At 37.6% G+C, this 144,179-nt stretch overlaps 1 protein-coding gene and 1 long non-coding RNA gene across 2 annotated transcripts; one reads left to right on the plus strand and one right to left on the minus strand.

Moving 5' to 3' along the window:
• Window positions 1-3,131: 3,131 nt before the first annotated feature.
• Window positions 3,132-101,967, minus strand: LOC144027243 (uncharacterized). The gene is made up of 3 exons (XR_013285406.1): window positions 101,492-101,967; window positions 13,957-14,037; window positions 3,132-3,510 (listed from the first exon to the last, which is right to left on the minus strand). It is a non-coding gene; the product is annotated as an uncharacterized LOC144027243 (long non-coding RNA).
• On the plus strand, window positions 67,022-110,623 carry LOC144027238 (BMP/retinoic acid-inducible neural-specific protein 3-like). Its single transcript, XM_077534625.1, has 9 exons — window positions 67,022-67,648; window positions 77,596-78,014; window positions 85,415-85,605; window positions 89,309-89,499; window positions 97,715-97,820; window positions 99,079-99,315; window positions 101,526-101,748; window positions 104,788-105,130; window positions 106,971-110,623. Exons 2-9 carry the CDS (start codon window positions 77,779-77,781, stop codon window positions 107,739-107,741), a joined length of 2,298 nt encoding a protein of 765 aa, XP_077390751.1. The 5' UTR covers window positions 67,022-67,648; window positions 77,596-77,778; the 3' UTR covers window positions 107,742-110,623.
• The last annotated feature ends 33,556 nt before the right edge of the window (window positions 110,624-144,179 follow it).

A 144,179-nucleotide genomic window follows, 5' to 3' on the forward strand; every position in this document is an offset into this window, starting at 1 on the left:
CTTGCACGTCTAATGTTTATATTACTCAACTCAACTGTATTGGAGGAAAGTTATTTAACTCATTCACTCCCAGGCATTTTCACTGAATCAACCCCCTTCGCTCCTTGCTGTTTCACTGGATTTTCACGAATTTTGCAAGGCCCACAGAATATTATGTTCTATTGCTATAAAAACATGGAACCTACCAAACGGAAGATTAGAGTCAGAAAAAAAAAAAAAGTATACTTCTGTTTCCGTTTTTCAGCAATTAGCATTAGAATATAGCTAAGTTTCATCATTATTAACAAATCTGTTTAAAACAGAGGGGAAAAGAGATTTTTGCAACATGGTTGATCTCTTATACTCTGCTGCCACCTGCCCACCCATTGCTTCAAGCATTCTCTTCAGTTCAGAGGCTGCATCAAAGCCTTCTGTATGCTCTAGCATAACCCCCCCCCCCCCCAAAACAAACAAACAAACAAACGTATTAATACGTCTTTGGGAGCAAATGAGTTAAAAATGTTTTTGGATCAATGCTGAGATGTCCATACTGTTGGCGCACCTGCAGGTTGTATTGCAGCATTCCCAGTCATTTGTCGCCGGTCCGCAGATGTTGTTTTGTCGTCTCTATTTGAACCATTGTGGAAAAATTGAAGGCGCCCTCAGGACAAAGAAGCGGAACGGTGGACCAGTTAATCACAAGGGCTGGCACACGAAGAACAGAAAAAGCATTCACATTTACAATGTACTCACATTCACACCTATAGGCAATTCAGAGCGTTCAATTAACCTCACTGTGGGAGAACCCAGAGTCGACCCGCTGCAAATCCCGACTGGAACATTCTTGCTGTGAGGCGGCGGTGATAATTAATGCGCCACTGCGCTTGTCTGTCCCTCAGTCGGCCGTTTTCATTCATATTAAACAGGTGCGAGAATGGCATTAACTCCAAATGATCATCTGATTCGATTGATTTGTTTTGCTTTTTTATGCATTTCGAAACGTTTCGTGCGTCGACCCCGCAGAACTCGACAAATTCGAACTGCGTGAGGAAAATGTAGCACGATTTGCAGAAGGCTTTGATGCAACTGCAAAGAAAAGTTGAAGAAATGGTAGTTATTATACAACCGGCCAGCAGGTGGCAGCAGAGTACAAGAGATCAACCAGGGCCGTGTTGAAAAAAAAAAAGCTCAATTACTCACAATTCCAAATAGATTTGTGAATAATGATGAAACTTTGCTATATCCTAATGCTAATTGTTGCAAAACAGAAACAGATAGAAATATTTTTTTCCCAGTGGAAAGAAGAGACTTTAATCTTTGTTTTGGTAGGTTTCATGTTTTTATAGCAATAGAACACAATATTTTGTGGGCCTTGCAAAATTCTTCTGTGAAAATGGCTGTTGAGTCAATGAGTTAAGTGATTAATCGTGATTAATCAAAATTCTAAGATGCGATTAATCTGATTAAAAAAATAATAATAATCATTTGACAGTTCTAGTTTTTACATACATTTAAATTAAATTAAAAATAAAGTAGAAATTTTCTGTTTTTGGAGCTTGGTCACTTGAATCCAAAATGACCGTATACGGTCGTTTTCGATTGGAGGACTATCGAATAGAAAAACCTTTACGAAGTTATTTTGCAGATTGTTTGTCGTCCTTGTGTGCCTGTGACCAAAGCCAGATTTCTAATCATCCGTGACATTATTTATATTTTTGAGATGTGGAGGATTCATTTCAATTTCTTAAAGTGACTACAAGATGTAAAAAAATAAAATACAGTAATAACTAGAGCTGCGAGCAGCTATAAAGGGCCCTCGTTGGGGTACTTGCACGTTGTGGTTTTTATTTTAGTACGCTAAGGGGCGCTACAGAGTCAGGTTGTTATGACAACTTTAAAATATCACATTTTTCGCCGGGCCCGAAGAGTGTCCAAAGTTTGGTGAGTTTTCGTAAATGTTTAGATCCTAAAAAATGTGATCGTTTGCGGAGAATAAAGAATGCATTCAGACTTTTTTTTTATTTTTTTTTTTTACTCGAGAACTACAAGTGACAGGGTGTAGAAAAAGATTGACCAGTGAATAAAATAGCGCGAAATTTTCCACAGGAAGTCGAGGAAGGTGTGCAGACGAGCCCAGCGGCTGTGATGAAGTCTGCCGGTGGAGCGATAACTCAGACTGCCCTGGAGTCTACTGATCCACTGCCTGCTCCGGCCATTTGTCAGCGCCGACTTGAAAGTCCCCGTAGCCGTTTGCATGCACGCCTGCTGCTACGCAACAGTTTTCGCATGACGCTTGGAATCATTCATTACTCGCAGCCCATTGTTTAATGTTTTTTTTTTTTGCCAAAAAAAACATGTTAATGTTGCTTCCTGGTAAATTGGAGAGGGTGTTTCTAGAAAAGCATTTGGATGCAAAATCAAAGAGGCGAAAAGCATTAGCTCGTGTTCTGTTGTTGTCTTTGGTTGAAAACGCAGCACAGAAAACCGTTGCTAATTTGGATCAAATTTCATAAAGTGACTCCAAGATGTAAAAACAATAAAATACGGTAATAACTAGAGCTGCGAGCAGCTATAAATGGCCCTCGCAGCCCGGGCCACGTTGGGGTACTTGCACATTGTGGTTTTTATTTTAGTACGCTAGGGGGCGCTATAGAGTCAGCTTATTAGTTTTTACCATATTTAGTCAACATCATCCCATTTTTATTTAGTCAATTTTTAATCGCGATAAATCTAGCATTTTAGTCTTTATTTTAGTCCATAAAACATCATTTTTCTCATCTTTATCATGAAAACAGTGTGACAGATTAGCACAGACAAGTCTGTACAAAATCATATAGGCTAATTTTTGTCTCATATTTGTTCAAGGACTAAAAAGTCCATAGATTTTAGCCCAGTTTTTATAAATGAAGAACATTTTCTTTATCCGTCGACAAAAATTCATACTGATTTAGTCCCACTTATTGTTTATTAATGAGGGTTTTAGTCTAGTCTAGTCTAGATTTAGTCGGGTGGAAAAAATGGGTGTGGACAAAATTATTTTGGTTCAGTTTTTATTGACAAAATTAACACGATTACCTTGCAATGAACACAAATCGACCCCTTAATAATCGCCCAAGTCATTTTTCCCCAGATTTTTCAGGAAACGTAAACAATTGAACTATTTGCATTATGGAGGAGATGATGTATTATTTTTTTATTAATTTTTGCAAAACAAAAAAAATGACTGAGGAATCCAAGTTCAAATTCTTCACTCACAATTTTAAGAGTAATTTATATTCTATTAAAAACGACATAAATAAATATTTGCATATAGTTACATACATGACAGCATCAGATATTGTCACTTAGGATTGTTCGCTCGACTTTCTGTTCGATTTCATTTTTGATACATATCACACAAATGATCTTCAGGCTGTAAAAAAATAAAAATAAAAAAGTTGCAATCTTATTTTTATTCTGAATGTGGAAATGTAATTCAGTTGTAGCTGCTCAGTGCAGGGTGCATCCAGGGCCACTGGCCAAGTGAAAAAGCTGAAAAAATAATAATACGACATTCAATTTACCTCCTGTAACAAAATTGTTGAAGAAATAACTTTTGGACACAAGATCCAAGGTCTTGTATTTTTAAACAGGTTCTTGTGTGTAAAATTCCTTTGACTGTCCATGGAAATGTTTCTTTTTTATTTTATTTTTTTTTATTCTGGGTCAGCTGTGTCAACCGCTCAGTCTCAGGATCATCTCTCTCTCTTTTGAAAATATTTTTTATTGACTGTATTGATAGACTGAGTAAAGAATAAAAAAAAAAAAAAAAAAATTCAATATATTGAAAACAAATGTAGACCTTTTGATATTTGCATATTTGAAACAAAGACATATGTACATGAGTGAAAAAAAATGTAATGTGCACACATGGTTTTAAACAACGTTGTTCGCCGCCATGTAGCAATCATCTCCATAATTAGCTTGGATTGCAAATGATCTTGGATCATGTGGCAAAATAGTCGTCTACCTGACTTCAGAGCTGACCCGGTAATTGCTATGACAACAGCTGTGAGCGGCAGACAGCGCAGACCAAAAAGCTAATTGCTTTTTTTGCTTCACCATTATCTTTTAAATAGCAATCCAGATTGCATGTTTTTTTTTCCCCCCCCCCTCAAATCTGGGACCCAACAGTATTGTTAACCTCTGGAGACGACATTGCCGGCTTCCGCTCAATTTTAACTCTCCATCTCGAGGACAGGATGTGAACGGTTCCACATGTGTTTAGTTTAGCAGAAATTTCCTGATTTTGTCACTGGCCCTCCAGGATATTAAACTGAAACCCAAAAGAATATTAGCTAATACTGATAATGATCATTTCATTTCAACTCCTTAATTTGTTCAGAAAACGAAAGGATTTGACAAATTTGCAGCGAATAATTCCGTCTCAGAAATAAAAATAGTTTCATCCACTTGTTGCTGAGTGTCAAGGTCCAATTTGTGAAAACGTCACATTAGATTAATGGTTCTTAAGTGTGGTCAGTTGACGACCGATTGTTCTTGTTGTGGTTCAGAATGTCAAGTTGGGATTCACTTGCTGCTCAGTGGAGAGGCGTATCTATTATAGTGGCCCTGTGACTGTTAGCAGTTTTCAATAAGTAACTGCACATTATATCAACAATTTATAATTGCTTCATTGATTTTTTACCATGTTTAACTCATTCACTGCCATTGACGGAAAAAGACGTCAAATGATGCATTTTTTTTGCTAGTATGGCAATGAATGTGTTAATAAATAAACAAACAAAATAACAAATAAATAAATAAATAAAATCAAAGTGGCCCTTGCAGGTTTCTATTTTTCTGGATGTGGCCCTCAGAGGAAAAAAAAAGTTTGGACACCTCTGTACTAGAGGTTCTCAAACCTTTGGGGGCAAAAGGACCCACGTAGGGAGGAAACCGTTCTTGTTACCATGCAGACTGTACATTCTTGATGAGCAATGTACACATTCTGACATCTTTAAGCCACCTCCTCATGGCATGATATGTCCACCATTTTATTTCAGCCCTTCCTTCATACGAGTACACACTTTCCTTTTGGCACCATCGACCATATCTGTCTCTATTTTATGTTGATCTTTCTTTTGTATCATTTCTTTGGTAACATTTTCCTATCAGGAGATGAACATTATTTAGAGGTTGTTTTTTTTCCAATTAAATTCACCAATGAATATTTATCATTTTAAGATACGCAGTTCCCTTCAAAGTAAAAGCGATGATGTGAATCAGAAACGCTGCATTCGATGCCAGCTAGCAGATTACGATCTCTAAAGCAAACGTCTCGCTCGATGACCAATTTTCGGCACGACTCAAAACAGGTTTGTCTCGCTCATTAAAAAAAAAAAAAAAAAAAAAAACGTTTAAAGAGCATAAAAATTAAACAGTGGTAATATAAGCGAGAGTGTATAATTACACCGCAGCCTCTCTCAGAGGTGCCTTCCCCTTCGCTTAAGGCCATTCATGAGCCGACTCGTGCAAAAAAAAAACACAAAAAAAACACAACACAATTTGAGTTCTCTCCAAATAGCTTATTGAACCTGCAGGGCAGACATGCATAATCAGGATGTAATTCCGCCAACATGAAGCCTGACAATATTCCGAGTAATAATGCCATTTATTATTTGCACTTCCACAGCATATTAATTGACGAGCGCGCGTGGAGAAGAAACGGGTCAAACGAAAGGTGTGTTGATTGAAATCACGCCTGAATATTGTGATTTATTGGCGCACTCATCTGAATTGTGGGCACTTCCAGGTTTAGTTAACTCATTGACTCCCAGCCATTTGCATTGAAGAAACTCCCTTTTGACAGATTTTTGCAAGACCCACAGAACATTGTGTTCTATTGCTATAAAAACATGGAACCTACAAAAAGAAAGATTAGAGTCGCTTCTTTCATCAGAAAAAAAAAAAAAGTATATTTATATCAGTTTCCATTTTGCAGCCATTAGCATTAGAATATAGCTAAGTTTCATCAATATTCACATTCCTGGTGAAAACACTGATGCAACATGGCCCTGGCTGATCTCCTATACTCTGCTGCCATGTGATGGCTGCATTTACTACAATTGCTTTAAGCCACCTCTCCATGACAGATGCTGACATGAACCTTCTGCATAAAAAAACAACAACAAAAACCCAAAAAACGTGTAAACACGTTTTTGGTAGTGAATGACAAAGTGTTAAAAACGTTTTTACACGTTTTTGGGAGTGAATGAGTTAATCATGAAGACGAGACAGTCAGGTAAACGCAGGTGCCAGATCTGGCCCTCAATGTCATTTTGTGTGGCCTGGGGAAATTTGGCACATTTTTTTCCCTTCAGTTAATTTAAAAAAAAACAAAAAAAACAAAAAAACAAACAAAACAAAAAGCATTTTGCTCCCTTACTGTAACAGTTGAGAACCGAATCATTACCTTAAAAAAATCAAATACATGCCGACTAAGACTGGACTAAGATCTACGGAAATTTTAGTCCATGAAAAAAAAAAACTGGCGAAAAATTGTATGATTTTGTAAAATCTTGTCTCCTGATCTGTCACTGTCATGTGACACAGTCATGTGACATAAGTGACACACCCCCTTCAAATCTGCTGCTAGCTAGTGCAACACAAGGGAAAAGACCAGAGGTGGACTCATGGTGAAAGGTTAAAAAAAAAAAAAAAAAAGTAAACTATAGTATAATGTAACATCAATCCAATGGCTATAACATTCCAACAATGTTAATCCGACTGCTAACTAATGCTGGCTAACTCACTAGCTTGTAGCATGGCTACAAGCTAGTAGAAGCTGAGACTAAATTAAAAATGGTGGATAAAATTAACACTACAACCACGTGACTAGCAATGAAAACTAACTTTGACATCCCTGCTCGAAACTTAGCCGCACAACTAATCTGCAATGTAAATGATTACATCCAATATCATATGTTACATTAAAAGGCCGTCGCCCCTGAGAACATCGTCCGTATTCCATTAAATCGTGTGCGAATATTACATGTTGAGACCTCCATTTTGTAAGCTGCAATGCTAACTTCCAGTTCCAAAAGAAGGAGCAGTGTCAATTGATAAAAAAAAAAAAATTGTGTTCAGAGACGGAACCGAAAAGGTTGTTTCTAAATTAAAGTTTGAGTACAAGACGTCCTCGGCTCACGAAGGAGCTCCGTTCCGAAATTTGTACAGCAGTAACTTCTTGTACCATATGACACATTTTCATACATTGCTAATATTAACCAAAAAAAAATAAAAAATTGTACAGCAGTAACTTCTTGTACCATATGACACATTTTCATACATTGCTAATGTTAACCAAAAAAAAAAAAAAAATTGTACAGCAGTAACTTCTTGTACCATATGACACATTTTCATACATTGCTGTTAACCAAAAAAAAAAATAAAAAATTGTACAGCAGTAACTTCTTGTACCATTTGACAAATTTTCATACATTGCTAATGTTAACCAAAAAAATTAAAAAAAATTGTACAGCAGTAACTTCTTGTACCATATGACACATTTTCATACATTGCTAATGTTAACCAAAAAAATAAAAAAAATTGTACCATATGACACATTTTCATACATTGCTGTTAACCAAAAAAATAAAAAAAATTGTACCATATGACACATTTTCATACTTTGCTAATGTTAACCAAAAAAAAATAATAATTTGTACAGCAGTAACTTCTTGTACCATATGACACATTTTCATACATTGCTGTTAACCAAAAAAAATTAAAAAAATTGTACAGCAGTAACTTCTTGTACCATATGACACATTTTCATACATTGCTAATGTTAACCAAAAAAAAACAAAAAAAAAACATGGATATCTCATTTTATAGTGGTTAACCGTCGACACGTCAGTAAATCTAATAAGGATGTTATTGGGATGCATGAGGCGCTTCTGAGATGTAAAATATGTTTGTTTATTACTAACAGCATTTAACATATTTAAAGACATCTAACAATTTTGGTGAAATGCGAGTGATGTTACTCAAGTACAAGTGGAAAAGATTTGCCAAAGCAAGTGAAGCCGTTCAAGGGCATCGCTCACCCGCCTCTGTCGAGAAGCTTGAGAGGTTTAAGTGACAACACTGATTTTATCCTTGCCTAAACTTTAAATAAGGTGTCCTGGTAAATGTGTTTTGCTTTTCTTAAGGTCGTTTTCCTCTTCTTGCCCAGCAGCCATTTACAAATGACCGAGCTAAACTAATCGGAGAGGGAATCTGTGCCTGGGAAGAAGCACTGAACGTTTCCTCCAAAGAGAAAAAAATACGTTGGAAACAGTCTGGAATGAAACACAAATGCATGTTCGTCAATATTTTTTAGTCTAAGGAATGGTGGCAGAATTGTTATGAAATAACTGATGACGTTACCTACAAGTTAACAGCTTGTATTTTATTTATTTAAAAAAACAAAATAAATGTGTATAAAAACAAACACTTTGATCTCAATCTACAGTTCGGATAATACAGACCGCACGCCAACCAAAGATGTCCGTCTTAAGCTGTGAGTGTGTTATATCAACTTTTCCCCCATTCATTTTCAATGGGACATACATTGAACTTTTTCAAAGTATCACTTTCCACGCCCACTTCCATACGTATAACTTATCGTTACCAGGTGTCCGATACTGCTCGGTGGCAACAGGAGGTTATAATTTCATAATTTATCTCCCACTTTACTTCGTAAGCATCCCACATGAATTCAAATCTTAGCATTCAGCATTCCCACGCAATTTCTCCATAGATTGCACTTAAGTCTAGTTTCAGAAGCATTCCATATAATTGAGTAGTATAATTTCATGCAGGGAGATAGCGGCATACTGTCACGTACGTTGCGTTACGTGGAGTTATGTCGAATACGTATGAATGACAAAAGCTATCTAGTTTTATACTCAAGTAAATTGTGTTTTAACATTCACCGTGTTTTGAAAGCGTCACTTGTAGTTCGTCGGTGAAGTCGGGGTCCTTTCTTTTTTTTTTTTTCCCCCAGACTTCGCAAGTGGAATTTCCGAGTTCAAGGGCGCGTTCCTGGTTTGAACTCGGGGAAAAGTCCGACTTCCGACCACCCTCGAATGCATCATTAGTATGACTGATGCAGCTCTTGCAGTGACACCGCCGTCAAGTACAATAATAAGAGTCGAGAATGTTCAAATGTGGACAGAGTCAAATTGAAGAAGGTCACTGTCAATCATTAGAGCCTGGGAGATTTGCGTGATCGAATCCTTTCGGATCTAAACTTCAACGCCGCATACTGCAGATGAGGAAAATAAGATTATAAAGAAAGGAGGGCATAAAATGTGTTTTGCTTGGCTTTTGCGGGAAAAAAAAAGGCTGTGACTCGAAAAATGCAAATGTGAATTTCAAATACAGAACGGAAAGGCAACAAGATAATTACGCGGACTGACGAGGAGGCGAAGTGTGATTGGCCGTCGTCAAGCAGCCCGAGCTACTTTGCATTCCGTGACAAACAGATGAGTGAAGTCTCCTTGAACCTGGACTGACTCCCCCATACGCTGATAAATGCGCAGATTGATCTTGAGTTCATTTCCTTTGCAGTCATCACCCTTCTATAGATCGCTGTAATTGCTCCAGGGGTGCGGATTCATATTTGGAACGCCTCCAGCCACAGTACTCAACCTTTCAGTGATTTTATTTGTATTTTTTTCCTTGATTTATTCTCGAGCTGCTGTGTGTCTGTTAGTGGGCGGTCTGTATTTGTTGAACTTTCTCATTAGGCATGTTTATTTTTATTGATGTACAGATTTGCAATCATTGATTCAGGTCAGCATAAATGGCAGAGACCTTTTCTAAAGCACTTTTGTGCTAATTATGTGTTTGTCCTCATAAACAGCGGATGATTGAAGTCGATGCATTCTACATTGAAATGTTTCCAATCATGTTAATTAAAAGATGTGGAGCAGGTGGATTAAATACCACTCTTATTTCTGTTTGCTATGACGCATGAAGTCTTTGCACGGGATAAGCAGTTCACAGGGAAATGGAAAGACAATTTTGGGGTCAGGATAAGGATCATTCACAAAGTTTGTGTAGCTTTTTTTTTTTTTAGGCGGCCACATGATGATTGAAAGCCAGCTATCTATATTTTGGTGGACAAAAATACAAATAGAACTAGACTAAGTGCAACTTCTTGGAGAAATTGCGTGGGAATGCTGAATGCTAATAGCTGAACGCTAAGATTTGAATGCATGTGGAATGCTTATGACGCAAATTGAGAGACAAATGATGAAATTATAACCTCCTGGTTACTGGACGATGAGCTTTACCAACTGTGCCACCAGGCAGGACCTGCAAATGATGATAAGTTATACGTATGGAAGTGGGCGTGAAAAGTGATACTTTTAAAAAGTTCAATGTGTCCCATTGAAAATGAATTTTTTAAGTTAGTTGAAATTTGAACAGTGCAAATTGGAAGTATTATGTGGGAGTTATTACATGGCAAAAAAGTGTGGAGAATAAAAATCACAATAACTTATGTGGGAATGCTTCAGCATTCCCACAATGAACCAAAACAGTGGTGATGTAATGGTTCACTTTTTTTTTTTTTTCCCTTAAATTGGTAGCCTATTTTAGCAATTACACTTGGGGCTGACTTCACTTTGATTGAAAGTGTATTCCATTTGCACGCAGCCCAACAGCTGAATGCTGCATCACCATCTTTACTTTTTGACTTTGGGCTCTACTAATTGATGCGAGTATGCACCATTCAACGATTTATGGACCAGTAGCAGAATTTTAAAATATAGTCGAACAGTACTAGTCTTAACAAAAACAACAACAATAATAACTAGAGCTGCAAGCAGCTATAAAGGGCCCTCGCAGCCCGGGCCACGTTGGGGTACTTGCACGTTGTGGTTTTTATTTTAGTACGCTAGGGGGCGCTATAGAGTCACATTGCTATGACAACTTTAAAATATCACATTTTTCGCCGGGCTCGAGTGTGCAAAGTTTGGCGAGTTTTCGGAAATATGTCACTGCTCGGGCCCTAATAATAATAATGCCATCAAACAGCTCCTAAATGACTTTAGATGGTGTCAACAGCCTCCTCAGAGCAGCACACAGTTATTACTGCCATTGTGTTACTTTACAGGAAGCGTAAATCTTTATTGCCAACAGGGACCCATAACGATTGTGCCACTAAATATCATAAAGCATGAATGAGAGCGTCTTAATGCATTTGACATTACCTGTTCAAATCCGGACTAAATTATAATCTATCCCACGGGTAGGAACTTTTATAGCCTCTAAAATCAAATGTGCTCAAATTAAAACGCACGTCGTTTCCTAGTGGAACCAAAAGTAGAACGCAGAGAGACTACAATGACTCGTAACTTTATTCTAACAGCAACAGTGTATTGTCATCATTTCAATTAAAAAAAATATCACATTGCTTGGCAAAATTGTTCCGTTGTTAAAATGCGGTGCTGGTTGGTATTAACACATTCACTGCCAGCTCAGCAAAAATGCATTGCATCATTTGACGTCTTTTTCCGTCAAAGGCAGTGAATGAGTTAACGCTTGTTAGATTGAAGGACGCACTTCAATTCTAAACATCTTTCCAAATTTTGGTATATAATAATAATAATAATGATAATAATGTTCATTCTGCAGGTACAACACCGACAGCATGCACAGGTGGCCTGGCTAATAATTAAAAAGCTTCAAATAAATTAACCTGCAACAGTTGTACACAAGAATACAATACATTGATTTGTTCTCGGCAAGATTCATCGTCTCTTTGGCTTGTTGCCCTCGTGCACAAACGGACGCCAAACATCTCATCCGCTCTGCTACAGATTGCGGCTGTCGGCTCAGACGTGCACAAAAAAAAATAAACAAAAAAAAACAAACACGTTTTTGGTTCAAATCAAATTCAAATCAAAATGTAATACCAGACAGCTAGGATAAGAGTCTGTCATAAATACGACATATAAACAAATTGGAGACAGAACAAATAGAATGAAAATGTATGATCTCGTTTTTTTTTTTTTTTTTTCGGGCTTGCAATCTTTAGAAGACTGTACAGTATGTGGTATTAAACAAATAAATCAAATGGTATGAAAAAACAAGACATGCATCAATAAATTGTTTTTATCTGTTATGGTGGGTGGCCGCCAAAACGCAACACTTGTCTCTTACTCTGTTTTTTGCTTTGTTTTTTTTTCTTTCCAAAACGTGCAGTTGTAATTAAGCTTTCGCGACATTTAACAAGACCAAAGGGTAAACCGCTAATCACCGCTCCATCCGAGATAAATGTTTTACAATCTTCCACACAATAATATAGTAACTAGGCCAGTGTAATTGGTTTGGGGTATTATAAATCTTAAAAAGTCACTACGCGTTGGAGTGGAACGGAATACGTGGATTTGAAAGAAATAAATTCATTCGTTAATTAAATCATGTTCACTTAGTTGTGGTGCTACCGATGAAATTATTATTAAAGCACAGACCCTTTTTTTTTTTTTTTTTTTTAAGAATACAAAATTAGGACAATACATTACATTACAACATTCAGGCCAACAACTATGGCTTTGAATCAATGGGATATACTTTAATTAATTCATTTGCTTCCCAATAACGTGTAAATACGTTTTTTTAATGTTCTAAGTGTCCAAAAGACGTATTTATACGTTTATTTTATTAATTTTTTTATTTTTTTTATGCTAGAGCATACAGAAGGCTTTGATGCAGCCTGTCATTTAATGGAATAAAATGCAAAATTTTAAAACTTTAAAAGGTTTAAAAAAAAAAATGCAAACATTTTTACTGAGAAGTTAACAGTAAAAGTGTGTAATTTTACCATCATTTCTTTGTGAATTGACATTTTTTTTAAGTGAAAATAACTGCAATTTCTGAGGACATTCATTGTAATAATAATAATTCATTCCAGTATTGTATAAACGAATAAAAAAAAAAAAAAAAACTAAACAGAATAAAAACTCTCATAATAAATCCAAACTATTACAACCCTGCCAAGAGAAAAATCGTTCTTGCCACGTTTCACGTTTGAGCACGTGACTTCATAATACCGTCATGCATTTGCGTCGATTTTCTTTCATCCCTATTGAACTACAGTGATAATCATTATTCACCGCTTCCAAACAGAAGGGACTTCCATCCGGCGAATGATGAAAGAACAAAAGAGGAACACGGATAAAAGAATGACCTTTACAAAAAAATAAAAAATAAATCAAGGTAACCTTAGAAGTCCCGATCAAAGCATCTCTTGTTTCCCTTACTCACTCACGAGTCAGGCAAATGAGCGACTTTGGCGTAATTACACAGCGGCAAACCCCCCAAGTGAGATTCACACGTAATCTCCGAGCGAAAAAAAAAAACCGTCTACCACGATGTCAACCGAACACGCCCCCTCCTACGCTGAAATAATCCAACAATTGATGGTCATTTGGGAATGTTTAGTCACTCCTGAACACCTCTTCGGGGGGGGGGGGGGGAGCGGGGAATATAGAGCTGTCTGGCAGGGGGGGGAGTTACGGAAGCGTGTCAGAGTGCACCAGCAGTCGAGGGGAGCTCGGGCGAGACGAGCTGTAAGTGGATCCTCCACCTGATGTCCACATCAGTTTCGTTTGACTGATTTCTGTCCCCCTCACTAGTGTTGGCTGACGGCGGGGGGGGAAAAAAAAAAAAAAAAAAAAAAAGGTGCAAAGGGTGCGTGAATTCCGCATGGCAGCCAAATGGCAATCACGCACTTATTGCCTGAGTAAACATTTGTGCCTTTTACTCACGTTATTATTGACTATGTGACTGCAGCTTGACTTGATTTGAGTCCAGCAGACCGTAGAGACACGACGTTTTTTTAAAAAATTTTTTTAGAGTGCCTTCTGGGTTGAAAAAAACAACAACTATTAAACAATACGAGTGACTGCAAGGTTCGCTGATTATTGTGCACCCACTTACCTGACGTTCAATTTCTCAACTGGTGGCAGCTCCGGTTGACACCTTCCTATTGCCAAATTTCACATGGCTCGTCTCACCACCCTCAAAAAAAAAAAAAAAAAAAAAAATAGAAAAACACGTCAAGAGTATAAGTTTTGGGTTTCACCGGCGAGAAAATGAATCTAAATTCAAAATTGTCACAAATGCATTCAAACAACTCCCTCAAGTCATTCAGCCACGTTAACAAACAAACTTAAAAAAATAAAAAAACAGACACGTGACATCCGAGTGCCGCAAGGTCTGCGAAGTGAAGCGGAGTGTTGGCAGCGTTGATGTTTTTTTGCCAAGGTAAGGCGCATTCCTCCTGATTCAAGTCTATTTGGGCTGTCAGGGGGCTTCAGCGCGGGGAGGGATGAGGTGAGTCTGTCTGATCTTTAAAGCTCTCAAAAACACCAAGGCTACGTCGTCAACGGTGAGCCGAGTCAACAAAAAAGAACTCGTGAAAAGCGTTATGTTATGTTGCGGCGGAATGCCGACAATAATTGCGTCACAAAGTTACTTAACAGCTTGTTTGAGTCGCATTTGTTTGGTCTTTTCTTACAGTTCATATGCTATGACAGATCATTGCAAAACAACTATTAATATTTAACTATAACATAACTAACATATCACATAGATAATTATAATATAACTTTTATGGCTTTTTTGTACTGTACAAAAGTGTATTACATTCACTTGAAAAAAAAAAAAAGACATGTTTTTCTTTCATAAAAAATATTCCAAAAACAGGCGAAAAATCTTCAGAAAAAAACAGAGGAAAAAAAGTGTTCCTAAAAACAGATTTTTTTTTTCAGAAAAAAACAGGAAAAAAAATATTCTGAGAAACAGATCATGGCTTCTGTTTTTCAGAGTAAGTTTTATTATTTTAATTTTGTATCTGTTTTTTATTATTATTATTATTTATAATTTCCCTCCCTTTTTCCGCCCTGAATAATTTTTTCCTGTTTTTCTGAGTAATTTTTCCTCCTGTTTTTCAGAATATTTTTCCACTGTATATTTTTTATCAAAAAAAAAAAAAAAAAAAATCAGTAAAACAGAAAAAAAATCTGTTTTTGTTTGTTCGTTTTTTTTTTTTTTTTTTTTAAACCATTCTTTGTAAATGCATCCCTGACCTCAACCTCTGAATGAGCTAGAATAGAAATGGAGTCAGGTCTGCCAGTGAACTCTGACCTCACAGATGCCGTCGTGGATGAACGGATAAGAAAAAGCGCGCGTTCCAAATGTTTGTAGAAAACCTTTTGAGAAATATGAAAGCAGGTATAACTGCAAAGGGGAGACCTACGTCAATACGCCTGTGCGACATTTACCAGTAATGCTTGCGCCTGCTGCTCATCCTTTGTCTGGGCTTTTTTGTTTTTTTGTGTAAAAAAATGTGTGGGGTGAAAGTCGTAGTCAGAGTTTCTTTTTTTTGTTAGCATTGTTAGCATTTTCTGTTTATAAACACATTATTGACCCTTGTGAGAGAAAAGAGTAGTACACTTGAGATCCATCGACACTCGTACATACTTCTTCATGAATGCTTAAGTACTCATATTTGTAATATGATCAATGTGATTTTGTGCATGACATCCGAGCAATTCTGGAGGAAATACTGAAGCTTACCGTTGTCCTATTTTCAGTAAAAAAAGAAGAAAAAAAAAAAAGAAAACTCGAATCTATGCAAATTGGGAGTCAAGTTTGAACTTCGTTTTCTTTGACTGACGGTGAAATGACGTAAAAATTGAATTCGTCAAATGTGGGCAGAATTCTGTCAAGCTCGCCAGCAAAGTGTTTTATAATAACTGGCTTTTAATCAGACACCTTCTCATATTAGCAGTGACGTCTATTATCATATTAGCATGAAAGAAAGTAATAATGCAATTCATTTGAATGAATAATAGTGTTCAATTATGCCCGTTTTATAGTGTCAATCAAAACTCAGTACAGTTTTTTTTTTTTTTTTTTTTTTTGTGACCCACTATAGCAAAATTGTGACCCAAAAGGATAGCAATAGACCAATCAGAGGCCAGTATTTTGGGGTCATGAATTCATGGAATAGCGACAACGGGTTATTAACTCATTTGCTCCCAATAACGTGTAAATACGTTTTTTTTTTTTTTTTTTTTTATGTTTTAAGAGTCCCAAAGACGTATTTATATGTTTTTTTGTTTTTGTTTTTGTTTTTTTTAAGCTAGAGCATACAGAAGGCTTTGATACATCCTCTCACTGCAAAGAACGGTTGCCGAAATGGTAGTTATGACACAAACGGCCAGCAGGTGGCAGCAGAGCAAGGGAGATCATTTATTTAATTCAATCTCCGGTGTAATAACCTTATTTATTGATTGATTGAATTTTTATTTTATTATTATTATTATTATTATTATTATTAATTCAATCTCTGGTGTAATAACCTTATTTATTGATTGATTTTTTTTCATGTTATTTTATTATTATTATTTATTATGATTATTATTAACTCAATATCCGGTGTAATAACCTTATTTATTGATTGATTGAATTATTTTTTATTTTATTATCTGTTCTTATTGCTGCTGTAAATTTCCCAGAGGGAGCCATCCCAAAGGGATCAATAAAGTCAAGTCTAAGTCTAAGTCTAGACCCGAAAATCGTAATCAAATCGAATCGTGACACAGTCAAAGATTCCCAGCCCATGCTATTGGCCATGTTTCGAAAGATTAATCCCAATTTTTTTTTCCCCATATACTGCTATATTACATAAAATCTCGGTTTTACAGTGTATTTAAGACCTTCATTTTAGCTAAATCAATGTAATGACTTTTTGGCAAAGAAAATGTTGGCCTCGAGTTCCCATTTAAACAACCTCAGAAAATAAAAAAGGCTTTTTATTGACAGTGATTTCAAATGCGTCAAGGCGGAGAAGAGTTGGCATCTCGCGACTGAAAAGACACTAAATGAGTTCCATTGTGAGTTCCACACGACCTTGTTCGGCTTCAGTAGGCGGCTTGAACATGTTTTGTTTGAGCTGACCAGCAGCAGCAGCAGCAGGCAAGCCGGCCAGTATAGTGTCAATATCTATTTAATGCTCCGCCTTGGTAATATGATGCTTCAGTGGACACAGTGGCTTCGCACAAACAGCTTTTGTGCTTGTCCTTGGCCAGGTATTGTTTCTTTATGAGCTCCACTTTGAGCGGCGAAAAGTCAGTTCGCAAAAAAGAACCGCCGTCCATTTTCAGCGGTTTCGAACATTCTTCCGCAATCATTTGTTGCTTCCGTGAAGAGCATCTAGCAGGGGGAAAAAAAAATAAAATGTATGTTTCGATCTGTTTCCGTTTTGCAGCAATTAGCATTAGAATATAGCTAAGTTTCATCAGTTTTTACAAATCTATTTAAAATTGTAATTAATTTAGCTTTTCTTCTACATGGCCCCGGTTGATCTCTTATACTCTGCTGCCACCTGCTGGCTGTTTGTGTAATAACTACCATTTCGGCAACCGTTCTTTGCAGTTGAGAGGCTGCATCAAAGCCTTCTGTATGCTCTAGCATAAACCCCACCCCGAAAAAACGTATAAATACGTCTTTGGGAGTCATAAAACATGAAAAAAAACGTATTTACACGTTATTGGGAACAAATGAGTTAATAACCCGTTGTCGCTATTCCATGAATTCATGACCCCAAAATACTGGCCTCTGATTGGTCTATTGCTATCCTATTGGGTCACAATTTTGCTATAGTGGGTCACAAAAAACAAAAACAAAAAAAAACTGTACTGAGTTTTGATTGACACTATAAAACGGGCATAATTGAACACTATGGTTCATTCAAATGAATTACTTTCTTTCATGCTCATATGATAATAGATGTCACTGCTAATATGAGAACGTGTTTGATTAAAAGCCAGTTATTATAAAACACTTTGCTGGTGAGCTTGCAGCAATTAGCATTAGATAAGAGCTAAGTTTCATCAGTTTTCACAAATCCATTTAAAATTGTAAGTAATTGAGCTTTTTTTTCTACATGGCCCTGGTTGATCTCTTATACTCTGCTGCCACTAAAACTAAGCATTTATTGAATAACTAAAACTAATATAAAAAAAAAACTAACAGAACCACCATGAAAAATAATTAAAACTAACTAAATTTAAAAAACAAAAAAAACAAAACTTAAACTAAACTAAATAACTAAAATATATATAACTAAATATGCAAAAGCACAAATAAATTATTTGTGCAATTTTTAGGACTAAACAATTTCTCTTCATAACATTATGTGGTCCTTCTGATTTTCTGTAGGTGGCCCTCAAAAAAAAAAAAAAAAATAGATGTATAAATGCGTCTTTGAAATACTTAAAACATTTAAAAAAAACGTATTTACACGTCATTGGGAGCAAATGAGTTAATTGCGACAAATTCTGCCCTAAAAATGTTACGCTATCTCAAATTGAAGGCACAGCTTCTTTTTACGTTTTTTTTTCTTCTTCTTCTTCTTACAAAATAAACCAATTGAAAGAAAAATATGCTGCCAAACAAAGTGTGAAATGTAATTAGTTGCCCGGTATTGCTGTTAATAACATCATGCAGTTCCTGTAAGTGCTGATGGGACATCACAACCTTTTTTTTTTTTTTTTTTTTGGTGTTGTTCCTCTTCATCTTATTTGTTTTGCACGTTATTGTTTCCTCATTTATATCCGCCTTGTGACAGCTTGTCAAGTGTTGTTGCAATAAGTTATCTGACATAAATAGCAGCCAACCTGTCAGCTTGTTGCCGGAATACGTTTTTTATAGGAGGAACGATTCTCATTTCAGGGGCTATCGGCTCGTGGTTGGCGATATCAACTGTCAAAATGAATTGGGGGTGGTGGTGGTGGGGGCGGGGAATAAAAAAATAAAATAAAATTATTCAATCACTCGTTCTCAGTGACATTAATCTTGCAATAAGGAACACAAAAAGAGATTCGAGATCGTAAGATGTCAATTCATCTGCTTTCTGTCTTACTTATTTGAATGGGGGGGGGGGGGGGGGGGGGGGGGGGGGGGGGGGGGGGTCCGGAGGTGGGTGCCTCCAAATCACCTGCCAGTCACAGAGCTGACAGACGAACACAAACGAGGATTCCAAGCGGAGAGTTGCCGGACAGGAAGTGCTTTATGATGATAAGAGTCCTTATCTGATCGTGACGAGATGCGGTTTGATGCGGATTTGATCTCAGTGTCAGATTTATCTTTATTGGCCAAGTCTGTAAAAAAAAGTCGTACTACTGCAAGTAACGGGCAACGATGATAAACTTATGACGCATAAGTGCAGAGAGTCTTTGCGTCATAATATAATATATACAATATGATTTAAAAAGAAATGATTATAGATAATAAATATATTTACCTGTTTCTGATCATCATTCACGCTAGGGGTGTTAAAAAAAAAAAAAAAAAAAAAAATCGATTCGGCAATATATCGCGATACTACAGCACGCAATTTTCAAATCGATTCAATAGGCAGCCGAGTCGATTTTTTAACATTCATTTTTGAAAGTCAAAATCAGTAAAATAAATAAATACATAATAACAACATCAACATCAACAATAATAATAGTAATACAATTAATGAAATATAATAATTAATTAATTTAATTCAATCTCCAGTGTAATAACCTTATTTATTGATTGATTGAATTATTATTATTATTATTATTATTATTATTATTAATTCAACCTCTGGTGTAATAACCTTATTTATTGATTAATTGAATTATTATTATTATTATTATTATTATTATTATTATTATTATTATTAATTCAACCTCTGGTGTAATAACCTTATTTATTGATTAATTGAATTATGTTTTATTTTATTATCTGTTCTTATTGCTGCTGCTGGAAATGTAAATCTCCCAGAGGGAATCATTAAATCAAATAAAATCCCAAAGGGATCAATAAAGTCAAGTCTAAGTCTAAGTCTAGTGAAGTCAAAATCAGTAAAAAAAAATAAAAATAAAATTATTAATAATAATAATAATAATAATAATAATAATATAAAATAATAACATTAAAATCAAAATCAATAAATACATTAATAATAATAATAATAATAATAATAATCCATCCATCCATCCATCCATCCATTTTCTTGACCGCTTATTCCTCACAAGGGTCGCGGGGGGTGCTGGCGCCCATCTCAGCTGGCTCAGGGCAGTAGGCGGGGGACACCCTGAACTGGTTGCCAGCCAATCGCAGGGCACACAGAGACGAACAACCATCCACACTCACAAACACACCTTGTGACAATTTGGAGCGCCCAATTAACCTGCCATGCATGTCTTTGGAATGTGGGAGGAGACCGGAGTACCCGGAGAAGACCCACGCGGGCACGGGGAGAACATGCAAACTCCACCCAGGAAGGTCCGAGCCTGGACTCGAACCGGAGACCTCAGAACTGGGAGGCGGACGTGCTAACATAATAATAATAATAATAATAATAATAATAATAATAATAATAATAATAATAAAATTAATAAAATAAAGTCAAAATCAGTCAAAAAATAAATAAATGATAAAATTAATAAAATAATATTAAAATCAAAATCAGTAATAAATAAATAAATAAATAATCAAAATTGCCCAGCAGAGAAAATGTGGGTCTGAAGGGGTTAAATTGATCAAATGAATGACCTTCAAAAAAGGCAGATGCCGATATTTGGCAAAACAGAGAATAATCGGCACTGAAAATCGGGCTCTGCCTAATTTGACCAATTCTATCGATGTAAACGGATTCAATTTCACTTGGATCCAAAACAAGTGTTGCACTCACCAAAACGCGAGCGTCTTCCAAGTCAGACGAACGTGCAATACTGAAGACGAGACAAGTCGAAAACATCCGACGATGACATTTCATCTTCTCAAGTATTGAACCGCAAACAACATCAGTTGTGCAAAACTGACCACAACACGAGCAGACGACATCCATAACCCGGGCCCCGTAATATGTCGTTTCTGCCCATAGAATTCCATCATGAGGGCTCGGGAAGGGAGATTGTGATTTGATATCTAACGTACACGACAGTGGCCCCTCCTGGGGTTGGACAGTATTGATTGAATTTGGTTGTTGTGGTTTTTTTTGGTCAACATCAGGTGCCCGTGTTTGCGAGATTGCTTTCCTCCCTCGCATTTGTTGCAACTTTCTCTCCATTTCGGAGACGCTGGGGCCGACGTGATCTTTTCACAATTGATCCGTTTTGATCTGGCGGAAGCGGACAATTTGTCAGCGGCGGGCCGCATGCGAGTCGTCCGGACGTGTCGTCGGGCTGACGCGGCAAATCTTATAAAGCGACGTTATGGAATTAACTCTTTTACTGCCGCACGCAACGTGAGTGGTCGGAGGAATCTGTGCAATATGAAGTCACATGGACAACGGAACATATGGTGTTCCGCAGGGTTCAATTCTGGGGCCCTTTCAGTTTTCATCATTAACATCTTAAATTTGAAATAAAAGGAAAAAAAAATATCAGAAAGACTAAAAATGCTAGATTTATAGTTGACTAAAAAAAGGACTAAATAAAAATGAATTGAGGTTGAACAACCGTGATAAAACAGAACAAGCGTTTCGGAAATTGGACTAAAACAGGCTAAATTTAAAAAATGGCGGATTAAATTAGCACGTCTTCATACTATGTCGAGCAAAAAAAATAAAAAATAAAGAAAGTGGTAGAGGAATCTGTGCAATATGAAGTCACATGGATAACGGAACATATGGTGTTCCGCAGGGTTCAATTCTGGGGCCCTTTCAGTTTTCATCATTAACATCTTAAATTTGAAATAGAAGGAAAGAAATATATTTAAGAACCCCTGAACGACACGATCGAAAGTCACTAAGACAGAGCACATCAATGGCAACAATTATTTACGATTTAAATGGCGATTTATCGTTTATAACACACAATAATACACCCAACGCGTTACGAGCGTCAGGCCAAATTGAATTTACGGTGAAAAACAAGGCACGATTTAAAAACCTGACAGTGTCTTACTACTTGGGCTTTGTTATGACAATTTTTCATGCCTTTCCTCCCCCCCCCTTGGGCTAGCGAAAAACAACCATAATTCGATAATATTCGAAATGGGTGGAGAGCGACAATGAAACTTTTTATTGTCCTCAGTCTCATTATCAGATACAGCCCACTAAAAACAAGTATGAGCGAGTACAATCGGAGAAAAGTGAGCAAGGGGGGACGGAGAGAGGCGCAACGAGCGGGGGAAATAGACACGGGAGGGGGGCGGGGGTTATGGATTTGGAAGCGAAATAAAAAGTGTGCTTATTCATTTGAGAAAGATTTATGAGCTCATGCAGATGTGGCTGTGAACCCTTTAGTGCTTTTGTCTCTCTCCCAATGTCCCCGTTGCGACATTCACTAACTCTGCAGTCGCGCAATCAACATCCTGTCTCCGTGTAAATGTGCGTAATAGCTCCCAAAACTATGAAATTGATGGTCCGGCGCGCACACCCCTCGGTCAGTCAGATTGAGGAGCACGTTTGCGCTCAATGTATCGATCGATGCATTCCCATGCATTAAATCATCATGTGGATTACTTCGAACCAGATGAGATAAGACAAGATTTTTTTTTTTTTAATTGTACGTACGAATAATAGCTAAGGGAATTGTCAAATTTTGCACTTTGCACTCAACCAGCACTACCCCCCACCGCCCCCCCTTTTTTTTCAGAGCTGATCAATGACGTCATTGATCGATTGGGCAAATTACAGCCGATCACCGATTTTGCACAAAATATTAAATATCATCCCAACCCGATCTCGCCGATAACACCGGTGTAAAAGTATAAATATTACGGGTGTTTAAAAATTTTGTTTTTTTTTTAAAAATCGATTCGGCAATATAATGCAGCGCGCAATCGATGTTTAAACATTAATTTTTTTTAATGGAAATATTCAACAAAATGTCTTACTTAGGGTTTGGCTTCACACTTTAAGCATGGAAGAATATTATATTAACTCATTTGCTCCCAATAACATGTAAATACGTTTAAAAAAAAAATGTTTTAAGTGTCCCAAAGACGTATTTATACTTTTTTTTTTTTTTTTTTTTTTTTTAAATGCTAGAGCATACAGAAGGCTTTGATGCAGCCTCTCAACTGCAAAGAACGGTTGCAGAAATGGTAGTTATTACACAAATGGCCAGCAGGTGGCAGCAGAGCAAAGGAGATCAACCAGGGCCATGTAAAAAAAAAAAAAAGCTAAATTATTTAGCTCTCTTCTAATGCTAATTGCTGCAAAACGGAAACAGATAGAAATATACTTTTTTTCCTGATGAAAGAAGAGACTTTTAATCTTTCTTTTGATAGGTTCCATGTTTTTATAGCAATAGAACGCAATATTCTGTGGGCCTTGCAAAATCAGTCAAAATCCAGTAAAACAGCCGGGAGCGAACGGGATTGCTTCTGTGAAAATGGCTGGGAGTGAAAATTCCCATTTTCCCCCTTCACTCCCGGCCCTGGTTGATCTCTTATACTCTGCTTCCAACTGCTGGCCATTTTTTTAAATTACTACCCTTGCTTCACCCGTTCTCTGCAGAAGAGAGGCTGCATGAAAGCCTTCTGTATGTTCTAGCATTTAAAAAAAAAAAAAAAAAAAAAAAAAAAAAAAAAAATTATAAATCTGTCTTTGGGAACATTTAAAATAGAACATATTTATACATTTTTGGGAGCAAATGAGTTAATAGAACTTTTTAATTTTAAGCCTTAATATTGTATTTCAATGCTGTTCAAACATGAAACAAATTTCAACCTGTTTAATACAGTGACTCACAAATACTCGAGTTAAATCAATGTATTAGAAATATTTATTTACCATTTCTGTAGATTAAGTATTGTATTAAGTTTTTTTTTTTTTTTTTTTTGGTCCAATCACCAGATACAAGGCAATTCACACCCCTAATAAATATTAACATTATTTACATTACAAACGGACAACAACGATTATTAAATACTAAGAACAGTTAGCCGCATTTTCTTCCCGTATAGATCGGCCCGTCTTTGCTGACGAAGGCAAACATAAGAGCAGCACAACAACAATGAAACACTTAAAAGTTTGCCACCAACTAAAATGCGGCTTTTCCGCGCTCCCCCCCACTCCTCGAATTCCCAAAATGTTCGCAGGCAGGCTTGGGACTGAGCATTTGTATTCATTTACCGTCTTGACAAGAACAGCGCCGGTTGCTATTCTGCACAGAGACAGCTGTACATATAAAAAGGTGCTGGGCCAGATAAATTGCCGTACAGTCACCTGACAAAAAAATCCCACCGCGACCATAATCGCTTCTGCTGTCCCAATTCCGATTTGAAGAGGCAGAAGAAACCGATTCGATGTCAATTATTCAAATGACATCTAAGAAAACTGTGAATGGAATTCAACTATAATATCCATTACTAGTGATGGGCAATAACAGAGTATTAAAAAAAAAAGAACATGATATAACATGTTATGTTATGCGCGGACATCTGTCTAAAAAATGTCGACATTTCATGAATTTATATAATTCATAATTCTGCCTCGTCAGCATATTACTGTTTTAGATTTTTGTCACGGAATTGGATTCACTAGAAGAAAAACAAACAAACTTTTGCTGACTTTTTTTGGGGTGGAAGCTTTGTTTTTTGTGTATTTTTTTCTGTATTTGTAATTTTTTGTTTTACTGCTAATTTTTTTTCTGTCATAAAAAAAAAATATTCCTACCCCAAAATTAGAAAAAAAACAGGTGTAAAAATAACTCAGAAACAAAGGGAAAAACTATTCAGAAAAAAAGGAGGAATTATTTTTTTAATAATAATAATAAAAAAAAAAAAAATTTTTCCCCGTTTTTTTTTAAAAGTAATTTTGTCCCATGTTTTTCTGATTTTTTCCACTGCTTTTACGAACAACTTTTCCTCAGTTTTTTCTGAAATTACCCCCGTTTTTCTGATTATTTTTTTGTTATGGTAGAAGAACATACTCTGTTAACTCATTCAAGCCCCAAAACGTGTAAAAACGTTTTTAATACTTTGTCATACACTCCCAAACAGGTGTTGACACGTTTTTTTGTTTTTGTTTTTATGTTAGAGCATACAGAAGGCTTTGGTGCAGCTCCTGATATGAAGAGGTGACTTAAAGCAATGGTAGTTATTAAAAACACGGCCAGCAGGTGGCAGCAGAGTATAAGAGATCAGCCAGCGCCATGTTGCAACAAGCTGTTTGTCAGTTTATTTTTTATTTTTTATTTTTTTAACCAGGAATGTGAATATTGTTGAAACCTAGCTATATTTTAAAAGATACGAATATACTTTTTTTTTTTCCTGATGAACGAAGAGACTCTAATCTTTCTTTTTGTAGGTTCCATGCTTTTATAGCAATAGAACACAATATTCTGTGGGCCTTGCAAAATCTGCCAAAAGGGGTTTTCTTCAATGAAAAATGGGTGGGAGTGAATGAGTTAAACCGAACAAAAAAAAAAAATAAAAATAAATAAATAAATAAATAAATAAATAGAATAATTAAATAAATAAATAAAATACATTAAAAAAAAAAAGAACATAAAAAAATACACAAAAAAACGAAGGTACCCCCCCCCAAAAAAAAAATACTCAGAAAAGCATTTTTTTTCTAACTCAAATGAATAATTATTATAATAATTATATATATATATATATAAAAATTGCATCACTGTATTTAATTTTCAAACAGAAGAAATAAGGTTGCGTGTTCGCCAAAGAAATCGACATTTTTTTTTCCATCACGCCTGATGTATAAAATGCATTAGGCAAATGTTACGTGCAGCTGGTGGTACTCCAGGGGGGTTTTTGTCGTCACCTTTTACGCGCAACATGCTTTCTGCCTCGTACAAACGAGGCAGCCAAACAGATCGGACGGATCACCTCCATGCGCGAAGAACGTGTGCAAACCAACAAAACTTTGCTGCAAACATTTTCGTTGCAACATCTGTTTTTATTTCCCAGCCCGGCAACGTTAGTCAACATAAAGGCGAACTGCGGGAAAGAAGACAATATACCGTCACCGTTATAAAGACCCATTTATGTGGGTTGTTTTTAGACAACAAAAAAAGCGGCAACCGTCTTCAAATCAAAGTAGTTATTCATAGTAAGAGTCTCGATCTTCTTTTATAACCGCACGGGAGTAAAGTATCTCAAGACATCTTTCAGAGGAGAACCAGACCCAATAAAATCCCCCCGGGAGCAAGAACTTTACTTCAACCAGAAAAAAAAAAAGATAACTAGTTTGTTTTTTGTTGTCAAAAGTTGTTTTTTTTTCCTACTGTGGCAGCCACCGGCAGCGTTACTTTTATTACCTGTTGCTTTCAAAGCAAAACATCGCAATACTACGGAATACCTTTAACACAAAATATTTGATGGATAGGTTGGAAAGGAAGTTCAGAAATCTCATCAAAATTGTATTTATTTATTTTTTAAATATTCTATAGCCATGCACAAAAAAAAAAAAAAAGAATGACCTCCATTCTTTTATGTAATGAAAATGAAAAATGTATTTCTCTACCTTCACGGTTGCATTTTTTTTTTTTTCTGGAATTCCTTTTATGACATTCATCGTGGGAGCCCTGAATTCATTAGAGCTCAATTTTTGCATAACTGCCACAGCCTCGAGTCACTCCATCTGTGAAACTTGTGCAGAACAAAAGAAGCAAAAAAAAAAAAAAAAAAAGCGCGTTGGGTAAAGGGCGAAGAGAAAATGATTTGAAATAAACTGGAAGAGAGACAAAGAAAAGAAAAGAAAATGAAAACGTGAAGGAGGAATTCAAAGGCAAAATTTCAACCTTCTCATTTGCTCCCAAAGACGTATTTATACGTTTTTTGTTAGTTTTTTTTTCTTTTATGCTAGAGCATACAGAAGGCTTTGATGTAGCCTCTGAACTGAAGGAAATTCTTGAAGCAATGATAGTTATTACAAAAACAGCCAACAGGTGGCAGCAGAGAGTATAAGAAATCAAACAGGGCAATGTTGCAAAAAAAAACCTCTTTTCCCCACTGTTTTAAACATATTTGTCATGAAACTTAGCTACGTTCTAATGCTAATTGCTACATAACAGAAACAGAAATATACTTTTTTTTTTTTTTTTTTTCCTGATGAAAGAAGAGAGACTATTTTTTTCTTTTGGTAGATTCCATGTTACTTTGCAAAATCTGTCAAAATCCAGTAAATGGATCGCTTCAGTGAAAACGGCTGGGACTGAATGAGTTAATAACCTGGGAGTCCAAAAAGAATAATTACGGGGCCGCTGTTTATCGACAAAACGGCGTTCAAGTCAAGCGGAAGCGCGTTCACATGCGGTAACAGCGCACGCGCCTGACTGCTCGTATGCAATTGAATTGAATTGGTTGTTAAAAGTCTCGGAACGAATCGCCAGCGACTGCCGAAACTTCAGAGTGACCTTGTTAGATTTGTGTGATGACTCACCAAGGATTGAAATACACAGAAAGATTTGAGATTACCACATTGGTATTTAATTAGTAAAAAAAATAAAAATAATAAATACTGCTAAGTGTTTCCAATACTTAAGCTTGCCTGTATTTACTTTAAACGCATCCTAATTATTCCCCCGTCTGGGCGATCTATAACTTTCTTGACTGTACCTTTGGGCTACATGCCTCAAGTAGTCCAGGTCTGCTATAATTAGAGCTTTGCGGGAGCCAAGTTTCTTCCGCTGCTAATGATCATAAAGTGCAACATTTCCATACAAAAAAAATAAATAAATAAATAAATGAAAACTCACAGGTAAGGCCATGGAAAGTCGCGTAATTTTTGTAATTATAAAAAGGACAGTAGAAAATGTAAGAAAAAAAATATAGTAAAATAAGAAAATAATTATTGCCCCAAGCGAACAAGAAAAAATGTACTTAAATTTACCTGTAAGATTTAGAAAATTAATAAAAATAATACTATTCCCATATCAACCACAGCGGTCTAGAAAATAGTATTTTTTTTTATTACAAAAAGTTATATTGACTTTTTCCAAGTTAGAACAAATATAACTATTTTCTTCAAATACATATGTCATGTCTGGGGTCACGCCAGGGTTTAGTTTGAGTTCAACTCATTTGCTCCCAATAACGTGTAAATACGTTTGTTTTTTAAAATGTTACAAGTGTCCCAAAGACGTATTTATACGTTTTTGTTTTTTTGTTTTTGTTTTTTTATGCTAGAGCATACAGAAGGCTTTGATGCAGCCTCTCAACTGCAAAGAACGGTTGCAGAAATGGTAGTTATTACACAAACGGCCAGCAGGTGGCAGCAGAGCAAAAGAGATCAACCAGGGCCATGAAGAAAAAAAGCTCAATTACTTGCAATTTTGAATAGATTTGTTAAAACTGATGAAACTTAGCGCTCTTCTAATGCTAATTGCTGCCAAACGGAAAAAGATAGAAACATACTTTTTTTCCTGATGAAAGAAGAGACTTTAATCATTCTTTTGGTAGGTTCCATGCTTTTATAGCCATAAAACACAATATTATGTGGGCCTTGCAAGATCAGTCAAAATCCAGTAAAACAGCCGGGAGCGAACGGGATTGCGAAATGTGAAAATGGCGGCGAGTGAATGAGTTAAGTTTGGGTTCACGACCGTGAGGTCAAATGTCTGTTTTGAACTGACGTAACCATCATCGAGTTTCAACTAGTTTTAGGCTATGTGATGTTATGTGATGTCAGGGCCTGTGTGATGTCACTCTTTAATCCTCAGTGACAACCAATCAGATCGATTCACTGTCTGTAGTAGCGTTCTGAGAAGCGTTTGCCGGATTATTGCTTTCTGTCCCTCTGTGCAACTCTCTTTGTTTCTCGTCTCGTCAAGTTTGTTCTACGCCTCTCGATGTGACTAAATAGTTAAAACCTTATTTGTGTCTGTGCTTTGGGCTCCAACCTCCAGCACATGGCAACATATACATATACATATACATATATATATATATATATATATATATATATATATATATATATATATTTTTTTTTTTTACTCTTGGATAACTTTGCCTGAGTGTCAAGCAGGGAAGTAACAGGTCACATTTTTATTGTCTTGGGTATGACCCAGGCTGGTTTTTGAACCCACAACCTCCAAGTCTGAGAGTCGGCACTCGACCTGCGAGTCCACTGAATTTGAATATCGGAATTATTGGGAAGATGACAAATGAGCTGAGTAAATATAACGATGCCACAAACTTGCACTTTTGTCCGATTGTTTTCATACTTGTAATTTTTCCATAAGATGATGCAAAATCTTAAAATAACAGACAAACAAAACAAAACAAAACAAAACAAAACAAACTGGGCGTTGTTGTTGGTAAGTGTCCGGCAAGTGACCCTGGAAGTTAAAGCAAGTTATTTTATAAAGTTTTATTTCATACATTTAGTTATAGAGTTATGAACGTATAGAAATCAACTATAACTGGTATGGGTACAATTACTTCGAAAACCTTGTACATACCTTTGGTCACTGAACGCAGCAGCGGTTGCCACATGCACACCTGACGCGATCTGCAATTGAGAACGCGAACGTCAACGCGCAGCAAGCACACCAGCATCAGCATCAATCATTCATCGCCATCTGAGGTCTTTGCAAGTGAAAAGGAGGAGGAGGAGGTTGCTTCAGTATTGTCCTCTTTAATGGCAAAACGGTTCCGTTTGAATTTGCCTCATAAATCATTGCACGCTCACTAATCATGTGGCTTTTCGTGAGAATGAGTTCTTGCCTTTTTTTTCAAGTGAATCAGCATCTTTTCACTGTGCTTATAGCTGATGAAGGCAGACGCTTATCTAGTGCATTATTTTTTTTGCCAGAAGTGTGCTATTATATACGCATATATATATATATATACGCATATATATATATATATATATATACGCATATATATATATATATATATATATATACGCATATATATATATATACGCATATATATATATATATATATATACGCATATATATATATATACGCATATATATATATATATATATATATATATACGCATATATATATATATATATATATATATATATATATATATATATATATATATATATATATATATATATATATATATATATATATATATATATATATATATATATATATTAGGGATGCACGATAATATTGGTGGCCGATAATTATCGGCAATTATCGACCAATTTGACGTCAAACAGATAAACCAGATAATAGAGAACTCAAAACAATAATTCTCGGCAATTATCGACCCATTTGACATCGTACAGATAAACCAGATCATAACGAAATTTTCCAAAAATTCTCGGCAATTGTCGACCAATTTGATTTCAAGCAGATAAACCAGATAATAAACAAATTCACCAAAAATGATCAACCAATTTGACATCGTAGAGAAAAAAAAAAAAAGAGATAAAGAAATTTGCCAAAAATGGTCGGCAATTATCGATCAATTTGATTTTAAACAGATGAACCAGATAATAAACGAATTCACCAAAAATTATCAACCAATTTGACGTCATACAGATAAACCAGATAATAAAGAAATTTTCCAAAAATTCTCGGCAATTGTCGACCAATTTGATTTCATACAAATAACCCAGATAATAAACAAATTCACCAAAAATTATCAACCAATTTGACGTGAAACAGATAAACCAGATAATAAAGAAATTTGCCAAAAATGGTCGGCAATTATCGATCAATTTGATTTCAAACAAATAAACCAGATAATAAATTAATTCTCCAAAAATTATCAACCAATTTGACGTGATACAGATAAACCAGATAATAGAGAAACCTACGAATAATTATCGGCAATTATCAACCAATTTGACGTCATACAGATAAACTAGATCATAAAGAAATCCACCGAAAATTATCGACAATTATCCACCAATTTGAAATTGACAATTTGATTTGAAATGTGTACATTTTTACACAACGTTTCAATGTATTTGTACACGTTAGACTTATCGTAGGACTCGAAAGTATATTTGTTTTCAAGTTCAATTTGCAAACAATTATCGGCTTACTTATCGGTTATTGACATCGGCACGTCTAAATTATTGATTTATCGGTATCGGTTGAAAATAGCATTATCGTGCATCCCTAGTATATATATATAAAATTGCATCACTGTATTTAATTTTCAAGCAGAAGAAATAAGGTTACATCTTATTTTCCCCCTCAGCAAGATCGCCTTTGTATTATTTCCTCGCTTACTTTCGTCTCAACCTCAATTTATTGTCACTCTCCTTCAAGTGGACACGTTGAATTTTTCTTCATTGCTAACACCACCTGCTGTTGTGGGAATCATTTCAAGGTTGTGTGTGTAATTTCACAGCGCAGTAAACTAGAGTAAGAGCCAAGTGGGCCCATAGGTCTAGTTATGTGGAACCAAATGTCACCTGAAAAGGCAGGAGGTCCTGTTATCACGGATTAGTTAAGTATTCGGCAAAAAAAAAAAAAAAAAAAAAGGGGCAGCATAGGCCGCTCAAACATCTTATTTCACTGTCAGAGGAAGCACTCATTCACTCGCCGCCATTTTCACATTTCGCAATCCCGTTCGCTCCCGGCTGTTTTACTGCATTTTGACTGATTTTGCAAGGCCCACAGAATATTGTGTTCTATTGCTATAAAGGCATGGAACCTATCAAAAGAAAGATTAAAGTCTCTTTTTTCATCAGGAAAAAAAAACTGATTCTATCTGTTTCCGTTTTGCAGCAATTAGCATTAGAAGAGAGCTAAGTTTCATCAGTTTCAAAAATCTATTTAAAATTGGAAGTAATCGAGCATTTTTTTTCTAGATGGCCCTGGTTGATCACTTATACTCTGCGGCCACCTGCTGGCCGTTTGTGTAATAACTACCATTTCTGCAACCGTTCTTTGCAGGTGAGAGGCTGCATCAAAGCCTTCTTTATGCTCTAGCAAAAACAAAAAAAACGTATAAATACGTCTTTGGGACACCTAGAACATTAAATAAAAACGTATTTATACGTTATTGGGAGCAAATGAGTTAAACAAATTTCGAACATTTGTGAAATTGAACTTTGACATTTCTGTTGGCATTCCGTACCTGTGACGGACCATAAATCTTGGGTCACGTTAATCCAAGAGATTGAAAAGACCTGTCGGATAATTGTGAGATATATTTGATGACACGCTAATTGAAGACGTGGCGGCATAAAGTCCGACTTTAGCTGATAGCTAACAACTAGAGGCTAACGCGAATCGTCGCCAACCGTTAAAGCCCGTATCCCACTCAGGGATATAAATGAACAAAAATAAAAATGTTTGGAGATGGTCAAAATAAGAAGGGAGGGTGTTGAAAAACAGGTGCCAGGTACAATGCAAGCCGCAAAGGCAAAAGGTGAAGTGCCTATTTAAAAAGTTAACGAGCAATATCGATACTGACGCCCGAGTATCGATACGTGTATTGTAATGAGGCCCGCAACGATATATTGCCGTCTCGATTTTTTTTAAGCACACCCCTAGTACACACTTTGAGAGCTCGTTGTCCACTCTAATGGACATGTACTCAAAAAAAGCCAAGACAAAAAAAAAACAAGCAGAATATGTACTGAATCCTGATGAGCGAGAGTCGATGGCCAAAAAAAACAAAAACAGAATGAGAGGCAGAGATTGTAGATTGTGACCTTGATGTCTTCGTAGCAGAGGTGCGTTTGTTGATTGTCCTTCACTTTGACTACGAGACGCGTATCAGATCCCTGAAGTTCTAAAAGCAAGGCGGGGATTCTTGCGTTCCTCGCTCTTGGAACCGCAGGAAAGGGCCGAGCAGATGGCAGGCCGCTGGCTTCGACTGCTGATTTATGTAAGACAGCACCAGGTAGACGGCAGCTTTGGGAATCGAGCTGTTTTCCAACCGACTTTGGATGCTTATTTTATATTCTTACCAATAAAAAGCACTTTGTGTGTGATGGTATGAAAATGACTGAAAGGCTTTTTTTTTTTTTTTTTTAAGAGCAGAAGCTCAATCGAAGTGAAGGGGCGGAAAGAGACGGAGATTTTGCGAGCTGTGGATTATATCTGGATGGCATTGCGAGGGGGGAAGGAACTGAATCGGGGGGGACGTTCATTGTACTTGGATGAAACACGACTGGAAATAAGAATATACAGTAACCATCATTTTGAACACTTGGAATGAAGAGGTGTAAATTTGTGGAACAATTTTGGTAATGAGCTGAAAAGATGCAAGTCACTTGCTGAGTTTAAAAAAATGTTTAAAAGAAAAGTTCAAGAGAATTATTTAAGTCTGACGTAAGCTAGTACAATTGTAGTAATGTAATTTTTTTTTTCCCAATGTACCAGAATGAGTGTAATGAAAATTGTACATGTGAGTATGTGGATGTATTATTATCGTTTATTTCTATTAATTTTATGTCTATACACTATATGAGCAGGATCATATATTTTCTTTTATTGAAATATAACCTATTGTATTATAAATGAAATAAGTTAAAAGATATAATGAATAAGGAGTAGGACTAGATAAGTTTTCAACTTCTTCCTACTCCCTTTTGAACATGCAGATTGATATTGACTGATTTTATGTTTCTTTTATGTTAAAATGTTCTTTTCTGCTGTCTCACCGTTTGTGTGTTTATGCTGTATGTTCAATCAAATCAAATCAATCAATCAATCAATCAATACTCCAATGACGGCCAATGACTGAAATCTGCAGACCATAAACATAAACATCATTCTAGATTTCCTCCTTTGCAAGGATATACGACCAAATAGAGCATATCCCACCACAGCTCCCCCTAGAGCAGTGGTGTCCAAACTACGGCCCGGGGGCCATTTTGCGGCCCGCCGTCTATTCTTTAGCGGCCCGCGACATATGCTAAAAAAATGGCATTTGACTCAGTTCAAATAAAATCAAATAAAAACAAAAATGTTTGGAGATGGTCAAAGTAAGAAGGGAGGGTGTCGAAAAACACAGGTGCCATTAAAGGTTATTTTAGTTCACTAAAACTAACGAAAAAAATAAAATTCAAAAAACAATTTCATTAACGAAATAAAATAAAAACAAAGATGCTTTTTTAAAAAAAAAAAAAAAACCCGAACTGAAACTACATTTTATGTTTACAAAACTAACTAAAATAATTGGTAATTAATTTCATGCATGAGCCTTTGGGGATGATTTTAAATGTGATTTTTAGTAGATTTATTTTGATATAAACCGGAATAATGAGGTCACGCCCATGCTGTTTTTTTTTTTTTAAATATTGTGCACAAGTAATACACATAAAAAAAAAGCAAAAAAAATAATACTGAAACTAGCTAAACTAAAACTAAGCATTTGTTAAAGAACTAAAACTAATACAAAAACTAACAGAACCACCCTGAAAACTAATTAAAACTAACTAAATTAAAAAAATAAATAAATAAATAAAAATAAAACTAAAATGAAAAATTCCAAAACTATAACCCTACTGCCATATTACAAATAAATTGTTTATATAGTGTAGCATTTTTTTAAATAGGCAAAAGCACAAATACATTACGTGTCATAACGATATTAATGTATAAATTATTAAGAGGAATATATTACACCAGCTGTGCAAAAACCTGTAATATTTTCATTATTTTTTTTTTAAATCAAACTAGACTCGATTATGTGCAGCCTCCAGTATTCAGGCACTCGGTTCCAAAAAATGTGGCTCGTGACACATTTTGATCCCTCAGAGGTTGACCCTGACCCGGATTTTTAAAAAGTAACTGTCACAATGTCTCTTTGGTGTCACTTTCGCGAGTCCCAAGCCAAACGGGGAAAAGGAAGACGAGATTTGAGGCAACACGTTTGACGTGCAAAACAAAAGAAGGCGGTTCAACGGAGAAAAACCCGCAACCAGTCTCGTCTCCGCTCGTTTCTGTATCGCAGACTAGAGCTGAAGCATGATCACTAATAAAAAAAAAATGAAAATATGATCACCTTCAAAATCACCTTTTGTTACAAGTGGCACTGTCAAATGTTTGTAGGGGTGTTTAAAAAAAAAAATAAAAAAAAATCGATTCGGCAATATATTGTGACATTAGAGCACGCAATTCTCGAATCGATTCAATAGGCGGCCGAATCGATTTTTAAACATTCCATTTATGATGGAAAAAAAATATTCTAAACATGAAACAGATTACAACCCTCCATCCATCCATTTTCCGAACCGCTTGTTCCTCACAAGGGTCGCGGGGAGTGCTGGAGCCTATCTCAGCTGGCTATGGGCGGTAATGAACCGGTCGCCAGCCAATCACAGCAGATGAAAACCTATTTGTTAAATACTGTGGCAGTTAGGACTTGAAGTTTCAGATAAATAAATAAATAATACATTTTCATACAAATCTTACAGTTTATATGTGTAAGTTTACGGATTAGCATTTTCTAAATGTGAGTAAAAACTAAACCGCAACAACAATCGTCTTATAAATTCGTATCGGGATTAATCGGCATCGAATCGAATCGAATCGTGACCTAGGAATCGTGATACGAATCGAATCATCAAGTACGAGGCAATTCGCACTCCTAAATGTTTGCATTCACCTACTTTCAAAATAAGATGTTTTTCATAATCCTACATAAAGCAACAAACGGGCAACATAACTCAGCACCAGTCTTGCATCTCTCCTGTGTGCTGATGACAATGGCCAGCAGGTACGACACAGGAGGCTCCGCCCACCAACACTCTCCATGGAAACTGCAATGGCTCGAAGGGGGAAAAAAAAAACCCCAGCAGATTTTATGCCATATTCAAGTTTGTGTTTTTGATCAATATTTAAATCACCGAAAAGAAAAACGTTTGATCACAATTGCAAGACGTAATTGGTCTTGTGAGTACTCAAGTACTCAAGTGTACTTATACTCTTGTTTTTTTGTGTGTGTTTTTTTTTTTTTTTAATAACGTCCCCAAGTAAACTTCCCCAAAATATCACGTTTTCACATTAAAACTACTCAAATTTGCTTAGATAGCAATCATATTACGTAATGTTTTTTGTTTTTTTTGCCCAATTGTCATATTGACTGAAAATATGTCAACTACCCGAATGGCAAACAAGCGAATCTGATCCAGTAAAAAACCCTCAGGTCAAGATTTACACCCTGGCGGAGGAGCGGTCGCCATGTTACAAATTCAAAGTACATACATTGTTGGTCTGTGGCAGCAAACTTCACAGTTGTTGATTTTTGCATATTGTTTGAGCGCATTTCTCTTCCTCTTACCACATTATATGACATTTGTCAAGTCATGACATCATCACTGTCACCAGCGTAATCTTCCTTAAAAGAAGAATCTTGGAGCTCTTTCCGATGCAAGCAAGTTGGAAATAAATCCAAAGAAATGCCGCAGTTTCCTAAATTTTCTGTTAAGCAAATATTTTCCTCAATAAAACAACATCAGAAACCACCCACAAGTACAGAATATTTGATCTTCGGCGCTTCCACCCACACAGATCAAACTAGCAAAAAACAGAGAATTTCAGTGTTTTTTTGTTTTTTTTTTACTCGTGTGTCGTGCCTCCGGTGTTTATATGCTAATAAAACAAACGGCACTAAACGACTGTACAACAAAATATACAGTATATTGAAGGCCATGTATTTAACCCACATTTAACTCTTGAATTAGACATATTTATCTAACCAAACACCTATTATGCACAAGCATTGTAAAAATGAAGAATATATACTAGACTTGGTGCAATTTCTGCAGAAATTGCGTGGGAATGCTGAATGCTAAGAAAATGCTTATGAAGTCAATTGAGAGATAAATTATGAAATTATAACCCCCTGGTTACCGGACAATGCGCGTTACCAACTGTGGCACCAAACAGTATCAGGTAATGATAAGTTATACGTATGGAAGTGGGCGTGGAAAGCTCGGGGGGGAAAGTTGATATTAAACGTTAAATTGTGCAAATACTGTAAGTAATGTGGAAACAGACGATATATATACCTAAGGAGGCGTCAATTTTTGAAGCTAGCTGAAGTATTATGGAAGTATTATATGGGAGTTGTTAGGCGGCAAAAAAAAACAACTAATAAGATAAAAGCCACAATAACATATGTGGGAATGCTTCAGCATTCCCGCAACAAGCAAACATATGACGCGTGTAGCAACTCATTTGCCGCTGAACGAGAGAGAATGATCATGTCGAGCACACACAAAAGCTCAAACAAGTTGAGCATTTCCTCTGCGAGTAACAAATTGGGCTACATAAATAAGTGAAGGAGTTTCGAAGAAAGCGGCGATAACATGTTGGTCACCGGTGGATTGTTTGTTTCGACACGCAGCACGGAGGAGCGAGCGAGTCCACCGGGGCAGCTGGCAGCAGGGAGGGCAGCAGCTGCTCTTCGCCGTTTAAAGACTTCATCGCTCTGCCCCCGAATGTTGGAAGGTAGGATGCTTGTTGTGCATTACACGCAACTCAATATACCGTATTTGCACAAAATTCATGTTCTTGTTTCTTTTTTTTTTTCTAGTACCGTATGTGACTCATAACATCCCATAATCACACACGATTAACGATAAATTGAGCAAATTTCAGGAGAGTACAGTCAAACCTCGGTTTTCCAACGCTTCTGTTCTCGACCAGAAAATTTGAGAATTTTACGACTCGGAACTCGTCCAAAAAAAATCGGCTCTCGACCAAACTGAAAAAAAAAGCCGAGCGTACCTGAACGCAACTCACTCGGGAGAAAAAGACGAGCGGTACCTGAAAGCAACTCACTGTTTATGAATCAGTGACTGGTGTTTATTTTGTAATTTGTATTCATATAGTGATTTAAAAAAATAAAAAATAAAAATAAGTTGCTTGGTGTTGTATTATGTCACCGGTTCGGTCAATGATTTCCTAAGTAAAAACAGAAAGATGACTTTTACTTGACTTGACTTGACTTAACTATAGAAATCAATCAACAATTATTGTTTATTTTGTACTTTGTATTCATATAGTGATTTAAAAAAAAAAAAAAAAAAAAGGTGGATTGATGTTGTCAATGTTTTGGTCAATGTTTTCCTAAGTAAAAACAGAAAGATGACTTGACTTGACTTGACTATAGAAATCAATCAACAATTATTGTTTATTTTGTACTTCGTATTCATATAGTGATTTAAAAAAAAAAAAAAAAAAAAGGTGGATTGATGTTGTCAATGTTTTGGTCAATGTTTTCCTAAGTAAAAACAGAAAGATGACTTGACTTGACTTGACGATAGAAATCAATCAACAATTACTGTTTATTTTGTACTTCGAATTCATATAGTGATTTAAAAAAAAGAAAGAAAGGTGGATTGATGTTGTCAATGTTTTGGTCAATGTTTTCCTAAGTAAAAACAGAAAGATGACTTGACTTGACTATAGAAATCAATCAACAATTACTGTTTATTTTGTACGTCGAATTCATATAGTGATTTAAAAAAAAAAAAGAAAGGTGGATTGATGTTGTCAATGTTTTGGTCAATGTTTTCCTAAGTAAAAACAGAAAGATGACTTGACTTGACTATAGAAATCAATCAACAATTATTGTTTATTTTGTACTTCGTATTCATATAGTGATTTAAAAAAAAAAAAAAAAGGTGGATTGATGTTGTCAATGTTTTCCTCAGTAAAAACAGAAAGATGACTTGATTTGACTATAGAAATCAATCAACAATTACTGTTTATTTTGTACGTCGAATTCATATAGTGATTAAAAAAAAAAAAAGGTGGATTGATGTTGTCAATGTTTTGGTCAATGTTTTCCTAAGTAAAAACAGAAAGATGACTTGACTTGACTTGACTATAGAAATCAATCAACAATTACTGTTTATTTTGTACTTCGAATTCATATAATGATTTAAAAAAAAAAAAAAAGGTGGATTGATGTTGTCAATGTTTTGGTCAATGTTTTCCTAAGTAAAAACAGAAAGATGACTTGACTTGACTATAGAAATCAATCAACAATTACTGTTTATTTTGTACTTCGAATTCATATAGTGATTTAAAAAAAAAAAAAAAAAGGTGGATTGATGTTGTCAATGTTTTGGTCAATGTTTTCCTAAGTAAAAACAGAAAGATGACTTGACTTGACTATAGAAATCAATCAACAATTACTGTTTATTTTGTACTTCGAATTCATATAGTGATTTAAAAAAAGAAAAGGAAGGTGGATTGATGTTGTCAATGTTTTCCTAAGTAAAAACAAAAAGATGACTTGACTTGACTATAGAAATCAATCAACAATTACTGTTGATATGCTGAAATCAGAGGATTTGGACAAATGTAAATATAAAAAATGTCTCCAAACGATTACTCGACTTAAAAGAGTTGTCAATTAATTTGATATTCAATTACTCGATTACTTTTGACAGCTCTAGTTCTTCCTCGTTCGTCCAAGCATGAGCGGCGTTGATCATATTTCTGTCCTGAGCTGCAGATCTTTGCAGCGGCTTCTCCGAGAAAGATAGAATGAAAAACACATGAGGACGGGCGGTGACTTTGGTTGGTCTCAAGCAACATATACCTCCAGGATGATTCAGGACAAACTTCCGCCAGCCTTGGCTGACTATCAAAAAAAGAAAGTTTGGAGACGGTGCTTTAAATATAGAGTTGGCGCCTCCCCTCCTGGGCAGAAACGCAGAGATGATTCACCCGAGGAGAGATTTACTGCATGTACCGCAACCTTTACATCCTTCGTTGGGGCAAATATAGACATGGTTGGTTGCTGTATGTGTTATCAGAGTAAGATCCCGTACATACTTCATATTCGCCCGTTGAGGTTTCATTAAATCTGTTACATAAAGCGAGGATCAACTTAATTTGCCCCCGAAGGACTGACCTCTCTGTTCATTAAAAGTAACATCACAGAGACCAATTAATCAGCGTTCGTTTAATCAAACAGGTACTGTGAGATATTTCAGGTATGCACTTTTTTTTTTTTTATGCTGCTTTTAATATGGCAAGCACTATCGAATTAAAAATTAGAGCTTCACTGACTACTCTAAAACGGTTTAACAGTTAATTTTCTAAAGTCAAACGCCCCAAAATGAGTTCAAGCAATTTTTTTTTTTTTCCTGGACAGTTGAAAGTTGCTCTTACCAGGTTCGATTTTTACAAGTTTGGACGAAATAGATCTTATTTGTACTCAAGCGGAGGTTAATAACTGTATACAGTAGCAAGGTTATTATAGTTGTTTGTTTTAGTTCATTTTTATTTCATTTTGAGTTTGTTTTTTGTTTTTTTTAGTTATTTAATTTTGAGTTGTTTTTTTAAATTTTTTGTTAGTTTTTATTTCATTTTGAGTTTTTAATTTATATTTCATTTTGAGCTTTTTTTTTAAATTTTTTTGTTATTTTTTAATTCATTTTGAGTTTTTTTTTTTTATTTCGTTAGTTTTAATTAGTTTTCAGTGTGGTTTTGTTAATTTTTTATTAGATTTATTTATTTAATAAATGCACAATTTTAGTTAGTTTCAGTATTAGTTTTAGTTTTTAAAAAATACGTTTCACTTGTACGCAAAATTAACCCATGCGAGCGACATCATCCGAAGGTGCTTTTCTATTGGCTGCTGCTAGATGACGTCACTTCTGTATTTTCCGGTGAATATGAAAATAAAACTTATTAAAATCGCATTTGAAATAATCCTCAAAGGCTCCTGCATTAAATTAATTACCCAAGACTAAAACAAAGGACATTTTCGCTATAAATTATTGTTAAAATGTAGTTTCATTCAGAGAATTTTCGTTTTTATTTTATTTCGTTAAAAATGTTTTTTGAATGTTTTTTTGTTACTTTTAGTTAACTAAAATAACCTTGCTGTAACAGTCAAACTGAACTTATTCATCCATCCATAATTTGATGAAAATGAAATGTTAATGTGCCACTAAACGCAATTCCTAACATTTATTTCTGCAGATGACTCTTTTTTTCTTCTTTTTTTTTTCTTTTTTTCTCCAAATCGGCAATTACCTGCTGCTCTTGTATCTTGAATACTCCAGACGGTAACAGATGAAAACCCATTTCTGAGCTCGCTCTGATCAGAGGTGACTACTTCACATATTCCTTAATGAGCTCCCGACAGCTAATTATGCAAAAGTGTTGACATAAAAGAGGACGGGAGAAAAAAAAAAAAAATTCCCTTTATGTGATGTTTAACGCATTATTATACAGATTTCCACCTTATTTAAATTCCCCTAGAAAGCGTTGTGTCATATTCAACAACCACTTTAATTTCTGTAGTATTTTGCTTTAATTTTAACGAGCCACGTTCGCATTCATAATTTTGTAGCATTAATCATCAGAGAAACACGGCGTACCATAGAGAATATGAAGCGTGGAACATGGATCGATAAACTTTACAAGGTAGGCGAGGGAATAGCCTACATTAACACAAACATCACCCGGCTGTTCAAATATAAAACAACGGTGAGGTCATGTAAATATACGGTAAATATACGGTTACCGTTGCACGGTATATCTGCAGTCGACCCAATGAATGATGAAAGAAGAAATCATGTTCAATTTGATTTCTCTGGTCTGAGTTTTATTTTGATTTTTTTGTTTTGAATGCAGTTATGAATTTGTTGTTAAAAAAAAACAAAAAACAAAAAAAACTCGAATCAAAAGAAGCACCTGATCCAGAATCATTCTTTTTTTCGACTCAAAATGTTGGTGCTGGATTTCACTTTGGTGGACTGGATGTACTGGTTTCTGTGGCTCTCACTCTGCCTCATCTATCCTTCCCTCCTTCCTCTCTTTAGTTTTTTCTCTGGTCTCTTGAGATCTCTTTAATTTGTTGGTATTTAGAGGCTTCTGGGGTCGGCGTAAGACGGGGGTGTCCAAACTTTTTTTATTTTAGGGCCACATACAGAAAATTAGAAGGACGCATGGGCCACATAATGTTATGAAGAGAAATTGTGTTTAGTCCTAAAAATTGTACAAAAATGTATTTGTGCTTTGCATATTTAGTTATATATATTTTAGTTATATATTTAGTTTAGTTTAAGTTTTGGTATTTTTTAAATTTAGTTTTAATTATTTTCAGGGTGATTCTGTTAGTTTTTTTTATTAGTCTTAGTTCTTTAATAAATGCTTAGCTTTAGTTTAGTTCGTTTCAGTATTAGCTTTAGTTTTTTTTTATGTGTATTACTCGTGCGCAACATTTAAAAAACACAATGGGCGCGACGTCATTATTCCAGTTTATATCAAAATAAATATACTAAAAATCATGCATTAAATTAATTAGCAAAGACTAAAACGAAGGACTTTTTGTGATTCAAAAGGAACTGGCTGTAAATTCTAAAAAAATTGGACTCCAATCAAAGTCAAACGTAAAATATATTATCTAAAAAATAATAAATGAAATCAAATCTCAAAATGTATCGATCAACTGAAACAATAAATTAGATTATTATTATTATTATTATTATTATTATTATTATTATTATTAGATTAGCGACACTGGAGATTAAAGATCTGTCACTTAATTTTGCAAATCTGACATTGGTGCGTTGTCGTCGACATTTTTTTCTTCTTCTTCTTTGGAATTTCGAAATCCTCCTGACCACTCGGGTGCTTCAAGGTTTCCGTAATTGTCTTTTCAATCACTTTCTCACAAGCATGTAATTTTCCCAAGTGGCAATGATGTGGATAAAAGGAAGAGTTAGTGTTAATTGCCGAATGCTTTCAAGCACTATCAACTTCTCAACAGGAAGACTTTGCTTATATTTCAGTGCTACTTTGACGTTGGAACATTTTGGGGGAAACGGGAGGTTTGAAATATATGGTGTCGTGAAAAAGTATTTGAGATTGATTTAAAAAAAATAATAATTATCTGGATAATTTATCAAGATACAATCATGAGAAGAAGACAAGCTGTCGTCAACCATCTAATCTGTTTACATCCCGCGAGCTGTTGTGTTTTTGAGGGTCCGTGATATATTGATCGATTCATTAAAACCGAATGTTAACCCGTCTCTCATCTCTGCCCATTGTTGACGACGGATGTCCACATTTTCGGCGATTGCTTTAATGATGAAAAGCCTCGGAAAAAAAAATACACAGAGTGAGAAGCACTATCTCTCGACCCCAAATGCCGGATGAAAATCCGTTTCAGTCAGTGCGCTACCTCGATTTCTGAACGTTTTCAGATTGAAACGGCCTCACGGACTCTAATTTATGAAGCCTCATAAATAGAGAAACTCAAGTTGTGAATATCCATGAAAAAACAAAAAACATGTATAACTGTGTGTAACTTAGTTTTGGTTGCAGAAACGGATTAATTTCACTTCCATTCATTTCAATGGGCAACATTACCTTGATTTCTGAACATTTCAGATGGATACGTAACCAAGTAATTCATAATGCATACGGCGAAAATGTGGGCACTCACAGAAAATGTGAGGCAAAAACAGGAAGAGACGGAAGCGCCCACCTCTGTAAAATGGTCGTTTATTTATATGTTATTGACAGTCACCTGGAATGGGTTCATTGACCCAGTCTCTCTTCCAAGTCCAGGACAGGACAAAACTGAAAATACAATGGCAACTAACTTATGAATATCCATTAAAAAAATAAACAAAAACAGAACATGTATAACTTAGTTTTGGTTGCAGAAACGGATTAATTCCACTCCCATTCATTTCAATGGGAAACATTACCTTGATTTATGAACATTTCCAATTAACCAATTAAGTTTGCTACTTGAGTTTCTACTGTAGAATTGTGCCAAAACGATCCAAAGATATTGAACCTGTCTTGTAATTTAGCGTCCTCATTCCTGCTATAATTGACATGAATTGGCAGAACTTCAAATTTTCGTATGTGACGTACTTACGCCCAATGGGCCCTAATTTTTGGTAAACGCCGGCGCCACTACAGGTAAGCTTTATCCATATTTCACTTGTCCATGAATGATGATGATTTCTACGCAGAGTGAGTGGGTGGATGATGAAAAGGGGTCATGGTTCATTGAAGTACGCTTTTCAAACCGCAAGTTGAAGTCATAAGTTCAAGCAGTTTGCATACATCTCCTTTATTTATTTATCTTTTTTATTTTTATTTTTTTACATATATCATAACCTGCGTCATTTTATATCAGCCTCCTTATCGTCGTGCTCTGAAAGGGGCTAATTGCTTGTAAAGTGTAAATCCATTACGGCTCAAAAGTCTTGCTTAGTTGAACCCTCGTGCTTTTCCATAATCGACTCCGCTCATTTCCACTCTAGCTGAACCAATTTCCAAAAGCACCATTTTTATTTTTTTTTTGTTAAATGTTTTTGGAAAGATCGCAATTGGTCAGGGATTAGCACCACCCACATTAGTCAGTGCGTGACTTACTCTCAAAAATAACGAGAATTCTTCATTAGTTTCAAGATGTGGGAGAGCAAACAAGATTTAGTTCAAATATGCATCACTTACTTCATTTGAGGAGTAACTTTCAAAATTTTGACAATTTTTTTTAATTTTTTTTGCACGTTAACGCCACCGACCTGTACCGAGGGTATTTTTTAAACAAAAAATATGACAATCAACAATTTTTATTTATTTTTTTCATATTGTGTTTAACTGTTAGGGATGTAACGATATCCAGACATCACAATACGATATCGCGATATGAATTATCACGATATTGTCACAAAAAAAGGTCACAATGTAAAAAAAATAAGCTCATACTAAAAAAATATATATCTATATTGTACTTATGTACATAAGCACACAGCAATGCATATAAACAACCTACAATCTCTAATAACACTTAATATTGAGGCACTTACTTACATATGGACTCGATTCACAAGCATATTACGTTTTTTGTGGATTTTCAACATAGAAGGGCCAAAACATGCCTTGTGAAAATTAAACCGCACAAAAAAACTCGCCACCAGAGGGTGCTACAACTGCACAAACGGAAATCAACCCGACTTTTTAAACATACGTGCCGCTTTTAATATCGTGACGTGACCATGACGATATTGTGGCAGTTCAAATATCGCGATATCACAGTATTGACGTTATCGTTACGTCCCTAATAACTGTATTTTCTTTTCTTGAAGCAAAGCTATTTTGATAATAAAAAAAATACTACTTATTTTATTTTGATTTTAATATATTTAATTTATATATTTAATTTATTGTAATTAATTTATTTTAACTCTTTGACCGCCAAAAACGTTTATTAACGATTAGTAAAATCACGATCTATGCCGCCATAAACGTTAAATGACGTCAACTATGAGTCCATGACACGAGCATAACTAGCATCATTCACTTGACAGGTTTTGTCAACAAGCGATGCCACACGATTTTTTTTTTAAAATTATTATTTTTTGTCATAAAGGACGTGAAGGGAGGTCCACGCTTGCTTGTGTTTTTTTTCCCTCCTCCTCAATATTGAAGAAAATAAAACACGGACTCATCACTTGCCCAGTGATTTGTATGAAGATGCTGAGAATTCTGGCAGCGCAGCAGTGGGACGCGATTGCAGCAATTTCCATCCAATCTCTCTTAAAGGGCCCTGACCTATCAATTCTCAGCTGGAAGAAGTTGCTTTTCATCTGGAAACAGCTCAAACAATATTCAACTGGAGTGATGTCGGTGGATTTTTTGGGTTTTTCTTTTCTTTTATTCAAGGTTGTTGATGTTTGACCGATTAAAACACAGAATGTTCCACTTATGAATCACTCATTCGTCAGTGTGATGCTTGACACTTGCTGACAGTAATCATGGTTTTATTTGACCAAAGTCATTTGTGACCTTTTGTGAAAAGGGATCCTCGATTTTTCCGACTGCTTTCTTTTCGTTATTTAGGAAATTTAGCAATTCCGATTAATCATCAGAGCTTGCCATTAATCGTCATTGGCCATCCGGGAATTTCAGCACAAACCAAGGTTGTTTTAGTGAGCTAAAAAAAAAAAAAAAAAAAAAAAAAACTAAAAATGAAATTCAAAAGACAATTTTGTTAAAATAAAATCGAAAATGATTTTTAAAAAAGGAAAACTAACTGAAACTACATTTATGTCGACAAAACTAACTATAATTAGAGCAAGATTGTCCTTCATTTTTGTCTTTGGCAATTAATTTAATGCATGAGCCTTCGTGAAATGTGATTTTAAGTCGATTTATTTTGATATGAACCGGAAAAGGGACGTTTGAAAGGTGTGTAACGCGGAAGTGACGTCATTTAGCAGCAGCCAATAAAAAAGTAGATTCAGATGACATCGCTCCATTGGTGTTTTTTTAAACTCATTTGCTACCAAAAACGTATATGAAATCTTTTAAGTATCCCAAAAAACGTATTTATACGTTTTTTGTTTTAATTTTTAATTTTTATGCTTTTTAATGCTAGAGCATACAAAAGGCTTTGATGCAGCCCCTCTACTGCAGAAGCAATAGCACTTATTAAAAAAACGTCCAGCCGGTGGCAGCAGAGTATAAGAGATCAACCAGGGAATGTTAAAACAAACTTGATTTCCCCACAGTTCTAAGTAGATTTATGAAGAATAAAGATGTTTTCTTCTTACTAGGGGAGGCATGACAGAAAATAATTGAGAAGCACTGCTAAGCTAAGAAGCATAACGGAATATTGCACAAGGACGGTGTGACATTTTGTGTAACTGAAAAGACAGCAAATGATCTGGCAAGTCACGCAGACCCGTACTGTAAAACAACTAATCGCTCATTAAATCAGATATTGATCATTTGATGGCTTCGCCGTTACTTGGATCATTCGAAAGCTAATACGTCATTTGCTGTATAACGTCGGATCAGTTCCAGCAGACGGCAAATCAACACAGCCGACACTGTCGTTGTTGCCGCTGCATGTTTTGAAGTTCCGTCTGTTTCCATTCACATTTCCGCGTGGATTTTTTTGGTTTTTCTTTTCTTTTATTCAAGGTTGTTGATGTTTGACCGATTAAAACACAGAATGTTCCACTTATGAATCACTCATTCGTCAGTGTGTATATATATATATTAGGGCTGCACAATATAGCCTAAAAAATATCGATAGCGATATTGGCCCATGCAATATGCAAATCTCAAAGACATGCAATAAGTTTCATACGACATTTTATTTTAATTTTATCTGAATTTGACCAGTCAGACGTTAAGTAAAATGTGCACCGCCATCTAACAGTTGAACATTATCATTACAATTAATTAACTGAGATTATATCGAGTTTGCTTATTTTGCTGCATGAAAAAAAAATGTACTTCTTTCATTAGATCATAAATAAATATCGCAATAATATGGATATTGCTATATTCAGCAACTATATCGCATGATTTTCCAGTATTGTGCAGCCCTTATATATATATATATATATATATATATATATATATATATATATATATATATATATATATATATATATATATAAAATACTGTATGTGTATACGTTCATATTTAAAAATGTTCAAACATACTTGCAAGTACGTTCGAACATACTTGTAGGGTAAATGCTCCAAATATTTTTCAGATAATGCCACAGAATGTTACTTGCGAAAATAGAAATACTATTTTTGGCCCTTATTATACAACTGGTTTTGAAAAACAAAACAAAACAAAAAAACCCAAAAAACAATGATTTAGCTTACAACATAGTTGCGAGCCCGTTGGAATGTATTTGAATACGGTGCATATAAATAAATATGTTTTCAGAATATATAATACAAGCTAATTAACAAGCAGTCGTATTAATAAAAAAGAAATTAAACAACATTAGGAATAAATCATTCAACTCACATTTTTGTCGATTAGATATCTTCATAACGTCGCTATCGCCTCCATCTGTAGATTATTTCCGTCTGCGTGACAAATGCGGTTTTGTTATTTACCTGTCAAGAAATCAAATCGGCCAAAGCAATTTAAAAAATGTGCGAAAGTTATTTGTTTTTCAATTTGCTTTTTGATCAGAAGAAGATAAACGTTTATTAGGACACGACGTATGACGGAAATATCCGTCAACGTGAGGAAATCAAATGGACAAATTGAAGTTAGAGTTATTATTTGATATATTGGGGAAAAAGTCATTTTGTTTAATGAAACGTGGATGGCAATCTTTTAATAAATACACTTTGTCATGGCTTGAGCTTTTATTTCTCAAGTTTTGAGTCTGCCGGTGGAAATTGTCTTTTTTTTTTTTTTTTTTGCAGAGTCTGCTGGCGAGTCCGGTCTTCACAGATGCGCGACCTGGCAAAGGGCTCCGACTGAGGTGATTAATCATAGCTGACGTCTGGATGGAAATGAGCGAAGTTGGAGGGCATCATCTCAGTATTAACAACGAGCTGGCGGAGGCGAGGTGAGCTGCTCGTCATTGTCAGACAAAAGTATCGCACGGGGCATAAAGTCTCCAGATAAAATCCAACTATTTATGTTCCCGGTAAAGTAAATATTTAATGAGCACGGTGGATAATAAATAATAAAAGTTGTTTGTTTTTTTTTACTTTTAATTTTGGCCCAGTGAGTTTGCATTAAATTGAACTTTTAGCAAAAGCGGTGCCACAACTCGATTGTAAACTAAACCAAGTGCAATTTCTAGAGAAATTGTGTGGGAATGCTGAAAGCTAAGATTTGAATGCATGTGGAATTCTTATGAAGTAAATTGAGAGATAAATTATGAAATGATAACCTGGTTACTGGACAATGTGCTTTACCAACTGTGCCACCAAGCAGTACCCGGTAATGATGATAAGTTTATACGTATGGAAGTGGGCGTGGAAAGTGATACGTTGAAAAAGTTCAGTGTATGTCCCATTGAAAATGAATGGGGAAAAGATGATATTAAACGTTAAATTGTGCGGATACTGTAAGTAATGTGGGATCAGACGATATATATACGCCGGGAGGCGTGAATTTTTGAAGCTAGTTGAAATTTAAACTGTGTAAATCGGAAGTATTATGTGGGAGTAGTTACGCGGCAAAATGCTGAAGCATTCCCACAACAATGACCCTGGTATTATTTTTGCTATTGCACTTTTATACTACAGAATTAATTCTGCTATCGTAATATAGTTGATGCTTTTTATTTTGAAAGCAAACAGGAAATGGTGTCGTAAATCGGTAGAAAATGACGTAACTAACCGACATACCGCCCAATTCATTCGCACCTGGTTGAGAAGGGAATGAGGTTCGTATTAGTTCTATTTATGGTTTAATAAATTAATAAATATCGCTATTTGCTACATTTGACGTTGTTTGTGTGGTGGAACATTATCGTTTACGTCCACGAGAGTGTGCTAGCGCACGTTGGTAGATGGCTAGCAACACTATAGCTCAGGATTCTGTTTTTTTTTTTTTTTTTGCTAGGAATCTCTATTTCTGTATGGCTTTTTTTTTGTTTTAAGGAAATGACAAAGGCAAAGGGCAAGGTTAAAATTTTTATGCACTATGTCACTTGTAGTCAAAGAAGATATTGTAAAGGCTATAAAACAATAATTTAAGGCAATTCATGGCTTAAATCAGGTAAAATGGATACACAAAAATATACCGTCTGAGTTTTGAACGGCATTTTGTTTATTTTGTATTGTAGCGCTGACGGTGTGTTCACCGTTGTCTGTGTCTCGTCCAACCGCAGATCTCTGGTGGCACAAGCAGACAAATGAGATTCTAAAGAATGCACAAATAGCAATTAGCATGCCCAAAATGAATTTAGGACCTGGAAGCCGCGGTAAACAACAGACAGCGCTTGCACTTTTGAGAGTCTGCGATTGTTCTCCAGGGCCAGCGTGAAGGCTATGCCAATGACCTCTGCACACACACAAACACATGACTGCAAAAGAGCCGCACAACTAATGGATGGCAACCAGAGATCATCATAGTTATGGAATTTTCCCATTTTAGTTAGTTTTTATTTCGTTTTGACTTTTTTTTTTTTTTTTTTTTTTAGTTAGTTATAATTAGTTCTCATGGTAGTTCTGGTTATTTAATAAATGCTTAGTTTTAGTTAGTTTCAGTATTAGTTTTGTTATTTTTAATGTGTATTATTTGTAGTGATGTAACGATAAGGGCAATATCGTGATATCGTGATCTAAAAATTGCCACAATATCGTCATGCTCATGATATTTAAAAGCAACAGCAGTTGATTTCCATTTGTGCATTTCTAGCACCCTCTGGTGGCTTTTTTCTTTTAGTGCAATTTAATTTTAATTCGGGATGTTTCGGCCCTTTTGTGTTTTAAAAATCGATGCTAATTGTCAGATGACGTGGAACGTAATGTGCCTGTGAATCGAGTAAATATGTGGAGGAACTCAATGTGTGCATGCATTAACAAAATATTATTATTAAAGATCGTAGGAGGTTTATATGCATTGCTGTTGTGTACAAAAGCACGATATTGTGCTTTTTTTTTTTTTTTAAACAATATTGTGATGTTTTTTTAAATATCGGCATTGTCCCCATCATCCTTCACATCATGATAATATCATATCAGGGTGTTTGGATATCGTTACATCCCTAATTATTTGTGCACAATATTTAAAAAAAAAAAAAAAAAAAAGCGACATCATCTGCAGGTGCGCTTCTATTGGTTATTAGTTGAAAAATGCGATTAATCGCGATTACGGTAATTCCGGAAAATTTTGCAATGTGTAAACATGTAATCGTACATTTTTAGTCACGTATGTACACCGCAAATTTGGAAGCTCCTTATCCTCTTTGTTTGAACAACATATCATGTTGACATAAAATTTTCTGTCAAGGTTTTTCAAAATACAATATAATATTTTTAATGCAATTTTAGGGGAGGGCAGTCCATTTTTTTTTTTTTTTTTTTTTTTTAAGATGTCTATAACACAACGAAATGTAAATAAGACCACACGTCACCTGTTTTGATTCCTTTTCAAGTAAGCAGCGGAGGCGCTTGCCGGGGAAGCTTCCTTGCGCCTGATCGCCTCATTAAAGAAGACGTAAAGCCGTTTGACGCTCGCAGGATGCCAATCTATCACGGCTTAAGCTACGTCTGGATTGGGGGGCAAACCTCGAGGGGAAGGCGAGCTGCAATGGCTCGGTGGGGGAAGTGGTGGTGAGGAGGGGGGGAAGAATCCACGTCATACTGAGATGTCGTCTGGCCAACCAAGATGCCAACACTCCTGGGGCGGCAGAGTTAGATCCCGATCCAGTAGCCGAGCAAAATGTTCCACAAACTCATGAGCGAGGCAATTAGCAGGAGCCCCTGCGGATCGAATGCTCCTCTCGCAATTGTTACCTCCACACTTCCTCCTTTTCTTGCTTTTTTCTTTTTCTTTTTTGCTGCTTCCTCGGCTGTCCACTGAGGACTTAAATTTCAAGCTTCAACAATTAGCGGAGCAACTTTGTGCAAAAACAAAATTTCTGGGAACCGATATAAAATGTGAACTGATAAAATCCAAGCAAAAGAATTCAAATCGGAATGAGCGAGTACCGATATGAGTAAACATGTAAACATGAGTGACGAGTATGTTTGAACGGATTTAAAATACGTATTCGCAAATATGTTCAAACGTATTTCTAGGCTAAACGTTTCAAACGTAGCGTATAAATGTCGAACCTAAATCATGCACGGCAGATATAATCAATCATTGAAGTTACGAATAAATAAAGTTTTTCACTTAAGCATTTTTGAGTGGCAAGTACGTTCGAACGTATTTAAATACGTCCGCGCAAATATGCTCAAACGTACTCGAAAATACGTTCAAACGTACTTGTCGGCTAAAATTGCTTCAAACATGGCGTATAAGTACTTAATCTAAATCATGCACTGTTACGAATAAAAAACGTTTTTTCACTTAATTTAAACATTTTTGACTGGCAAGTAGGTTTGAATGTATTTAAATACGTACTCGCAAATACGTTCAAACGTACGTCTAGGCTAAATGCTTCAAACATAGCATATAAATGTTGAACCTAAATCATGCACTGTTATGAATAAAAAAAGGTTTTTCACTTAACTTAAACATTTTTGAGCGGCAAGTACGTTCGAACGTATTTAAATACGTACTCGCAAATACGTTCAAACGTACTCGCAAATACGTTCAAACGTACTTCTAGGCTAAATGCTTCAAACATGGAGTATAAATGTCGAATCTAAATCAAGCACGGGAGACATAATAAATCATTGAGGTTACGAATAAATAAGGTTTTTCGCTTAAAGATTTTTGAGTGGCAAGTACGGTGATACGTATTTAAATACGTACTCGCAAATTACGTTCAAACGTACTAAAACTGTAATGCTTGACTAAATGCTTGAAACATAATGTCTTAATTTTCAAACGTATTGGCATAATGTTGCCTTTTAAGAATAAAATTTAAATAAATAAAAAATGCTACATATTTGTATTTTGAGATATATATGTTTTATTTAGAATTTCCCAGCATTTTTTACATATCAATAATTATTACTATTATTATTTTTATTTAGGTTTGTACGGATGGTAATGATCTCATTGAAGTAGGCCCAGTTTAAGACAATAGCAGAAATAAAATTTTGCTTCTAAGCCAGCGATTACAAGGATTTTGAATCTCCCCTTCTGTGAAAGCTGAAACACCCCAAAACAAATTCTACAAGTGCAGAGCTTATTGATTATATTGCATACAATCCATATGTATATATGCTCATTTCAATACACATACCAACATCTTAGCTATCAATGTCGTATGCTAAAGTGTGCCGTTTGCTAGCTGTTGCATGTGAGCAAACAAGAAAATACCGTAAATCGTTCGTACTTCAGTGGATTGTTTGCAATAAAGCCAGCAAGAGTTATTTCACAAAAATGTGCGACTATAAAGCCAGTATATTACGAGACATACTGTACCACTAAAAAATGGTGCTCAGTCTGGGAAATGGCTGCAGGGCAAAAAAAACTGCTCGACATTCTTGTGTTGCGAAGCCTTGATACATCAGAACCATTTGCTTGAGGGCGCAACTTCAAACAATGTCTTGTCGAGTGTGGAATGAGTCCTTTAGGATGCTTTATTTAGGTCTCAGAGAGGTAAAAATACGTTTGTGCGCTTTTGTGTGTGTGTGCACATCGAATAACTCCGTGCAGTTTTTTTTACCAGGCAGGATAGCGAGCATGGGTAAAAAAAAAAGAAAAGAAAAAAGTGTATTTGTATCTGTTTCCGTTTTGCAGCAATTAGCATTAGAATATAGCTAAGTTTCAGCGTTATTCACACATCTATTTAGAATTATAAGTAAATTAACTTTTTTTTTTCTAATATGGCCCTGGTTTATCTCTTATACTCTGCTGCCACCTGCTGGCTGTTTGTGTAATAACTACCATTTCTTCAAGCATTCTTTGCAGTTGAGCGGCTGCATCAAAGCCTTCTGTATGCTATAGCATAAAAACAAATAAAAAAAACGTATTAATGCGTCAATGTGACACTTAGAACGTATTTATACGTTTTATGGGAGCAAATGAGTTAAATAATAAATTTAGCATTTTACGAGCTACTAAGTACCTGTAATGATGCCAATGTTGCCAATACTCTGTTTTTATATGGAAAAACACGAGGTTTTGATTTCTTAAAAATAATGTTTCTGTCATGTGCTGGAGGTTGGATCCCAAAGCGCAGGCACAAAATAAGGTTTTAACTATTTATTCACATCGAGAGGCGTAAAGAACAAACTTGACTAGATGAGAAAAAAAGAGAGTTGCACAGATGGACAGAAAGCAATAATCCGGCAAAACACCCACAATTCTCAGGACTGCTCCCACACACAGTGAATCCATCTGATTGGTTGTAGCAAAGTAAAAGACTAAAGAACGACATCACATAGGTCCAGACTAGGGTTGGGACGATCACGATTCACCACAAATCACGATTCGATACTGTGATCGATAATTTATTGCAACAAGCGAGCGCAACAATATATTGCGATATCGTTTTTTTTTTTTTTTCTCACACCCCTAGTCCAGACATCACCTAAAGGATTAAAGATGGACATCACATTGCCTAAAACTAGTTGAAACTAGATGATGGTTTAATATAAAATGTGTGATTAATTGTGAGTTAACTATTCTATGTGATTAATTACAATTAAAAATTGTAATCACCTCGTTGTTGGTCTTCACTTACTTGAAGGATTCTAATGTGAACGTACGCGAGGACGGCAGTATATGTGCTCCAACGATCGACTGCCGAGCGTTTCCGTCTCTTGCCCGGAGTCATCTGGGCTCGTCTCCAGCTCACCTGCACCCTAATGAGGACAAGTGGCACCCAAAATGGACGCCTGGATGTCATTTCCCCCTCAAACTGACACACCATCTTTCAAAACTTTCCTTTTCGAGCAAATAAAGCCAGCAAAGGAGGAGACGACTTCCCCCCGTGAAGCACCGGCAGCAAAAAAAATAAAAAAAATAAAAAAAATAAATGGACAATGCTTGATAGAACTCAAAATGTGGAGCGTCGCAATCGTAAAAAAAGAAACTTTTCGCCGTGACGTCTCCCGCAAGCGCTTTCGGACTCCCGCTGACTGTTCTTGATCAGTGTCGCTACACGGTTGACATTTGCTAATATTCGATTTTTTTTTTCCGCACGGACATATTCAGGAGCCTTGCGGCTCATAGCGGGAGACCATGTTAATGATGTCTTCCGATACGTCATGTGGTTGAAATTTCACCGATTATGAATGTAAAGCTGAGGGGCCGTTTTCGAATGTCTTTGACTCTCTTGTGGAACTTGAGGAAACTAAACTTGGGATGAAACGACATCCAAACATCACGATATATTATAACGATATGAAGGTCACGATACGATAATTATCGCGATATTGTGGGGGCGTTGGCGATATTTAAAAAAGATAATATTGTACAAATGAGAGCTCAAACTTTAAAAAAAAAAAACAAAAACAAAAAAAACCACTATATTTTGTACATAACAGCAATGCATATAAACCACCAACAATCTTGAGGCACTTGCTAATGCAAGCACATTGATTGTGTCACAAGCAAATTAGGTTCCCCTTTATCTGACAGTTAGCATAGATTTTAAATGTAGAAGGCCAAAACATCCCTAATGAAAATTAAATTGCACGAATAAACTAGCCACTAGAGGGTGCGAGAACTGCACAAATTGACTTTTTTTTTTTTTAACAGACGTGTTCCTTTTAAATATTGTGAACATGATGACGACGATATTGTGTTTTAATATCGCGATATTGCCCTTATCTTGACATCCCGATTCCAAACTATCACCAATTATAACAAGCATTTTGTTAATTTCATTCCTTAAAGGAGCTGTCTGTCGGTTTCACTCAGGGAAAACTTTTTAAATACAGGATGTCCACACTTTAACTTTCTCTCAGTCTGTGTTTATGTTAATCTTTGGTGGTGATTTTGTCCTAAACCCCCCACCTCCCCCAGCCTGTATTTTTGCCATTTTGTGTTTGTTTTGTAAACAGCGGGACGTTTCTGTGGAAAGACAATGTTTACAACCCTTCAGCCAATTGCAGAGCGGGGAGGGAGGGGGCGTGTCGCAAACGGGGCCGGGCGAACGTGTCGGCTGCGTGACGTCACTCCCGTGGCAATTTGAAAGCACGTACGAATTATTATTATTTTTTTCACTCTCACTCACAGAAGCTTACGTGTGTAAAAAAAAACAAAAAAAAACGCACCGCATCCGTTCCGCAGTCGGCGCGAATTAAGCCTTAGTTGGCGCTTTCTTCAAAACTTGCTGGCCTTTGCATTATTATTATTATTTTTTTTATTTGGTTTCGTAAGAGTTTGCAACTCGCGTGCATTTGTGCATTTGACCTCTTATTGCTCAACCATCTATAAAAACAAAACAAAACAAAAAAACACTTGTTTTCAGGGAAATTATTCTGTGCCAGATTTTAACACTTTTTCCTAACAAAAAAAAAAGTCAAATAGTATTATTGTTTAATTACAAACATGATTGTCTGAAATCGCACAACTACTTTTTAAATGGGCTATTAAGTACTGACTTGGGTGATTACAAAAATTGAACTGTCATTAAGTGCTGCAATTGACTATTAGTTTACATGCGCTCCAAAAAAAAAAAAAAAAAAGCTTTATGAATATTAGATGTCAGCCCCAAAGGAAAGCTTTGACATCTGCAAAGTAATCAGACAACGGCCACTTGGTTGAAGAGAAAGAAGACCTTCTGCCTAAACATCAACATCCCTCTCCAATATTTATTTTTCACCGCTGCTTTTCTTCCAAGCCCGCTGCAAGCCTCCGTTGCTCAAGCTCGCGAGGATCGCCCGGGTCAAAGTCTGCTCGCAAATCAATCTCGGTGTTTTAATCTGTTTGCGGTACACGATGGCGGGGATTTACCGCACCCCTGCACAATTAAGACGGTGTCAGCAATTTTCCGTAGGCCGTCACTCATCTCGATATACAATAAATTGATTTTCAAATACGTCCATGTTAGCTGTCAAGAAGTGAGCCGCCGGCTTAAAAAAAAAAAATAAATAAAAAATAAAAAAATGAAGCGCAGGAATCTGTGCAACACGATTGCCATGAAATAATCGGTTATATGTTTGCGGTAGGCTAGCTGAGATGTTTTTTGTGGTCATTGTTGGAAGCGGATGTCTGATTGAAAAGGAAAGGCAGGCAGGTGACCAAACCAATGGAGAGCAAAGCAGCTCGACTTGCCTGCAGCTGGAATTCTCAATGTATGCAGATGAGAGTTGGCAGATGCGAAAACTTTTCTGCACCAAACGCTAGCCGGGTTTACACGAGGCCACGCCGTCCAATCAGAATGAATCCGAATGACCAAACGGAATTGAAATGCTCCAGATAAACGCCTCAATTTGAATGACCGTTTCGGTAAAAAAGAACAAATCTTTTCAGTTGAACGTTGAGTGAACGGATCATTTCCTGAAGTGATTCGTTCGAGCTTCAACGATTCGGCAAACGAATCTTTTGAACGGTTCTCTAAAACCCGTAGGACAGTATTGTGACCCGTTTTTGGGGCTTTTTTGTTGGTTCTGACCAAGTCATTTCAAAATAAGTTACGGCTACTGATTCTAATGATTTCTCATGCCCATCACTGGTCCGAATCCGAATGGAATTTCCTTCGGATTCACAGAATATTCCTTTCACCAGTCCGAACGAGCGTCGCGTAAACAATTCAATCGGAATTGCCAGGCGACATCCGTCTTGATATAAACGCATGGTGGCGTCGTCGGTTACGCATTTTAACTCATTCACTGCCATTAGTGTTGTTCCGATGCCGATACTGGTATCGGCAGAGGTGCCGATACTGCATTAAAACAGTGGTATCGGTATCGGTGACTACTCACAAGTAACATGCCGATACCATTAATTCCAACATTAATATAGGATTTTGGATGCAGCATCTTGTGTCTTGCTCGTGCACGACATTAACTGATATGTGACATGCTCACTGCATGCCGATCTAAGATATCCTATTGGCCCTTGAATGCTCTGAACCAATGGCAGTACAGCTTTTTCATGTTCAGGAAAAAAACAAAAAACTTAGGTATCGGTATCTGCCGATACTACAAAGCTGGGTATCGGTAACGGGGGCCAAAAAACGGTATCGGAACAACACTAACTGCCAGAATAGGAGAAATTGATATTTAACGTCTTTAGCCGTCAATGGCAGGGAATGGTGGCGTCTTAGCAAGCGGAGACCCTTTTTTTTTTTTTTTTTTAAGTACATGCAAGTTTGTTCTTATCAAGATGTTGCTTTAAGAATAGTGTGAAAACTATCACGAACACTGTGCAAAATAGTTGAATAAACTCATCTTCATTTTCATTCATCACGTGATGTTTACATCACTTTCTGCGTTCCTTTAAATACAAAGTATAATTATTTGTATTCAGAAAATATTTACAGAAGCCATAGGGCAACTGGCAGGTTTGTGGCAGAAAGTGAACTCTGGCATGCGCAGAGTGTTGCAGTGGCAACATAGTTGGACTGGAGTAATAGGAACGGCGAGAACTGTTGGCGGGTGCTGAGTGGAGAATAGACAATGGGATGTGTGCAACAGCAAAAAAGATAGTCAAGAAAATTAAACTGACTAAACGGGGGAACTGTTTTTTGTTTGTTTTTGTTTTGAATAATGCAGATATTTTGGGACACAGTGGTTCTAAAATTAACCTGGGTTCAATCGAACCCCGGGTGTTCGGTGAGTTAGTCTGAGGGGTTCGGCACCCTTCATACTTTCATAGTATGGCGAGCAAAAAAAAAAAACACCCAAAAAAAACATTGTATCTGCTGGGTTCCATCTTAACTCATTTACTCCCAAAAACGTATAAATACGTTCTATTTTAAATATGACCATGCCCCCCAAAGATGTATTTATACGTTTTGTCTTTGATGCAGCCTCTGAACTGAAGAGAATGCTTGAAGCAATGGTAGTTATTACAAAAAACGGCCAGTAGATGGCATCAGAGTATAAGAGATCAAAAAGCTCTTTTCCCCGTAGTTTTAAACAAATTTGTAAATAATGATGAAACTTAACCATATTTTAATGCTAATTGATGCAAAATGGAAAAAGAAGAGAAGAGGCTCTAATCTTTCTTTTGGTAGATTCCATGTTTTTATAGCAATAGGACACAATATTCTATGGGTCTTGCAAAATCAGTCAAAATCCAGTAAAATAGCGAAAATGTCCTGGGAGTGAAATTAACTCATTCACTCCCAGCCATTTTCACTGAAGCAAACCCCCTTCACTCCCTGCTGTTTTTCTGGATTTTGACTGATTTTGATTTGCTTCATCGGGTTAAAAAAAAAGAAGAAAAAAAAAGTAATATGGCCCTGGTTAATCTCTTATACTCTGCTGCCACCTGCTGGCCATTTTTGTAATAACTACCATTGCTTTAACCATTATCTTTAGTTTAGATGCTACATCAAAGACTTCTGTATGCTCTAGCATAAAACAAAAACAAAAACGTATAAATATGTCTTTGGGACACTGGTAATATTTAAAATAAAACGTATTTATACGTCATTGGGAGCAAATGAGTTAATTAAGAAAACAGTAGTGGTTGTTTTACAACAGTTTCTGAATTCAAGGTGAAGAGAGACAGATTTAATGAAAAAGATACTCTTCCTCTTCATGTTGTCTTGAATTGGAAAGAAAAAAAAAACATTTTGTTTTTCAATAAAGAAGGATTTGGTGACTGTACATAGGAATCTGGTTTTGTTCAGTACCCCCAACAAGGTTAAGAACCACTGTTCTTGGATATTGTTTGTTCCATCCCGGACTGTAAATTGTCTTGCTATAAGATCTTTAACTCATTCACTCGCCGCCATTTTCACAGAAACAATCCTGTTCGCTCCCGGCTGTTTTACTGGATTTTGACTGATTTTGCAAGGCCCACAGAATATTGTGTTCGATTGCTATAAAAGCATGGAACCTACCAAAAGAAAGATTAAAGTCTCTTCTTTCATCAGGACAAAAAAAGTATGTTTCTATCGGTTTCGGTTTTGCAGCAATTAGCATTAGAAGAGAGCTAAGATTTCATCAGTTTTCACAAATCTATTTAAAATTGTGAGTAATTGAGCTGTTTTTTCTAGATGGCCCTGGTTGATCTCCTTTGCTCTGCTGCCACCTGTTGGCCGTTTGTGTAATAACTACCATTTCTGCAACCGTTCTTTGCAGTTGAGAGGCTGCATCAAAGCCTTCTGTATGCTCTAGCATAAAAAACAACAACCAAAAAACGTATAAATATGTCTTTGGGACACTTACAACATTAAAAAAAAACGTATTTACACGTTATTGGGAGCAAATGAGTTAATGGAACATGAGATTATAATTTATTTTCAAACCAAATAAAACAATGCCATGCAAGTTCAGTGCCTAGTTGTTATCAAGAACTAGTGATGCCGGTTAACCGTATATAAACACAAAAGTATCACATCACATGTGCGGTTCTATTGAAGCAAAATATCAGATGACCAAAATCGATCCAATCTGATGTTTGAATGTCTGACGCTTGCTCGTAATGCACACACGACAACAAGACAAAGTAAAACAAACTGGAAGGGATAAAGAGCCGATAGATTTTTGTCCCTTCCTGTTCAACTCCGCCTCTTGACTGATGCCTCCCGATACTTTGCGCGACGGCGAAGTTATCGCCGTGATTGATGCCGCCTCAACGGAATCAATAACGTGCATACGACGACATATTTCAAAGCCGTATAAATGACCGCGGTAACCGTACTCTGGCCGCCGTTCAATTGGAGCCGTCTCTTCTTATCAGGGGGAAGACTAAACATGAAAAATTAAATAGCTAGATACATAATAGCGCCGGCCGTAATTACTGCTTCAGCTCTCCGTCGGAAACGCGTGGCCACAACACGAATACCGATTGTGTCGTCATTCGGGGTAAAAAAAAAAAAAAGAACATCAGCTAAATCTCGACTATCTTCTCTCAATGAAAGCGGGCGAGCGATGTGATTTATGACCTCGGGTTCAACCATGCTAATCACTTTACACGTCTCAGATGTAAAGCAAGGTCGATTACATGATTGGATGGACAGGGCAGAAATCGGAGAATACAGGGACGAACGTGGAAAGTCATTCGGCCTTTAATTATCTACTCGAGAAACATGTACGATAACGTGTTTTCATCGGCTGTAAATGTTATCTATCATTTCAATTACTGCGCCGATGTGGGAATTGGAAAAGTGGGGAGGGAAGCGCGGGACATTTTTTTTTTGTTTGACCTTGACGTTTTCTTAAATCCCTTGTCAGAAACGTTCTTACATTTCAGTTCCTTTTTAAACGGGTTTATCGTGTGAATCACCACGACTGTGTGATGGACCGACAAATGGGCCAAACGATTGGGTTGTTGTCTGGGAAAACGGGATACCGGAATGGGACGTGCTTTTTGCACAAAACCGAGGGTATAGTAATGGAAACGCACCATTTAGTAGACCGGGACCGTCTGGGCGGAGCCTGCATAACACAGACAAAACAAAAAGAGACCGGCGAAATCCGCCAGGACTCGGGACACAAGGCTCAATTGAATTCGGGAAGTCTGGTCATCCTACTCTACATATTATAATTAATAGATAAAGTAATTACAGTTGTATTCCGGCCACCAAAGAATCCCGTTCCAACGAGCAAGTAGTATAGAAGTATATTCAATTTTCACTTCATTTAGCTTTATGATGGGTGCTCAGTTTAATAACTTGTGAACTTGGCAGGTTACTTAGGACTCATGAACGTCATATTTATTATGTAGCCCCCCCCCCCCCCCCCCGTCCTTCCTCCCTCCCTCCACAAGCTCCAAAATTGTAAAACCAGTCCAAGCAAAACAAACACAGATACAGCACGACGGACCTTGACCGTGGATATATATATATATATATATATATATATATATATATATATTTTTTTTTTTTTTTTTTTTTTTCCAAACGTGCATACGCACGTGCTCTTTAAAATGAAAGAGTTGTGATTTTTTTTTTTTTTTTTTTTATTGAAAGAGGGAGATTAAAAGGAGGGTTAGGCGGGAGAGCAAAGACGGCCGACTCATGCCAATAAATTAAAGTGCGGACAGCACATTGCCAAAGCCATCACCGTGTCGACGGCATAAAGTAGTGGCGGCCATAAGAAATGATTCAGTAGTCCCGAGACGTCGAGTGTCAATTTGTAATGTCCTCCAAATACAGAACCACCTCTACTTACAGCACCAGAGCATACAGATTTGTCTGAAACCGGGCCGTAAATCTCCTTTTAATGGCGCCGCACGTTTTTGCTGAGTCATGCACTTTCCCCCGCGGCGTTCCACACTGTTGTCACAAAAAAACGCTCTCTTTCTCTCTCTCTCTCTGCCTTTTATTACCCGTGTCAGTCGAGGGAGCGCGGATCTATCAGGCCCAAGCTGGGAAATCCAGATTGTGACAGCCGTAATGTGGACCGGGTCACTTCACATGCCGGTGATGTGCCCCTTTTCTTTTCTTTCGTTCAACCCACACAATCCTTTACAAAAGCACAGGTCGACAATTTATCTGTCGTCCTTTTTACGCGGCTTTGTTTCATTTGCGCGGTTGCAACCGCTCGGGTGAAAATAACCGTGTGCCAACCTCTGAACTCAAATTGCAGCAATTCGGTAAGGCCGGTTGATATAAATGTCTCGTGTTTAAAAAAAAATATAATCAAATATATAATACAAATTAGGTCTGCGTGATATTGGAATATCATGCGATATACAGTCTTCCCTCGCTATAACGCGGTTCACTTTTCGCGGTCTCGCTGTATCGCAAAGTGCAATTTTGCATATTTTTTTTACAGTAATATACCCATTTTATAAAATTTAGGAAGGTTTGAACATTGGCAATGTTTGAACAAGAGAGAAATGTGAGAACATGTAAATGCCTCAATGAGAAAAGTGTATGAATTGTGCGGTCGGGGATTTTAGAGCCTTAAAACATTTATAAGAATTGTAAAACATAAACCTAACTACTTCACGGATTTCATTTATTGTGGGTATTTTTTGGAACCTAACCCCAGCGGAAAACGAGGGAACACTGTTGTTGCTGAATATAGCGATATTTAACATGTACCGAAGGAAATTACAATTTTTGTGATCTAATGAAAGAATTACATTTTTCATGCAACAAAATAAGCAAACTCAAAATATACTTAGTTAATCACAATTACATCTTAGCGGCTGACTGGTCAAATTCAGATAAAAGCATAAAATTCCATATGAAACTTGTTGCATGTCTGTTATATGCATATTGCATGGGCCAATATCACAATATCGATATTTTTTCCACCCTAATACAAAACAAATAACATTTGTGGGCCTCTCAAAAGCAATCGAAATGCTTTACTATAATCAAAACTCAACAGCAAAACATTTTAGCTGAAACCGTCGTCAGTCTAGCTGCTCCCTGATTTCACGCTCGTGACCCGCAGCCCAAAGAGAAGACAGCAGGTGTGTGTTGATCTTGCTGATGTCGCGGGCTCCCCCTGATCACCCTGCTGGTGTAAAAATGTCCCGTGGAGAGGAAAAAAAAAAAAAGATGCCCCAGAGACGCGCTGTGCGGTTATTAAATCGCACACCGGAGAGCCGTTCGGTCCTGTGCGGTGCCGTGATGGAACCGGTGAACACACTTTCCACGAGAACTCTGTAAAAGTTGCAGAGGATCTTGGATGGCACAGCAAACTCAACTCAGAAAGTACAGCGGAGAGATCAATGATGCGGGTTCTGAAAAATTAAAAAAAAAAAAAAAAAAAATTCACCTTCTCCAAACAGGTGTAGTGCTGTATCCTTCCCGTCCTATAATCAATAATCCGCTCTCAGGACAAGTTTTGTATCTCAAGGAAGACGTCAGCCCGTTCGGATGAGCATCCCCCGGAACGAGGTCCGAGCCAGCTGCCTCTTGGGCATCGATTCTGCCCGGAGCCGGACGTAGCTCTGTCGAGATTTGTTGCAAAAATCAAGTATAGAGTTGACGTGGAATCTGTTGATCGATAATTTACACTGACAAAACCTTGCGGAGTGCAGGCGAAAGGAAGGTGAAATGAAGGACTGGGAAATCTTAGCAAAAGTAAACAAATGTAATGTCGTTTGAAATGCTTTTTAAATATTTCAGGGGTATGTTTATGGTTTAAAATAATAATATAAGCAAACTACAGTCCACTGTACTTTGAACGTCCTACTGAAGAAAGTGAAACTCTGTTCAGGACCATGGACAGCATCTGACACAAAAAGTACAACAGGGGCCCCAGGATTGAGCCCTGTGGAACACCATATGTTACGTTTATGCTCGTGAAACCATATTATTCGTCCAGTTTGTATGAAAGGAACACAATTGAGCTGTCAAAAATAATTGACAACTGTTTTAGTAATCAAATTATCATTTAGAGCCATTGATGAGCTTAAAATTGTCCAAATCTTCTGATTTCAGCATATCAACATCAATTGTTCGCTGATATTTCCATCAACAATTGATGTTTAAATATCGATCCAGCCGCATATTGAATCGATTCAAGAAGTGTGCACTGTAATATCGCGATATATTGCCAAATCGATTTTTCTTAACACCCCTAATGGTTTAAAATGATGATATAAGCAAAATGCAGTCCACTGTACTTTGAACGTCCTACTGAATAAAGTGAAACTCGGTTCAGGACCATGGACAGCATCTGACACAAAAAGTACAGCAGAGGCCCCAGGATTGAGCCCTGTGGAACACCATATGTTATGTTTATGCTCGTGACTCCATATTATTCGTCCGGCCACTTTCTTTTTTTTGCTCGACAGAGTATGTATGAAAGGATTACAATTGAGCTGGCAAAATTAATCGACAACTATAATCGACTCGTTGTTTAGAGCCATTGTTGAGCCCACGATTACGATATTAAAGATTTCAAAACGACAGACAATCACAACAATCACACGGTATGCCAAGCTCGAGTTGACCTGCTCCATTCAGTCTGACCCTGATGCCGACGTCTTTTGAATAAAGTTAAAGTGCCATTTGAGGTGACTTGATGGTTTTTTGGCGCTCACATTGGTTGACTGAAGGGATGTTTAAAAAAAAAAAAAAAAAAAAAATCCCAAATAAGACATTGCATGGTTGCATCTTAATAAGAATGGACGGTCTGTTGTAAACAAAAAACAAAAACAAACCAACCAAAACATGCATTTTGACAGAACCCCCAAGTGAGCTGCAACTTAATTTCGGCACCACAGACACCCGCAGCAGCAGCGCCGCATACTAAACGGCCACAGTTCATGCAGGAGTGGATTAATTAGCAACCCATTGAGGCGGACGTGCCGGTCGACTTGAGAAATGGGATTGCTTTTTTTTTTTTACACATTAAAAGCTGTTTCTTCTGCGAGGAACGTCATTCTGTTGTGCGGCAAAACGTGTGGATTACGGAAAATAACCCGCAGGCGTTCCCCTGCTAGATTGTGTTAATGATATCGCATTCTTTTTCGCTTCACTTTGCGATTCACTTCAAGATGGTATTAAGCGTTCGCTGGCAGTCAGGAATTGGGGTATAACTCATAATATTCCTTTTATTACTAAAGATATCCCATAGGAAGCGTGGTATCCCAAAGAGGTCGTATTTACTCAATATGGAGCGGCTCAATTCGAGACGGTATGACGCAATGACTTCTTTGTTGTCATTTTAACAATACCTTCAAATGAACTTGTCAGTAGTACTGTAAACGTTCCATTTCCTTCGAAGGCATAACACTAATAAAAAAAATAAAAAAAAAGACGACAATGCATTCTGACTTGACTGGACATGGGGAGACTGGACTGGACGTGGGAAGACTTGACTGGACGTGGTGAGACTGGACTGGACGTGGGGAGACTGGACTGGACGTGGGGAGACTGGACTGGACGTGGAGAAACTTGCCTGGACATGGAGAGACTTGCCTGGACGTGGTGAGACTGGACTGGACGTGGTGAGACTGGACTGGACGTGGTGAGACTTGACTGAACGTGGTGAGACTGGACTTGGTGAGACTGACTGGACGTGGTGAGACTTGACTGAACGTGGTGAGACTTGTATTGACTGGACGTGGTGAGACTGGACTGGACGTGGTGAGACTGGACTGGACGTGGTGAGACTGGACTGGACGTGGTGAGACTGGATTGGACGTGGTGAGACTGGACTGGACGTGGTGAGACTGGATTGGACGTGGTGAGACTGGACTGGACGTGGTGAGACTTGACTGAACGTGGTGAGACTTGTCTTGACTGGACGTGGGGAGACTGGACTGGACGTGGGGAGACTGGACTTTTTTTTTTAACTATTTTGCACCATAAACTGCACTGTATACTGTTTACCATAAATAGAAAAGGGTAGAAATAAACACCGTTTTATTTTTTTAGTTTTTAATTTATTTTTAAACACTTATTTTAATAGAAGATATCCTATCTAAAATGATGAAAAAAAATGCACTTGCTTTGAACCCATGATTAGGGGCTAATACATGATGCAAAAAAAAAATAAAAAAAGTCAGATTTGCGTAAATATCAATGAACAAGTCTTCTCCGAACGAACTTTGAACACGAATGTGCTACGGAAGAAGCATCCCGGGCATTCGAGTTAGCTCAGCTCCCGAGCGAGTCGCGTTCGGGTACGCTCGGCTTTTTTCAGTTTGGTCGAGAGCCGATTTTTTTTTGGACGAGTTCCGAGACGTAAAATTCTTGAATTTTCTGGTCGAAAACCGATTTGGTCGAGAACAGAAGCCTTCGAAAACCGAGGTTTGACTGTAATTAGCATGGTGAAATTTTGGCAGCCCTCAAGACAGTCAACGGCATCCATCTGCCGATCTCATTTAACGGGCAAACGCGGTCCTGATGTTGCTTTTGGCCATTTGAAACGATCGAGCCTCCATCCTCCCAGCGGATGGAACCCAACACCAAACTTGTCGTGCGTGTCATCCATTTGGGCGCTATTAACTCATTCACTCCCAAAAACGTATTTATACGTTGTTTTTTTTTATTTTTATTTTTTAGGTTTCTGTATGCTAGAGTTTTTGTATGAAGGCTTTGATGCAATTTCTGACCTGAAGAGGTTGCTTAAAGCGATGACAGTTATTACCCAAAAAAAAAAAAAAACGGCCAGCAGGTGGCAGCAGAGTACAAGAGAACAACCAGGGCCATGTTGCAACAAGCTCTTTTTTTCCCCCCCAGTGTTTTTCAACAGGTTTGTGAATAATGATGAAACTTAGCTAATTATAATGCTAATTGCTGCAAAACATACAAATATACTTTTTTTTTTTTTTCCTCGCCCTGATGAAAGAAGAGACTAATCTTTATTTTGGTAGGTTCCATGTTTTATTTGCAATAGAAAATGAAAATGGCTGGGAGTGAATGAATTAAAAGAGATGTTCAATTCTAATATCAATTTGATGGCAAGGGTGTCATTAGACTTTTTTTTTTTTTTTTTTTTTTTTTGTGCTCCAGCACGAAAGGAAAGGAGCGCGAGACGATTGACAAAACGCTCGCTATCATTCTCGCCACGTCGCCCACGTTCGAGCCCCCGCCCCAGGCGGCTCTTACAGAAGGCTACTTGTGTGTTAAACATGTGACTAAAAAGTGAGAGAGAGAGTCACATCGCGCAAGGGGGTGGTGGGTGGTGATGGTGGGGGGGGGGGGGCTGCATGCCTGATCTGCACCCGGGCGCTTTCTGCACACTTTTCCCCCCCTCGCGGCTTTGTGCGCTCGCTTGCATCCCTGCTGCATGCACGCTCTGGCGGCGTATGCGGAGAACAACGTCGTCGTCGTCGGCGTAGGATTTCTCCATTGGAATTTGTGCGCGTCTTTTCCGCGTGGGAGTGTTTGTCCGCGTTCCACAACATCTGTCGCTGGCAAAACCCGAACCGCATCCCTCCTCCTCCTCATCATCCTCCTCATCCTCCACTTTGCTCTGCTCTCGACTGCATCGCCTGGCGGATGATATCATTTTGTAAAGTCATTACAGAAAGGTCAACGCTTGTGCTTCGAGGAAGTGTGACTTTTTTTTTTTTTTTTTTTTGGACCTCCTCCCGGCGGGCGGCGGATTGCCGAAAGTTTCTCACTGATGTAGAACCGCGCGACGGATTAGTCGGGGTGAATCGGTGTTGTTCGTCCTCCCTCTCCGGATCCCCCGAGTGGTTTATAATTTGGAGTTTTTTTTTTTTTTTTCCTCCTCCTTCCTTTTGTGGTCATACGGCTGAACCGCAAGGTCGAGTGAAATGAGTTTCGACGGTTGAAAGACGGCCGAATACCATAATGGGATGCATAAACTTTACCTGATACCTGTGGTGAGTATCACGCGGCACTTTGTTCGACCGTCGTCGATGATGGGAAGGAAAAAGTGAAAACCTTCAGTTGACTTGTTTGCATTGAAAAAGCATTCGCAGCAAATGTTTGACCTACCGTGACGTGCCTGAAACCGTTTTGTAAGGTTGACACAAGGTGGGCAGGATTTCCCACATCGCACCGCCCCCTCCCCACACCCACACATCCATACCGTACACAAAACAACAACAACAATCTGTACAAAACCGATTTGCTACCTCCATCCCATCTGACAGCTTGTCAGTATATGCAAATCTCCGAATGATGCATTTCACCCCTAAAAGACGGGGGCACGACTTGTCGAAGCGTGACTCTGCTAATGATCCAAAAAGGTGTTCCATGAAAGCAAGCAATATCGTTCCAAATTGCAATTCTGCTCGTCTAGACTGCGGATTTGAAAAGTGTCATATTTAGGCGGAGAGGACCGGCACAATTCTTCTCCCATGGAAGACGCTCAATCACAGCTGTAATTTTCACTGCCACGTCCCACTTTTTTTTTGTTTTTTTTTTTGGTCTGGAGTGCCAGAGAAGAGCGTCAGACGGTTTATTGCGCCACAACAACAGTGCCACTGTTCAGCTGTGTCCTCATCTATCCCGCGAGACCGCTGAACCGGACCGTGTCCAAGCCTGAAAGGCACACTGTCTCATCTTATGAAGTGATATATATCTCGCCTCGGAGCCGCTTCCTGCTCCACACAACAACAACAACAAAAAACAACGGTGGGCGCGTTGTGGATGATCTGTAACGTATATTAGCCCAGCCTGTGAAATGACGAGATCTGTGAGTGAACCGAAATCTATTTCGAGGTTAACGTTGTGTTGTCTGGCTGAAGAGAGACGAACAAAAGGTACAAAACAAATCACTGTCACATGCCGCCCACAAATCCTTTAAAAACAGCAACGAGAAAACGAAGCGAGAAAATATTTGGAGAACTGTCTTACCGTGGACATGATGCATTGATCTTTTCACGTTTTGACGGTAAACGACGAAAAATTGACGGACTAAGCGTCGCCGGAAGTGGTGTTTTCCGTTGTCGATGTCGATCCGTCCATGACGGACACTCGTTTTGTTGACTATAAACGAATGACGGTAAACGTTGAAAAATTTGACGGACTAAGCATTGCCGGAAGTGGGTTTCCTTTGTCGACATAAATCCGCACAATGACGGACACCCGTTTTGTTGACTATAAACGAATGACGGTAAACATAAAAAAATTGACGGACTAAGCATTGGCGCAAATGGTTTTCCTTTCGCGATGTCGATCCGCACAATGACGGACACTCGTTTTGTTGACTATAAACGAATGACGGTAAACGTTGAAAAATTTGACGGACTCAGCATTGCCGGAAGTGGAAGTTTTCTGTTGTCGATGTCGATCCGCACAATGACGGGCACTCGTTTTGTTGACTATAAACGAATGACGATAAACGTCGAAAAAATTGACGGACTAAGTAAGCATTGCTGGAAGTGGGTTTCCTATGTCGACATAAATCCACACAATGACGGACACCCGTTTTGTTGACTATAAACGAAAGACGGTAAACGTAAAAAAATTGACGGACTAACTATTGCCGGAAGTGGGTTTTCATCCATCAATGGAATCGACAATCTGATCAACAATCCGTCAATGATAGAACGAACACGGACCGAAGACGGTACTTTTGCAGCATGGACCGATTTTGGTCGGTACTTCCGAGCACCGATTCGCATAAAATCAAATGTTGCCGTGTTTGGGTTCTGAAGCGCGTCATTCGAAGTTGCGACTGTGCAGGAGTATGAACGAATGACATTGAACGTAAAACAATTGACGGACTAAGCATTGCCGGAAGTGGAAGTTTTCTGTTGTCGATGTCGATCCGCACAATGACGGGCACTCGTTTTGTTGACTATAAACGAATGACGATAAACGTCGAAAAAATTGACGGACTAAGTAAGCATTGCTGGAAGTGGGTTTCCTATGTCGACATAAATCCACACAATGACGGACACCCGTTTTGTTGACTATAAACGAATGACGGTAAACGTCAAAAAATTGACGGACTAACCATTGCCGGAAGTGGGTTTTCATCCATCAATGGAATCGACAATCTAATCAACAATCCGTCAATGATAGAACGAACACGGACCGAAGACGGTACTTTTGTAGTATGGACCGATTTTGGTCGGTACTTCCGAGCACCGATTCGCATAAAATCAAATGTTGCCGTGTTTGGGTTCTGAAGCGCGTCATTCGAAGTTGCGGCTGTGCAGGAGTATGAGCGAATGACATTGAACGTAAAAAAATTGACGGACTAAGCATTGCCGGAAGTGGTTTTTCATCCATCAATGGAATCGGCAATCAAATCGACAATCCGTCAATGACAGAACGCCCGTTTCACTGACGGAATGACGGAAACATTGACGGACAATTGATTTTGCTGAGGCACTGACGATGACGATGCAGTTCGCGTTGAAATATTGACCGATTAACAATGACGAAAGGCTGCCCCAACTGTTGACAATTGGTGCTTTGTCGACGTCGATCCGCCCATGACGGACAACCATTTTATGACGATAAATGAATGGCAGTAAATTTAAAAACAAAAAATAACGGACTAACCATTTGCCGCAAGTGGGTTTTCATCCATCAATGGATTTCATGAAGCAGTTACAAACTGAGTTGACGAGATTTAAAAACAAAGTAAGCAATAAAAAATACCTTAGAGTGGCAGAATGGTATTTTCGAAAACATCATTTCAAAAATACTTTTTTAATCATAGGTGTTGGGAAAATGATTTACACTTTATTGGTATGTTTTGAATCTTCATTCATATTAGTGGGCCTTGTTGTTGTTTTTTTGAACCCATACCTTCATCCTTGTTTCCATTTAAGAAACTTGGGGTGCTAACTTGAGATCCACCAGGCTTCCTGTTTTGTCTTCCTCTGTTAGTCATAAAAAAAAAAAAAAAACAAATCTGTTTTTTTTTTTGATATACTTTGCAAATAAATCTATTTACGGATATTCACTCTGATGATAAAGGATACCTGCAAATCAGGGGAGCCTATTATACACTAGTACGTTGTGGGGGAGTATTATACACGGTTGCGCGTCGTTCACAGGATTTTACAGTCGCTCCAACAGTTGTAACGCAACTGGAGCAGACTTCCGTTATAAGATCCCCGTGGTGCCGGCAAACTTAAAGCTTATTTCCACATATGCAGAGTAAAGATCTGTAAACAAACTTTGATGTGTAAAATTAAGCGCACGCTGTGCGAGATACCAGCGCGGAATACTGCAAAGTGACGTGGGAGTCGTAATAAGCCTGACATAAGAAGATAAAGAAAGAGAAAAAAAAAAAACACAAATATAAGGATGAAAAGAGAAAAAGATTGGTGGTATTTGCTCATTATCTGCAGCCGCGTTATATTATGTTAACGAGCAAACCGAAAAGTTTTGTCTTCAATCTATATAAAATGTTTTGGTAGCAGGGCAATGAAAAGACGGAAAATGCGGTTGAGAAAACAGTCATGGCCAAAAAAATGAAAAATTGGAAAGTAAAATAATGTCATTTGGGGATTTGGGATTTAGTTGGGCATTCAAATGGAAGTCTCTTAGATGAAGACAGAGTGTGGAATTACAGGGAAACATCTCTCTTGGGTGACTGCTAATTGAATGTCGGCGCTGAATATATTCTGTAAAAAAAAAGCACAGATGCTGAAGACGCTGCTGTCACTCACCGAAAATGTAATGCGCTTCATTTTCATAAGTGTGGAAAAAGAGAGGCGGGCATCAGACGCAAAACATGCCTGAACGCATCCTCGCAGTCATTTTAATAACTTTTACTCACGTAATATTAAATCAGTGCTTCTCAATTATTTTACAACAAAGAATAGCTTTATTAACTGGAACAGAAAAAGATTTAAAGTGCATCTGAATTTCAAAAATAAAATGAAATCCTTAATTAATCTATAAATATTTTTTTGACTGACCGATCATGTCAAACCATATGATACGGAAAAATAAAATCACGTAAAATCAATAAATAATAATGCATTCAAACTGATTACCAACATTAACTCAGGAGCACAATATAAAAAAAAAAAAAAACTAACCTGCAAAACAAAAACCCACTGCCCCCTAATGTAGTGGAGGTGCAATTGCACTTTATTCTAGGACAGTAAAAATAAATAAATAAATAAATAAATAAATAAATGCAAAAAAAGCATGTTCCCCGAGGTCAAACGCGCCCCCCTTGATGGAGCCTTTTGTTTTTTTTTTTAAAGAGTAAGTCAAATGATGTTGCGTGTTACGAGAGTTTGGGGGGGGGGGGGGGGGGGGGCGGGGGGGGGGGGGGTCGCCCCACTATTTGAGAAGCACTGTATTAAATCAACGGCAATGTCGCCAAATTTAATTTCGGATAGAACTCTTCGAGTCACAGTGTTCATTTGAATTTTGTAAGCAGCATCTCTTCTACTATCAGCTAAAACGTCTAAAAAATATGATTCATCAACAATCAAGTTCCACAAAATGGTTAGAGATGTAACGATACCGGCAATATCGTGACATCGCGATATTAAATCTCCCACAATATGTCGCCGTCGTCGTGTAATGATATTAATTAAAAGCAGCACATCTGTTCCAAAAAAAATTCAGGTTAATTTCCATTAGTTCAGCTCTAGCACCCTCTGGTGGCTAGTTTTTTAGTGCAGTTTAAATTTTCACAGGGCATGTTTTGACCCTCCACGCTAATGGTAAGATGAAGTGGAAAGTAATCTTAGCATTCGGCTATTCGTGTTCAGCGTTCAGCATTCCCGCGCAATTTCTCCTGCAATTGCACTTTGTCAAGTCGTTCTCAGAACCTTTATGGAAGATATTTTGCCCCAGGTGTGGCCGTTTTTAAAGTGCACTATGAAATTGATGTCTACGTCTACTCAGAACTTCATAGAAATTGTAAATGTCTCAATTAAATCGGAATCCGCATCCTTTCATGACCACTTTCCTGATACTTGGATAACCGGAGCAATTAGAAAAGGCAATATGTCATTCGTGGCTACTTGACATAATTCCAGCAGACACTTTGAAGAGTTTGATGCTGTCCTTGTTATCGGTCCAGTAGTTTGAACGCGGAAGCGCCGCGTTGTCCATCGGGACATTTAGCGTTTACGTTCAAGGGTAAACATTTGATCTAAGAAAGTCTCGCCGTATCCAAATCGCTCGTCCGCGACTTTGTCATCACACTTGTAGATACGGTATGTGATCCTTCCAAATGTTTATTCATGACCGTTCACGCGCCTCCGCGCGAGTGACAATTTTATCTTTGATGTCTTTCTCCCAAGACGCTACGGGAGCGCTTTCTTTGTATTTGTTTGCCAGGCAGCCGGATGAATGCGACTGGCAGCCATATTAACAACTCAACAAAAGGCTGTTTCACCCTGGGCACTGGTAGGAGAGGGATTGTCGACGGTTGTTGCCGGAAAGATAACTGGGTTAATTAGGGCCCCCCCACCCCCCAAAAAAAACTCATTATTCAGCACAGAGGGGAAGATGTAAAGTTTATCAGTTCCTGTTTTCCTTCTTTTTACAATGGTTTTGGGGTTTGCTCGCAGTCAACTTACAAAGTGGGAGCCTGTTGAAAGAATTCTAATGAAATGTTTTAATCATGTCTGCAATCTCCCAACGGGTTATACAACGTCTATTGTTGTCTTCGCGTAGATTTATGGTGGTGGTAAATGATCTATTATGGCCTCGTACTCCCGGGAAGAGTATACGTTGGCTTTTATTTGATGGGGGGGGGGCGGGCGGTTGTGCAAACTCTCGTAACATCATTTGACTTACTCTTTTAAAAAAAAAATAAAAATAAATAAATAAAACTTGTTTTTTTTGGTGCACTTTGGTTTTTTACAACACCAACTACGGGGTAGATCACAGGACAGTGCAGGATACGCCGCGTTTGCCCAATTTTAGTGCTGGTTGCTCGGCGACCGTGCAGGTAGTAGCCTGGTGCATTTAATGGAAAGCCTTTGACTTTGTTTACATTGAGGAGGAGATGTGATGCAAGCGAAGGATGTGGACACCGACATACCCGCACATTCGCAGATTTAAAAAATAATAAAATAAATTTATATATATATATATATATATATATATATATATATATATATTAGGGGTGTGAATTGCCTTGTACCTGACGATTCGATTCGTATCACGATCCACAGGTCACGATTCGATTCCGATTAATCCCGATACGAATTTACAAGAGGATTGTTGCGATTTTTTTTTTTTTACTAATATTTAGAAAATATCATTCAGTAAACTTATACATGTACACTGTAAGATTTATATGAAAATGTATTATTTATTGATCTGAAACTTCAGTCCTATAACTGTAAGCTACTGTATTTAACAAACAGGTTGTAACATTTTTCATGTTTGAACAGCGTTGAAATAAAAATATTAAGGCTTAATGTACTATTAATATCACATTCTTCCATGCTTAAGGTGTGAAAGTCAGACGTTTTGTTGAATATTTTTCCATTAAAAATGGAAGTTTAAAAATCGATTCAGCCGCCTATTGAATCGATTCGAGAATTGCGCGATGTAATATCGCGATATATTGCCGAATCGATTTTTTTTAACACCCCTAATATATATATATATATATATATATATATGAAATATAGCCTCGCCGACAGGGACAATTGAGTATGTTCAAACATATTTGCAAGTATGTTCGAACGTTATTTGCGAGTATGTTCGAACATACTCGTTAGCCAAAAATGTTTGCTCCACATTGGCAGCTCTACGCTTCCGTAATAAAGAAATAAATGACGAAAATAACTTTTTTTTTTTTTTTTTTTATCCTTTAATTTTCTCCATGCTGTTGTTCACTGCATATTTCCAGCCAAATGTTTTGCTGTTGTCGCTCTGAAATCACTCTTGCCAACATCTCCAATTGGTTGTGCCAAGATATTGTGGCATCATGTGTGCCTACAGCCTTTGTGGCACGGCGCACGTGCAATGAATGGTTTTGGTCAACACAATGGGAATTGTTTGGTCACCGCGTGAAAATGCTCTTTTGCCGAAATTATATCTGATCCAAAAATGATGCTCCAAGATCTGTTTTGGCCCGAGGTCTGATATCTCACAATCATTGCGATGTCCCGCACACACGCGCCGCTGTCGGGTTGGCGCCAGCTTGGCATCCACCAAAAAATACGGAACAGATGTTTCCGAAGCGGAATGTTTTGATTTGTCGTCGTCTCCAGTGACATGGCTGCCGCAATTCTCCGGAAAGATTAAGAATTCCCGGATCTCATCAATGCACCGTGTCCTCTAAACAAAGGTGACAGGCAAGCTCCAACAATGCACTATTTAAAGCATTTCAAATACAGGTATTTTATTTAACTTTTATTTAACCAGGTAAAAATGTTTCAGCACTTATTCTCATTTACAAACACGACCGGGACATAATAAAGGTAGAATTGGTTGTTTATATACAGTATTTTCTTTGTCCATTGATATTTTCCTTAAAAAAAAAAAAAAAAAAAAAAAAAAAAAAAGGTTAAAGGTCATAATTACATTGTTATTTCAGTTCTTGACAAATAGGACTTTTTTTTTTTTTTTTTTGCTTTATTAGAATATATTGTAATTGCACATCCAGTACTGTAGGTGGCAGTGGCGCCCATTGTCAGAGAGTGCGCCAGGAGTATTAGAGGTGTAGTTAAAACAATTTTATCGACAAATGTTAGTATTCATAATCAGGTTGCAGAGTTTTTTCTTTTTTCTTATTAGAAAAAAAATGCAATTGCACATCCAGTACAGTAGGTGGCAGTGGCGCCCATTGTCAGAGAGTGCGCCAGGAGTATTAGAGGTGTAGTTAAAACAATTTTATCGACAAATGTTAGTATTCATAATCACGTTGGAGAGCTTGTTTGTTGTTTTTGCCTTATTAGAATATATTGTAATTGAACATCCAGTACAGCAGGTGGCAGTGGCGCTCATTGTCAGAGATTGCGCAAGGAGTATCAGAGGTGAACTTTTAAACAATTTTATCGATAAATGTCAAATGTTAATATTCATAATCATGATGGAGAGTTTTTTTTTTTTTTTGCCTTATTAGAATAAATTGTAATTGCACATCCAGTACAGTAGGTGGCAGTGGCGCTCATTGTCAGAGAGGAGTATCAGAGTTGAACTTTTAAACAATTTTATCGATAAATGTCAAATGTTAATATTCATAATCATGATGGAGTTTTTTTTTTTTTTTGCCTTATTAGAATAAATTGTAATTGCACATCCAGTACAGTAGGTGGCAGTGGCGCTCATTGTCAGAGAGGAGTATCAGAGTTGAACTTTTAAACAATTTTATCGCCAAATGTTAGTATTCATAAGTTTGTTGGAGAGTTTTGGGGGGTGCAAAACAATTTTTTCCTCTGTTTTGTGGAGGTGGGTGCGTAACAAAAAATATTTGCGAAGCACTGTGAGGGAGGCCAAAAAAAAAAAAAAAAAAAAAAAAAAAGTGAAAAAGTCATTTTTGATAGTATTGTGTGCTTGAATTGAAAACGTCATCCATTTTTTTTTTCTCTCCCCAATTGTGTGACGGCTTCTCAAGTATCAACAATTTTGCGATATTGTTTGATGAAAACGCAATAAAAAAAAAAAAGGGGTGACATCATTCGGGCATCTCGACAACAAAAGGCCGAGCGGACGAGATAACGCGATTATGAAGCTGGCGTGGACCCGTCGGAGGATGACGAATGTTTGCAGACAGGACTTGCATACACACACAAAAAAAAAAAAAAAAAAAAATGCAGGATGTGATTTTTGAAGATATTCCAGAATGCAGAGGAGGAAGCAAGTGGGTGGTTTTGAGGAGGGATGAACAGAACAGCAAAAAAATAAATAAAAATAAAATGACGACAAAAGGTGTTTTGCAGGGAAGAAAAGCAACAGAAGAGCGGATTTTTTTTTTTTTTTTTTTTCTCTCCATCCACAATCTCCTTCATCACCTTTTTGGACGCTTGCCTGCTAGATTATGGGATTACGCAAGTCCTTTACAAACGACCGCTATGTTCCGCTCTGAAGTTAACATGACGCACGTTGAGCACTCAAATCGGGTTCGAGCTCGACACCGCACCTACCAAGAAAAAAAATAAATAAAAAAATAATTATATATATATATATATATATATTTATTATAGAGCTGTCAAACGATAAATTTTTTTTTATATAATATATATATATATATATATATATATATATATATATATATATATAAAATTTTAATCAGATTAATCACATTTTACAATTTGGATTAATCGTGATTAATCACCGACTTAAAAAGGCTTCCCCAACCCCCAACATATTTTGCCCGCTAAATTTGAAGCTCAATCAGTTATGTGTTAATTTTTTTCCGACATTTAATGTTATGAGGACGTCTTCAAAAATTTTATATCCACTGCACACGCTCATCCTGCTTTTTCTAATCAATTAATTATTTTCATTATTTAAAATGGGGGGGGGAAAATGACCTACGTATTTATTTTTTTTGATCTTTAGATTTATTTTTTTGGGATATAATTTTCGAATTATATTATTATACTTGGCAGTATGGCCCAAAACTGCCAAAATTAAAAATTAATAAATGATTAAATAAATACATAGAGTAAAATTTAAAATAAAAACAGATATAAAAAAATATATATAATTAAAAAATTAAATACAAATGTATTTATTTGTATATAATTTATGCTTTTATTTTCCATTTATATTTATTTTTTTTAAATTTTCAAATATTTATTTAGTCATTTATTTATTTTGAATTTTGGCAGTAAATGATAAATATTGTAATAATGACAATATCTGTACGTTGGCCCCTCCAAATGTTTTTTTTTTTTTTTTTTTTTACTCGTGCACGTCTTTGGTCCAGGTGCTCGTGGAGTTTTGAGGTGATGCCGGACTACGAGCGGAGGCGCCATCTTGCGAAAACAGACTTTGGCGGTTGAACGTAACAGCGCCCCCTGCAGCGCCATCTCGTCCTCCAGCAGCAGCAGCAGCAGCAGCAGCAGCAGCAGCAGCCTCGTCCGTCCCTCGGCAGCTCCTTTCATCTCTGATGGCTCCATGGCCCATCTTCAGCCTCAGCCTTCTCTGCTGGCTCCGTCTGCCGTCTGCGGGAGCGGCGGCGGCGGCGGCGGCGGCCGCGCTGCCCGGCGACAAGCCCGGCGACAAGCCCGGCGGCCCCTTGGACTGGCTCCTGTCCGACAAGGGGCCCTTCCACCACTCGCCCGAGTACGTCGACTTTGTGGACAAGAACCGGCAAGGCTTCTCCACCAGATACAAGATTTACAGGTCAGCGGCTGTTAGTCTTAAGTGTTTCTGAGCTGCTCAAATTAATCGATTAATCGGCAAGTGATCGATTATCAGGTTTACAGGTGAGCGGCTGTTGGTCATACATGTTTTTGAGCTCTTCAAATTAATCGATTAATCGGCAAGTGATCGATTATCAGGTTTACAGGTGAGCGGCTGTTGGTCATACATGTTTTTGAGCTCTTCAAATTAATCGATTAATCGGCAAGTGATCGATTATCAGGTTTACAGGTGAGCGGCTGTTGGTCATACATGTTTTTGAGCTCTTCAAATTAAATTGTTTAATCGACAAGTAATCGGTTATCAGATTTACAGGTGAGCTGCTGTTGGTCTTGCATGTGTTTAGAGATGTTCAAATTGATTAATCGACAAGTAATCGATTATCAGGTTTACAGGTGAGCTGCTGTTGGTCTTACATGTGTTTAGCGCTGTTCAAATTAAGTCGATTAATCAACAAGTAATCAATTATTAGGTCTACAGGTGAGCTGCTGTTGGTTTTACGTATTTTTGAGCTGTTCAAATTAAATCGATTAATCGGCAAGTGATCGATTATCAAATTTACCGGTGAGCTGCTGTTGGCCTTACACGTGTTTAGCGCTGTTCAAAATAAATTGATTAATCGACAATTAATCAATTATCAGATTAATCGACAACTATTTTAAGAATGAAGTAAACATTTTTTAAATTTTAAAATTGTCCAAATCCTCTGATTTCAGCATATCAATTTATTTCTATTAAATTTCTACTAAATCAATTTATTGATCTATGTATTTATTATAATATATATTGAGGCGCTTACTTGCCAATGCAAGCACACATTGTGTGGATTTTAAACATAGAAGGGTCAAAACATGCCTTGTGAAAATTCAACTGCACAAAAAAAAAAAAAAAAAAAAACTAGCCACCAGAGGGTGGTAGAACAAATGGAAATCAGCGCCAGTTTTTAAACAGTGGTGCTGCTTTTAATATCGTGACATGACGACGATATATTGCGACAGATTTAATATCGCGATATCACGATAATGCCGTTATCGTTACATCCCTAATCTAAATGCAAACCCCATCGGGCATTTTAAATATATCGAAGAGAGTTCTAAGAATGGTGCGAAACACTTTCCAGCTCGTTTTCTTTAATTACAGCACATAGCAGAGAAGATGCACCCTTTTTTTCTTTTTTAATTTTTTTTAATTATTATTTGCTGCCTGTTGTGAAACAGAAAAAGCTTCGTCAGATTGACAATATGCGAATCTCTGAAATATGACGGCACGGTGATGTATTATTTGCCGCCGAAGACGCGTTGCTATCAACTGGCTGTATATTACACGATTCGCTTTTAGATAGTCAACTCGATTAATTTGGGATAAGTATGGCAAAACCCCCCCCCCAAAAAAAACAAAAAAAAAAACGGTAGTTGTCGGCCCGAGCTGAGCAGCATGGGCGGGCAGGCAAGATTAATTGTCTTATCATGTGGGCAAAGTGATTAGAGATCTGCGAGTACTTATGAGTCCACATTATCACACAATCCCCCTGAGAGGAAGTCTGTCAGTTTGCAAGGTTGCGTTTGAGCTAACACCCCCCCCGCATTTCACCGCAACGTGGCGTTGATTAATTGCCGTGATTTTACATGGAAGAGTCAAATGGGAAAAAAAATACAATAAAAATGTAAATAGATTTTGAATCCTGCCAAATTCAATTGACTCGCGGTCTGTCCCTGGCTTGATTTCTGTCTGACAACCACAAGGGGGCAGACTTGCGGCAACGTGACATTATTGCACGCGATCGAATTACGGGACGGCAATAAATGGATATCGATGACGGAAAAACATGGAGCTCTCAACTGTAAACACGATTCGATTTGATATCCGATATGAATCCCGATACGAATCTAAGACGATTATTGTGCTTTTTTTTTTTTTTTTTTTTAAACTCAAATGTAGAAAATACTACTCAGTAAACTTGTACACTGTTATATTTGTATGTTAATGTATTTAAATGAAACGTCAACACTGTATTTACTGTAACAAACGGTTGCAATCTGTTTCATTCGTTCGGTTTGATTTGATATTTGGTACGGTTCAGTTCGAGTGGGTATGAGAAAATTACTTTTTTTTTTTTTTTTGTCATCTTACATACGTCTGAATGAATGTTTTTCTCCAATAAAAGATGATTTGATCCATATCTCGATGCGGAACGATTCAATTCGGTTTTGATGAACTCATATCATTCAAATAAAAAAAATAAAATAAAAAAAATCCGGTTCAAACCGTTTTTCGTTACACCCCTAATTAATATTTGCACACTTGTAATTATAATGTTATTGATTATATTGTTTTGAATGAGTATTTTCTAAATCCAGTGTTCCTTCGCGATAACGCGGTTCACTTTTTGCGGCCTCGCTGTATCGCAGATTGTTTTTGTTTTTTTAGTGCAATTTTGCATGCATTTTTTTTTTTTAACCGTAATCTACCTATTTTATAAAATGTATGAAAAATTTAACATTGAGAATGTTTAAAGACGAGACAAATGTAAACGCCTCGATGAGAAAAGTGTATAAACTGCTTGGTGAGATGTTTTAGAGCCTTAAAACATTTATAATAAATGTAAAACATAAATATAACCACTTTTCGGATTTCATTTATTACGGGTATTTTTTGGAACCGAACCCCCACCGGAAAACGCGGGAACACTGCATAACAACATGCACCATAGCTACACAAGTGGCAGCTTATTCAAATATTATTGCTTAATAAAAATGCATATTTTCATTCATTTTTGTGGTTTTCCGCTCCTCACATGGGCCCTTTGAAAAATGTTATTGACCACACCGGACTTACAACAAGTGACCGCACAATCAGATTTGGCGTTCTTCACGTGTCAGATAATTCATTAGAATTTATTAAATGCGAGTATTAGTCGATTGAGTAAACGAACGCTCCCTGTAATTAAGTTATTACGAAATAAAATGGAGGCTCTTTGTTTTGTTATAGTAACGTCGTGAAGTACAACGAGCATCGGCGCATTAGTTAAACCGCAGGGGAGCACGCGGGCGCCGAAGAGGTTTTTAGCCGGCGTTTTAGAGCCCATTCATTCCTCAGGTGCCGATTCTCAAGTCTATGAATATTTTTATTGACGTTCGCTGTCCTTTTTCTTCCCTCGGAATATTTCCTCCGGCTTCCTCCCTCGGCAACTGCAAGTGTCTCCACGTATTTTAAATAGCCTGCCGAGAGACGTGTAATTACTTTTGCACAAGTGACATTTCAGCCCCCGCCCCAAAAAATTAGTCGTATGCCACAAAAGTGATTGGATATATTATGAAATATGAAGACGATATAGCGTCACGCATTTTATAGCAGCCAACTTCTCGGGAAGCAAAGAGCGGAAACATTCTTTATGTCTTCTGAGACCGCCATTGTTGACAAATTTTAGTATTCCTAATCATGTTGGAGAGTTTTGGGGGGGGTGCAAAATTATTTTTTCCTCTATTTTGGACTTTTAGACTTAAAAGTGCAATTTCTGGAGAAATTGCGCAGGAATGCTGAAAGTTGAATGCTAAATAGTCTCATTGAAAATGAATGAGGAAAAGTTGATCTTTAACGTTAAATTGTGAGAGTACTGTAATTAACGTGGAATCAGACGATATATATACCGCGGAAGGCGTGAATTTTTTTCAGCTAGTTATCGGAAGTATTATGTGGGAGTTGTTTTACATCAATTAAGTGAGAATAAAATGCTATACTTCTAATAATAAGTAAGAATAAAGAATCTCAATAACATTGAAAGCATTCTCACAATTAATATTGTTAGTTTTCTTTCTTCATTGTTTTTTCATTCATTCATTCTCTTCTTCTTCGTATTGTTTATGGTATTGGTGTGATTTTGTTGAGTTTACTGTTATGTTCTTATGCTTGAAATAAAGATTTCAATCAATCAATCAATCAATCAAGTTCACATCCAAACCTCATTTGTTGTCACACCCCTAATAATAATAATAATAATAATAATAATAATAATAATGCGTTGAATAGACTGATTTCTACAATGATTGTGATATGATAGTTATGAATGAAATACGATAACATCCACCTTCCACGAGTTATGATTTGCACCTCGATCAAATTTGACAAAAACGCGTTTTCAGGCCTGCCCTCGATACACAAATTTGACCGACGCGCCTATTTTGACGTATTTTGTTAATAGTATATATAGTTGGCTCGAAAGGAAACTCGATGTCTAACGCCCTTAAGGTTGGACGATTCAAAAGGGCACATTTTCATAATAGGTTTGGGGAACCTCATCAGGATCATGTGTGAAAACTCATTGTGGGTTTTTTTGTTTTTTTTGACTTTCTGTGTGTGATATTTAAAATATGGACATGTTCTAAGAGTTATTTGATTTTATGAATGGATAAAGTGGTTATTTTTTTTTCCCTTTAGATGATCTATCCTTAAATATATATATCCTTCCCTCCTTCCTCTCTTTAGTTTTTGCTCTGGTCTCTTGAGATCTCACTAATCTGTTGAAGTTTCTGGAGTTGGCAGAAGATTCTGGTTTTGTAACCATGTGGGGTGGCAAGTTGGTGCTGGATTTCATATTTGATTCATCTTTCTTTCCTGTGACCTTTCCTCTGGTCTCCTGACCTTCAGCACTTTGGCGAGACTCTGAAGTATCCGGTTACTTAAATCATTTCAATTGATGAAAGTTTGACCCTTCGGTGTCAAATAGTTAAACTTAACAGATCTATTACATAATAAATATGCTGTTGTTTTAGCTAATTATTTATTGTGCATAACATGAGTCCCCGTAAAGTAATGTAGTGTGTGTAAGGGTCTCTTGTGTATTGCAGGTTGCAGTTGTTGTTTTTTTAAACTGAGAATGCAAATTGAATCTTGTTGAAATGAACTTCAACAAGTACTTGTGATGAAATGAGTAGCAGGGTGCAAACTGATGTAATAACGACTTACAGCAGCACTTTGTAAATGAGCTTTTGTAATTTCCCCTGTTCTACCTGCAGGACAAAAAAAAATAAATAATATATATATATTGGCCTATCAGTGCTCGACGATAAGACCGCTTGCTTATCACAGTAGTCAATGATAACTGGAAGAAAAACCAAACGGCGGCGGGGATTTGAGGATTTGTCAATTCTCTTTCCGAATCGGTTTCCTGGCCCTTCAGTCCCTCTTGGCGGATCCCGTCTGGTTGCGAAAAAGGACGTGCCGTGGCTTTGAATGCCGCTTTCATTTCTGCGGCGTGCAACTCCAGAGACACACTGTCCCCTTTTGAAGAGGTCTTTTTTTTTTCAGTTGGAAAGCAGCAAACCGGTGAAGGATTAATAACGTCGCGACGTGTATATGGGCAAAAAAAAAAAAAAAAAAAAAAGTTGGATTATTACATGGTCAGCTATAAAGGTTAACATGCACTATGTGTCCACTGTTGTATGTGTCTCGTGTGCATTGCTGGAATTGCCTAATGGAGACACAAAATGACATTACTGACACATCTTGAACATTCCAGCGCAACTCATGCACTGCAATTTCGCTCCAATCTTTTGTTGGATTGAAACATCTGGCTGCTTTAGTTTTCTTCATTACATTACTGGTTAAATGTTCCAAAAGGCCACACTTGCGCCAATCGATCATCAGAATCCTGATTTTTATTTGAAAGCAGAGGAAGAACGCGAGTGTAAAGAATTATGAAAGGCCGATTCGACAATGTGGGTAATATCGATACTTGTGCTTACCTCATTCTCTGTAATAAAGTCTGATCAAAGTGCGAGTCGAGGCAAGCATCATGAATTATGCAATTGAAAAAAAAGTAGCATTGTTTTTACTCTTTGAAAATATGCTTACATGGACCAACACTTGCACTGTGCGGTATTTACCCATCTCCCATTCTTTTCTCTGAATGCAAATAAATATTTGTGATGACTTTAATGATAAGAAGAGAAGCTTCATTTATACATGCACCAGAGATATAGAGATGCTTAATATTTTTATGAAGTGCGTCTGTCAGAATCATAACCGTCCGCCATGATTTGGGAATTTGAGTGTTTTCAATAACAAAAAAAAAAAAAAAAAAAAAAGAAAAGAAAAAAAGAACATTGCCTTTGATGAACAATAACTTGTTTTATTTAAAACTGGAACACTGCATACACTTGATTTATGGAGATTTAGGTATCGCTAATTTCACATTTAAACCGTAAAACCCGTATCCCACCGAGCGGTGAAAGTTTGCGAGGGTAGCAGATAATGATTTTAGGGTTTATCTAAGGTTGTAAAAAAAAAAAAAAAAAAATGTTCGGCAGACATTCACCAACAGATTTAATACCTGCAGACTTTTTTTTTTTTTTGGCAGAACAAATTTTTTTAACATCTTCGAATTTGTTGGCGCACAGCTGGCGAATGTTTGTGACCTTGAACGAACGTCATTTTTCCCCTCAGTGTGATATGGGCTTAATTAATCAAACTTTATTTATATAGCACCTTTCATACATTCAAATGCAAATCAAAGGGAAGTGCCAGCAAAAATTATTATTATTATTTTTTTTAATTTAATTTCTTTAATGAACGTGTCCGAAAGCAAATGGATAAATAAATCATAATAAATAAATAAATCACGAATAAAAATAAATAAATCATAATAAATAAATACAATCATAATGCATGAATAAATAAATAAATAAACCACTGAGAGATGCTCGAGTATGTTATTTTAAACTAAAAAGGAAAACCTCGCTGATATTTGACGTGGCTGCGTTGTTCGCTCTCATACGCTTTCAAAAACATGAATTTGAGGCTCGACAACATATAGTGTAAATAAGCGCACTCGGTTTATCATTTGGATGAAATTTGATTAGTCATTTTTTGGGCTATTTCGCTGCTTAAAGGGTAAACAAATCGCAAACGTGGAATTTGTGACTACGAATCCGAGGTCTCGTAGTCACAAATTCAGGAAATTGCACTCCACTCGAGTATGAAAATGTCGGCTTCGTAATGCCCAAACATTTCTGTCATGACATACGCCATTTCAAATATTCATGTCTTTCATTCGTTCGTCACGCTTCTCATTTTTTTTACCCCGTCAAGACACTTTCACTTCAGTTCAGACATAACCGGCATGCTTGAGGAGAGACTTTCCTCGTAAACGCCGTTTATAGTAAATGCAGCGTCACGGTAACTTTTTATAGTCGTAAAATCTTTTTGTCACACTTGACTTATCGTTAACGCCACTGAACGTCATCTTCAACGTTTTCACGCTCAGTGCACCAAATCGCACATTTCAGGATGGCAAAAACAGGCAATCAGAATCTTTGTCGATTATTACAACTTCTAAAAATCAGCTCAATAAACACTGAGAACGTGTGTTTTTTTTTAATTTCCAGGGAATTTGGGAGATGGAAGGTGAACAATTTGGCATCCGAGAGACGAGATTTCTCGCAGTCTCCGCTACCTTTGACGTCGGAGTTCATCAGGAACATTCGACTCCTTGGCCGCAGGCCCAGCACGCAGATGATCACCGAAAACCTGATCAAGAAATACGGCACTCACTTCCTGTTGTCGGCTACACTTGGAGGTAAAACGGATGCATCGTTGACTGTCATTACAAGTATTATGGGGTATTACCGTGCACGGAATACCTCGAGTTTTGCGAACTTTCTTGGATTGCCAGACCAAATTCATTTTATTTTTGGAACTTGACAGCACGCACGGTTTTGTTTTCGTTTGTTTTTTTTCACTCACGTGTCAGTAGGTTTGTTTATGCCAAAAGAAACATGCATTTTACAAATTCATATTACAGAGAAGAATATTTAGACAGTAAAAAAATGTGTTAAAAAAAAAAGAAAAAAAAAGTGTTTTTTACGCATCAAAGTGGGCCGCGATTGGTGATGTCATCATCAGTCGACAGCAAGTGGCAAAATTCGTTTTTAAATATAGGATTTGTTCATGAAATCAATTGATCGTTTAACAAAAAATAAGATTAAATAAAATTGAATTATTGTTAATTGTTGATTAATAATTTAATAAATTAATACATTATTTCTTTTTCATTTATTATTTTAAAATATATTAAAATATTAAATCCATCAATCCATCCATATTAGTCATTATTTAAAAATATATAAATATAAATTGTAAAATAAATTAATTACTCACTCACACAAGCCCGAGTGAGTGGAAAAAAACAACAACCCAAAAACAAATCCGTGCGTGCTGTCAAGTTGCCGCGCGAATGACGTCATGCAGCTGACAAATTCGCCCGGCGGCCCCGCCTGACGACACTGAGTGACACGCCCCCCCGGCCACCCACCCGCTCTGCGATTGGCTGGAGGGGTAAACAACTGTCTGTCCACAGAAATGTCCCGCTGTTGACAAAACAAGCACAAAATGGCAAAATACAGGCTTTTAGGAAAAAATCACCACCACACATTAACGGAAGCCCAGAGGTGTTGATTTAGAAGGAATCATTTATAAAGTGCATTTTCCTGAGTGAAAACGGAAGACCCTGCCTTTAAAAGAGATGTAAAATTGACTGATGGCGACGTTGCTGAACGCACGGATTAAAAAGCGCACTCCAATTTGTGACTGTAAAGGTCACAAAATGTGAACAAGTTCAAAAGGTTTTTTTGTTTTGTTTTTTTCTTCTCTCCATGCACTTGAGATGTACTTGTAGCGAGGAAACCGCTCATTAAAGATGCAACGGAGGGCCGAGCAAATTTTGCAAAGTGTAGAATTCGGTTTGTAGAGGAGCGCCTGTCAATTAACTTTGACACGATTCTCCGCTTTTAACATGGTTACGATTGTTCGAGCGGATGTAAATACAATGCGGCTCGACCGGCCGCCTAAGCTGCCTTGGATGCCGGCCAGTACTTAGTGGTATGAAATGAGCAAGAGTAAGGAGTTTGCATTGGACGGCCGCCAGATTTATGCTTGTGAAGCTTCCAAATGGATAACATCCCCATTACAGAAAAAAAAGAAAAAAAGAAAGAAAAACAGATGGACTAATGAAATTAATAAATAGACTGTCAAATTAAGAGGGTGCCCTTCAGCAGCCGAGACGGAAAACGCGGAGGGGAGAAACATTAGCCCTCGGCATTAACGCCGCATTATGATGAGAAAAAATGATGTGCGGGCGACTTCAGGGCACTCAAAAATAAAGAGACTCAACTGCAGGTACTGCAGTCTGCCAACTCTGAACTGCAACGGTTGCTCACTCCACAAATAAATACTAATAAGCACACATCTCGAGCTGACAAAATTAATCCATTTTCAAATTATATCGATAAATAGCTTGGAGGCATTTTTTTTTTTTAATTTAAAATTGCACAAAATCCTCCGATTTCAGCATATCAACGGTAATTTCTGTAGTCCTTCGTGAAAGAAGACATTTGTAAACATCTGTTTTGACTTTGGAATACAAAAATCAAACCAGGAACAGAATTCAAGATCAAAGCGACTTTTTTTTTTTTTTTTTTTTTTTTTTTTTTTTTAACTCATTCACTGCCATTGACGGAAAAAGACGTCAAATGATGTTTTTCTTTCTGGGCTGGCAGTGAATGTGTTAAAGATCCTATTCTGTTTTTATTTGATGTTTGTTGTTGTTGTATTTTAAAGCACCACAAAAAGTCAGCACGAGTACAAGTGCACTTACTGTAACGCGTATGTTATCAAGTCCTCAGGGTAATGACAAATACTGGAACATCACGTGTTTATTGAGTAACTCATTCACTCGCCGCCGGATTTGGACCGATTTTTGCAAGGCCCTACAGAATATTGAATTCTATTGTTCTATTGTGTTCTCTAAAAACATGGGAACCTAACCGAAAGAAAGATTGAAGTCTCTTCTTTCATCAGGAAAAAAAAAAAAAAAGTATATTTCTAAGTTTCTATTTTGCAGCAATTCGCATTAGAATGTAGCTAAGTTCCATCATTATTCACAAATCTATTTAGAATTGTGAGTAATTGAGGGTTTTTTTTGTTTTGTTTTTCAAAAATGGACCTGGTTGATCTCTTATACTCTGCTGACAACTGCTGGCCGATTGTGTCATAACTACCATTTCTGCAGCCGTTCTTTGCAGTTGAGAGGCTGCATCAAAGCCTTCTGTATGCTCTAGCATAAAAAAACAAAAAACAAAAATAAACAAAAAAACGTATATATACGTCTTTGGAACACATAAACCATTTAAAATGGGAGCAAATGAGACGAAGTACAAAATAAACACCAAACGCTGGTTAATAAACACTAATCGGGAAAAGAATGCTTTTGTAATACATTATGCAAAATTAAAATGAATTAGTCGATTAATCGATTGAATAATCGATAGATTAATCGATTCGACAAGTATTCGATAGTGACAGTGACAGAAAGTGGTGCACTAAAGAGGTGTCAAAGAAGTAGATCAAGGCAAATAAAATGTTGATTGGTTGAAATAATAAATCAGGAAGCAACAACAGACCTTGAACGGAAGAATGTAAGAAAACAGGCAGCAGTTAATGACGGAAACGCGGTGAGAGCCATCAAGAAAAAAATCCATAAACAACCGTTAATGACATCAGCAACAAGCTCCCGAGGGCACAAGCAAAAAAAAAAAAAAAAAAAAAAACAAAAAAAAACACTCATTAGGACGCAAGGATTATTCTCCAGCAAAAAGATGATAATGCTAAAGTTTGTATTAAAAGAAAAAAACATTCACATAGAAGCACTTCTGTGAAACTCAATGTCGATAATGGCATGGCTTAAAGCTAGCATGGCTTCATCTGGGATGGGCTCCATAATCTTCTTCATTGATGATGTAACATGATCAAAAAAAAAAAAAAAAGCAGCTCAATGGAAATCAGTATACAGGAACATTTTATCTGATAACATAAAGAAAAAAACACATTATGGGACCAAGACAACAAATCTTATATTCTGCACCCAAAATCAGACTGAATTGGCTCGTCAATAGATGGCGCTAGGGTGTCATGTCGCCATCCCGCCTCGCTGAGTTCACCTTGAACCGGGACCAAAAAAATAAAAAAAAATGAAATCATAAAAAAACCGAAAATCTGTTTTTCGATGAACAGGATAAATAATAAAACCGTTGTTGACGAGTAAAACACGATTTGCGTAATCTCTGCCATGAACTTTAAGTTCACTTTTTAATTTTCATTTAATTTTTTTTTTACACTTTGTTATCCAGACTAAAGCTTGAAGTTCAATAATATCAAAAAATGCTGTGCACAACAATCCTTTAAAACCTCACAAGAACTTTTTTTTTTTTTTTTTTTTGGTGCAGGAGAAGAAGCCTTAACGATATTCGTCGACAAGCGAAAACTGAGTAAGAAAGGAGACGCGAGCGATTACTCGAGTAATTCATCGACTGTCACTCTGGAAGCTCTGCACCAGCTGGCCGCGTCCTACTTCATCGACAGGGAGAGCACTCTGCGCAAGCTGCATCACATCCAGATCGCCTCCACTGCCATCAAGGTAAAAAACAAAAAAACAAAACAAAAAATAACCGTATTGCAAGCACGTACGTCTTTCACACAAAGACCGATTCCAGTGCTTCCCTTTTGTATCCGTTTCCGTTTTGCAGCAGTTACCGTTATATATCCGTTTAGTCAATATTCACATTCCTGGTGAAAACACCGGCAAAAAGAGCTTGTCACAACATGGCCCTGACCGTACTTAGAAAGACCGCAGTTGGCAATTTCACAAGACCGTACTCGATGTTCTTCATATTTGAGAAACGGCCATTAAGTCCGTTTGGCAGTACACTGTAGTATTGGCGGCATTTTCAACCGTGTGCACAAACTACATGTTGCGACGTTGGTGAGGAAAAGAATCGTAACATAACAAACAATGTTAACTGCAAAATAGTAGTGAGAAAATGGAACTTGGAAGCGTGGTTAAATAAATTACCTGTTGGTCTTAAAATAGAGGTAGCAATTTAGCAATGTCAGAAGCCCGGTTAAAATAACGAGTCATGGATCGATATGGCTTTTTCAAAGCCGATTATTAGTAGTCAAGGAGGACGATGACCGATATTTCAAGCTGATATTCATTTGCAGTAAAAGAGAAATTATTAGTGTCAAAATAAAAAAAAACAACTTAATTTTAAACTATATTGAAAGCTTTGTTTAAAAATTGTAAAAAAAAAAGAAAACAAAATTGCTGGGACCTTCCAGGGTTATCAGAATGTGTTAAGCTAAATTAAATACGAAACAAGTAAATATTTCCCTAAAATTTTCTACTGTAAATAAAGTTTTCCAAAATTTAATAATTTCTTTATTTTTATTTATTTATTTATTTATTTATTTATTTTAAATAAAAAATGTAGGGACTTCCCAGTGTCAGCATCATTTTTTATAAAGTGAAAAATTAACTCATTCACTGCCATTGACGGAAAAAGACGTCAAATTATTTTTTGCTGGTCTGGCAATGAATGTGTTAATAAATAACTAAAAATCAAAGTGGCCCTTGCAGCTTTCTATTTTTCTGTATGTGGCCCTCAGAGGAAAAAGTTTGGACACCCCTGCTGTACATTAGATCAACAATTTATAATTGCTTCATTGATTTTTACCATGTTTAACTCATTAATTGCCATTGACGGAAAAAGACGTCAAATGATGCATTTTTTTGCTGGTCTGGCAATGAATGTGTTAAATAGATCCATAAATAAAAAAAGTTCCTATTTCTCACTCTGTGGCAAATACGTAAACATAAAATGTAATTTCAGTTAGTTTTCTTTATTAAAAAAAAAAAAGCATCTTCGTTTTTATTTTATTTTGTTAACGAAATTTTTTTTTTCCATTAGTTTTAGTGAACTAAAAAAAACTTTAATAGCACCTGTGTTTTTTGACACCCTCCCTTCTTACTTTGACCATCTCCAAACATTTTTGTTTTTATTTGAACTGAGTCAAATACCATTTTTTAGCATATGTCGTGGGCCACTAAAAAAAGTGGACGGCGGGCCGCAAATGGCCCCCGGGCCGTAGTTTGGACACCATTGGTCTAAAAAGGGGGTAACACTTTATAATAACTACCCGTTATAACTAGTTAATAGACCATTAGTAAACTGTTAATTAATGAGTTATTAATGACTTATTAAATGTTTGTTAACTGTTTGTTAAGGTTTTAAAATGATGTCTATAAATAGTAAAAATTTTATTTTTAAACTGTTAGTTATTGAGCTCTAAATGACTTGTTAACTGTATAGTAATTATTCATAACTATATTTTATAAATTAGTAATACATCGTTAACAAGCTATTAGAAAATTACTTACTAATGACTTGATAAGTATTACTTCATAGTTTGTATAGGTTATTGGGACGTTATTATAAAGTTGCCACTATTCCTCATTTATTACGTGTTAGTAAATGTGGAGTAGTTGCAACTTTAGAATAACGTCCCAATAACATAAATAGAGTAATAACTAATATTTAAGTTGTAGATTAACTCACTTCTTTACAGCAGATGTTAATAGTTTGTTAACCATCTACTAATACTATACCAGTGAAACTTTGTAGAGGAGCACATGAGTGGAAAAAGTTCAATGGTACGGAAAATTGATATTTAGGCATGGTAAGGCATAGTAATTTTATATTTTAAATTTCACCTTCAAATTCTGTACTTTCAACTTGTTCCACCTGTTTGTTGTTTGACAAAGTTTCATAGTTATTAGTAGATGGTTAACATCTACTATGTAAAGAATTAGCTAATATATAAGTTAAATATTAGTAAGTAGTAGGGGTGTTTAAAAAAATAAATAAATCGATTCGGCGAAATATCGCGATACTTCGTTTTTTTTTTTTTTTAAGGATTCACACCTTGAGCATGGAAGAATGTTATATGAACGGAACATTAAGCCTTAATATTTTATTTTAATGCTGTTCAAACATGAAACCGATTACAACCTCTATAAGACTGACATTTCAGATAAATAAATAATACATTTTCATATAAATCTTACACTCTACAAGCTTACTGATTAGTATTTTCTAAATTTGAATGAAAAAAAATCGCAACAATCGACTTGTATCGGGATTAATCGGTATCGAATCGAATCGTGACCTGTGAATCGTGATACGAATCGAATCGTCAGGTACTAGGCAATTCACACCCCTAGTAAGTAGCTAATTTATACTATTGGGATATTATCGTAAAGTTGCAACTGTTTCTCATTTAATAACAGTTAATAAATGAGGAATAGCTACCACTTTAGAATAACGTCCTAATAACAGATATAAACTATTAACTGATACTTAACAAGTCATTATTAAGTAATTTACTAATAGTTTGTTAACTTAGTCTTACTAATTTATAATATATAGTTACAAATGATTAATATACAGTTAAGTCATTTATAACTCAATAACTAACAGTTTAATAATGACATATTAACTGTTTATAGTCATAAGTATAAATCCTTAACAAACAGTTAACAAACATTTAATAAGTCATTAACAACTCATTAATTAACAATCAACTAATGATCTATGAACTACTTAGAACGGATAGTTATTATAAAGTGTTACCAAAAAGGGATTTTAGAGCCTGAAAACATTTTATTTATAAATGTAAAACCGACAACTTCGCGGACTTCATTTATTTGCGGGTATTTTTTCGGAACCAAACCCCAGCGGGAGAAACGAGGTAACATTGCGTTTTGTTTTCATGTTGTATTTGGAAACAAATGCTAAAAACAAAAAAAAGAGCTGATATGCTGTGTCTGGAATTTGCTAACAATTCATTTGTTCTCCATTGTGAAAAGACAGACAGCACGGAACTGATTTTTTTTTTTTTTTTATCAGTGCGCCCATGATAAGATTTAATCTCCGGCAGCACACCGAGTCAGCAGGAAACACTGACGAGCGCATATGGTTGAGGGGAAGATAAATGAATCTCGTGGAAACGGCGCCAGTGACAGGTTGCCGCCACCGCTTGTCACCTTCGGGTGGCGGCGAGCAATTAAAACGGTGACGGAGGAGAGGGTGACCCTCGTTCCCGTCGTCTCTATTCCTCCAAAAACACGGCTTACTTTTTTTTTTTTTTTTTTTAGCCGTATATGATGTGCGGCTGCTGCGGCGGAACCCGAATGAGCGTTTCTGTGAGGGACGGCTAGCTTCGTCTTGCGGCTTTGCCCGCTCGGTGGGCACATCTGAGGAGCAGAAGCAGATGCCTGTGTTCATTTTTTTTGTAGCAACAGACAGGAAGCGCTGGGAGGAAGAGTGTTTTTTTTTTCCGTTTTTTTTTCTTCATGCTCTAAAGGCACTCATCTGGCGGAACTGACAGGCAGGCGAGAAGTGCAAAGTGCGAGAGCGGGAGATTCACCTCCATCACTTTTTTTTTTTTTTTTTTTTTTCCCCAAAACGAGTCAAAGGAGAATAATTCCGCCCGCCGCTCTGTGTATCATTTCCACGGGGCAGTGACCCACACAGTAGCAGAACGGATCCCTCTAAGCGCTTCTCTGCATGATTTGAAATCAAACAAAGTTGAGGAGGGTGGGGGGAAAGGAAAGCGCCAAAAGCGGCGACAGCATGCGGAAAAAGGTGAAATTGAAGCTCATTTCACAGGAAGAGCCCATTACTTGCTTGCACTGGGCTCGAGAAATGAATGGAGAAATCGTCGCTCTTGGAAAAAGATGTCACAGGAAATGAGTGGAAATGGAACCGATCAGCTTGTTTGGATGACAAGACATCGCTTGTGAATGCTATACATCGGGGATGGCGCAATAACCGGTTTGAAAAAAACGGAAAAAAACGGGTTTTTTTAAGATTTAAAAGGTTTGAATCATTCCACTTTGAAATATATCTATGTGTATTGAATCGTCTTTTATTGGCGAGATATATCTTAAGCCCAATTCACACTGGCTGCGGAACGGACGCGCTGCGTTTTCCGTATTTTCCATACGCCGACCGTACGGACGCCGCAAGGATAGAACGCATTCAAGTCTACGTGTCAATCCACACCAGCTGCGGTTTGGAACGGATTCGGCAGTGTGGAAGGTTTCCGCAAGCATTCTATTTTTTTTTCGGACGCCGCATGCGGAATTTCATGAAGCTGAAGAAATGACACGAGCCGGACAGGAAGTTGGGCGTCTCGCATCAAGGTGAAGCCGGTATATTTCAAAATAAAACTGTTTGCACAAACTCGTTTTTTTGGGGAGGGAAGCGAGCTAGCTACATAGCATGACATGAGTTGGACATTTAAAACAAAAAATGAGCTCAGAATAAATTAAACATTACAAAATAATTAAATTATTTAATTAAACACATAACCCTTGCATGACCCGAGTCAAGACAGTACTAAGCATACCCCTTACATGACCCTAGTCATGACAGTACTAAACATTACCCTTGCATGACCCTAGTCATAACAGTAAGCATAACCCTTGCATGACCCTAGTCATGACAGGACTAAACATTACTCTTGCATGACCCTAGTCATAACATTAAACATAACCCTTGCATGACCCAAGTCAAGACAGTATTAAGCATAACCCTTGCATGACCCCAGTAAGCATAACCCTTGCATGACCCTAGTCATGACAGTAAGCATAACCCTTGCATGACCCGAGTCAAGACAGTACTAAACATAACCCTTGCATGACCCCAGTAAGCATAACCCTTACATAATCCTAGTCATGACAGTACACATAACCCTTGCATGACCCGAGTCAAGACAGTACTAAGCATAACCCTTGCATGACCCCAGTAAGCATAACCTTTACATGACTCTAGTCATGACAGTACACATAACCCTTGCATGACCCGAGTCAATACAATACTAAACTAACCCTTGCATGACCCCAGTAAGCATAACCTTTACATGACTCTAGTCATGACAGTACACATAACCCTTGCATGATCCGAGTCAAGACAGTACTAAGCATAACCCTTGCATGACCCCAGTCAGCATAACCCTTACATGACCCTGGTCATGACGACATTAAACATAACCCTTGCATGACAATCAGAAATACGGGAATATCAAGTCCTAAAAAAATAAAATAAAATCATGCGTATGACACAAAAACAATTTGCTTGGTTGGAACGAAACAATTTGTTGGCAAAATTTGAGCTTTGCTGGTTTGTCAATCCTTGATGAAGTCAGAGTACTGTGCTTTCTGCTGAAAAAACAACAACTTTCTATTAAAACGATATGCATTGTAGAACCGTAGTGAGAGACGATCCACATCGGTGAAGGCTCTTTGAAAAAGCTTTCCAATATCTCCGCGATGTTGGCTCGTAATCGTCAGTCAATGCTGTGACCTTTTTCTCCAGTAAACATAAGTGAGGTGATCTTTAAGGCTGGATCCATACCTCTTGAACACACTTTGGAGTGATGAGCACCAAACTCAACATTCATTATCGTGAGTCACAAAACAACATGTGGGAATGTTAAAAAAAAATAAAAAATAAAAAAATGGAACTTGATTAATTGCTTGAACATTCAACACGAAGCAAGATCACATTTTACTGGTGCAGTTAATTTGTCAAATTGTCAGCAGCTCATTAAAAAAAATTAACCTTCGGTTATTCTCACCATTATTTTTACTCCACTTTTTTTTTTCTTGTTGCACTGCTTACTCTCATTTCAACGAGTGAGCGGAGACGATTTTGCACGGCGTTACACCTTCATGTGTTCGGATACATCGGGCCAATAATGTCCAATCTGGTATTTCTAATATAATAGCAGCTGCGATGCAAAGCGGAAATTGAATGCTCTGCTCATCACTCCATTTTTTTTTTTTTTTTTTTTTTTGCCATATGCTATATCACACGGCTTATCAAATAATACCTTATACGCTTTCAATATTCATGGACTCTGAATGCCAGTGCTGTATCTCATTTCCTCACATTGATGTCAGCAATAAAATTCATCATGAAAGAAGCAGGGGATTTATGATGTGATAGAAATATTATTGGAGAAGAATTGCAGTCAAATTATGCTCCCCCTTCCATTTTTTTTTTTCCTCTCTCTCTCTTTCCCGTGTGGATGTGTTGGACCTTTGATTAGCAAGCCCCATGCGGTGTTGTTGTTGTTATGTGACTCGCCCCGAGTTTGAAAGGTCTTCTTTGCAATTTGTGATCGTTAGCGATCGAGCGGCTCTCATTGTCGGAGCCGCGTCCATCCGTCATGTTGCACCAAGTGGCAAATGACAAGCGTGATTAGGACAAGTGGCAGAACAAAAGTATGTCGTCCAGGACCACAAAGAGAGAAAAATGGGAATCGCTTTAGGGTTGCGCTACATCGTGCACGATAAGGAATAAGCTATCCGCTTTGCAAATGAAGCGAACGAGGATGCTGGGGCCGCAACTGCCGGCTCGTGCCGAAGGTCAAGTCAGACGTCCTCAATCAGACATCAAGACAAAGAAGGGACACAAATTTGATCACACGTTCACTTTTAACTCATTCACTCCCAGCCATTTTAATTTTTTTTTTAATGATTTTCACTGATTTTGCAAGGCCCACAGAATATTGTGTTCTATTGCTATAAAAATACATGTAACCTACCAAAAAAAAAAAAAAAAGGATTATGGTCTCTTCTTTCGTCAGAAAAAAAAATTGTAGCGGTTTCCATTTCACAGCAGTTAGCATTAGGCTACAGCTAAGTTTCATCATTATTAAAAAAAAAAAAAAAACTGTTGAAAACACTGGTGAAAAGAGCTTGTTGCAACGTGGCTGATCTCTTATACTCTGCTGCCAACTCCTGGACGTTTCTTTGTAATAACTCCCATTGCTTTAAGCGACCTCTTCAAGTCAGAAGCTGCATCAAAGCCTACTGTATGCGCTGGCATAACAAACTAATAAAACAAACCAAAAAGTATAAATACATTTTTGGGAGTGATGGACAAAGTATTTAAAAAAAACAAAAAAACTTATTTATACATTTATGGGTTTGAATGAGATAATCTACTTTTTACGTTGTACTTTGTCATGATCTGGGTTGAGTTTTGGTTGGTTAGTTTGGGTTTTGTCTTTATCCTCGTTTCTTTCAGATTCAGCCATGTTCTGTTTTTTTTTTGTTGTTGTTGTCCTTGTGTGCCTACATAGTCTTCTCAAGCATTACGTCCAGCTGTGTTTTTGCCTGCCCTTCCTCATGTGTCAACCAATCAGCACCCTCTGCCAATCGTGCCTTGCCCAGCTGTGTCTTAATTGTGTCAATTAGTGTATGTGTGTATTTAGTTTCTTGTCTCCCCACTGTCCGTTGTCGATTCCTTGTTATTTCCTCCTGACATGCTGCCGGATTTTTGCCCCATAGTTCCAGCCACGTTTGCCTTCCCTGAGTTGGTTTGTCGTTTCTGACCAGTACCTCGTTTACCTCCTTGTTTTTGTTCTATTAAAATCCGTTTTTGGTTTCACCTCCGCCTCCTTGCCCTTCTTCCACCGCACCTCAACTTACTTTTTACTAAAACATGTCCGTATTATTTTGCCTGAACATTCACGGGGATAACAGGAAATACAAGGTGAAAATTTCCATGTCCCCATCAAAGACTTTTATGAAGTTCTGGATGTGTACTTTGTGGAAAGCGGAACATATTCGTGCATGATTTGTGATGCAAATGGTTTTAAAAGCCAAGCAAATAGCATACAAATGAGCAACATTTTTATATTAACTTGCTTATTAGTAGAAAGGTGGGCTACATTTTATAGGGAGTACTTTTTTTTTTTTTTTTTTTCCCCTTGTTGCCCAGGTGACCGAAACTCGCACTGGTCCTCTTGGATGCAGTAACTATGACAACCTTGACTCTGTTAGCTCAGTACTGGTTCAGAGCCCGGAAAACAAGGTCCAGCTTCAAGGTTAGTTTTCTTCCCCCCCCTGTTATATTATGTTAATTTTGTCATATTTATTTGCATCCCCGAGAGGAGGTTCATGTTTCCCTCTGATGAATATTTGGTATGTTTTCATGACAAAACACAAAGTAACAGATTCACTCACAGGCAGAACGTAAACATTGCACAGTGGAGCCTTCACAGTTGATCACAATCATTTGGAGGGTGTTCGTCAAATTTCGATGTGTTTGGATTTTTAAACAGTTTTAGCATGGGAGCAACGTACTGTACAATCAGGGTTCGTGTTATAATAATAATAAAAAATATATATTTTAAAAAATGATAGAAGACATTTGCCACCTTGTGCACCTTTGTGAGATGGAATGCAGCCGACTCCCAGCCAAATGAAGCGGCTCCCTTCCTTTCCATTAGCTCATTCACTCCCAGAAGCAACCCCCTTCGCTTCCGGCTGTTTTTCTTGGATTTGTGACTGATTTTGCAAGGCCCACAGAATATTGTGTTCTATTGCTATAAAAACATGGACCCTACCAAAAGAAGGATTAGTCTATTTTTTCATCAGTGAAAAAAAACAAAAAAAAACAGATTTGTATCTGTTTCCATTTTGCAGCAATGGGGTATATGCCACGGAAGAAGCGGGACGTGATTTTGCACATCAGTTTTTTTTCCGGTCCGGGTTGCGATGGGCACAAAGTCGGAAGTATTTTTGACGCAGCCCACACGTCGCAAACCGAACCGGAAACAAACTTTTTCCGTGGCAACACCCCATTAGCATTAGAATGTAGCTAATTTTCATCATTATTTGGCTGAGCTCTTACACTCTGCTGCCACCTGCTGGCCGTTTTCTGTAATAACTCCTCTTGCTTTCAGCCACCTCTTTATGTCAGAGGCTGCGTCAAAGCCTTCTGTATGCTCTTGCATTAAAAAAAAAAATAATAAAATAAAATAAATAAAAACCTGAGTAAATACACTTTTGGGAGTGAACGACAAAATATTGAAAAACGAGTTAACACGTCTTTGGGTTTGAATGAGTTAAAATTTGGGAAGTGGACTTGCACTCATGCTAAGATTGACATGTTATTTTTGGGGTTCCACTGTAATAACATATTTTGCAGACGACGTTAATTACATTCATCGATGAAGTACTACACCAACATAAATTTTCGACGCACAATAATTGGAGTACCCGTAGAGAGCTCACAAAAGCGAGAACGTCTTTCAAAACAAAACAAAAAAATCGCCCTGAACCAGTCTCTCGATTCGCCAGGTTTGCAAATCATCCTCCCGGACTACTTGAGGGAAGGTTTCGTGCAAGCGGCTCTCAGCTACATCGCCTGCAACGGTGAAGGCGACTTCGTCTGCAAGGACAACGACTGCTGGTGCGGCTGCGACGCCAAATTCCCAGAATGCAACTGCCCTTACACGGACATCCAAGCCATGGAGGAGAGTCTGGAGAGAATCACCGAGACGTGGGCGCAGCTTTACAAAGATTTTGAAGAATCAGGTGAGAGTGACCCCCCCCTTTTCTTTTTTTTCTTTTTTGGAGGATAATCAATTCTCCTTTCCACGTGCAATATAGCCTTCATATTCATGCCTTGTCATGGATACTTGCAGGAAAATCAAACTTTCAGGATATAAATTATTCATATGAAAAGGGACTGAATATGAATCGGTAAGTGTTGCTTGCACCTTCAGTGTCATATTTTCCATCCTTTGTGTTTAGTCCTTGTTCAGCAACTTAAAGGTGAACCGTAAGTGGGGTTTTTTTTGTTTTTTTTTACCTGGTGCAATAATGTCTGCTTCGGACACATTGCAAATACTTCATAACCAAGCAGGGAGAAAAAAAAAAAAAAAAAAATGCAGCTTTTGCCTCAAGCAGTTTACAGTATGTCAGGAGGAGATTAATCATCAATAAAAAAAGATATTTATTTCGGCTTTGAACTTTCATATTACTGCGGAGAAATGCATGAATGGAGGCTCTGTAGCTTAATGTTTGCTTATTATTTCTGTGCTCGGTCAACCCGCGCAGGTGATTATTACTCAAAATCAAATGGATGTCGCCCCCCCCACCTCTCATCTCAAGAATATCCCCCAAGTGCAATTACTTTCAAAGTTGATGCTTTAATAGCCCAAGTGTCAAGTGAGGTCAGGCGCATGCTCAGAATTCAAAAACATCCGAGGTTGTCATTATTTCGTCCTTCAGCAAAAAAAAAAGGATATCGCCGATTTACATACTGACACCTTATCGGCACGAGACCAGTTCGGACAGATAGTGGTCTAAGCCGCTAAATAAGGATGGGTGAATAATAATAATAATAATAATAATAATAAAATCGGTCGGCCCGAGCCCAGCGCCAAAATCTTTGCTTAAAGTGATACAACACGTATTAACTCATTCGCTCGCCGCCATTTTCACAGAAGCAATCCCTGTTTTACTAGATTTTGCAAGGCCCACAGAATATTGTGTTCTATTGCTATAAAGCATGGAACCTATCAAAAGAAAGATTAAAGTCTCTTCTTTCATCAGGGAAAAAAAAAAGAAGTATGTTTCTGTTTCCGTTTTGCAGCAATTAGCATTAGAAGAGAGCTAAGTTTCATCAGTTTTCACAAATATATTTAAAATTGTAAGTAATTGAGTAATTTTTTTTTTCTACATGGCCCTGGTTGATCTCCTTTGCTCTGCTGCCACCTGCTGGCCGTTTGTGTAATAACTACCATTTCTGCAACCGTTCTTTGCAGTTGAGAGGCTGCATCAAAGCCTTGTTTGCTCTACAATTAAAAAAAATAAAATAAAAAATTATGAATACATCTTTGGGACACTTAAAACAAAAAACAAAAAAAACAAAAAACAAAACGTATTTACACGTTACCGATTAATCCCGATACGACTTTAGAAGTTGATTTTTGTATTATTATTTTTTTTACCCAAATTTAGAAAATACAAATCAGTAAACTTGTACATGTACACTGTAAGATCTATATGAAAATTATTTATCTGAAACTGAACCACTGTATTTAAAAACAAAAACGTATAAATACGTCTTTGGGACACTTAAAACACTAAAAAAAAAACGTATTTACACGTTACCGATTCATCCCGATACGACTTTAAAGGTCGATTTTTGTATTTTTTTTACCCAAATTTAGAAAATACAAATCAGTAAACTTGTACATGTACACTGTAAGATCTGTATGAAAATGTATTTATTTATCTGAAACTGAGCCACTGTATTTAAAAACAAAAAACGTATAAATACATCTTTAGGACACTTAAACCATTTAAAAAAACAAAACAAAAAAAAAACGTATCTACACGTTACCGATTAATCCCGATACGACTTTAGAAGTCGATTTTTGTATTTTTTATTTTTTTTTACCCAAATTTAGAAAATACAAATCAGTAAACTTGTACATGTACACTGTAAGATTTATATGAAAGTGTATTTATTTATCTGAAACTGAGCCACTGTATTTAAAAAAAAAAACACACAGAAAAAAAACGTATAAATACGTCTTTGGGACACTTAAAACATAAAAAAAAAAAAACATGAGACAAGATATCGTAGAGTGTGACAACTGAAGCAGGACTAAGTAATCTTGACGCAAGCCGTGATGGATTGAATTGAATTAACTTGAAGGGCAGGTATTTCCATAACAATATTGTGTGTGTGCGCGCCCACCTGATGCGTCGACTCGCTTGTGTCGTCGTTGCAGATGAATTCAAAGCGTTCCAGGCCAGGCTGCCCCAGACGCATTTCCTGAACACGTCCGCCATCCAGCACTTGTGGTCGCTCGACAGCTTGTTCCACGGCCGCTACGAGCAGCTGGAGAACAGCATGCGCGGCGTCGCCAAGCGCGCCGACAGGGTCGTCTTTAAACTCTTCAGCTTGAGCAAGCGATGCCACCGGCAGCCGCAAGTTCGCTTGCCGAGAGAGAGGTAAGCGCAGTGGTGAAAAAGAAGATACTTCAGATTTTTTGGGAGGCGGGGGGGGGGGGGGGGGGGGCATGTCTGTTACGGACCCCCCCCCAACGCGGAGGCAACAAGAAGTTGAAAACCAGTAACGGTTTATTTCACTGAGGCCAGGCAAAAATCCAAAAACAAAAAAAAACTCAGGAGGCAGGCAAATCAGGCAAATTGTAAAATAAACCAGCAACGCTAAGAATTCTGGGATGGAATTCTCTGGCACCAAGCATCTTATTGAGGACAGGTGACGAAGTAATTGAGCGCAGGTGTATCCATTCATGCCGGCCACACCCACCTGCCTGACCTGCCAAGAGAAAAAAAAACAAACAAACAAACAAAGACCTGCCATGACAATGTCAGTCTGTGTACAATACAGGGCTTCAGACTGTTTTTTTTTTTTTTTTTTTTTTTTTTTTTAAATAGGAACACTGTGACCACAAACTTAAAAAAAAAATATATATACATATATATATATATATATATATATATATATATATATATATATATATATATATATATATATATATATATATATATATATATATATATATATATATGCATATTAGAGCTCTCAAACGATTAATTTTTTTAATCAGATTAATCACATCTTAGAATTTTGATTAATCGTGATTAATCACTGACTTAAAAAGGCTTATTTTTCCCCCCCAACATATTTTGCCCCGCTAAATTTGAAGCGCAACCAGTTATGTGTTAATTTTTTCGACATTTAATGTTATGAGGACGTCTTCAAAAATTGATTTCCACTGCACACGCTCATCCTGCTTTTTCTAATCAATTAATTATTTACATCATTTAAAATGGGGGGAAAAAAATGACCGACGGCATATGTAAACATTGATTAAATGCTTTACTTTCATGCATGTAGTTTACGTTTATTGCTCAAACTCCAACAGCTACCTTTAACGTAACCATCCGCTGTCGGCGAAAAAGGATCTTCTGCGGTCAAAATTAATAGTGTGATTAATCTGTGGTAATACAATGATTAATGCGCTAATTTTTTGTGATTAATTAATTAGTTAACGCTTTAACTTTGACAGCACTAATATATATATATATATATGTGTGTAAAGTGGCCGCATATTGTCTCATTTCTTTCTTTCTTTCTTTCTTTATTGATTTATTGTGAAGGTCGTCACTGTGTTCACGTATTGCTGAGCTACAGTCAGAATTCCATGTCTGCATATATATACGTGCATGTGATGCGAGCGCTTTTCTTGCTCGCGTCATAATTTTAATATTCATGTTGCTTCCCACACTGCCACACAAGGACCAGCTTTAAGAGGAACGATGCCTCACATCCCACAAACATTTTCGGATTAGCATACATTTTATTCCACAATAAACTCCCATCTCATCTTCAAAGTGCAACAAATCAGAAAAGAAAAGATAAAAAAAAAAATAGCAGTTGCCATGCGTTTTCCCTCTCTGTCGTAAGCAATGGGGAGATGAGGCATAAAAGAATCAGTCGACAGAGTGCTCCACGGAAACAGACAAGAAATCATATGCCTGGAGCATTCTTCTGTCACACATCAAATAAATCTTTGTTACGTTACCTTTTAACCTCAACAATTGTGTGCGCTAATTATTAAAGCAACAGTATTATGAACTCGTTCCCTCCCAGACATTTTCACAACACTCTTCGCTCCCGGTTGTTTTTACTGGATTTTGATTGATTTTGCAAGCCCCACAGAATATTGTGGTCCATTGCAATGAAAATATGGAACCTATCAGAAGAAATATAAGACAAAAAAAAATAATCTATATTTGGATCTGTTTCCGTTCTGCAGAAATTAGCATTATAATATAGCTAAGTTTCATCAATATTCACATTCCAGGTCAAACTGACACAAAGAGCTTGTTGCAACATGTCCATGGCTGATCTCTTATACTCTGCTGCCACCCGCTAGCCATTTTTTATTTTTTTTTGGTAATATCTACCATTGCTTTAAGCCACCTCTTCACGTCAGAAGCTGGCGTCAAAGCCTTCTGTATGCTCTTGCATAGGGATGGGCGAGTACCGATACCGATTTTCAAGTACTCGAGTACTCGTGACGCAGACGAGTACAAGCGAGCGATGGCAGAGGGGGGAGGCGTCAAGTGAGTCCTCCTTGCCTGTAAGTGGCGCTAGCTTGCTAGGCTAGTTTTTCACCAAAACTTCACCGGTTTGGAAATACTTCAAAATTGTGAATCTTAAACTTAAAGAGCATTTTTGTGTTTTATTTTGAGCGTTAAGACTATTGAAGAGTGACTGTGCTGTTTTTTTTGTCAAAATTAATTTGTTTAAAAATATCTTTTCGTGATTTTTTTTTTATTTGTCAAAATGTACTACTGGTATCGGCAGTTGGTATCGGTATCGGTGAGTACTGAGGGTCTGAGTATCGGTATCGGTCTGAAAAAAAGTGGTATCGAACATCCCTACTCTTGCATAAAAAAACCAAAACATAAAAACGTGTAAATACATTTTTGGGAGAGAAGGACAAAGTATTAAAAAACGGTTTTACACGTTTTTGGGATCGAATGAGTTAACATGCCAATTACAGATTTCATTCCAATGAGCAATCTTTTGCACATCATTTCTGTTCCTCATATTTAATCAACAGTCGTGTGCTTTATTACAACAGAAACACGTCAAATGCAATTCGCTGATTGCTGAGCTCGTCGACAATATTATTTTCAGCGACACAATCAATATCATTAGGGACACTAATGGGGTCGTGATGATTCATCTGCAGCTATGGAAGCCAGGAAGTGAAGATTCACTTCATTTCGTAACGGGAATCAAATTATTTGTGATCATAACGTTTCACCTTGTACATCGTTAAGAAATGTTTGGATGATTTTTTAACGCATACATCAGGTTGAGAACTAAAAGAAGCTTCTTCTCTGCTTTCACTGGTGTTTTTTTTTTTTGCAAATGCTAATGTGTCGCGCGTGCAAAAAAAAACCCGGAAGGATAAAGTGTGTTCCTTTGTCTACGTTCCCCTCCTGCAGGTCTCAGTCGTACTGGCTGAGTCATTTCCAGTCTCTGCTGTATTGTTCGGAGAACAACCAGCTTGGCGCATTCTCGGAGGAGCTCCACAGCTGCAGCTGTCGATACGAACACGTCCCCTGTCAGCTCCCTCCGCCCTGCGCCGTCGGCGAGGGCGCCGCGTGCGCCGAGTGCGCGCCAGACAACCGCACCCGATGCGGCGGCTGCAATCAAGGCTTCGGCCTGGTGCAGGGCGCCTGCAAGCCCATGGTGGCGGATTCCACCGAAAACTACCTGGGCTTTGAAACGGACCTCCAGGATTTGGAACTGGGCTACCTGCTGCAGAGAGCCGATCGGAGGCTGGAGGTATTGGCGAAAAAAAAAAAAAAAAAAAAAGTCAAATCTGGTGACTTAAAAAGCAAAATAATAATAATAATAATAAAAAAAGAAAAAAGAAAAAAAAAGAAAAAAAGAAAGAAATTGAAATGACATTGGGGAACAATTTGAAAAAAAAAATAAAATCTTATGAGTCAGATTTTTATGCTGATTAAAACTAAGAAAAAAAAGTCATTTTTATTTCCAATTTTATTTAATTCAATTATATTTTTCAATTTAATTCGATTTTTATTTCCTATTTCCAAACTTGCATTCATTTTTTTTTTTTTTTTTTTTTGTAGCATTTTTTTTGGGGTAAGTTTTTCTCCAATGCTGACAAGCCAGCTACCGTATTTTCCGCACTATAAGGCGCACCTTCAATGAATGACATATTTTCAAACGTTTTCCATATATAAGGCGCTACAGAAGAGGCTGGGGTTACGTTATGCATCCATTAGATGGTGCTGCGCTAAAGGGAATGTCAACCAAACAGTCAGATAGGTCAGTCAAACTTTATTAATAGATTACAAAGCAGCTTTCTGACAACTCCGTTCACTCCCAAAATGAATAAACAGCTAAAGTATTAGTATTAGCTAGCGATCCAAGATGGCGGGATCTTCTGCGCATGCGCGTCACCGATCGGGTTGCAATATTGACCCATATATAAGGCGCACCGGATTATAAGGCGCATGGTCAGCTTTTGAAAAAAAATTGAAGGCTTTTAGGTGCGCCTTATAGTGCGGAAAATACGGTAATCTAAATCCCATTGATTATCTGTAGAAAGACTGTAGTAAGAAGAGCTAATTGGGATGATTGGGATGACAAGTGTTGAACAATTAAAACATCCATAATACAATAAAAAGAAAAAGCCACCCCTCCCCCCCATATCCCCATGGATCATACCCACAGACACACGCAAACCACAACATGGCGGGGCACAGAAGAACCCTGTGTGGAAAAGCACCCAGGAGTAGTATATCCACACTAATGTCATTTGTTATATGCTTTGCAAGGTAATCATTTGTCTACTAAAAAAACAACAACAAAAAAACACACCTTAATATCTATTTAATGTGTATTTATAACAACACAAAATGTGTGATTAATTGCGAGTTAACTATGGCAATCATGCGATGACTAACACCTCGTTACATGTTCACTAGGCAAAAACATGCCTTTCAAATTCAACATTGCACATAGTAGCAATTAGGGGTGTGAATTGCCTAGTACCTGACGATTCGATTCGTATCACGATTCACAGGTCACGATTCGATTCGATACCGATTAATCCCGATACGAATGGTCACGATTCGATACCGATTAATCCCGATACGAATTTATAAGTCGATTGTTGAGATTTTTTTCCATTCAAATTTAGAAAATACTATCAGTAAGCTTGTAGAGTGTAAGATTTGTATGAAAATGTATTATTTATTTATCTTAAATTTCAGTCTTATAGAGGTTGTAATCTGTTTCATGTTTGAACAGCATTAAAATAAAAATATTAAGGCTTAATGTGCCGTTCATATAACATTCTTCCATGCTCAAGGTGTGAATCCTAAAAAAAAAAAAAAAAAAAAAAAAAAAAAAAATTCGAGAATCGCGCGATGTAGTATCGCGATATATCGCCGAATCGAGTTTTTTTAACACCCCTAGTAGCAATGCTCAGCATTACTAATTCTAAACCTTATGGTGAGGTAGAAGAACGTTGACATATTTATCCGAGGTCAAGATTTAGACGTGATGCTCGTAAAGTGAGCCTGGATTTATTTTGCGCTTATGAAGTGGGTCCCGTCCGGTTGATTGTCCTCCGTTCATTTGACCTCCTCAGGTTCACGCCATTTTCATCAGCAACGACATGCGTCTCAACGGCTGGTTCGACCCCTCGTGGAGGAAGCGGATGCTGCTGACGCTGAAGAGCAACAAGTACAAATCCAACATGGTGCACATGCTGCTGGGGATCTCCCTCCAGGTTTGCCTTACGAAGAACAGCACGCTGGAGCCCGCGCTCACCCTCTACATCAACCCGTTTGGCGGCAGCCATTCCGAGAGCTGGTACATTCCCGTCGGCGAGCACCATTTCCCCGACTGGCGGGCCGCCAAGCTGGACCTGCCCTTCGAGTGTTACAATTGGACTCTGACGCTCGGCAACAAGTGGAAGACCTTCTTCGAAACCATCCACGTCTACCTGCGGAGCAGGATCGCGACGCCGAACGGGGCCAACGACAGCGCGTACTACGAACCGCTGGAGGTGACGGACGCCGGACGGAACCTGGGCTACATGAAAATCAACAGCGTCCAGGTCTTTGGCTACAGTATGCACTTTGACCCGGAGGCTATACGGGACTTGATCCTGCAACTGGACTACCCGTACACGCAAGGTTCCCAGGACACGGCCATGATGCAGCTGTTGGAACTGCGCGATCGGGTCAACCGGCTCTCGCCGCACGGTCAACCCAGGCTGGACCTGTTCGCCTGCCTCCTCCGGCACAGACTCAAACTGACTGCCGGCGAGGTGGCTCGCATTCACGCCTCCTTGGAGGCCTTCGGCTCCCGCCTGCCCAACGCGATGGATTATGAAACCAGCAAGCTGTGCAGTTAACAGCTGCTTGAAAATTCAACGGTCGCCTGAAAGTGAAACGGACTTTCGCCGACTCGCACCGTTTGCGGTGGATTTGTTTACGTGCGTTCCCTTCTTTTGAACAGATGACCAGGTGGTGTGTTTAATCGTGGGTGGGGCAGTTGCAGAATGTACTTTGAACCACCCTGGAGACTACCGTCAAAACATGGCGGCAATTGGTGAAAGATCGCACAACTCTTTCCCGGTATAGTCAAAAGCAAAAGTCAACGTATACTGCAGTAGAAATTGTGATACCAGAAATCATACACTGTATATATATATACAGTATATTGAAAAAAAAAAAAGTAATATGTACTTGAAAAATCCTAGTAAAGTTTTTTCACTCAGAAATTTTACAAGTAGAGTTTTTAGTACATTTTATTCGTTTATTTTTTTAAAAAAAAAAGAAGCTACCCAAGGGTTGAGGAACGAACCCAACCTTCAGGTTGGGAGTCAGCCACTCTACCACCTGAGCCATGCCGCTCCTGTTACAAATTGCAGTCACGTGATTCCGGCGGCGCGCAAAATTCAACTGGGGTTCAGGAAGTCGGGAACACCCATTGAAAATGATGGAAAACGACGACGCAAAAGCGTTGCGTGAGCCCGGACAGGATCTAAAAATAGTAAAATATGTCGGATATGATCCTTACGTTCTAGAGGAAAAGAGATTTTTCCCAACTCGTGTCGGATTTTGCCTGGTGCGGAGGCAATCGACGTCGCTACCTCGTCCTCCAGACATCGTGCTACACCGCTAGCCAAGTGAAGGCGTACGAAAGCCTGGAGGTTTACAACTATTTCGTGTGTGGACTCGGATCAAAAGAAACACTAAATGACTGCCGTCTTGTTTTTGTTCGGGCGAGTAAATGTCTCTTTTCCAACTCGAATGTACACAAAAGCTACCACAGGCATTTGGCTACAAGCTAGCTGGCTAACTGTGACTTTACCTGCTATTTTCTACGTGTTGCTAGGTTAACCACTTTCAGAGGTCTAACGTACGTTGTGGCCTCCCCGGAAGAAGGACCTCAATTTAAGAACCGCTCGTCGTGGTAGCTAACGTAGCTAGCGTTGCTAAAAACAAAGACACAGCCACCTAGTATGGACACACAAGCCGTAGAGCAAACTCCACATAATATTTTCACGATTAGCTATGTTTCCGGTAAAATCACACCTCCCTGTTGTATACGAGCATTGTCCGACTTTGCTCCTCCGGATTTCAGACTGCCATCTTCTTTCGGTGTTTTTATTTGTATTTTTTTTAAATCAACCATTATTGGTAAAAAGAAAGTAGGTTTTATTTTTTTTCTCGATTAGACCGGTTGGTACAGCCATAAACAGCACAAAACTTCGGCATTTTTTTCAGCTCTTTCCGAAGGGGAAATTACTTCCTGTCCCCCATCGGGACTCGTGACGTGACATCACATGAAACCCACCTATAAACAGACCAGTTTTTGATCTCATTTCGGACACACCTCCAAAGCAGTGCAGTGACAAACGGCAAGAGTGGCATGGCTCAGGTGGTAGACTTGCTGTCTCCCAAGGTGAAGGTCATGAGTTCGTTCCTCAACGCTGGGAAAATGTACTCAAAACTCTCGTAAAAAAAACTTTACTGGATTTTTTTTTTCCCAAGTAAATATTACTTTTTTTTTTTTTTTTTAAATAGGACTTCTCAGTTTTACTGTAAGCACCAAATCAAGTGAATGGACAAAATCAATTCATGGTAAAATGTTGCAATCTGTTGGTTTGTAATTTTTATATGTCCCTTTTGCTTCAGTAACAGTGCACTTGCCATAAAGCCCAGAATGCAGAGGTGTCAATATTTTGTAGATAAATTGATATTAAAAAAAAACCCATGTAACAGATTCCAACTGCTGGACTGTTTTTGCTACCGACAGCATTCCGTTGAGTTTTGCGTCTGTTTTTCTAGACTAATCTTTCTCTTGTCCTTGGTTAACAAATAACGGGTTAATTATCGTATCGTGAGGGGGGTACTTTACTTATTAAGCCATTTTTGGCAGTCAAACATTAATATGTTGATATTTTCATTATTTTTCATGTGAATGAAGCTTGTGAACGTCACATGACCAAACCTAGAAAACAGGTGAGCTGCGATTGGTTACCTGAGCCCTTGTGATGTCATTTTCAGTCGACAGCAAGTTGCAAAAATGTGTTTTTAACACATTCGCTGCCATCCCAGCAAAAAAAATGGATCATTTGACGTCTTTTTCCGTCAATGGCAGTAAATGAGTTTTAATTGTACGTGAAAAATAATGACAGTATCAAATTAATTATAGACAAAATAGTAACTTTTTATTACTATAATGGGCTAAATAAGTGAAGTATCACTTTAACTGTCAGAGATTGAAGGTCTTCGTGGCGTTGGAGGCGGACCCACGTGCAGCAATGCCGGGAACAGGACGACGTTCAACAGTAGGACGTTCAAAACATTCGTTCCCCAAAAATGTCAAAAAACAAAAGGCATTCACACAAAAAAAAAAAAAAAAGGCTCGTTCGCTGTGCAGCAGCAGCAGCAGCTCGGCGTGATTCATTGCTTTTAGAGCCTTTTAATAGTTGCATGTTGGACGGCACTTCACACGGCATCCATTATGCTGTGGAAAAGTGGAGTGCAAAAAAGCGCCGCGTGATGAGAGCCGTTCTGACCTTTAAAAGTCTGCCAATAAGCGCTATTTAAGACTGAAAATAACATCCCCCATTTGCCATAAATCAACTTTATCTTCGGGTTAAGCTCGATTGGGGATGTTTGTCTCATTGAATTTGTTTTTTTTTTCGCCTGGAGGCATTTCGACAGAATTTATATTGAGAATGACACCATTTGTGTGTATGTCAATAAACATTTATGCAAATGACGATAGACACGATGTTTTACATGATGTACTGCATCGGATGTTGCCGTTAGATCCGCAATTCATCTTTAACTCATTCACTGCCGGGACATTTTCGCTGTTTTACTGGATTTGGACTGATTTTGCAAGGCCAATAGAATATTGCTATAAAAACATGGACCCTACCAAAAGAAAGATTAGAGTCTCTTCTTTCATCAGGAATTTTTTTTTTGCATCAATTAGCATTAGAATATGGCTAAGTTTCATCATTACTCACAAATCTGTTTCAAACTGTCGGGAAAAAGAGCTTTTTGGTCTCTTATACTCTGCTGCCATCTGCTGGCCGTTTTTGTAATAACTACCATTGCTTCAAGCATTCTCTTCAGTTCATAGGTTGCATCAAAGCTAAAACGTATAAATACATCTTTGGGAGCATGGTAATATTTAAAATAGAACGTATTTATACGTTTTTGGGAGTAAATGAGTTAAAGTACGACGAGACTTGATTGCGGCTGATTTCATGGGCGGTGGCAGAACCCCCCCAAAATTGTCATTTAATATTTAGCGACAGATCTGTCAGCATTGCCTTCTTAATCTTGATTTTTTTTGGGGGGCGGTTATCAAATGAAATATTATGACGCTTGATGTGCGAACTTAATGTCGCGGCCCCGGCTAATACTCGGCCACATAATAGACCAATTATGTAATGTACTTTTGACAAATCGGGGGGAAAAGTACAGACTCAGATGGCATGAAAGATTCATGAAGGTTGAAAATGGAAATTCTCGTCCATAATCAAAGTCGCGGTGAGCTGGCGAAGTGGAGATTTCCTCAGGCCGCGTTCACAAACGGAGACGAGAGATCCGATGAGAAATTTTAGCTATTAGGCGACTGTTTGATTATGTTTTTTTTTTTTTTCTTTTTTTCTTCACTATGGAGACACAAGTAAATAGTGACACAAATTATTACAGTTAAAAGCCAAGTTAAAATGAAGTATTCCCTCTGTTAGTTGACGGGAGTACACAACAATGTTTTGTTTCCATTTTTGGATAATGAAACATCTCCGGGGTCAAAATGACCCACGGACATTTTTTGTGGTTCCTGAGAAACAAACAAAACAGGACGTATCAAATAAAGGAATCCTTTGTTAATTAAAGTGATAACTCGGAAAATAATGTTTTTGAAATGTGAAAATGTATCGGGTCAAATTGACCCAGGAACATTATTGCTATTCCTGAGAAATGAATGTAATAGGAATGTTTCAATGAAAGATAACCTCTGTGAGCCAGTATTGCGTAAAAAATGTATACTTTCTGACTACTATTGGAAACTGACGCGTTCCCTTGGGTCAAATTGACCCATGGACATTTTTGTGGTTCCTGAGAAACAAACAAAACAGGACGTATCAAATGAAGGAATCCTTTGTTAATTAAGGTGATAACACAGAAAATAATGTTTTTGAAATGTGAAAATTTATTGGGTCAAATTGACCCAGGAACATTATTGCTATTCCTGAGAAATGAAACATAATAGGAATGTTTCAATGAAGGATTACCTCTGTGAGCCAGTATTGTGTTAAAAAATGTTTACTTTCTGACAATGATAATGACACATTCCCCTGGGTCAGATTGACCCATGAACATTTTCGTGGTTCCTGAGAAACAAACGAAACGGGAGCGGTTAAAAAGTAATCCTTTGTTAATTGACGCGATAACACAGAAAATAATGCTTTTGAAACATGAACATTTATCGGGTCAAATTGACCCAGGAAGGTTTAGAATATAATGTATAATATAATGGGAACGTTTCAATGAAGGATTACCTCTGTGAGCAAGTACTGCACTTTTAAAATGTATACTTTCTGACACCTATTGGAAAATGACACATTCCCATGGGTCAAATTGACCCAGAAACAATATTGCCAACAAATATGGATTATTAACTCATTCACTGCCATTGACGGAAAAATATGTCCAAAGGTCTTCATACAGAACTGTAGCATGTAGATGGCAATCAGATAGATTGATTGGCGGTTTAGAGGAAGGAGGTGGGAAACAAGAAATGCTCGCGGATATCATAAAATGCCATTTACAGATCAAAACCTTTACACTAAATCATCGTGCACCTGGGAATGCGTGAATTATCAAAATGGAACACTCAACCCAAGAAGAAACGTTATACATTTGAATACTAAGAAAATCCGCATTAATATTAATGTAAAAAGATAACACCCAGTGCAGACCAAAAAAAAAAAAAAAAAAACATTCAAGAGAAATAGTCTCATCCCAATCAATACTTCTGCAGGAAGCTCTGATATTAATGACACGTATCGTATATGGACGTGCATTAAGGAGTAGCAGCTTTGAAGAAACTTTTTTTTTTTTTCTTGGTCTCGGGGGGGAGTCCAGATAGTGGAACAAAACACAGACCGGGAGGAGGCAAAGGTACGTGTCGCCCACCAATAAATCAATAAGCTTCTTTATTACTTGAGAGTATAAAAGGATCTGCACTAAGATCGATATCAGCACTGAGGATACGGCGATTTAAAAAAAAAAAAAAAAGACAAAAAAAAAAATCTGGCATTCGACTATTTTGTCCACATGGTCTTATCAGCATCAGTTTTTATCTGATAGTTTTTGAGAACAAACGTGTCGAAATGAACACAATATCCGTGTATACGGGAGTAACTCGTTACGCTCGTGCATGTAAACGGGTCATCCCGAATACTTCAACCTTAAACTCAAATAATTACTGCATGCAAACCTAATCATTGGTGGTCTGGTTTGCGGGTGTCGGGGATGTATAATCGATATTAGGGCTGCTTGATTATGTGATTGCTAATTGAAATCACGATTAGGACGATCATTTATTTTTTTTGTTGCAAAATAAGAAAACGTAAAACGACAACAATGAATCTACGCGGGCAGAGGGGAGACAAGAGATTAAATACACACGCACACTAATTGACGCAAGTGGCAGAGGGTTGCTGATTGGTTGACACGCGGGATTGAAAATGAAAAGAAAAACAAGGATAAAATCAAACAAAACCCAAACTAACCCTAAACCACAGGGTAAGTAAAAATAAACTACCAAAACCCAACCCAAACCATGACCTTAAGACCCTCGTGTTTTTCAACGATTCTACTGATTTTGTAATTGTGGAATGCAATACTTGAAATTGTAGTTGAATTCCGATTAATTGCACAGCCCGAATCAATATACATATTGTGAAATTTTGTATTATTAGAATATACTCTTTGAGATCCCAAGAAAGCACAACTGTCGATTGTATATCAGCAAGAGATTGCACTAATTATATCGGCAATAATAAGCATTTGCACATTTATCAAGCAACGATATTTACGCCGGTGCGCAAAAGTGCTCGGCGAGTAAGTCGGTCACATGCATAAACATACATCCGCCCGCCGCAATTTGCATCCGAGTCCCCCAGCGTCGCATGGGGGCGAATCAGGAAACAGGTTGGGGGGGGGTGAGATGAGGAGAAAAAGAAATGTAATTACTTTTACATATTCATATCACTTTAATTATAGATAGCATTCAATATTGAACAAGAGCCGGCAGACGCCATTTTCCTTGTCTTTGATTTCACGCCAGTCCATAAAACGCAACGTGACTGTCCGTCGTCATAATTTGACGTCGAGCGAGTTCGGCGTCAAGCGACTTCAAGAAAAACATACGGCAGGACAAACTGACAAAATTCAATACGGCTTAATAGGATAATTGAATGTGAGGCTGTCATTCCATCCGGTGATGGAGATGAGGCTTTACAGCAAAAAAAAAACAAAACAAGCTAATCAGCCGGGTCCCGGAGACTCATTTTTTATGCAGCAACATCAATTACCAAAGAATGGCTTCCGAGGTCCTCGAGCCGGGCATTCCAGCGCATCATATTTTGCACCGTATTTTTTTTGCTGCGACGTGTTCTCAGCCACTTTGGGGCCGAGTACATTATTCATGAATTATTTGCTTGTCAAATCGCAAATCACATTTTCCAATTGAATTTCACTTTATTAAAAGTTGGAGTGTGTTTTTGCTGCTGCCGCGGTTTGCATAAATTAAGACGTTCCCGGCGCAACATTTGCTCCGCCTAATGAATCCAGGAAAATGGATTACTTGTTTACATCGTAAACAAGAGTCATTACGCGTTTCAAAATCAGTCTGACGTCGTCCGCAAATGCGAGGTGGACGAATAGGAAGCGAATAATTTATGAATTTCAGGTTTTGTGGAAAGAGCATTCCAATGAATTCCATGTAATTACAGTGCTTATTGTGTTGGAATGCTGATGAGCATTTCATACAATATTTATCACGTTTTCACCGTTTTTTTTTTTTAAGAAGGACTACTTCTGACAAAGGCTCCATATTATGGACTTATCATTTAACTTCATCTTTTCATTATTTGAAATATATTTTGGAATCCCGAGTTTTAACGCTGTTCTCTCACGTCATATTTTTTTTTCTACCGTTGGTGAGTTAATTACATATTCAAAGCAACATGTACCTAAGGAAATGACACGTTTATGATCTAATGAAAGAATGACATTTTTCATGCCGCAAAATAAGTAAACACTTAGTTAATTAATTGTAATTATATCTCCATAATGTTCAACTATTGGATGGTGTGCACATTTTCGTTAGCGGCTGACTGGTCAAATTCGGATTCAAAAGCATCAAATTCCAAATGAAACTTATTGCATGGGCCAATATTACGATAGATATTTTTTCCATGTATTGTGCAGCCCTAAACGACATATACAAAGCAACATTAGCACAACTCCTCAATAAGCTAATAAAGTTAGAAAAACGATGAATACTGGCCAATTATTTAAATCTGAAACATAAGCAGTAAACATTTATGATCATCAGATTAAATTTTTTCTTTTTTTTTCTTTTTTCTTCTTACTGTTCCGTACACACATTAGTGCTTGTGTGAATTTTGTAGAAAGGTGCTTCATAATATACACTAACCTGCAATATCTTGCCGGGCAGATCTACCGCACCGATATATGGAATTTTGATGATTTTTTTTTTTTTTTTTTTTTTTTTTTTTTTGATTTTTTTTTAATTTTTTTTTTTTTTTACAAATTTGAAGGCTAAAGCTGGTATCTCACTGAGCGGCCACATTCACAATAAATAAATAAATAAATAAACAAATCCATAAATAAATAAATAAACAATTTGTTTTCCAATATTTATTTATTTTTTTAATGTTATGAAATGAATTGTGGACATTGAGTGTTTCTTTTTTCTTCAATGGAGTTGTACCACTATTAGTTATAGTCCACACATGCAAAACTGCCTGAAAAATCCCATTGCCCCATCTGTTTTGCATGCAAGTCCCATTGCACTTTTTTTTTTTTCCCTCTTCCAGAAAATGATAAATTATCGCAACAGGTGACAGTGTCTGCCTGCACAGGCAAGTCCCACTAAATCTTTGTCAGGTTGCTTTTCGCTCACATCTGTTATTACATTCTTTTCTCCTCCTGTTAGCATTATAATTATGGATCTTCACATGAATTCTGACAGCTCTTGAGATAATCTGGGGAATTGGATATTATGGGCTCCTCACACATTTGAAGAATAAGAAAATCAACAAGAATATTAATCAATCCGCGAGGATGGCACCAAGTCCTCCTGGTAAAAGCCACAAACACAAATCGAAGTTAACAATGAAATCAGACAATTTCAATGTTGACTTTGCACATTCAGGGAGACACAATTACAGTTTGAATATACTGTACGAAAAATACTAATAATAAAAAAAATAAACTTACTTGCTCCACATATCGACTCGCTTCACATCATATTATCTTTCCCTTCATCTGACCATTAATGTGGATTTTAAACATAGAAGGGCCAAAACATGCCTTATGAAAATTAAAGTGCACTAAGAACTGCACACATGGAAATTAACCCGACTTTTTTTTTTTTTTTTTTTTTAAACAGATGTGCTGCTTTTAATATCGTGACATGACGATCGCGATATCACGACATTGCCGGTATTGTTACATCCCTAACAACAAGCACACCCATAATAATAATAATAATTTTTTTAATTATTATTATTATTATTATTATTATTATTATTATTATTATTATTATTATTATTATTATTATTATTATTATTATTTGTTGTTGTTGTTGTTTATAAGTGCCCTCAAAGACACATTAGAAACCGAACAAATGATTCACCATCCGTTTTCTATGAATTGTTGACATCAAATATTTTCCAAAATGAAATTTTGTTTGCAGTCTAAGCTTTTCCTTGCGGACAAATGCTTTTTTATTGGACGGCTTACTGCCCACTTGACGTGTTAAGATGAAATATATAAGAACCACGGGCAGCACGGGAACAATCAAATTGAATTTCAAGGTACTCACGATGTCCCTAACACTTCATTTATTTACCAATGTGCAGATACTTAAAAGTTAAACAAGATGAAAAATTAATAAATCAAATAAAGTGTTGTCGTATGATCACATATTTTGTTAAGAGCTTTTTTTTCATCTGAGGAAAATACAAGAATTATTTTGTTACAGCCTTGAGATTCTTGAGCTTGATAATTAAAAAAAATAAAAATTCTCTTCACGGTAAAAGCACCCCATTTTCAATCAACCAAAATTAATTCCCATGCAAAAAAAAAAAAAAGTGTAGTGCTGGAAAGATTTCTCATCAGAGGCACTTGAGACTCAACTTGTCATGTACGGCATGCGAGGCTCTTTGCAAGTTCACGTTGATTTGATCCGCGTTGGCAATCAAACGGGAGAATATGCGCAGCAAAAACAACTTGCTTCATCAACTCCAACCTACAAAACAAACAAACAAACAAACAAACAAACAAACAAACGAACGGCAGCCAATCAGCGTCTATTGTACACTTTTTAAGTGTCTGATTGGTCAGACAGTTGGTCATAAATTATGTGACAAAATTTAGGGATGTTTGTTACTAGGGATGAAACGATAATGGCAATATCGTGATATTGCGATATTAAAACTGTTCACGATATATCGTCGTCATCATGTCACAATATTAAAAGCGTATTGCATTCACTTAAAAAAAATAAAAAATCTCCTGTTTTTCTGACTAATGTTTTTGGGAGCCTTGTTTTATTGAGTATTTTTTTTTCTGAATATTTTTTTTCTGTCATAAAAAAAAATAAAATATTCCAAAAAACAGAAAAAAAATATTACTCCGAAAAACGGGGGGAAAAAAAATAACCCCGAAAAACAGGGGGAAAAACATTATAAAAAAAAAACAACAGAAAAAGAATTCCAAAAAACAGAAAAAATAAATAAATAAAAAATATTACTCCGAAAAACAAGGGGAAAAAACATTACTAAAAAAAAAACAGAAAAAAAACATTCAAAAAAAATAAATAAATGAAAAATATTACTCCGAAAGATTCTGCATTTTTAACTCTGTTGGTGGAGGCTGGTGTGTCTGGTTGGTGACGGATCTCGATTTGCTTCATTTTCCTTCCTTTGCTCCTTACTCTGGTCTCCTGACTATTTCACGATTCTGGCGGGACTCTGAAGTATCCGGTTACGGAGAAGGGTCTTGGATTTATAACAGGTTTCAGGTGAAAAAAAAATTAAAAAATGCATCCATTGACCTTGTGTCCCCAGGAGACATGATTGGAGATGTACAAATGTGTATCATCAGCGTAGATGTGAGTGATGACACCACCAAGCGGGAGCATGTACAGGTTAAAAAGCACTGGGCCTAAAATCGAACCCTGGGGCACACCATGCGTGATTTTATGGACCCACGAGCAGCAGGTATCCAAACTCACCATAAAAGGTCCTGTCGGTTCATCACGTAATCATCATTCTTCCATTTTGGAGGACCGCTATTCACTAGTGCTAATTCTTTCGTATTGGAAAGCGATCGGCGCACAAAAAAGTTGAAAGCCCAACGACAATTGCTTTAGGGACGCACTATCGATTGGAGGCAAAGATTGGAAATTAATGAGCCATGCGTCCAAGATGAAATAATCAATTCCAGTTGAAATCAATTTCACAGTGCAGCTGCTGTGTAAGAGTTCCTTAGATCCGCTTTTGTGCTCTTCATTTTTCAAGCTATCGGGCAAATCGCTGCCATTGAGGTCGTGCACACGCACGACAGGAGCTAAAAAAAAAAAAAGAAAGAAAAAAAAAAAAAAAAGGGCAGACGGCTTCCATCTTACGGTTCATATCTGTTCCGCTGTGCCTTAAAGCGCTCTCAAGGAACGTGAAAAATCATGGAAAGAATTTACACCTAATTAAATGTTTTAGCATGTTGTGTATTCACGGTCTATCGTAACGTGCTTGGATTTAGGTCAACGTTATTACTGTTAAAGTGCGAGGCTTGAGTACAACTTTATCGGCGTTGAAACCTTACCCACAGTTCCAAACCCTAATTTTAAATCTTTGAAAACTGGCGTCACACATTTTGACAGCTGATTTTTTTTTTTTAACCAATTAGTTTTACAGTCTAAATTGTGAGCCTGATTTGAAACCCTACTCCCTACTCTGACACCCTAACCCGAGTTTAAAACCCCACATTCAATCAACTGTATTTATATAGCACCTTTCATACGTTCAAAATGCAACTCAAAGTGCTGGACATCCATAATACAATTAAAAAAAAAAAAAATTCCCATGATCGTACCCACAGACACACCCAACAAACCCAACAAACACATGAAAACCACAATATGGCGGGGCACAGAAGTACCCTGTAAGGAAAGGCACCCAGGAGGAGTTCATCCACATAGTTGATATAAATGAAGCTTGTTGATTTTTGGTGTCATTTATTTTGAGCGTAATTTCAAACTGTCAGTTGTTTCAATTCGATTTTTGAAGCAGGAGCTTGCTGAGAAAAGCGAGTTCTCTCTATTTTGCCATTGACTAAATTGTCAAGCCGGCCCCTCCCCTCTCTGCTCTTATTTGAGTTGACAATCGTGGAAAAAAAATCTCCCGCACAACAGATGAGCTTTATACGAACACCTCAATAGGCACGGAAATACGAACGAAGGCTATTTTTATGGCCACAATTATACACATCCACATCGTGTCAAATGGTGACGAACGCTGGAAGCGATCGAAAGGCAACTAACTCATTTGCATGTATTGCTATTCATATTTTCTGGCAGCAAATGGATCAAAACGCGAACCTCTAGCGTACGTCGTGAAATTGCTCCTCGGAAACGGAGTCAATGAATTTGACGGAACAATGACATTCTCGGTATCCTGCAAAAAAATAAATCATCTCGCAGACATTCATCAGAGGCGGCCGTTTTCTCTTGCGGAACCGGGCAGAGGAAATAAACTAAATTGAAAAAACGTTATACTCCGTCGAGATCAGAAATTGTATATTCTTGGAATCTCTGACTGATGTCGTCGTACACAAACGTACCCGAGAGTTTCAAAAGCTGCGCAAGCGTCGATGCCGCCACTTAACATGTAAATTGTGAAATGGGCCAAATCCCATCGTGGAGTAATCAGCTCATTCCGGCATTGAACCCATCCGCTATCCTTCTCCCAACAGTTGTTTTTTTTTTTTTTCCCTCAGGTCAACTTTCCCCACAAAGTATTCAGCATTTAACTTTTAACTCATTCACTCGCCGCCATTTTCACATTTCGCAATCCCGTTCGCTCCCGGCTATTTTACTGGATTTTGACTGATTTTGCAAGTCCCACAGAATATTGTGTTCTATTGCTATAAAAACATGGAACCTACCAAAAGAAAGATTAAAGTCTCTTCTTTCATCAGGAAAAAAAAGTATGTTTCTATCTGTTTCCGTTTTGCAGCAATTAGCATTAGAAGAGAGCAAAGTTTCATCAGTTTTCACAAATCTATTTCAAATTGTAAGTAATTGAGCTTTTTTTTCTAGATGGCCCTGGTTGATCTCCTTTGCTCTGCTGCCACCTGCTGGCCGTTTGTGTAATAACCACCATTCCTGCAACCGTTCTTTGCAGTTGAGAGGCTGCATCAAAGCCTTCTGTATGCTCTCGCATGAAAAAAAACCAGGGCGCTGTTTGGTGATCTGACAGGCTTCACGTTCTGTCTCCCTCTGTTGGTCATTGTTTTTTTACGTCTCTTGGAATGGTTGTATCTGTTTTTTGTTTAAAAATAAAATTTGATGCCATGACTTTCATAATCTCGCCTGTGTACCAGTTAGCAATTTGTCAAACATTCAACCTTAAAGACGAATTGAAGACTTTCTTCGGTGCCTCCGTTCCCTCCATGTTGTTCCAACTTGAGGGCACTGCGCTCTCCCAGGCAGCAGGGGTTCTGTGAACTACACATAACCTTGACGTGTCCCACAAGCATTGAGATAGAATCACTATCCGAGCTCCTGGGAGTCTCCTCTGTTGCTGACCCTCAGCTCTGAATGGGTTGACTTTCCCTAGAAGGAAAGAAGCGTCCCCCATCCCTCGCTCTCGCTCTCGAACCATTTTGCCTTCGAAATTGATTCAGCCAATTGTCAGGCAACTGAAGACACAAGTTTAGTTTCTCTCCAAGGGCTGCGACCTTCCTCGGCAAACGAGCCAGTTGCGTTACGTGATGACACATTTTGACGTCTCTGTTTAATAAAGGAAAAAACAAAAATGCTGCAGTGTTACTCGTTAACTCATTCATTCCCGGCCATTTTCACTGAAGCAACCCCTTTACTGGATTTGGACTGCTTTTGCAAGGCCCACAGAGTATTGTATTCTATTGCTATAAAACATGGAATCTACCAAAAGAAAAATTAGCATCTCTTCTTTCATCAGGAAAAAAAAGATATATTTCTATCTGTTTCTGTTTTGCAGCAATTAGCATTAGAATATAGCTAAGTTTCATCCCAAATCTGTTTAAAACAGTGGGGAAAAGTTTTTTGCAACATGCCTCTGTTTGATCTCTTATACTCTTCTGCCACCTGCTGGCTGTTTTTGTAATAACTACCATTGCTTCAAGCGTTTTCTTCAGTTCCGAGGCTGCATCAAAGCCTTCTGTATGCTCTAGCATAAAAAAATATATAAAAAACAAAACAAAGCAAAAAAAACGTATAAATACGTCTTTGTGAGCAAATGAGTTAAACAGCCTAATTTGTCACAAACAAGGTGTGGTGGTGGACCCAAATGCGGAATGAGGAAAAAAAAAAGTTTAATAAACAAAAATGAGGAGACAAAAATGAGCTACAAACTAAGAAACCAAAACAACAAAGTCCGAAAGGGTAAAACGAGACGAGGCGTGGAACAGAACCGGCAGCATGACGTGAGGGAAAATGACAATGAATCGACACAGACAGAGGGGAGACAAGAGACTAAATGCACACAACAAGACACAGTTGGTGGGCAAGACACAACTGGCAGAGGGTGCTCATTGGTTGACACATTAGGAGGGGCAGGCAAACACAGGTGGACATACTCAGGTTTGACGAGACGGGGGAAAGCCCACAAAGGGCAACATAACGAAACACATATCACGACAAGAACTACATTACAGTAACACGGCGCAAATACTGCAGAGGATTTTTTTTTTCCGTTTATATATAGGGAGAGTTGTTGCTAAAGATGTTCTTTGTCAGAGTTGTGCAACTTTTGAATAGCTACAGAAACAGGAAAGTAAGACAACACCTCCACTGCAAAAAAAAAAAATGTCTGCACATTAATTACAAGCATTAGCATACAGGCACAACACCTGCAAAAAGAAAAAAAAGAAAAAAAAGAAAAAGGTAACTGACCTCGGAGCCCATGTGTAGTTGCAATTAATGGCTGCGACAACATTTCTCCAACATACTAATTGCTGATTTGATGAGGCTTTTATTCAAGTAGTGCACCTGTTTATGAAAGCAGGCCTTATGTTACGCCGTCCGTCTTCATGTGGAAAAATCCCATCTGGCTGCGTTTTTCCGAGCTGCCACAAAACGGGGTTGCCAGGGATACTTTTAAACATGGATTCCGATTCACTTACATGTGTTGGAACTCAATTCAAGTAGAATGTAACGACATTACTTTTAATTACCGTATTTTTCGGATTATAAATCGCAGTTTTTTTTCATAGTTTGGGTGCGACTTATGTGTGAAATGAACACATTATTATATCATTTCACATGTTATTTTCACACTAAACCGCAAGAGGGCGCTCTAGGCCTGTGTTGATAAGTTCAACATTGCATCGTCTACCTCCTGAGTTGGGGGAGTTGTTTAGAAGTGACACTGAGGATGAAGATTTCATTGGATTTAGTGATTTGGAGTGAAACTGATAGTTTGGTAAACTTGTTATTTATGCTAAGAGTTATATGAATAACTTGGAGTGATGGGAACATAATTCACCCACGGAACGTTGGGACGAAGGGAGAGTTCCGGGTGGGAAGGTTTTGTTGTGTGGAAAAGGGGAGTTAGCCTGTTAGCTTCTAACTGAGTGGAGAGTTGCTGTTAAGACCCCAGAAGCTGATGTCAATAAAACGGCGGGCTTTGACTCCGCCTCCGACTCCCGTCACCGACTCACTCTTAATATGTTACGTCGTTACTGACATGTCAGTCATGTAACGTTAGTTTACCGTACGGTTATTCAGCCTGTTGTTCTCTCTTTTATTTTTATTTGAAATTGCCTTTCAAGATGTTTTTGGTGTTGGATTTTACCAAATAAATTTCCCCCAAAAATGCGACTTATATATGTTTTTTCCTTCTTAATTATGCATTTTTTGGCTGGTTCAATTTATAATCGAAAAATACGGTACTCTGATACCAAATATGTTAAGCAGACGAAAAGCAATTAAGTATTAATATGACATATTTCTGCGTATTTGTCTGGTCTTCTGTCTTATTTATGTTTATTATGCCTGGTTTTGAACCCTAACCCTACAAGAGTTCGAAAATTCAGGAAAAAAATATTGGACATTTTATTTTAGATTTAGAACAGATATAACATGCGATTAATCGTGAATATTGAAGTCATGCGATGAATTACGGTTAAAAATGTTAATCGCCTGGCAGCTAGATGGAACTCACGAGCAATTTTTTTGTCGTGAATGATCATGTGAAACAACGTGGCATTTTTTTTTTTTTTTTTTTAATGCTTGACCATTTCACCCGCGGTCCAAATATCAAACGCCAAACGCGATGATGACTCACGAAAAGCGGCCGCGCAAAGCCCACGCGCTTGTTGCGACGCGCAGTTCTGCGTGCGGCGGGCCGCTTATGCGTCGGTTGAGTTCCCGTCTCGGCTCTGAGATATTACATTGACCTCTACAGCTTGCATCCAAAGATTACCTTGACATCCCCGGCCGCCTTTCAGAAAAGCTAATTAATCCCCGATGACCTGAAGTTTGTCGGTCTGTTCTAAAAGCATCTCCAGTCTGAGGGTAACAAGTCACTGTAGGTCGGCTCCCACTGCCCGTGATTTGATTTCTTGGAATCTGCTCTCAAGTGTTTCTTGGCCATCTATTCGCCAAGTCCAAAAAAGGAAAAAGAAAAAATCAAATATTTGAGTGGGCGATGCTGGTTGTACTTGGCCAGATGACACTTATCTATGCCTGAATGTGTTTTGGGAAAATGCCACGTTTAATGAGCATCTTCTCTCGGAATAATCGGCTGCAACAGGAGCCCACAACTCAACTCCCACGACATCACATTAACGGGTGTGATTTAATTTTTCCTGGCTTTTTTCTCCCCCGAAACAGCACCCGCGATCACATGACACGAATGAATAAATCATTATATTCTGCAGAGAGGATATAAAATGAATAAATAAGTTACCAGTGTATTTTTGCAATGTCACCTCTACACGTGTTGTCCCAGATTTGGGTCGGGTTTTTTTTTGGGGGTTTTTTTCTTGCATGACGTGTAATTGTGGGAATGCTTCAGCATTCCCACAATTACACAATATAGAATGCAGAGTAAAATACACAATACGGAATAAAAATCACAATAAACACAATACAGAATAATAATCACAATAATATATGTGGGAATGCTGAAGCATTCCCACATATGTTATTGTGATTTTTATTTTCCACACTTATTTGCCGCCTAACAACTCCCACATTCTTCCAATTCACATTGTTCAAATTTCAACTAGCTTCAAAAATTCACACCTTCTGGGGTACATATCGTCTGATTCCACATTACTAACAGTACTTGCACAATTTAACATTTAATATCAACTTTTCCCCATTCATTTTCAATGGGACAGACATTGAACTTTTTGAAGTATCACTTTCCACGTGGCACAGTTGGTAAAGCACATTGGCCAGTAATCAGGAGGTTATAATTTCATAATTTATCTCTCAATGCATTGAAATCTTAGCATTCAGCTATTAGCATTCAGCTTTCAGCATTCCCACGCAATTTCTCCAGAAATTGCACTTAGACTAGTTTGTATATGCTGTCGAAAACAAAAGAGTATAAGAGTACATTTCAGCATTATAAAGCAAAGTTATGGCCCCAATGTAGGTTTAGACACCGCGTGTTGAGAGAAATGGGAATTGTTGAAGCCATCTGCGAAATGTATTGCTCTTTGCTTTTTCGAGCAGTTGAAGAGCGCCGTGGGCCAAATTGGGTTTTTCTGAGCGATGTTTGAAAGGAATTCAGTGGGGATCGCAAACCCTTTTTCAGGTTGTCATTGCACAGGAGGATGCTCAGCTGACGCACTTAAGGAAATTACTATCTTGTCTGTATACTAAATATACACCTGTGATAAAGCTTAGCGTCGAGGAAAATAGGGGAGAGGCAACGATTTCGAATTCATGAACAATCTCATTGGAAGCAAGAAAAGTTTTCTACAAATGATGACGATGATGATGATGAGAAGGAGGAGGTGGTGTAAAACAAAATCAAACTATATACGGTACGGTACATCACAGGTGTCAGAGTCGTGGCCCGGGGCCCAGATTTGGCCCGCCACATTTTATGCAGCCAGCAAAGGCATGAAATTTGATAATGCTTGCTAAAATCTGGACCAAAATTTGAAATAGTCATGTGTAATAAATAATAATGAAAATGAAAAACAGAATTTATTGTATTTATTTTTTTTTATTGTGTTTTTCTAATTTTCCCCCCTCTTTTTTTCTAAATGTTTTTTTTATTGAGAAACAAATATATGTTGTGTTCTAGAGTTGGATCCCAAAAACGCCAGACACAAATAAAAATTCAACTCTTTATTCGCATAACATCGAAAGGCGTAGAACAAACCTGACTAGTCGAGAAACAACGAAAATGTATCGAGAATCACCAGACGCGAAGCTAACTTGGGCTGTGGAGGTGCACAGAGGAACACAGGTAATAATCCGACAAATCCAACACACACTTTTCAGTCAGGCTTATATGGACGGCGAATCGATCTGATTGGCTGTTGACCAGATAATTGGAAAATGCAAGAAGAAATGCGTGCGACGCAGCTTTCAAGTTAAAAGCAATCGAAATGGCAGATAAAGAAGAAAACAGAGCTGCTGCACGTAAAGCTAAGGTATATTATTAAAACTTTGAAAACTCTTTCTCTGTGCCGTCTTTCTTTGTAAATATCATGCTTTTTCCTTTAAAAATGTACCGGGTACGGCTTATAATCAGGTGTGCTCTATAGTCCGGAAATTACGGTACATAAAAAATAGGTACACTTCCATTAAGTAAAAAATAAATAAATAAATAAATAAAATTGCTATTAAAAAATAAATACATCTGAAAAACAGCAGGACCGTTGTTCAAAAAGTGAACTAACTGCTTTATAGTGAGGGAACCGTATATTTCATTTATACTCCAAACACATCCCACAGTCCAAACATACAGTATGCGTGTTTGATCAACTAAAAACTGTAAATAGCCGAAGGGTGCGAATATAACTCCTGTGATCGAGAGGTGATCAGTCCAGCGTAGAAACTGCCTCTTGCTTTACAGCAGCTCGGATACGCACCCGTTTCCCTGCGACTATCGGATAAGAAAAGGATAAGTTGCTACGACTCATTTTATGTCAACAAGGAACGAGCGGTCGCCGGGGGGGGTCCTTCACAACCCCTCTCGTGCCAACTCCGAATGATGAGGCGGATCAACTTCAATAGTTGAGCCGCGTGAAATCCGACGTCAGCTGGTGTCACCCGTTTCCCAGACAACCGCGGACGTCCAGCGGAATTTGCGCTCGCAACAAAAGCTGCGACCAAACGCTTCGCCGACGCCCGTTTTATCTCGCTACGCAGGCTCTAATTCCCCACAAAAGAAGCACGGTGACGCCGCTTAGCTTTTCCTTTCCGTTATAGCCTTTTAACAAAAAATAATAATAAAAAATGCTCTCAATGTTATCAGAAAATTATTCGCTACGGAATGTTAAGCCTCGAATATCTCCGTATGTTGAAAGCCACTTTTTCTTTCTTCCCAAGTCTGGCCCATTTGACTGATTCCTCTTGGCCAATTAGTCATCCTTAAGCCTTTGTACACGTCGGACAAAAAAAAAGGAAAGATGAATGTTAAATAGAATGATTAGTTGTAGTAATTATAGTTCCCCTCGACCACATCACTGCTTCTTTCGCCCAAGTAGAGAAATAGTCACTTTGACACGTTCACCTCTGGGGTTCGCTTCGACAGCGTTCGAATACTAATACCTTCATCTACACCCTTTACAATTTCCAAAAAGACTCTTACAATTTCTCCGGATATGTAAGTTGATATTTTCAGATGTGAATCGCATGATAAGTCCCTGGATGAACATTTACAGTGTGTAATCTAGTAGGAAAAAAAAAATCAATTAACGATCTGGGATTAAAGGAGAAAATCGTTTTATTTGGAGTTTTGAGGGTACGGATTTGACAAATAGTTTTGGAAATACATATAATATAGACTTAGACTTAGATTTAGACTTGACTTTATTGATCCTTTTGGAATGGCTCCCTCTGGAAAATTTACATGTCCAGCAGCAATGAGAACAGATAATAAAATAATTCAATCAATCAATAAATAAGGTTATTACACCAGGGATTGAATGAATGAATAATAATAATAATAATAATAATAATAATAATAATAATAATAATAATAATAATAAAAATAATAATAATAATAATAAAATGAAAATAAAAATTCAATCAATCAATAAATAAGGTTATTACACCAGAGATTGAATTAATAATAATAATAATAATAATAAGAAGAAGAAGAAAAATAAAATAAAAAATAAAAAATATGCAGTGACTCATGAGCTTAATTTGGGCAAGCTCATAATTCCATTTAGGAATACATCAGATAATTTTCCCCACATAGAAATTAATTGAAATGGCATGTATGATCAATGGATTATTGATTAATAAATTCATGCTCACAAATAATCACGTTTTGCTACATTTTGCTTTTTGCAGATGAATATAGCTAAAAACTAAATGTAATTAATTGCAATTCCAACCCATCAAACAATAGCTTATCAAAATGGCACATTTGCATTTAATTGTGGTTTTGCAAATACAAGATATGTTCCAATCTGTGAAAAAAAAAAAAAAAAAAAAAAAAGAATATCTGTACCATAATTGAAACTATTTTGATCCAACAAAACGACAGCATCACATAAACTTGAATTCATGTATTCCCCAAAAAACCTCAACTCAAGACTGTAAAAACTGTAATATAATGTACAATATATAATAATAATAATAATAATAATAATAATAATAATAATAATAATAATAATAATAATAATAATACATTTATTTTGTATAGCGCTTTTCAAAATACTCAAAGATGCTTAAAAAATCATCCAGGAAAAAAAAGAAAAAGATCAATATATGATTTTTTTAGTAAGTTTGTAACCAAACAAAATATCAAAGCACAGCCAGTTTCAGTGACTGTCGATTTTTTTTCATTTCAAAACATTTTGTCCTGCTGCACTTAAAGCCAACTTGCTAAAACTACTTTATGAATGGATCTCAGCTTTTATCTGTCAAATAAAGGCCGAGTGCTCTCTAAATTATACTTGTTTGCATCAGGCATCTGTTCAAACTGCAAGCCTTCCCACAAGAAACTTCACCTCACAGTTGTTGAGTGACACCCGAAACTCTGCAAAAAAATGCACATTCTCAATGTCACTTTTGATGTCCTCGTATCCAGCGAGTGGATGGAGGCTAATGTGTGCAGCGGAGGGGACCATCTGGCTCAGCTGACTCGGACCGACTGTCAGCTCGGGCCAAGTGACCTTGCCAAGAACCGGGACCTGGAACTGCCTTGACGCTACTAATATAACGCTCGGACCTTGGAGATTGCTAACGTCAGCTGACAGTCCTTTAAAACTGGAGAGGAAATGTTGAAACAATTGGCAGTCTTGTAATGAAAAACAATCGAGAGACTTTGCTAGTCTAATGTACTTGGAGGGCGAGCTATTTTTTTTTTGTGCAACTAGGTTTAAAATCAATCAATCAATCAATCAATCAATCAATCAATCAACTTGCACTTTTGCTCGCTCTTAGATACTTAAAGAAACAGAAGACTGACGAAAAATTAACGAGCTATTCTTTGAAATGGTTCATTTCAACTCTTCCCTGAAAAAAAAAATGCAAATTTATGTTGAGTGATTACGATTTTAAAGCACTTGTTATGAAGATTTTGGCATGAAGTACTGTATCGGGCATTTTTGACGCGTATATATTTTGCGAACGCGATACGTCACGATGGTAAAATACACATTGGAATGACATGGAATGAATGACAGCAAAGAGGCTCACGAGGAATGATGTCGTCCCACGGCGGACATCAACGGTGGAATTGCGCCTTACAACAAAGAAGAACTTCTTCAAAAGCGGTACAGCCACGGAGGATACGGCAAAGATTTTCCGTTTCCAACCGAAAGCCGCATAAAACTGGCAAATCCAGCCGGCCGGCGAGTCGAAGCGGACGGTAAAACATCCGGGTGACTTTCACTCCGCTAGGCTAAGCTACATGTCGTGCGCTAATCACGCTTTAGCCCACATTAGGAGCGCCCCCCCCCACACACACACACACACACATGGAACCGGGCGTGTCGAGGATTTCACTTCCGAACAGAATTGGCTCGAGGGCTGCACGATATCGGAAAAACATGCGATATGCGATATACTTCCTGAACATAGCGATATCGATATTATTGCCATATTTAACATTTACCTAAAGAAATGACATTTTTATTACCTAATGAAAGAAAAACATTTTTCATGGGGCAAAATAAGCAACCTTCATGTAATCTTAGTTAATGAATTGTAATTATGTCTTGATCATTTTCAACTATTGAATGGCGATGCACATTTTAGTTAGCATCTGACTGGTCAAATTCATATGAAAAGCATAAAATTCCATATAAAATTTATTGCGTGCCTTTGCGATATGCATATTGCAAGGGCCAATATCGCGATATCGATATTTTTTCGATATATTGTCCAGCCCTAATTGGCGCAGTATTTGGAAATCGAAGACGGGACTTTTTCTTGCTCATTTACGTCAGCAAATTCCCATCGAAAAAGAGCGAAGACGGCTTCCGGGTTGCGCACGGGATACGTTATCACGATCACGTGACCAGGAACATGGCATCCCTCGCGGTGCATTCGAAATTTGACATTTAATCCGTTTAAATTAAAATTCAGGGCGATATTTGCAATTTTATTTTTTGTGCACAATGCCTAATCCAATACTGGAAAATGAGTTTCTAAGCGTTTTAAGGCTAACAGATCCCGTTAAACGTTTTTTTTTTTAGCCTTGCTAACTTGGTACTGCAAAACCAACCCAAACATTTTGTTTTTGCTCTGGTATCGACTGTGGCGGGCGCTCTGCAGTGTCTGCACTTCAAATGACGGCAAAAACGTTACATAATACAGTTTATGCAGTATTAATATTTTCTATATTCCATTTCATGCACAGAAACACTTCACGTAAAGATGCCGTTTCCTCCACCGACTGATGTACAATCTTGGCGAGGTCATCTCCAGACGGCTGTCAGAATAGGAAACAAAGAAAGTCATTACTGCCAAACGACGTGCTATTGAGGGGATCCATTTTTTTTTTTTTTTGCTCTGGCCTCTGAGTGCAATTGTATGCCGGCCGCATCGTGACTCTGACAGGGAGGGTAATGGCTTCGGCGGAGCTCTCAAACAGCAGACAAGTCGGAGGTTTGCTCGATGAGTCGTTTTTAACTCATGCACTGCCATTGACGGAAAAAGACGTCAAATGATGCATTTTTTTTTTGCTGGTCTGGCAATGAATGTGTTAATCATTATCACAAGGATAACACCCAAATTTAGCGTAATACAAACAAATTGGCAGTTTTTTTTTTTATTGAATTACTTAAAAGACGTGAAGATTTATACAGTATATTATTGTATAACCGCTTTTCAATCTATGCAAAATACGCAGAGGTGCGCACTTCCCGTCAACTGTCAATTCTCGTTGTTTGTGCCATTTTTCTCAGATTTCGAGTGTCCTTAATTGAAAGACAAGTGCAGGTGTCAGCAGGGCTTCAATGCATTAACTCGCCAATTGTTTGGTCAGGCGATGATGTTAGATGTAGACTTGAACGCTTTCTATTCTTGCCGCATCCGTACGGAAACCGCACCGCGTCCGTTCCGCAGTCGTGAATCGGGCGTAAGACTTCCTTCTAAGAGATGAATTTTGAACATCCGTCATTCGTCAACGGCACCGTTATCGTCAATCCGTCATTATTTCAAGACAAACCAAACTAATCGTCAAGCCGCCATTGTTATTTTGACCGCACTTCCGCCATCGCTACATTATAGAGATGCTGCATACGTTACTTAATCCCATCAAAAAACAGTCTATAAGTGTGAGCCGCTAGCTTTCAAAGTGTTGATATGCACTTCCTGTTTGTATGAGAGAGAAGAAATGGAAAGAGACATGGAAACAGGAAGTAGCAACCAACGGGTTTTTGTGGATTCGTATCGTGAGCTGGCCCTTTCGGCAGCCGCGACCGATAATCACTCCGGTCGTTCTGCAGAGATGTTTTGTCTGCGGCTGATCACACCCTGCGTCGCACCCAATGATGCCGGCTGAGGAAACTTTAAATGGCAGCTCGGTAAAAGGTCGGCAGCGGTTAACCTTTGACATCGTTCTTCTTCAGTAACCTCGCGAAATGCAAAAGGCCGGTCTTGCCATTTTTAACGATTGCACGTGTCGGCGATCCAGGTGAGGTCCGATGAAATGACACCGGCCAGGAATTCATAACATTTCAACATGGTGACCTGGGTTTTCTTTGCCAGGTGGGAAATATAGGACCATAGACTCAAAATTATTGTATTTTGATGGAAATTATCGTACAACCGTCATAACCAAAATGGCGGCAGTCAAATATAGTCGCTCGGGGCTTCGTTGCGGGTTAACGTCACCGATCTGTATACATTACTGGATAGGTGGTTTGAGTCTTGCGCGATTTCCTGTTTGGGGGAGCGTCTCCTGGGGGCGGGCACTTACCATTCAGCCAATCCATGCTCAGCAAAGCGCGATTGGCTGGTATTATGTCACATGACAACAGATATACCTTCAGGGTTCACAAAAAAAAAAACTCAGAAATTTCAGTTTTACCGGCAATAATATGAAATGGTCAAATTATCGTACATTTGCCATTTTTTAAGATTATTGATCGTACATCGTACACAGGGTCAAATTATCGTACAAATACGATAATTATCGTACACCTGGCGCCCTGATCTTTCCTGTTGCCTTTTGTCCTAAATATCACCCCAGCCTATTGCTGCATTTTAGGGATGTAACGATAATGGCGGTATCGTGATATCGTGATCTTAAAACTGCCACAATATCGTTGTCGTCATGTTCACGATATTTAAATGCAACACATCTGTGAAAAAAAAAGTCAGGTTGATTTCCATTTGTGCAGTTCAAGCACCCTCTGGTGGCTAGTTTTTTAGTACAGTTTAATTTTCATTAATATATTGCAGCCGCATATCGAGTCGCTGGTACCAGTGCTACCGGTGCGAAAGTCGCAAAAGCCTTGCCCTTCTTTCAGCTGCCTCTGGGAATGAATCGATTGCAAACTAACTTTGGTTCTTTGTCTCTTGTCATTTAGAGCTAGCGATAAAAAAAACAAAACAGCGATGCCGCAACAATGACGCTTGTCGTCTTTAACCGTGCAAAAAAAAAAAAACATTTTCATGAGCCCGGACGCCACTCGCAGTCAATATCAGGATGACCCACTTTTTGCAAACTCTGGTGGCCAACGCGGCGGTGGTATAAATCTCTCTGACGCAAATGCTTTCTTGATTGATAGACTCATCAACTGTGAAATCTGCCGATGCAACCTCTGCCCAACTTGGCGATAAGAAGAACCCCGTGTTTTTTTTTTTTTGTACTGAAGTTCAGAAATGGGCTATAAAGTCATATGTCGTTATTTTCTTTGATCGTACATACATTATTATAATTCAGGCTGCGATTATAAAGAACATTGGATTTTTCATCCTCATTTCATCAGAGAAAAGTCACATAAAGAAATGATGCCTCAAATAAATTCACGCAATTTTTACCATTCAGCTGCGTACAAATCAGTCATCAGATCTGTCAGTATGTGAATGAATGCAGCCTTCGTGCTAATGTGAGAGTACTCAGTGAACCAACATGCCCGTCACGGATACACTTTTCATTTTCAAAAGGAACACCATTCAGGTTTCCATTTAGCGCCAAGCACATCCCAATCGAAAATTGGTGACATTTGAAAGTTGCCTCTTTACAGTAGCTTTCTTCAAATCAAATGTATTTGGTAACTGCCCGAAAACATAAAAGTTCAAAAAAGCTGATCAAGGTCAACCCTTGACCTTTTTTTTTTTTCTACGCAATAGTATACAGATGGCTTTTATGCAGCCTATGACATGAAGAGGTGGCTTAAAGTAATGGTAGTTGTTACAAAAAACGGCCAGCAGGAGGCAGCAGAGTATAAGAGATCAGCCACGGCCATGTTGCAACAAGCTCTTGAAAGTGTGAATGTGAATAGTGATGAAACTTTACTATATTCTAATGCTAATTGATGATTCAGTGAAAATGTTTTGGGAGTGAATGAGTTAATAAACAGTAATCTTGGGGGGGAATACGGTGGCCCATGAGTGCAAAATGCAAAAATAAAAAAACTGACAACTGCAAATCAAAAATCACAAAAACAAAACGCCAAAAACACAAACACAAATCAGAAAACACAAACTCGAAAGGAGAATAAATTATAATCGTATTTTTGTTTTGTTTTTTTAATTTGTGTTTGCAGTAACATTTTGCTGTTTCTTTTTGTGTTTTTTGATTTGTGCTTGCTTGTTTTTTGTTGTTGTTGTTGTTTTGTTTCGTAGTCTGTGTTTGTGTTTTTTTTTTGTTATTTGTGTTTGCAATTGAACTTTTGTTTGTTTTCTCCCTTTTGTGTTTGTGTTTTCTGATTTGTGTTTGTGATTACCTTTCCATCGGTGTGATATTTGATTTGCTCTGGTGTTTTGTTTTTGTGGGGTTTTTTTTAATTCGGCTTGTGTTTTTTGATTTGTACTTGTTTAGTTTTTTGTGTTTTGCATTTTGCACTTCAGGGCCACCGTAGAAAAATGCTTTTGTAATACAGTATTGTATATTAATCGATGAATTGATTGAATAATCGTTAGATTAACCTATTCGAAACCTTGAGAAGGTTCACCGATGCCTGTTGCACGATACAGCGCCAGACGAGAGGGTAACGTAAATCATGTTTATAAAGCGAAGCTCCGAAACACGTTTCTCTCCGCAAAGCAATCGTTTGAGTCATTCAACCAATCGACCTTCCGTCAGTTCTGCGAATGGAAGACTTTAACCGGGTTTGACGCTTTTAATCTCTTCCTTAATTAGTTCATTTCTTTTGAGTAAATAAATAAAATAGCTGAAGACTGTTTGCGTGGTTCTTTTATCAAATATTTTTATTGAAATAATTTATTCTGGAGAAAAAAAATGGATGTAAAATGGCTAACCGGAGAGTTAGCTCGTTTGTACTTCGACAAACTAATCGCCACACGCCCTGATGATTTACCGGTGACGAATTATGTAAATCATACTCCTGAGTAACATCTCCTGACGTTCAACATTTGTGATTCTTGAATGCGATTCTGTGACTTGCAACAACATCTATCTCTTATTTATTTAGTCGACTGTTTATGCACACCGAATGACATTTGAGTGGGTGGGAGGTGAAATTAATTTTCATAGAGAATAATAAGCTCGTTAAATAGTTGAAATGTTTTTTTTTTGTTTTTTTTTAAAGCGCTATTATCTGCCCCATTTCACTCAAATTGCTTAAGCGGCTCCTTGGCAGAGTGCGCCAGCTTCGACAACGTTGACTTATTTTGTCTGCCTGAAGGAGACAAATAATACGTCACGGTAACGGCAGGGTTATTATTTGTCATCGTCGTCATATAAAAAAAAAAAAGAGGATCATATATATGCTGAAAGAAACGGTGGTGTGTCTTCTTAATAACGGCGTGAGAAGCAATGTGTCACTTTCAACTCGAAATATGAATGAGACGGAATAATTGAATTTGGCGTTACGTTTTAATTCACAGTATAGCTTTAAACTGTAAAGATGTATTTCATGTTCCCGGCACATCTCATGAAATCTACTTTCTAGTGTGGGTGCATGTGTGTGGCTAAATCCAGCAAAATGGGACAACGACACCACCTGCTGTCAAAGTTTTATCTGCATGAGTACCAATAGCAAAGGATTATGACAAGTTATAGCATATCTACGAATGGTAGTGGTCAATCCAGGGGTGTCACAAGGGGGTCGCCACCCCCCGCAACAAACACTTCAAATCTCCTTGAATTGATAGGTTGGATGATCCCTGACTACTTTTTTCGCTCTTGGAGAATCTGATCTGTTCATGTACTTTTTTTGTGTGGAAAATATAGCAGTAGCAGAGCTATAAGCAGGCACATATTACTATCGGCGTTTATTATTTTTCTTTATATACCGGAATTTTTCAGACAAAATGGGGCCCAGCCCCAGCCCCCCAACACCCCCCCCCCCCAAAAAAAAAAAAAAATGCCAAAAAGTCCCATAGGAATGAATGGAGAAGGGCGTAAAAGATCCACAAATCAAGAACCTCGGAATTGACCTGATTTCAACAGGAAGTGACCTGGTTTCAACAGGAAGCGACCTGTTTCAACAGGAAGTGACCCGGAACTGACCGGATTTCAACAGGAAGTGACTTGATTTCAATAGGAAGTGACCCAGAAGTGACCTGATTTCAACAGGAAGTGCCCTGATTTGAACAGGATGTGACTTGATTTTAACAGGAAGTGACCTGATTTCAGCAGGAAGCGACCTGTTTCAGCAGGAAGTGACCCGGAACTGATCTGATTTCAAAGGAAGTGACTTGATTTCAGTAGGAAGTGACCCAGAAGTGACCTGATTTCAACAGGAAGTGCCCTGATTTGAACCGGATGTGACTTGATTTCAACAGGAAGTGACCTGATTTCAGCAGTAAGCGACCTGTTTCAACAGGAAGTGACCCGGAACTGATCTGATTTCAACAGGAAGGGACTTGATTTCAACAGGAAGTGACCCAGAAGTGACCTGATTTCAACAGGAAGTGACCTCATTTCAACAGGAAGTGACCTGATTTCAACAGGAAGTGCCCTGATTTGAACAGGATGCGACTTGATTTCAACAGGAAGTGACCTGATTTCAGCAGGAAGCGACCTGTTTCAGCAGGAAGTGACCCGGAACTGACCTGATTTCAACAGGAAGTGACCTGATTTCAACAGGAAGTGACCTGATTTCAACAGGAAGTGCCCTGATTTGAACAGGATGCGACTTGATTTCAACAGGAAGTGACCTGATTTCAGCAGGAAGCGACCTGTTTCAGCAGGAAGTGACCCGGAACTGACCTGATTTCAACAGGAAGTGACCTAATTTCAACAGGATTTGGCAAACTGTTCAGTGCTTGTGGCTTTCCACCTTGCAAGAGTCAGCAGTCACATCCATAATTTCCACAGAAATTTTTCTAGTTTTGCATAAAGTCCATATCGGATGAACATTTACGACACTAGCAAATGTTGATTTCACGTCAGGGTTCATTCCAAGTCGCATAGTTTCCTAAACGTTCTCTAAACAGTCTATGAAAGATTTGAATGAACAGAACTTGGAACGAAAGGCTTACCCACATTCCGGAAAGTTCAGAGGCGCGATCGTAAAAGCAACTCAACCCTTTTTTTTTTTTTTTTTTTTTTTTTTCTGGTAAGGGACCACTCCGCTGTCCCAATTCAGTTCTACTCAACCAAAAATACTCTTAACAGCTAAAGCTTCTTCTACCCGTGCTGCTTTCGATCACTGTTTGTGGTGTGTGGCCAAGGGAGGTTGACCCATTTGCAGCTAAGCGACACGAGATGAAGAATTACTGGAAATTAACAGGACAGGTCAAAAAAGTATTTTTATTTTTTATTTTTTTAAAGGTCACTCCGGTACGTATTGAATGTAAATATAATAAGAAATGAAAATTATATATACACAAATAGAACACACCAAACGTTTCTCACTTTATTTATTTATGTGTTATGAACGAATTTATCTGTTTGTTTATTTATTTATTCATTTATGTATTGCCTTTTTTTTCTGCCCGTATTTTTCTACCCTTGTCCTGACTGATACATTTGAGCAATGAGATGTGTGATGTTGTTGAGTTAATTGGAATTCAAATTAGCTAATACCAATTATTTGGGTGATTTTTTTTTTTTTTGTATTAAAAATATTTTTGTTAATTTATCAATGCCAACCACGTGTAGTTACAAGCAGAACAATTAAATCAAATGTTTGTTTGTTTGTTTGTTTGTTTTTCTCACTAAACATAATTAACCTTTGTGTCTACATTTTGCTAAGCGGTGCGCTAATAATTTTTATTCCGATGTGAAAAATGGGCTTTGGCTCAATAAAGGTTGAGAAACACCGACATGGGGGGTTGCTACTAATCCAAGCTACTTTTTAGCCTTTCAACAAAAATTCTATGATTCAATCAAAAATGAATACTTGGTGTTCATTGTTGACCATTTGCTATTTTATTAGTGTCATGGCTACCACATTCCGGGAAGTATGGAATATGACGTCATGAGTAATGGGGATTTAATTAGTATTGTTACTTGCTAATGCTAATCAGCTATCATTGTAGGCTAAATATGTCTCGCGAACGTTCACTCCATCACCTCCACGGCGCTTTATCAAACGTTGCAACCTGCTTTGCCGGCAGTTGACAATCTGACGCTTCAGACTGTCCCCAAGTTTTGCAAACTTCGCATCTGCGCTCCTCGTCTGCCTGCCCACCGCCGGCTCGGTCACCTGCTCGACCAGATGTTGGGGGGGGGCGTCGCTGTCGCAGATGTGGCGGCGACGGGCAGCAGCCCCCTTCCGCTTGAACACGTCTGTGATTTTTTTTGACCCACATTCAGCATCTTGAGATCAGAATCTTCACTTTTTAGTGCGCACGACTCCCGCGTTACGAGTCGGATGTTAGTGGAGAGACGGCGGTCGGACGGCACAACGTGGTAAACTGTCTGCGGGATTTATCTACTTATCTGCGTGAACCTTGCAAAAAGATATCAGATCAACCCCCCCGGAAAAAAAGACTGTTATCGTCACTGTTTGCAATTCATTCGCTGCTGCTGCCACTCACTAGATTTGAATCATTCGTCGTGTGATGTCGTCTGCATTAAAAATGACTCATTCACTGTGTTTTAATTCATTTCTTGCTGGAAATGTTTCCTGCAGTACAGTGATCGTTTTTTACAAGAAATTTGAGTTTAGTTTTAGTTATAGTCTTTTTGATTCAAATTAATTAAAGTTTTAGTCATAATTTAGTCATCTGATTGCGTTTTTTTTGTGTGTGTGTGTGTAGTAGAGAAGCAGTGCGAGGAGGCAGAGGTGAATTAAAAAGGGAATTTAATTAAACCAAACAAAAAGTGAACAAAACAAGACCCACTCATAACTAGAACCCTGACAAAAGCAACAAAAAAAAACAACAACAAAAAACACACAAAAAAAAACAAACAAACAGAAAAAACAACCTAAACCAGGACAAGTTTAGTTTTAATCCAATTTTATTGTACGAAAAAAAAAGAGCAATTTGAGTCGGTATTTTCCTTCAGCGTACATTTAAACTTTTATACGGAAAAACGAGAAAATTATAACACATTCCTTCTGATTGGATTGTGTGAATTTTTTTTGTCACTGTCTTGTTTTCATTTTTGTTTTAGTCTTTGACGAAATTGTCAGTCAATTTTAGTTATCGTCTCAATGATAGGAATGTAACGATATCCAAATATCACAATACGATATCACGATACGATACCTTGGCGATACAAAAGAAGGTTGCAATATTGTAACAAAATGAGCTCATACTAAAAAAAAACAAAAAAACAAATCAGTATTGTGCTTTTGTACATTACAGCAATGCCTATAAATAACCTACAATCTCTAATAACAATTAATATTGAAGCACTTGCTTGCTAATATGTTCACCTTCATCTGACCATTAGCGTGGATTTTAAACATAGAAGGGCCAAAACATGCCTTGTGGAAATTAAACCGCACTAAAAACCTCGCCACCAGAGGGTGCTAGAACTGCGCAAACGGAAATCAACCTGACTGTTTTCATAGACGTGCTGCTTTTAAAATCGTGACATGACGACGATATATTGTGGCAGTTTTAATATCGCGATATCACGATATTGCCGTCATCGTTACATCCCTACTGAAATGAATGGCTTCTATTTTTTGTAAAAATTGTGACGAAAATTATGACAAAATGTTTTTGGTTGATGAAATTATCACGGCTGCAGTAAAGTAATGCAATGTGAGCTATATACTGCAATTCTATATACTATAGCTGGAATTTTTATTTTTTTTTTTTACTTTTATGTCCAACCTCCAAGAAAATAAAGGAATAATTGGCCGAGTAGGAGCGTCGCTGAGGTCTTCACCCCGACAAGTGCAAAAATATCAAGCCCGGTGGTTGTTCTTCTTCTACCTTAGCGGCATGAACGTAAACAGCTTTTCCCCTGCTGTTCCATCACGCCTAGCGGGACACTTCCACTCGCCCGAGCAGACGTCAATGCAATGTGACAGGCTGGGGGATCAAAGACCGAGTCAGCTTGATGTCTTCTTGCACACGTTCTACAACTCACCCAGACAGAATTCTGACACATGCTTGATTGGAGAGTTGGAAAAAATGGAGACTAATCAGCTTTGGTGCACGGAGGCTTACGTGTGTTCCTTCCCCGAATTTCCCTAATAGGAACGTTGTCCGTTATGTCGACACCAAGTGCGGCCTTGGGAATTTCCTTATCTTATCCGTTCCAAGACGGGGAGCTATAAAATGCAACATGAATTGCTCACGGGCTCATGATTAATATGCTTTTAGTTAGTCACAATCGATGCATGTGTCAGTCAGTGTTTTATTTCCAGCAGGATCCGGTTGTACTGATTTCTGTCTTTCAATGTTTCTGTACTCACGCATGATCTGATTTTGACGGAAGCGTAGAACTGGCAATGTGGAGTAAACATTTCTGACTATCAAATGTGTTTGCAAGTACATTTGAACATATTTTTTTTTACTCATTTGCTCCCAAGAGCGTATAAATCCGTTCTATTTTAAATATTACCAGTGTCCCAAATACTTATTTATCCGTTGTTGTTGTTTTTTTTTATCGTTTTTTTAAATGAAGGTTTTGCTGCAGCCTCTGAACTGCAGAGAATGGTTGAAGCAAAAGCAATGGTAGTTATTACAAAAACAACCAGCAGGTGACAGCAGAGTATAAGAGATCAATCAGGGCCATGTTGAAAAACGAGCTGTTTTCACTACAGTTTAAAACGGATTTGTAAATAATGATGAAACTAAGCTTATATTCTACTGCTAATTGCTGCAAAATGGAAACAGATCGAAAAATTACTTTTTTTTTCCTGATAAAAGAAGAGATTCTAATCTTTCATTTGGTAGGTTTCATGTTTTTTTTTATAGAAATAGAAGAACACTTTTTTTTGTTGTTTTTTGTTTTTTTCTTTAGAATTTGGCCTAAATTATACCAATATTTACCCACATTTATTCCCTCATAATTGTGATGGTTTATTATTATGTCTGCTGCGCATGATTTCCGTTTTTTTTTTTTAATATATATTTTATTTATTTTTTTCATATAATGCCAAGAGGTATGCGCATGCACAAGCCAATACCCTTTGGAATTATGAGGAAAAATTTTTTTTAGCCTTTGGCCGACAATGCGTTTAAATGTATTTAGAATTACATTTGAACGTATTTGCAAGTATGTATTTGCAGTGTGGATATAGCCATGTACTTTAAAAAAAAGCTATTTTATTTATTTATTTATTTATTTTTAGTATTTGTCCTACATTATACCAATATGTTCGTCGACTAAATACGAAAACCGTTTATTTGTACAACCAGGTCAGCCGACTGCCCAAAGCCAGCTGGGATAGGCTCCAGCACCCCCCCCCGAGACCCTTCTGAGGAGTAAGCGGTTGAGAAAATGGATGGATGGATGGATAGCTGTAGATGAGTCCAATCGTAATCAGCTCTTCTTACTACAGTCTTTCTACAGCTGTTTATTTGCTATTTTTCGGATTTATTGTTGTCTGCACTTGCCTGATTTTTGTTGACATTTTTAGCAATTAGCCCTACAAATGTGTTCAGACGTATTTCCAAATACGTATTTGCCAGCCACAAATATTGATTCCACGTTTGTAGGTCCACGTTTTCCGTATAGGTTTTAAACAACGACAAATTAAAATGAAGCAAACACAACACTTTCCCTCCGACGAACACAAAAGGTCCCTCAGTGCTCCCTCATAATGAGCTTCTCTTTTCTCTTTCTTTCTTTCTTTCTTTTTTCTCCCAAAAGTAACCAGCTGCAACAATTTATTCAGCTCCACTATACTGCTTATGAGACGAGATGAATATAGATTTCAGCATTTATCATTTGTGCGTTGCCTTCATGCCCCAAGAAATAGGTCCCTGTTAGATTTATTGACTATCCAGTATGTGTAACAATTGCAATCCCCAAGGTCCAGCTGTGTACGACGCGGCTGATTAATTGACAGGTCAGCCATTCCGGTGTGCCCCGTCGGACCGATTTATTGCGTGTCAGATATTTCTATGGAACTGACTCGACTCGTATCGTGTGAACGAGGCAAAGAGACGCTGTAATTATATTTCTCTCTGTTATGTGGCTATAGCCGGCGAGATAATTAGCAAGTAGTAAAACTAATTTCACGTCTGTCATTGTCTTGCCATTGCTCGACATTAACTAAAATGGATATAAACTCTTATGGATCAATTTCTGAATTATTTAAAATAAGTCACTTGGTGAGAAAGAATTACTGAATGTAATTTCAATTTAGAACGTGCAATACAAATGTGGGCAAAACTATCCCTATGTTAACTAATTTGCTCCCAAAAAAACGTATAAATACGTTCTATTTTAAAAGTTACCAAATACATTTTTTTTTTTACGCAAGAGCATACAGGCGGCTTTGATGCAGCCTCTGAACTGAAGACAACGCTTGAAACAATGGCTTTTATTACAAAAACGGCCAGCAGGTGGGAGCAGAGTATAAGAGATCAACAAAAACTGTTTTGAACAGATTCGTTAATAACGATGAAACTTAGTTATATCCTGATGTTAATTGCTGCAAAACTGAAACACTTTTTTTTTTCTGATGAAAGAATAACCTTTCTTTTGGTAGGTTTCATGTTTTTATAAGCAATAGAACACAATATTCTTGTGGGCCTTGCAAAATCAGTCAAAATCCTGTAAAACAGCCGGGGGCAAATGGGGTTTCTTCAGTGAAAATTGTCTGGCAGTGAATGAGTTCATGAAAGGAAAATAATAATAAAATTATGAAAATATAATAATATTAGAAAAAAATAATGAAAATTGTGGGACGTGATAATTCCTCATTGTCATTCAATGTCTATTTCACACACGCGATACGTCGCAATGATCACGTGACTGTCCAAAATGCCCGATACAGTACTTAAAAGCAAAAACATTCATAAAAAGTGCGATAAAATCAGAATTACTCAACATAAATTGGCAATTTTTTGAGCAAAGAGTTGAAACGAAGCATTTCACGGAATAGCTGGTTAGTTTTTCACAAGTCTCGTGTTCTTTTAAGCTCCATGGGAATGTTGCCAACCGATTCCGAGGTCAAGGTTACATCGGTGTCAGAACCTTCCGCGGGGCTAACGTTACGGTTAGCATCGCTGAAAAGCAGCCACATAGCACCCGACACAATGTCAAATTAACCGTGTTATAACAACGGTAAAACGGACACCTCGCAAACCGTCTTATTTCAAGCCTTGATTTATATGATTTTCAAAATCAGCAAAAAAAAAAAACATAACTATGATGTGAGACAACAAAAACAGCAGACATAAGAAGCATGCGATACTGCAAAGTGTTAGCGTAATTAGTAATCACATGACACTAACTGTGAGCATACAAAACAGTGAATGTCGTGTTTATATATTTTTTCTAACAACGAACATCATAAACTATAACTAAACATGTTTATTGGGAGAAAAAAACGTGAGCCTCCGATGCCCTCAGGTGGCAGTTTCATTGCAAGTATCTCTTTCGCGGCTGAAATGACCTTGGGATGCAATTCAATCTGCAATTCAATCTCTTCTCCCTATTTTGAGTCTCAATTAGACTTCAGGCACAAAGGGACAAAGTAAAAGTGACTTGTATGGAGAACACAAAAAAAAAAAGAAGAAGAAGAGGAAGAAGAAGAATCTCATCTAAAGTGGGTTGCTGCCCCCCCCCCAAGCTCGTTTGACAGGTTTTTCATTGCAACCCACCGTCATCAGTCAAAAAATCAATCCTGAAATCTATTGATTACGAGATGCTAACCCCTTTCCAACAGCGGACAAATGCATTGACTTCCTTTGGTTTTAAGATGAACTTAAAGTGTACACGCACAACATGATATCATTTTAATAAGTGCCATCTCTCCATTAATTGTCAATATTGCTTTCCCTCATTAGGGTTGCGCGTAACTGGAACGTCTCCCGGATAGCTTTTGGCAAGGGGGAAAGATATTCCAGCGAAGTCCAATCTCCTTGACGATGAGACCGATGTGCGAACCATTTTTTACAAGTTTGTTAAGTCATCTGATCAAACAAAATCAAGTATTATATCTAATTGGACCGACTGTTGTGATGACTGGAACGACTTCTCGTTCAGCTGTTTGTGTCGTTTCATTTTAATGATCGTTTCACTTTGACGATATCGAGCTGGTAAGGCTGAGTCCCGGGCCCATTTTTTTGTAGAGATTTTGGAGAGTCTGAAACTGTCGGACTGCTATTTTTTTATTTTTTTTTTAGAATTTGGCCTAACTTACACCAACATGCACGTACATTTATTCACTCATAATTGCATAACAGCTTGTTTTTAACACGGCCCTGGTTAATCTCTTATACTCTGCTGCCACCTGCTGGCCGTTTTTTGTAATTACTACCATTGCTTCACCCGTTCTCCGCAAGTTGAGAGGCTGCATCAAAGCCTACTGTTTGCTCTAGCATTAAAAAAAAAAAAAAAAAAAAAAAACTACGTAGAAATTCGTCT

Source organism: Festucalex cinctus, chromosome 10 (genome assembly GCF_051991245.1).
Source record: "Festucalex cinctus isolate MCC-2025b chromosome 10, RoL_Fcin_1.0, whole genome shotgun sequence".
Taxonomy (NCBI): domain Eukaryota; kingdom Metazoa; phylum Chordata; class Actinopteri; order Syngnathiformes; family Syngnathidae; genus Festucalex; species Festucalex cinctus.

Excerpts from the sequence above, each read along its gene's own strand:
- LOC144027238 (XM_077534625.1), top strand. The coding sequence starts at position 77,779 with ATGGCTCCATGGCCCATCTTCAGCCTCAGCCTTCTCTGCTGGCTCCGT. Across the intron at positions 78,015-85,414 it reads ACCAGATACAAGATTTACAG|GGAATTTGGGAGATGGAAGG; the intron begins GTCAGCGGCTGT and ends TTTAATTTCCAG. Across the intron at positions 97,821-99,078 it reads AAACAAGGTCCAGCTTCAAG|GTTTGCAAATCATCCTCCCG; the intron begins GTTAGTTTTCTT and ends TCGATTCGCCAG.